Source organism: Pseudophryne corroboree, chromosome 9, assembly GCF_028390025.1.
Source record: "Pseudophryne corroboree isolate aPseCor3 chromosome 9, aPseCor3.hap2, whole genome shotgun sequence".
Lineage (NCBI taxonomy): Eukaryota > Metazoa > Chordata > Amphibia > Anura > Myobatrachidae > Pseudophryne > Pseudophryne corroboree.
In genome coordinates this window covers 361,417,641-361,561,819 of record NC_086452.1, presented here as the reverse complement: position 1 = coordinate 361,561,819, position 144,179 = coordinate 361,417,641, and the positions used below count along the sequence as shown (strand labels likewise).

At 45.1% G+C, this 144,179-nt stretch overlaps 1 protein-coding gene across 1 annotated transcript; it reads right to left on the bottom strand.

The window, feature by feature from the left end:
• Positions 1–69,478: 69,478 nt before the first annotated feature.
• On the bottom strand, positions 69,479–138,591 carry FAM83F (family with sequence similarity 83 member F). Its single transcript, XM_063940723.1, has 4 exons — positions 138,428–138,591; positions 116,491–116,612; positions 105,609–106,219; positions 69,479–72,061 (listed from the first exon to the last, which is right to left on the bottom strand). The coding sequence occupies exons 1-4, from the start codon at positions 138,578–138,580 to the stop codon at positions 71,997–71,999; spliced, it is 951 nt and encodes a 316-aa protein (XP_063796793.1). The 5' UTR covers positions 138,581–138,591; the 3' UTR covers positions 69,479–71,996.
• Positions 138,592–144,179: the final 5,588 nt, after the last annotated feature.

Sequence of the window (144,179 nt, the reverse complement as noted above, 5' to 3'; positions counted from 1 at the left end):
CATGTAATGGCTTCTAAGCCCTATTCATGTCTGATACAGGTATTGAGTGATGTTACATCGGCAGAGGCCATACTCATGCCGTCTTCCCACTTAATGTTCTGAAGTTTGTTAATAACATCACCTGTATCCTTCAAATAAGAGGGGTTAGAGGTAACAATGGGCTGTAAGATTGAGTCCACCAAAGTGGAGAGGTTGGATGTGAGGCTTCCAGTTCCGGCTATGATAGGCCTTCCAGGAGGGTTTATCAAGCTTTTATGGACTTTGGGAAGTATGTATATAGTAGGAGTTACTGGATCCTCTATATTCACAAAGTCATACTCTTCTTTGGTCATACCTTGGCTCTGCTGATGTTTATCAATGAGCACAAGGAATTTTTCCCTTATCACATTGGATGGATCCCCTTTCAATTTGATGTAGGTTTCACTATCAGCCAGTTGTCTCATGACTTCTCCGATGTAGTCCTCGCGATTTAATATAGCTATGCCGCCACCCTTATCACAAGGTTTTATAATGATATCCTCATCTTTGCTAAGATCTTCTATAATTTTCCTCTCCCGTTTATTGAGGTTAAATTTCATCTTGGGTTTCTTTACATTTTTCACTTCCTCCAACACTAACTTAGTAAAGGTTTCGATAAAGGGCCCTTTAACATGGGTTGGATAGAATTTGGATCTCTTCTTTTTCCTCTTGTTGGGGGTTTCTTCTTCTATTGGTTCTATGGTACCCATGGTTTCCTCCGATTGTTCTCCTCTAGCGTTGCCCTCTGACTCCTTTAGTGCGAAGAATTTCTTCAAAGTGATTTTTCTAATGAACTTTTGAATATCAATGTATTTATCAAAGTCATTCATATACGATGTTGGAGCATATTTGAGGCCCTTGTTCAGCACTTTTATTTCTTGATCACTTAATTTTCTTTTACTGAGGTTAAACACTAGATTGGTTGGTATCTGTTCTATAGGAGTACAGGTATTCTTCTTTTTACTTCTTTTTCTGTTGATCCCTCCTCTACAACCTCGTTTTGTCGGTCTCATTGAATTCGTTATTTTTCTCTTTTTCTTTTTGTCTTGTTTATTTTCCTCGATGTTTTGTTGGCGGGCGGTTGTAGCTTCGAGATGGTTTACTGCTGGGGTGATGGACTTATCAATGAGGTGATTTAGAGGCGGTCCCTCCTTGAGGACCTTTCTCCTAAAAAAGGTTGCCTCCTGGTTTGTGTCTCCTCACTCACATGACGAGTTGTCCTTCCTATGTTCCTCATAGTTGATCCTCTATTGTGTCCATGAGTAGTGGTTTCTTGATTTTCATTTTGGAGGCCATAATTCTTCCTTTTTGATTCGTGATCTCTATCCCTAGGAGGCTGATCCCTTCTCCTTGGAGTGGGCTCTTTGTAACGTCCATCGCGATAATTCCTGTTATTTTGGGGGCCATAGTTCTTCCTTCTTATTTCCTGATCTCTATCCCTAGAAAACTGATCTCTTCTCCTTGGAGTGGGCTCCTTATGTCGTCTATTCGGATGACTCCTGTTCTCATCTCTTAATTCAGCATATCTATGGGGATAATCATTGTATATGTCAACCCTTTGATGATGTCTGTGAGGTCCAGATGGTTCTCGCCAGTCATAGGGATTTCTTCTCCATTCCCTTCTTAGACTGCGAGTATCTTGATTTCTGTAATTTCTCCCATTATTAGTATAATAATTTGGCCTTTTGATATAATTATTTTGTTGACCGTGCGTTACGGTAGGTCTTGATCTGTGTGGACTGAAAGTCCTTATCCCATGGTATCCTTCTTTCGTATTTCGCTCCCCTTTGCTCCATTGTATCTGATCTCTGGTTTTATTTCTTCTAATGATACCAAATTTATAGAAGTCATAATCTCTTTGTAGCTTTCCCTGTTTTTTCTTAATTAGGAATTCTGTGTTCCTTTCAATCTTCTCCGTGATGTTCTTTTCCAAATCGGCAAAAGTTGATAATTGATTGAATGGTTGTATGAGGGTTTGCAGTATTTCTATCCTTTCATTGGTTTCTTTAAGTTTAATCTTCCTTTCCTTTAATATGATGGACATGAGTGATAATGAACATTTTTCCAGAACAGTGTTCCACTCATTTTGAAAGTCCTCAGATCCATCTTGGAAGGTGGGAGGTTTAATGATTCTCAGACCCTTTGGTATTATTTGTTCGGCTTGATATTTTTCGAGGGTAGCAACTTCCCACCATAATTTGTTCTCCTTTAATAGCCAATCACATAGGCGGTTCATGGCGGTCTCAAGGTTATCGTCGGTCATTTCAATTTCATCATCTTTAAAATTCATTTTGAGGGCTTCTTCTATTCTTGCTGTTCTTCCCTCACGATGCTTGAACATGGTGCTGCCTAGAGGATTTCGAGGGATACTGGACAACAATGCTACAAAAAAAGTGAAAAACCTCTTGGGCGCTCCTTATCTATCGTTGGCTGCCTTCTAAATCCAAAATTGGACCTATCCCAAAAAAGATCCAAGAATTTGAACAGAAAAAGGTGATTTTATGGACTAGATGGCGCTAGCGTGCAAGCAAGAATGGTAATTGTGAGGGAATAGGAATACTTAGCTATGCTCTGTATATCCCAGTGGTGGACCGGAAGATTCTGTGTTCGGATCCTTGATGGAGCACTCGACCACAGAAGAGGGATATGAAAAGAAAATACACAATGTGTAGTATTGTTATGTACCCTACGGCGAAAACTTCACCAATCTCATCCGGCGTACCTCACTTACGATGTGAGTCGTCGGATGATATACATAAAGGTATCTTTAAACTTTAGGTATCTTCACATGAACACACCTCACTTACATGGAGGCAGGTGTCTATACTCATATAAAGGTATCTTTTCAGACCATAGCCAATGATTTTCACAGAGAAATACTGACAAATTTCTTTCAGAACTGTTGGTACATGATCAGCGTACCTAACACTCACTCTGACAGCTGAATGTCTCCTCACATCGCGGTTTCTTTAAAAATAGGCTCCGTCCAGAGGGGGTAAAAGAATATAGGTTTATTCAAAGATAAAAAACAACATAAAAGGCTTGATTCAGCGTAAGAGTCAAACTCCGGGGGAGGTAAGTGCCGTCTTGGAACATAGAAGTGGCCAACTTATGTAAGTTCCAGAATAAAAAAGACAAGGTCTTACCTTCCCTCAGGTTGGGTTGACAGGTCCGCTGATGCAATGCTCCCTCTTTGCCAACGCGTTTCGAGTCGAGGACTCTTTTTCAAGGCATGAGGGTCTTTACAATAGGTTTCCCTATTTATAGTAGTAATGATGGGTCACTTCTGGTCATGTGACCGGAACCGGAAGTGACGAGAAAAAAATACAGAATTAAACATACATATATATAAAAAGACTTCCTGCTATATGCAAAGATAACTAATCTGAAGATTCGTCCATATACATATTTCCTCCAATGTCCTGATAGTAATTCTTTAAAAGAAAGTGCTGGTATCGAAGAAAACGGAAGTTTTCATCCCGCTCGGGATTGTGGGTAGTGTAGTCTTCTGAAAGAAGGGAAATGGCGGCGGCAACCGGATGTTACGTCCCGCTTGGGATTGTGGGAAATGTGGTCTCCTGTTGTAGTTCTTTATGTGCAGTGTTCTTTAAAAGAAAGTGCTGGTATCGAAGAAAACTGAAGTTTTCATCCCGCTCGGGATTGTGGGTAGTGTAGTCTTCTGAAAGAAGGGAAATGGCGGCGGCAACCGGATGTTACGTGCCGCTTGGGATTGTGGGAAATGTAGTCTCCTGTTGTAGTTCTTTATATGCAGTGGAAACAGAGGACGGAGACCTTATGTCTCCCTCGGAATTGTGGGTGATGTAGTCTCCGGCCACAGTCCTTCCACTGCTTACGCTGACAAAGTGACAGGTTGATCTCGCCGGAGTTTCTCAGTGATATTAATCACTTAAATGTCGACCAGCCGCATCACAAGGGATTATGGTCTTTGTAGTCCACAACAAGAGCCATTTTGGTAGTTCTGAATAGTCATTCGTGATTTGCAATGGATAAAATTAATAGCCATAATCCCCTCCTTTCTTTCCTAATTAGATTATCCCAGTTTCCATGCTCGCAACTGCTGAAACAAACTGGTATAGAATTACTGTACTACCAAACATCAAGAAAAAAATACATAAAATTCCTAATAAAATACATCTTCACAGTGAGTTTGTCAATCAATAACAGGGAGTATTATAAATGATATACTGACTCCATAAGTTGGTTAATAACAAGCCCTAACTGTCATTAAATTTCACAGACCAATAAGGCAGGATAGGGGAATTATATGTTTAATAAATGTCTATTTCTCTCTCTGATGTTAATTAGAGAAACCATTTAAGTTCAAAGTCGTGGTTCAGTCCACCAGGGGTAAGGGTATTGAGTGAGAAAATGGTTTTCATCTCGGAGATGGCGAGGTTTTTGTCGATGTTCTTATCTCTCCAAGTAGATTTAATGTGTTTGATTCCAATAAATTTCTTTATATGTTGAATGGAACAATTATGTTTCTTTTTGAAATGGTTGGACAGATGATGGGTCTCTACTCCTTTTTTTTTAATTTCGTAGGTACTCGCCTATTCTTATCTTGAGCGGTCTTGTGGTTCTACCAATGTAATGAAGGCCACAGGAACATTCAATCAAGTAGATCACATTTGCAGTATGACAGGTAATAAAGTCCCTGATTTTGAAGGTGACATCATTAACTGTTACTTCGGAATGTTTGCTGGTGGGATCTTTAATATTTTTACAACCAATGCACAGCCCACATCTGTGGAAGCCTTTGGTTCTAATTAGGTTTCGAGTTGGCATAGGCAAAGCGCACCTTACTAGATGGTTTTTTAGATTTCTTGATTTCCTATACACAAAATTTGTTTTTTTTGGTATTATGTTGGTAAGGATGGGGTCTCTAGTTAGGAGATACCAGTTTTTCCTAATGACTTTCTCAATTTGTCTGTGCTGGGAGTCATACTGAGATATGAAAGCCCACGTGAGTTTGTTGGAATTTCCTTTCTTCTTAGTCCGATTGGATGACAATAAAGATGTACGGTCTATTTGCTCTACTTCACAGATAACTTGGTTTAAATCTTCCTCGTTATATCCTTTCCCGATGATGTTCTCCTTCATTTGGAGCGACTGTTGTTTAAAAACCTGATCATGACTGCAGTTCCTCCGCACTCGTAAAAATTGGCTCTTTGGGACCCCTTTCAGCCATAAGGCATGATGTTGGCTGTCAATAGGAATATAAGTGTTTACATCTGTAGGTTTATGATAAATTTTAGTGTTAAGAGCATTATTTTCCTGATAAATGGTCAAATCTAGGAAATTAATTTGCTCCCGACTACTAGTGAACGTGAATTTTAAGTTGACATTGTTCTCATTCAATGATTCAAAAAATTCTCCTAATTCTTCTTGAGAGGAGTTCCAAAAAAGGAGCACATCATCGATATAGCGAAACCAATATAGAAGGGATCCACCCCAAGCTGCGCCATCGTAAATGGCTCCATTTTCCCAGTAGCTCATAAACAAATTAGCGTAGCTTGGGGCGAATTTCGTCCCCATCGCAGTGCCGTTCTTTTGAAGGAAAAATTCACCATTAAAGAAAAAATGATTATTTTTAAGTATGAAATCAATAGCCTCCAATGTGAAATCCTTTCTCTCCTTTGTCATTTCTGTCTTATTGAGGAACCATGTAATGGCTTCTAAGCCCTATTCATGTCTGATACAGGTATTGAGTGATGTTACATCGGCAGAGGCCATACTCATGCCGTCTTCCCACTTAATGTTCTGAAGTTTGTTAATAACATCACCTGTATCCTTCAAATAAGAGGGGTTAGAGGTAACAATGGGCTGTAAGATTGAGTCCACCAAAGTGGAGAGGTTGGATGTGAGGCTTCCAGTTCCGGCTATGATAGGCCTTCCAGGAGGGTTTATCAAGCTTTTATGGACTTTGGGAAGTATGTATATAGTAGGAGTTACTGGATCCTCTATATTCACAAAGTCATACTCTTCTTTGGTCATACCTTGGCTCTGCTGATGTTTATCAATGAGCACAAGGAATTTTTCCCTTATCACATTGGATGGATCCCCTTTCAATTTGATGTAGGTTTCACTATCAGCCAGTTGTCTCATGACTTCTCCGATGTAGTCCTCGCGATTTAATATAGCTATGCCGCCACCCTTATCACAAGGTTTTATAATGATATCCTCATCTTTGCTAAGATCTTCTATAATTTTCCTCTCCCGTTTATTGAGGTTAAATTTCATCTTGGGTTTCTTTACATTTTTCACTTCCTCCAACACTAACTTAGTAAAGGTTTCGATAAAGGGCCCTTTAACATGGGTTGGATAGAATTTGGATCTCTTCTTTTTCCTCTTGTTGGGGGTTTCTTCTTCTATTGGTTCTATGGTACCCATGGTTTCCTCCGATTGTTCTCCTCTAGCGTTGCCCTCTGACTCCTTTAGTGCGAAGAATTTCTTCAAAGTGATTTTTCTAATGAACTTTTGAATATCAATGTATTTATCAAAGTCATTCATATACGATGTTGGAGCATATTTGAGGCCCTTGTTCAGCACTTTTATTTCTTGATCACTTAATTTTCTTTTACTGAGGTTAAACACTAGATTGGTTGGTATCTGTTCTATAGGAGTACAGGTATTCTTCTTTTTACTTCTTTTTCTGTTGATCCCTCCTCTACAACCTCGTTTTGTCGGTCTCATTGAATTCGTTATTTTTCTCTTTTTCTTTTTGTCTTGTTTATTTTCCTCGATGTTTTGTTGGCGGGCGGTTGTAGCTTCGAGATGGTTTACTGCTGGGGTGATGGACTTATCAATGAGGTGATTTAGAGGCGGTCCCTCCTTGAGGACCTTTCTCCTAAAAAAGGTTGCCTCCTGGTTTGTGTCTCCTCACTCACATGACGAGTTGTCCTTCCTATGTTCCTCATAGTTGATCCTCTATTGTGTCCATGAGTAGTGGTTTCTTGATTTTCATTTTGGAGGCCATAATTCTTCCTTTTTGATTCGTGATCTCTATCCCTAGGAGGCTGATCCCTTCTCCTTGGAGTGGGCTCTTTGTAACGTCCATCGCGATAATTCCTGTTATTTTGGGGGCCATAGTTCTTCCTTCTTATTTCCTGATCTCTATCCCTAGAAAACTGATCTCTTCTCCTTGGAGTGGGCTCCTTATGTCGTCTATTCGGATGACTCCTGTTCTCATCTCTTAATTCAGCATATCTATGGGGATAATCATTGTATATGTCAACCCTTTGATGATGTCTGTGAGGTCCAGATGGTTCTCGCCAGTCATAGGGATTTCTTCTCCATTCCCTTCTTAGACTGCGAGTATCTTGATTTCTGTAATTTCTCCCATTATTAGTATAATAATTTGGCCTTTTGATATAATTATTTTGTTGACCGTGCGTTACGGTAGGTCTTGATCTGTGTGGACTGAAAGTCCTTATCCCATGGTATCCTTCTTTCGTATTTCGCTCCCCTTTGCTCCATTGTATCTGATCTCTGGTTTTATTTCTTCTAATGATACCAAATTTATAGAAGTCATAATCTCTTTGTAGCTTTCCCTGTTTTTTCTTAATTAGGAATTCTGTGTTCCTTTCAATCTTCTCCGTGATGTTCTTTTCCAAATCGGCAAAAGTTGATAATTGATTGAATGGTTGTATGAGGGTTTGCAGTATTTCTATCCTTTCATTGGTTTCTTTAAGTTTAATCTTCCTTTCCTTTAATATGATGGACATGAGTGATAATGAACATTTTTCCAGAACAGTGTTCCACTCATTTTGAAAGTCCTCAGATCCATCTTGGAAGGTGGGAGGTTTAATGATTCTCAGACCCTTTGGTATTATTTGTTCGGCTTGATATTTTTCGAGGGTAGCAACTTCCCACCATAATTTGTTCTCCTTTAATAGCCAATCACATAGGCGGTTCATGGCGGTCTCAAGGTTATCGTCGGTCATTTCAATTTCATCATCTTTAAAATTCATTTTGAGGGCTTCTTCTATTCTTGCTGTTCTTCCCTCACGATGCTTGAACATGGTGCTGCCTAGAGGATTTCGAGGGATACTGGACAACAATGCTACAAAAAAAGTGAAAAACCTCTTGGGCGCTCCTTATCTATCGTTGGCTGCCTTCTAAATCCAAAATTGGACCTATCCCAAAAAAGATCCAAGAATTTGAACAGAAAAAGGTGATTTTATGGACTAGATGGCGCTAGCGTGCAAGCAAGAATGGTAATTGTGAGGGAATAGGAATACTTAGCTATGCTCTGTATATCCCAGTGGTGGACCGGAAGATTCTGTGTTCGGATCCTTGATGGAGCACTCGACCACAGAAGAGGGATATGAAAAGAAAATACACAATGTGTAGTATTGTTATGTACCCTACGGCGAAAACTTCACCAATCTCATCCGGCGTACCTCACTTACGATGTGAGTCGTCGGATGATATACATAAAGGTATCTTTAAACTTTAGGTATCTTCACATGAACACACCTCACTTACATGGAGGCAGGTGTCTATACTCATATAAAGGTATCTTTTCAGACCATAGCCAATGATTTTCACAGAGAAATACTGACAAATTTCTTTCAGAACTGTTGGTACATGATCAGCGTACCTAACACTCACTCTGACAGCTGAATGTCTCCTCACATCGCGGTTTCTTTAAAAATAGGCTCCGTCCAGAGGGGGTAAAAGAATATAGGTTTATTCAAAGATAAAAAACAACATAAAAGGCTTGATTCAGCGTAAGAGTCAAACTCCGGGGGAGGTAAGTGCCGTCTTGGAACATAGAAGTGGCCAACTTATGTAAGTTCCAGAATAAAAAAGACAAGGTCTTACCTTCCCTCAGGTTGGGTTGACAGGTCCGCTGATGCAATGCTCCCTCTTTGCCAACGCGTTTCGAGTCGAGGACTCTTTTTCAAGGCATGAGGGTCTTTACAATAGGTTTCCCTATTTATAGTAGTAATGATGGGTCACTTCTGGTCATGTGACCGGAACCGGAAGTGACGAGAAAAAAATACAGAATTAAACATACATATATATAAAAAGACTTCCTGCTATATGCAAAGATAACTAATCTGAAGATTCGTCCATATACATATTTCCTCCAATGTCCTGATAGTAATTCTTTAAAAGAAAGTGCTGGTATCGAAGAAAACGGAAGTTTTCATCCCGCTCGGGATTGTGGGTAGTGTAGTCTTCTGAAAGAAGGGAAATGGCGGCGGCAACCGGATGTTACGTCCCGCTTGGGATTGTGGGAAATGTGGTCTCCTGTTGTAGTTCTTTATGTGCAGTGTTCTTTAAAAGAAAGTGCTGGTATCGAAGAAAACTGAAGTTTTCATCCCGCTCGGGATTGTGGGTAGTGTAGTCTTCTGAAAGAAGGGAAATGGCGGCGGCAACCGGATGTTACGTGCCGCTTGGGATTGTGGGAAATGTAGTCTCCTGTTGTAGTTCTTTATATGCAGTGGAAACAGAGGACGGAGACCTTATGTCTCCCTCGGAATTGTGGGTGATGTAGTCTCCGGCCACAGTCCTTCCACTGCTTACGCTGACAAAGTGACAGGTTGATCTCGCCGGAGTTTCTCAGTGATATTAATCACTTAAATGTCGACCAGCCGCATCACAAGGGATTATGGTCTTTGTAGTCCACAACAAGAGCCATTTTGGTAGTTCTGAATAGTCATTCGTGATTTGCAATGGATAAAATTAATAGCCATAATCCCCTCCTTTCTTTCCTAATTAGATTATCCCAGTTTCCATGCTCGCAACTGCTGAAACAAACTGGTATAGAATTACTGTACTACCAAACATCAAGAAAAAAATACATAAAATTCCTAATAAAATACATCTTCACAGTGAGTTTGTCAATCAATAACAGGGAGTATTATAAATGATATACTGACTCCATAAGTTGGTTAATAACAAGCCCTAACTGTCATTAAATTTCACAGACCAATAAGGCAGGATAGGGGAATTATATGTTTAATAAATGTCTATTTCTCTCTCTGATGTTAATTAGAGAAACCATTTAAGTTCAAAGTCGTGGTTCAGTCCACCAGGGGTAAGGGTATTGAGTGAGAAAATGGTTTTCATCTCGGAGATGGCGAGGTTTTTGTCGATGTTCTTATCTCTCCAAGTAGATTTAATGTGTTTGATTCCAATAAATTTCTTTATATGTTGAATGGAACAATTATGTTTCTTTTTGAAATGGTTGGACAGATGATGGGTCTCTACTCCTTTTTTTTTAATTTCGTAGGTACTCGCCTATTCTTATCTTGAGCGGTCTTGTGGTTCTACCAATGTAATGAAGGCCACAGGAACATTCAATCAAGTAGATCACATTTGCAGTATGACAGGTAATAAAGTCCCTGATTTTGAAGGTGACATCATTAACTGTTACTTCGGAATGTTTGCTGGTGGGATCTTTAATATTTTTACAACCAATGCACAGCCCACATCTGTGGAAGCCTTTGGTTCTAATTAGGTTTCGAGTTGGCATAGGCAAAGCGCACCTTACTAGATGGTTTTTTAGATTTCTTGATTTCCTATACACAAAATTTGTTTTTTTTGGTATTATGTTGGTAAGGATGGGGTCTCTAGTTAGGAGATACCAGTTTTTCCTAATGACTTTCTCAATTTGTCTGTGCTGGGAGTCATACTGAGATATGAAAGCCCACGTGAGTTTGTTGGAATTTCCTTTCTTCTTAGTCCGATTGGATGACAATAAAGATGTACGGTCTATTTGCTCTACTTCACAGATAACTTGGTTTAAATCTTCCTCGTTATATCCTTTCCCGATGATGTTCTCCTTCATTTGGAGCGACTGTTGTTTAAAAACCTGATCATGACTGCAGTTCCTCCGCACTCGTAAAAATTGGCTCTTTGGGACCCCTTTCAGCCATAAGGCATGATGTTGGCTGTCAATAGGAATATAAGTGTTTACATCTGTAGGTTTATGATAAATTTTAGTGTTAAGAGCATTATTTTCCTGATAAATGGTCAAATCTAGGAAATTAATTTGCTCCCGACTACTAGTGAACGTGAATTTTAAGTTGACATTGTTCTCATTCAATGATTCAAAAAATTCTCCTAATTCTTCTTGAGAGGAGTTCCAAAAAAGGAGCACATCATCGATATAGCGAAACCAATATAGAAGGGATCCACCCCAAGCTGCGCCATCGTAAATGGCTCCATTTTCCCAGTAGCTCATAAACAAATTAGCGTAGCTTGGGGCGAATTTCGTCCCCATCGCAGTGCCGTTCTTTTGAAGGAAAAATTCACCATTAAAGAAAAAATGATTATTTTTAAGTATGAAATCAATAGCCTCCAATGTGAAATCCTTTCTCTCCTTTGTCATTTCTGTCTTATTGAGGAACCATGTAATGGCTTCTAAGCCCTATTCATGTCTGATACAGGTATTGAGTGATGTTACATCGGCAGAGGCCATACTCATGCCGTCTTCCCACTTAATGTTCTGAAGTTTGTTAATAACATCACCTGTATCCTTCAAATAAGAGGGGTTAGAGGTAACAATGGGCTGTAAGATTGAGTCCACCAAAGTGGAGAGGTTGGATGTGAGGCTTCCAGTTCCGGCTATGATAGGCCTTCCAGGAGGGTTTATCAAGCTTTTATGGACTTTGGGAAGTATGTATATAGTAGGAGTTACTGGATCCTCTATATTCACAAAGTCATACTCTTCTTTGGTCATACCTTGGCTCTGCTGATGTTTATCAATGAGCACAAGGAATTTTTCCCTTATCACATTGGATGGATCCCCTTTCAATTTGATGTAGGTTTCACTATCAGCCAGTTGTCTCATGACTTCTCCGATGTAGTCCTCGCGATTTAATATAGCTATGCCGCCACCCTTATCACAAGGTTTTATAATGATATCCTCATCTTTGCTAAGATCTTCTATAATTTTCCTCTCCCGTTTATTGAGGTTAAATTTCATCTTGGGTTTCTTTACATTTTTCACTTCCTCCAACACTAACTTAGTAAAGGTTTCGATAAAGGGCCCTTTAACATGGGTTGGATAGAATTTGGATCTCTTCTTTTTCCTCTTGTTGGGGGTTTCTTCTTCTATTGGTTCTATGGTACCCATGGTTTCCTCCGATTGTTCTCCTCTAGCGTTGCCCTCTGACTCCTTTAGTGCGAAGAATTTCTTCAAAGTGATTTTTCTAATGAACTTTTGAATATCAATGTATTTATCAAAGTCATTCATATACGATGTTGGAGCATATTTGAGGCCCTTGTTCAGCACTTTTATTTCTTGATCACTTAATTTTCTTTTACTGAGGTTAAACACTAGATTGGTTGGTATCTGTTCTATAGGAGTACAGGTATTCTTCTTTTTACTTCTTTTTCTGTTGATCCCTCCTCTACAACCTCGTTTTGTCGGTCTCATTGAATTCGTTATTTTTCTCTTTTTCTTTTTGTCTTGTTTATTTTCCTCGATGTTTTGTTGGCGGGCGGTTGTAGCTTCGAGATGGTTTACTGCTGGGGTGATGGACTTATCAATGAGGTGATTTAGAGGCGGTCCCTCCTTGAGGACCTTTCTCCTAAAAAAGGTTGCCTCCTGGTTTGTGTCTCCTCACTCACATGACGAGTTGTCCTTCCTATGTTCCTCATAGTTGATCCTCTATTGTGTCCATGAGTAGTGGTTTCTTGATTTTCATTTTGGAGGCCATAATTCTTCCTTTTTGATTCGTGATCTCTATCCCTAGGAGGCTGATCCCTTCTCCTTGGAGTGGGCTCTTTGTAACGTCCATCGCGATAATTCCTGTTATTTTGGGGGCCATAGTTCTTCCTTCTTATTTCCTGATCTCTATCCCTAGAAAACTGATCTCTTCTCCTTGGAGTGGGCTCCTTATGTCGTCTATTCGGATGACTCCTGTTCTCATCTCTTAATTCAGCATATCTATGGGGATAATCATTGTATATGTCAACCCTTTGATGATGTCTGTGAGGTCCAGATGGTTCTCGCCAGTCATAGGGATTTCTTCTCCATTCCCTTCTTAGACTGCGAGTATCTTGATTTCTGTAATTTCTCCCATTATTAGTATAATAATTTGGCCTTTTGATATAATTATTTTGTTGACCGTGCGTTACGGTAGGTCTTGATCTGTGTGGACTGAAAGTCCTTATCCCATGGTATCCTTCTTTCGTATTTCGCTCCCCTTTGCTCCATTGTATCTGATCTCTGGTTTTATTTCTTCTAATGATACCAAATTTATAGAAGTCATAATCTCTTTGTAGCTTTCCCTGTTTTTTCTTAATTAGGAATTCTGTGTTCCTTTCAATCTTCTCCGTGATGTTCTTTTCCAAATCGGCAAAAGTTGATAATTGATTGAATGGTTGTATGAGGGTTTGCAGTATTTCTATCCTTTCATTGGTTTCTTTAAGTTTAATCTTCCTTTCCTTTAATATGATGGACATGAGTGATAATGAACATTTTTCCAGAACAGTGTTCCACTCATTTTGAAAGTCCTCAGATCCATCTTGGAAGGTGGGAGGTTTAATGATTCTCAGACCCTTTGGTATTATTTGTTCGGCTTGATATTTTTCGAGGGTAGCAACTTCCCACCATAATTTGTTCTCCTTTAATAGCCAATCACATAGGCGGTTCATGGCGGTCTCAAGGTTATCGTCGGTCATTTCAATTTCATCATCTTTAAAATTCATTTTGAGGGCTTGTTCTATTCTTGCTGTTCTTCCCTCACGATGCTTGAACATGGTGCTGCCTAGAGGATTTCGAGGGATACTGGACAACAATGCTACAAAAAAAGTGAAAAACCTCTTGGGCGCTCCTTATCTATCGTTGGCTGCCTTCTAAATCCAAAATTGGACCTATCCCAAAAAAGATCCAAGAATTTGAACAGAAAAAGGTGATTTTATGGACTAGATGGCGCTAGCGTGCAAGCAAGAATGGTAATTGTGAGGGAATAGGAATACTTAGCTATGCTCTGTATATCCCAGTGGTGGACCGGAAGATTCTGTGTTCGGATCCTTGATGGAGCACTCGACCACAGAAGAGGGATATGAAAAGAAAATACACAATGTGTAGTATTGTTATGTACCCTACGGCGAAAACTTCACCAATCTCATCCGGCGTACCTCACTTACGATGTGAGTCGTCGGATGATATACATAAAGGTATCTTTAAACTTTAGGTATCTTCACATGAACACACCTCACTTACATGGAGGCAGGTGTCTATACTCATATAAAGGTATCTTTTCAGACCATAGCCAATGATTTTCACAGAGAAATACTGACAAATTTCTTTCAGAACTGTTGGTACATGATCAGCGTACCTAACACTCACTCTGACAGCTGAATGTCTCCTCACATCGCGGTTTCTTTAAAAATAGGCTCCGTCCAGAGGAGGTAAAAGAATATAGGTTTATTCAAAGATAAAAAACAACATAAAAGGCTTGATTCAGCGTAAGAGTCAAACTCCGGGGGAGGTAAGTGCCGTCTTGGAACATAGAAGTGGCCAACTTATGTAAGTTCCAGAATAAAAAAGACAAGGTCTTACCTTCCCTCAGGTTGGGTTGACAGGTCCGCTGATGCAATGCTCCCTCTTTGCCAACGCGTTTCGAGTCGAGGACTCTTTTTCAAGGCATGAGGGTCTTTACAATAGGTTTCCCTATTTATAGTAGTAATGATGGGTCACTTCTGGTCATGTGACCGGAACCGGAAGTGACGAGAAAAAAATACAGAATTAAACATACATATATATAAAAAGACTTCCTGCTATATGCAAAGATAACTAATCTGAAGATTCGTCCATATACATATTTCCTCCAATGTCCTGATAGTAATTCTTTAAAAGAAAGTGCTGGTATCGAAGAAAACGGAAGTTTTCATCCCGCTCGGGATTGTGGGTAGTGTAGTCTTCTGAAAGAAGGGAAATGGCGGCGGCAACCGGATGTTACGTCCCGCTTGGGATTGTGGGAAATGTGGTCTCCTGTTGTAGTTCTTTATGTGCAGTGTTCTTTAAAAGAAAGTGCTGGTATCGAAGAAAACTGAAGTTTTCATCCCGCTCGGGATTGTGGGTAGTGTAGTCTTCTGAAAGAAGGGAAATGGCGGCGGCAACCGGATGTTACGTGCCGCTTGGGATTGTGGGAAATGTAGTCTCCTGTTGTAGTTCTTTATATGCAGTGGAAACAGAGGACGGAGACCTTATGTCTCCCTCGGAATTGTGGGTGATGTAGTCTCCGGCCACAGTCCTTCCACTGCTTACGCTGACAAAGTGACAGGTTGATCTCGCCGGAGTTTCTCAGTGATATTAATCACTTAAATGTCGACCAGCCGCATCACAAGGGATTATGGTCTTTGTAGTCCACAACAAGAGCCATTTTGGTAGTTCTGAATAGTCATTCGTGATTTGCAATGGATAAAATTAATAGCCATAATCCCCTCCTTTCTTTCCTAATTAGATTATCCCAGTTTCCATGCTCGCAACTGCTGAAACAAACTGGTATAGAATTACTGTACTACCAAACATCAAGAAAAAAATACATAAAATTCCTAATAAAATACATCTTCACAGTGAGTTTGTCAATCAATAACAGGGAGTATTATAAATGATATACTGACTCCATAAGTTGGTTAATAACAAGCCCTAACTGTCATTAAATTTCACAGACCAATAAGGCAGGATAGGGGAATTATATGTTTAATAAATGTCTATTTCTCTCTCTGATGTTAATTAGAGAAACCATTTAAGTTCAAAGTCGTGGTTCAGTCCACCAGGGGTAAGGGTATTGAGTGAGAAAATGGTTTTCATCTCGGAGATGGCGAGGTTTTTGTCGATGTTCTTATCTCTCCAAGTAGATTTAATGTGTTTGATTCCAATAAATTTCTTTATATGTTGAATGGAACAATTATGTTTCTTTTTGAAATGGTTGGACAGATGATGGGTCTCTACTCCTTTTTTTTTAATTTCGTAGGTACTCGCCTATTCTTATCTTGAGCGGTCTTGTGGTTCTACCAATGTAATGAAGGCCACAGGAACATTCAATCAAGTAGATCACATTTGCAGTATGACAGGTAATAAAGTCCCTGATTTTGAAGGTGACATCATTAACTGTTACTTCGGAATGTTTGCTGGTGGGATCTTTAATATTTTTACAACCAATGCACAGCCCACATCTGTGGAAGCCTTTGGTTCTAATTAGGTTTCGAGTTGGCATAGGCAAAGCGCACCTTACTAGATGGTTTTTTAGATTTCTTGATTTCCTATACACAAAATTTGTTTTTTTTGGTATTATGTTGGTAAGGATGGGGTCTCTAGTTAGGAGATACCAGTTTTTCCTAATGACTTTCTCAATTTGTCTGTGCTGGGAGTCATACTGAGATATGAAAGCCCACGTGAGTTTGTTGGAATTTCCTTTCTTCTTAGTCCGATTGGATGACAATAAAGATGTACGGTCTATTTGCTCTACTTCACAGATAACTTGGTTTAAATCTTCCTCGTTATATCCTTTCCCGATGATGTTCTCCTTCATTTGGAGCGACTGTTGTTTAAAAACCTGATCATGACTGCAGTTCCTCCGCACTCGTAAAAATTGGCTCTTTGGGACCCCTTTCAGCCATAAGGCATGATGTTGGCTGTCAATAGGAATATAAGTGTTTACATCTGTAGGTTTATGATAAATTTTAGTGTTAAGAGCATTATTTTCCTGATAAATGGTCAAATCTAGGAAATTAATTTGCTCCCGACTACTAGTGAACGTGAATTTTAAGTTGACATTGTTCTCATTCAATGATTCAAAAAATTCTCCTAATTCTTCTTGAGAGGAGTTCCAAAAAAGGAGCACATCATCGATATAGCGAAACCAATATAGAAGGGATCCACCCCAAGCTGCGCCATCGTAAATGGCTCCATTTTCCCAGTAGCTCATAAACAAATTAGCGTAGCTTGGGGCGAATTTCGTCCCCATCGCAGTGCCGTTCTTTTGAAGGAAAAATTCACCATTAAAGAAAAAATGATTATTTTTAAGTATGAAATCAATAGCCTCCAATGTGAAATCCTTTCTCTCCTTTGTCATTTCTGTCTTATTGAGGAACCATGTAATGGCTTCTAAGCCCTATTCATGTCTGATACAGGTATTGAGTGATGTTACATCGGCAGAGGCCATACTCATGCCGTCTTCCCACTTAATGTTCTGAAGTTTGTTAATAACATCACCTGTATCCTTCAAATAAGAGGGGTTAGAGGTAACAATGGGCTGTAAGATTGAGTCCACCAAAGTGGAGAGGTTGGATGTGAGGCTTCCAGTTCCGGCTATGATAGGCCTTCCAGGAGGGTTTATCAAGCTTTTATGGACTTTGGGAAGTATGTATATAGTAGGAGTTACTGGATCCTCTATATTCACAAAGTCATACTCTTCTTTGGTCATACCTTGGCTCTGCTGATGTTTATCAATGAGCACAAGGAATTTTTCCCTTATCACATTGGATGGATCCCCTTTCAATTTGATGTAGGTTTCACTATCAGCCAGTTGTCTCATGACTTCTCCGATGTAGTCCTCGCGATTTAATATAGCTATGCCGCCACCCTTATCACAAGGTTTTATAATGATATCCTCATCTTTGCTAAGATCTTCTATAATTTTCCTCTCCCGTTTATTGAGGTTAAATTTCATCTTGGGTTTCTTTACATTTTTCACTTCCTCCAACACTAACTTAGTAAAGGTTTCGATAAAGGGCCCTTTAACATGGGTTGGATAGAATTTGGATCTCTTCTTTTTCCTCTTGTTGGGGGTTTCTTCTTCTATTGGTTCTATGGTACCCATGGTTTCCTCCGATTGTTCTCCTCTAGCGTTGCCCTCTGACTCCTTTAGTGCGAAGAATTTCTTCAAAGTGATTTTTCTAATGAACTTTTGAATATCAATGTATTTATCAAAGTCATTCATATACGATGTTGGAGCATATTTGAGGCCCTTGTTCAGCACTTTTATTTCTTGATCACTTAATTTTCTTTTACTGAGGTTAAACACTAGATTGGTTGGTATCTGTTCTATAGGAGTACAGGTATTCTTCTTTTTACTTCTTTTTCTGTTGATCCCTCCTCTACAACCTCGTTTTGTCGGTCTCATTGAATTCGTTATTTTTCTCTTTTTCTTTTTGTCTTGTTTATTTTCCTCGATGTTTTGTTGGCGGGCGGTTGTAGCTTCGAGATGGTTTACTGCTGGGGTGATGGACTTATCAATGAGGTGATTTAGAGGCGGTCCCTCCTTGAGGACCTTTCTCCTAAAAAAGGTTGCCTCCTGGTTTGTGTCTCCTCACTCACATGACGAGTTGTCCTTCCTATGTTCCTCATAGTTGATCCTCTATTGTGTCCATGAGTAGTGGTTTCTTGATTTTCATTTTGGAGGCCATAATTCTTCCTTTTTGATTCGTGATCTCTATCCCTAGGAGGCTGATCCCTTCTCCTTGGAGTGGGCTCTTTGTAACGTCCATCGCGATAATTCCTGTTATTTTGGGGGCCATAGTTCTTCCTTCTTATTTCCTGATCTCTATCCCTAGAAAACTGATCTCTTCTCCTTGGAGTGGGCTCCTTATGTCGTCTATTCGGATGACTCCTGTTCTCATCTCTTAATTCAGCATATCTATGGGGATAATCATTGTATATGTCAACCCTTTGATGATGTCTGTGAGGTCCAGATGGTTCTCGCCAGTCATAGGGATTTCTTCTCCATTCCCTTCTTAGACTGCGAGTATCTTGATTTCTGTAATTTCTCCCATTATTAGTATAATAATTTGGCCTTTTGATATAATTATTTTGTTGACCGTGCGTTACGGTAGGTCTTGATCTGTGTGGACTGAAAGTCCTTATCCCATGGTATCCTTCTTTCGTATTTCGCTCCCCTTTGCTCCATTGTATCTGATCTCTGGTTTTATTTCTTCTAATGATACCAAATTTATAGAAGTCATAATCTCTTTGTAGCTTTCCCTGTTTTTTCTTAATTAGGAATTCTGTGTTCCTTTCAATCTTCTCCGTGATGTTCTTTTCCAAATCGGCAAAAGTTGATAATTGATTGAATGGTTGTATGAGGGTTTGCAGTATTTCTATCCTTTCATTGGTTTCTTTAAGTTTAATCTTCCTTTCCTTTAATATGATGGACATGAGTGATAATGAACATTTTTCCAGAACAGTGTTCCACTCATTTTGAAAGTCCTCAGATCCATCTTGGAAGGTGGGAGGTTTAATGATTCTCAGACCCTTTGGTATTATTTGTTCGGCTTGATATTTTTCGAGGGTAGCAACTTCCCACCATAATTTGTTCTCCTTTAATAGCCAATCACATAGGCGGTTCATGGCGGTCTCAAGGTTATCGTCGGTCATTTCAATTTCATCATCTTTAAAATTCATTTTGAGGGCTTCTTCTATTCTTGCTGTTCTTCCCTCACGATGCTTGAACATGGTGCTGCCTAGAGGATTTCGAGGGATACTGGACAACAATGCTACAAAAAAAGTGAAAAACCTCTTGGGCGCTCCTTATCTATCGTTGGCTGCCTTCTAAATCCAAAATTGGACCTATCCCAAAAAAGATCCAAGAATTTGAACAGAAAAAGGTGATTTTATGGACTAGATGGCGCTAGCGTGCAAGCAAGAATGGTAATTGTGAGGGAATAGGAATACTTAGCTATGCTCTGTATATCCCAGTGGTGGACCGGAAGATTCTGTGTTCGGATCCTTGATGGAGCACTCGACCACAGAAGAGGGATATGAAAAGAAAATACACAATGTGTAGTATTGTTATGTACCCTACGGCGAAAACTTCACCAATCTCATCCGGCGTACCTCACTTACGATGTGAGTCGTCGGATGATATACATAAAGGTATCTTTAAACTTTAGGTATCTTCACATGAACACACCTCACTTACATGGAGGCAGGTGTCTATACTCATATAAAGGTATCTTTTCAGACCATAGCCAATGATTTTCACAGAGAAATACTGACAAATTTCTTTCAGAAATGTTGGTACATGATCAGCGTACCTAACACTCACTCTGACAGCTGAATGTCTCCTCACATCGCGGTTTCTTTAAAAATAGGCTCCGTCCAGAGGGGGTAAAAGAATATAGGTTTATTCAAAGATAAAAAACAACATAAAAGGCTTGATTCAGCGTAAGAGTCAAACTCCGGGGGAGGTAAGTGCCGTCTTGGAACATAGAAGTGGCCAACTTATGTAAGTTCCAGAATAAAAAAGACAAGGTCTTACCTTCCCTCAGGTTGGGTTGACAGGTCCGCTGATGCAATGCTCCCTCTTTGCCAACGCGTTTCGAGTCGAGGACTCTTTTTCAAGGCATGAGGGTCTTTACAATAGGTTTCCCTATTTATAGTAGTAATGATGGGTCACTTCTGGTCATGTGACCGGAACCGGAAGTGACGAGAAAAAAATACAGAATTAAACATACATATATATAAAAAGACTTCCTGCTATATGCAAAGATAACTAATCTGAAGATTCGTCCATATACATATTTCCTCCAATGTCCTGATAGTAATTCTTTAAAAGAAAGTGCTGGTATCGAAGAAAACGGAAGTTTTCATCCCGCTCGGGATTGTGGGTAGTGTAGTCTTCTGAAAGAAGGGAAATGGCGGCGGCAACCGGATGTTACGTCCCGCTTGGGATTGTGGGAAATGTGGTCTCCTGTTGTAGTTCTTTATGTGCAGTGTTCTTTAAAAGAAAGTGCTGGTATCGAAGAAAACTGAAGTTTTCATCCCGCTCGGGATTGTGGGTAGTGTAGTCTTCTGAAAGAAGGGAAATGGCGGCGGCAACCGGATGTTACGTGCCGCTTGGGATTGTGGGAAATGTAGTCTCCTGTTGTAGTTCTTTATATGCAGTGGAAACAGAGGACGGAGACCTTATGTCTCCCTCGGAATTGTGGGTGATGTAGTCTCCGGCCACAGTCCTTCCACTGCTTACGCTGACAAAGTGACAGGTTGATCTCGCCGGAGTTTCTCAGTGATATTAATCACTTAAATGTCGACCAGCCGCATCACAAGGGATTATGGTCTTTGTAGTCCACAACAAGAGCCATTTTGGTAGTTCTGAATAGTCATTCGTGATTTGCAATGGATAAAATTAATAGCCATAATCCCCTCCTTTCTTTCCTAATTAGATTATCCCAGTTTCCATGCTCGCAACTGCTGAAACAAACTGGTATAGAATTACTGTACTACCAAACATCAAGAAAAAAATACATAAAATTCCTAATAAAATACATCTTCACAGTGAGTTTGTCAATCAATAACAGGGAGTATTATAAATGATATACTGACTCCATAAGTTGGTTAATAACAAGCCCTAACTGTCATTAAATTTCACAGACCAATAAGGCAGGATAGGGGAATTATATGTTTAATAAATGTCTATTTCTCTCTCTGATGTTAATTAGAGAAACCATTTAAGTTCAAAGTCGTGGTTCAGTCCACCAGGGGTAAGGGTATTGAGTGAGAAAATGGTTTTCATCTCGGAGATGGCGAGGTTTTTGTCGATGTTCTTATCTCTCCAAGTAGATTTAATGTGTTTGATTCCAATAAATTTCTTTATATGTTGAATGGAACAATTATGTTTCTTTTTGAAATGGTTGGACAGATGATGGGTCTCTACTCCTTTTTTTTAATTTCGTAGGTACTCGCCTATTCTTATCTTGAGCGGTCTTGTGGTTCTACCAATGTAATGAAGGCCACAGGAACATTCAATCAAGTAGATCACATTTGCAGTATGACAGGTAATAAAGTCCCTGATTTTGAAGGTGACATCATTAACTGTTACTTCGGAATGTTTGCTGGTGGGATCTTTAATATTTTTACAACCAATGCACAGCCCACATCTGTGGAAGCCTTTGGTTCTAATTAGGTTTCGAGTTGGCATAGGCAAAGCGCACCTTACTAGATGGTTTTTTAGATTTCTTGATTTCCTATACACAAAATTTGTTTTTTTTGGTATTATGTTGGTAAGGATGGGGTCTCTAGTTAGGAGATACCAGTTTTTCCTAATGACTTTCTCAATTTGTCTGTGCTGGGAGTCATACTGAGATATGAAAGCCCACGTGAGTTTGTTGGAATTTCCTTTCTTCTTAGTCCGATTGGATGACAATAAAGATGTACGGTCTATTTGCTCTACTTCACAGATAACTTGGTTTAAATCTTCCTCGTTATATCCTTTCCCGATGATGTTCTCCTTCATTTGGAGCGACTGTTGTTTAAAAACCTGATCATGACTGCAGTTCCTCCGCACTCGTAAAAATTGGCTCTTTGGGACCCCTTTCAGCCATAAGGCATGATGTTGGCTGTCAATAGGAATATAAGTGTTTACATCTGTAGGTTTATGATAAATTTTAGTGTTAAGAGCATTATTTTCCTGATAAATGGTCAAATCTAGGAAATTAATTTGCTCCCGACTACTAGTGAACGTGAATTTTAAGTTGACATTGTTCTCATTCAATGATTCAAAAAATTCTCCTAATTCTTCTTGAGAGGAGTTCCAAAAAAGGAGCACATCATCGATATAGCGAAACCAATATAGAAGGGATCCACCCCAAGCTGCGCCATCGTAAATGGCTCCATTTTCCCAGTAGCTCATAAACAAATTAGCGTAGCTTGGGGCGAATTTCGTCCCCATCGCAGTGCCGTTCTTTTGAAGGAAAAATTCACCATTAAAGAAAAAATGATTATTTTTAAGTATGAAATCAATAGCCTCCAATGTGAAATCCTTTCTCTCCTTTGTCATTTCTGTCTTATTGAGGAACCATGTAATGGCTTCTAAGCCCTATTCATGTCTGATACAGGTATTGAGTGATGTTACATCGGCAGAGGCCATACTCATGCCGTCTTCCCACTTAATGTTCTGAAGTTTGTTAATAACATCACCTGTATCCTTCAAATAAGAGGGGTTAGAGGTAACAATGGGCTGTAAGATTGAGTCCACCAAAGTGGAGAGGTTGGATGTGAGGCTTCCAGTTCCGGCTATGATAGGCCTTCCAGGAGGGTTTATCAAGCTTTTATGGACTTTGGGAAGTATGTATATAGTAAGAGTTACTGGATCCTCTATATTCACAAAGTCATACTCTTCTTTGGTCATACCTTGGCTCTGCTGATGTTTATCAATGAGCACAAGGAATTTTTCCCTTATCACATTGGATGGATCCCCTTTCAATTTGATGTAGGTTTCACTATCAGCCAGTTGTCTCATGACTTCTCCGATGTAGTCCTCGCGATTTAATATAGCTATGCCGCCACCCTTATCACAAGGTTTTATAATGATATCCTCATCTTTGCTAAGATCTTCTATAATTTTCCTCTCCCGTTTATTGAGGTTAAATTTCATCTTGGGTTTCTTTACATTTTTCACTTCCTCCAACACTAACTTAGTAAAGGTTTCGATAAAGGGCCCTTTAACATGGGTTGGATAGAATTTGGATCTCTTCTTTTTCCTCTTGTTGGGGGTTTCTTCTTCTATTGGTTCTATGGTACCCATGGTTTCCTCCGATTGTTCTCCTCTAGCGTTGCCCTCTGACTCCTTTAGTGCGAAGAATTTCTTCAAAGTGATTTTTCTAATGAACTTTTGAATATCAATGTATTTATCAAAGTCATTCATATACGATGTTGGAGCATATTTGAGGCCCTTGTTCAGCACTTTTATTTCTTGATCACTTAATTTTCTTTTACTGAGGTTAAACACTAGATTGGTTGGTATCTGTTCTATAGGAGTACAGGTATTCTTCTTTTTACTTCTTTTTCTGTTGATCCCTCCTCTACAACCTCGTTTTGTCGGTCTCATTGAATTCGTTATTTTTCTCTTTTTCTTTTTTTCTTGTTTATTTTCCTCGATGTTTTGTTGGCGGGCGGTTGTAGCTTCGAGATGGTTTACTGCTGGGGTGATGGACTTATCAATGAGGTGATTTAGAGGCGGTCCCTCCTTGAGGACCTTTCTCCTAAAAAAGGTTGCCTCCTGGTTTGTGTCTCCTCACTCACATGACGAGTTGTCCTTCCTATGTTCCTCATAGTTGATCCTCTATTGTGTCCATGAGTAGTGGTTTCTTGATTTTCATTTTGGAGGCCATAATTCTTCCTTTTTGATTCGTGATCTCTATCCCTAGGAGGCTGATCCCTTCTCCTTGGAGTGGGCTCTTTGTAACGTCCATCGCGATAATTCCTGTTATTTTGGGGGCCATAGTTCTTCCTTCTTATTTCCTGATCTCTATCCCTAGAAAACTGATCTCTTCTCCTTGGAGTGGGCTCCTTATGTCGTCTATTCGGATGACTCCTGTTCTCATCTCTTAATTCAGCATATCTATGGGGATAATCATTGTATATGTCAACCCTTTGATGATGTCTGTGAGGTCCAGATGGTTCTCGCCAGTCATAGGGATTTCTTCTCCATTCCCTTCTTAGACTGCGAGTATCTTGATTTCTGTAATTTCTCCCATTATTAGTATAATAATTTGGCCTTTTGATATAATTATTTTGTTGACCGTGCGTTACGGTAGGTCTTGATCTGTGTGGACTGAAAGTCCTTATCCCATGGTATCCTTCTTTCGTATTTCGCTCCCCTTTGCTCCATTGTATCTGATCTCTGGTTTTATTTCTTCTAATGATACCAAATTTATAGAAGTCATAATCTCTTTGTAGCTTTCCCTGTTTTTTCTTAATTAGGAATTCTGTGTTCCTTTCAATCTTCTCCGTGATGTTCTTTTCCAAATCGGCAAAAGTTGATAATTGATTGAATGGTTGTATGAGGGTTTGCAGTATTTCTATCCTTTCATTGGTTTCTTTAAGTTTAATCTTCCTTTCCTTTAATATGATGGACATGAGTGATAATGAACATTTTTCCAGAACAGTGTTCCACTCATTTTGAAAGTCCTCAGATCCATCTTGGAAGGTGGGAGGTTTAATGATTCTCAGACCCTTTGGTATTATTTGTTCGGCTTGATATTTTTCGAGGGTAGCAACTTCCCACCATAATTTGTTCTCCTTTAATAGCCAATCACATAGGCGGTTCATGGCGGTCTCAAGGTTATCGTCGGTCATTTCAATTTCATCATCTTTAAAATTCATTTTGAGGGCTTCTTCTATTCTTGCTGTTCTTCCCTCACGATGCTTGAACATGGTGCTGCCTAGAGGATTTCGAGGGATACTGGACAACAATGCTACAAAAAAAGTGAAAAACCTCTTGGGCGCTCCTTATCTATCGTTGGCTGCCTTCTAAATCCAAAATTGGACCTATCCCAAAAAAGATCCAAGAATTTGAACAGAAAAAGGTGATTTTATGGACTAGATGGCGCTAGCGTGCAAGCAAGAATGGTAATTGTGAGGGAATAGGAATACTTAGCTATGCTCTGTATATCCCAGTGGTGGACCGGAAGATTCTGTGTTCGGATCCTTGATGGAGCACTCGACCACAGAAGAGGGATATGAAAAGAAAATACACAATGTGTAGTATTGTTATGTACCCTACGGCGAAAACTTCACCAATCTCATCCGGCGTACCTCACTTACGATGTGAGTCGTCGGATGATATACATAAAGGTATCTTTAAACTTTAGGTATCTTCACATGAAAACACCTCACTTACATGGAGGCAGGTGTCTATACTCATATAAAGGTATCTTTTCAGACCATAGCCAATGATTTTCACAGAGAAATACTGACAAATTTCTTTCAGAAATGTTGGTACATGATCAGCGTACCTAACACTCACTCTGACAGCTGAATGTCTCCTCACATCGCGGTTTCTTTAAAAATAGGCTCCGTCCAGAGGGGGTAAAAGAATATAGGTTTATTCAAAGATAAAAAACAACATAAAAGGCTTGATTCAGCGTAAGAGTCAAACTCCGGGGGAGGTAAGTGCCGTCTTGGAACATAGAAGTGGCCAACTTATGTAAGTTCCAGAATAAAAAAGACAAGGTCTTACCTTCCCTCAGGTTGGGTTGACAGGTCCGCTGATGCAATGCTCCCTCTTTTCCAACGCGTTTCGAGTCGAGGACTCTTTTTCAAGGCATGAGGGTCTTTACAATAGGTTTCCCTATTTATAGTAGTAATGATGGGTCCCTTCTGGTCATGTGACCGGAACCGGAAGTGACGAGAAAAAAATACAGAATTAAACATACATATATATAAAAAGACTTCCTGCTATATGCAAAGATAACTAATCTGAAGATTCGTCCATATACATATTTCCTCCAATGTCCTGATAGTAATTCTTTAAAAGAAAGTGCTGGTATCGAAGAAAACTGAAGTTTTCATCCCGCTCGGGATTGTGGGTAGTGTAGTCTTCTGAAAGAAGGGAAATGGCGGCGGCAACCGGATGTTACGTCCCGCTTGGGATTGTGGGAAATGTAGTCTCCTGTTGTAGTTCTTTATATGCAGTGGAAACAGAGGACGGAGACCTTATGTCTCCCTCGGAATTGTGGGTGATGTAGTCTCCGGCCACAGTCCTTCCACTGCTTACGCTGACAAAGTGACAGGTTGATCTCGCCGGAGTTTCTCAGTGATATTAATCACTTAAATGTCGACCAGCCGCATCACAAGGGATTATGGTCTTTGTAGTCCACAACAAGAGCCATTTTGGTAGTTCTGAATAGTCATTCGTGATTTGCAATGGATAAAATTAATAGCCATAATCCCCTCCTTTCTTTCCTAATTAGATTATCCCAGTTTCCATGCTCACAACTGCTGAAACAAACAGGTATAGAATTACTGTACTACCAAACATCAAGAAAAAAATACATAAAATTCCTAATAAAATACATCTTCACAGTGAGTTTGTCAATCAATAACAGGGAGTATTATAAATGATATACTGACTCCATAAGTTGGTTAATAACAAGCCCTAACTGTCATTAAATTTCGCAGACCAATAAGGCAGGATAGGGGAATTATATGTTTAATAAATGTCTATTTATCTCTCTGATGTTAATTAGAGAAACCATTTAAGTTCAAAGTCGTGGTTCAGTCCACCAGGGGTAAGGGTATTGAGTGAGAAAATGGTTTTCATCTCGGAGATGGCGAGGTTTTTGTCGATGTTCTTATCTCTCCAAGTAGATTTAATGTGTTTGATTCCAATAAATTTCTTTATATGTTGAATGGAACAATTATGTTTCTTTTTGAAATGGTTGGACAGATGATGGGTCTCTACTCCTTTTTTTACATTTCGTAGGTGCTCGCCTATTCTTATCTTGAGCGGTCTTGTGGTTCTACCAATGTAATGAAGGCCACAGGAACATTCAATCAAGTAGATCACATTTGCAGTATGACAGGTAATAAAGTCCCTGATTTTGAAGGTGACATCATTAACTGTTACTTCGGAATGTTTGCTGGTGGGATCTTTAATATTTTTACAACCAATGCACAGCCCACATCTGTGGAAGTCTTTGGTTCTAATTAGGTTTCGAGTTGGCATAGGCAAAGCGCTCCTTACTAGATGGTTTTTTAGATTTCTTGATTTCCTATACACAAAATTTGTTTTTTTTGGTATTATGTTGGTAAGGATGGGGTCTCTAGTTAGGAGATACATCGGAGAAGTCATGAGACAACTGGCTGATAGTGAAACCTACATCAAATTGAAAGGGGATCCATCCAATGTGATAAGGGAAAAATTCCTTGTGCTCATTGATAAACATCAGCAGAGCCAAGGTATGACCAAAGAAGAGTATGACTTTGTGAATATAGAGGATCCAGTAACTCCTACTATATACATACTTCCCAAAGTCCATAAAAGCTTGATAAACCCTCCTGGAAGGCCTATCATAGCCGGAACTGGAAGCCTCACATCCAACCTCTCCACTTTGGTGGACTCAATCTTACAGCCCATTGTTACCTCTAACCCCTCTTATTTGAAGGATACAGGTGATGTTATTAACAAACTTCAGAACATTAAGTGGGAAGACGGCATGAGTATGGCCTCTGCCGATGTAACATCACTCTATACCTGTATCAGACATGAACAGGGCTTAGAAGCCATTACATGGTTCCTCAATAAGACAGAAATGACAAAGGAGAGAAAGGATTTCACATTGGAGGCTATTGATTTCATACTTAAAAATAATCATTTTTTCTTTAATGGTGAATTTTTCCTTCAAAAGAACGGCACTGCGATGGGGACGAAATTCGCCCCAAGCTACGCTAATTTGTTTATGAGCTACTGGGAAAATGGAGCCATTTACGATGGCGCAGCTTGGAATGGATCCCTTCTATATTGGTTTCGCTATATCGATGATGTGCTCCTTTTTTGGAACTCCTCTCAAGAAGAATTAGGAGAATTTTTTGAATCATTGAATGAGAACAATGTCAACTTAAAATTCACGTTCACTAGTAGTCGGGAGCAAATTAATTTCCTAGATTTGACCATTTATCAGGAAAATAATGCTCTTAACACTAAAATTTATCATAAACCTACAGATGTAAACACTTATATTCCTATTGACAGCCAACATCATGCCTTATGGCTGAAAGGGGTCCCAAAGAGCCAATTTTTACGAGTGCGGAGGAACTGCAGTCATGATCAGGTTTTCAAACAACAGTCGCTCCAAATGAAGAAGAACTTCATCGGGAAAGGATATAACGAGGAAGATTTAAACCAAGTTATCTGTGAAGTAGAGCAAATAGACCGTACATCTTTATTGTCATCCAATCGGACTAAGAAGAAAGGAAATTCCAACAAACTCACGTGGGCTTTCATATCTCAGTATGACTCCCAGCACAGACAAATTGAGAAAGTCATTAGGAAAAACTGGTATCTCCTAACTAGAGACCCCATCCTTACCAACATAATACCAAAAAAAAACAAATTTTGTGTATAGGAAATCAAGAAATCTAAAAAACCATCTAGTAAGGAGCGCTTTGCCTATGCCAACTCGAAACCTAATTAGAACCAAAGGCTTCCACAGATGTGGGCTGTGCATTGGTTGTAAAAATATTAAAGATCCCACCAGCAAACATTCCGAAGTAACAGTTAATGATGTCACCTTCAAAATCAGGGACTTTATTACCTGTCATACTGCAAATGTGATCTACTTGATTGAATGTTCCTGTGGCCTTCATTACATTGGTAGAACCACAAGACCGCTCAAGATAAGAATAGGCGAGCACCTACGAAATGTAAAAAAATGAGTAGAGACCCATCATCTGTCCAACCATTTCAAAAAGAAACATAATTGTTCCATTCAACATATAAAGAAATTTATTGGAATCAAACACATTAAATCTACTTGGAGAGATAAGAACATCGACAAAAACCTCGCCATCTCCGAGATGAAAACCATTTTCTCACTCAATACCCTTACCCCTGGTGGACTGAACCACGACTTTGAACTTAAATGGTTTCTCTAATTAACATCAGAGAGAGAAATAGACATTTATTAAACATATAATTCCCCTATCCTGCCTTATTGGTCTGCGAAATTTAATGACAGTTAGGGCTTGTTATTAACCAACTTATGGAGTCAGTATATCATTTATAATACTCCCTGTTATTGATTGACAAACTCACTGTGAAGATGTATTTTATTAGGAATTTTATGTATTTTTTTCTTGATGTTTGGTAGTACAGTAATTCTATACCTGTTTGTTTCAGCAGTTGTGAGCATGGAAACTGGGATAATCTAATTAGGAAAGAAAGGAGGGGATTATGGCTATTCATTTTATCCATTGCAAATCACGAATGACTATTCAGAACTACCAAAATGGCTCTTGTTGTGGACTACAAAGACCATAATCCCTTGTGATGCGGCTGGTCGACATTTAAGTGATTAATATCACTGAGAAACTCCGGCGAGATCAACCTGTCACTTTGTCAGCGTAAGCAGTGGAAGGACTGTGGCCGGAGACTACATCACCCACAATTCCGAGGGAGACATAAGGTCTCCGTCCTCTGTTTCCACTGCATATAAAGAACTACAACAGGAGACTACATTTCCCACAATCCCAAGCGGGACGTAACATCCGGTTGCCGCCGCCATTTCCCTTCTTTCAGAAGACTACACTACCCACAATCCCGAGCGGGATGAAAACTTCCATTTTCTTCGATACCAGCACTTTCTTTTAAAGAACACTTTCTTTTAAAGAACACTGCACATAAAGAACTACAACAGGAGACCACATTTCCCAAGCGGGACATTCAGCTGTCAGAGTGAGTGTTAGGTACGCTGATCACGTACCAACATTTCTGAAAGAAATTTGTCAGTATTTCTCTGTGAAAATCATTGGCTATGGTCTGAAAAGATACCTTTATATGAGTATAGACACCTGCCTCCATGTAAGTGAGGTGTGTTCATGTGAAGATACCTAAAGTTTAAAGATACCTTTATGTATATCATCCGACGACTCACATCGTAAGTGAGGTACGCCGGATGAGATTGGTGAAGTTTTCGCCGTAGGGTACATAACAATACTACACATTGTGTATTTTCTTTTCATATCCCTCTTCTGTGGTCGAGTGCTCCATCAAGGATCCGAACACAGAATCTTCCGGTCCACCACTGGGATATACAGAGCATAGCTAAGTATTCCTATTCCCTCACAATTACCATTCTTGCTTGCACGCTAGCGCCATCTAGTCCATAAAATCACCTTTTTCTGTTCAAATTCTTGGATCTTTTTTGGGATAGGTCCAATTTTGGATTTAGAAGGCAGCCAACGATAGATAAGGAGCGCCCAAGAGGTTTTTCACTTTTTTTGTAGCAATACCAGATTTATGTATGATTAATGTGATGGGTTTAACTGGTCATGGGGCAGGAACTTAGATGCAAACAACAGAAATCACATCTCAAGTCTTAGGCATCACCCACTTCTTGAGCTGACCAATGATCCCTGGTGCACAGGATATGTCCCACCCCCGAACCAATGGAAGAAGAGCACACAGTGTTATGATTCCTGTACTCCAGACCGGAGGAGATCTTATGGCAGGGATCTGAGTACAGGAAAATAAGCTGGTTGTGGGAGCTGGATAGCCTAGTAACCCCTGGCGCCCTAACTCCGTTGTCTCGCCCGTGTTATCAGAAATCCCCTGCGAGACTATGGTTGCTTGAGCCCATGGCAGCCACGTTCGAAGGGCGGATTATGTCTGCCCAACCCCGATGCCCCCGCAGGTCTTAATGGGAGACAAGGGGAAGTCCGAGACAGGGTGATAACAAGGGGCCCTCTGACTAAGCAACCAGGCCAGGGGTTACAAGCTAACTAACTAAATCAAAAGGTATGTGCGGACTAGCCGCCAGGAAAAAGGACAACCAAGGATCCACTGATCCGACACTCCTATCCGGCACCGCCGGACACCAGAGTGGATCTGTGGAAGCGGAATCCTCCGCAAAGCTCCAGAACACAATTAAACAAAATAATAAACAGAAGCGGACAAGCCGCAACACACGGCTGCGCCGCGACTCACGAACACCACCAGATGTTAAAGGTGCTCGGTCAGACTCCAGGAACAGATGGTAACTTCCGAGTACAGGATCTCTGAGGACAGGAACAACCGAAAAGACCGGGACTGGGAACTCTCTGCAGCAGACACAGGCAAACAGGAAGCTATCACCGGCGTCTGTAAGAAGTCCTGAGGGTGCCTTTATTCAGGCACCCTCCAATCAGGATCCAGACAGGACAATCAAATAGAAATGCCGTGCAGCTTGCATGCTGCACGGCCAGCACATAATCAGGGTAATGAGAATAGACCCAGCAACGGGGAACGCGGCTGAACGTGGCGTCCCCGTTGCTAAGGTCAGAGCGGCTCCGTACGCCCGGCGTCTTAGCGTTGCCAGGGAGCCGGCGGCTGAACGCGCACGGCGTCCCTGGTTGCTAGGCGCCGGGCCGCACGGCCGAGCGGACCCCGGCGCCTAACAGTACCCCCCCCTTGAGGAGGGGTCAAGGAACCCCTAAAGCCAGGTTTCCGAGGAAATTCACGAAAAAATGCCCTTTTGAGCTTTGGGGCATGAAGGTCTTCATCCAGGACCCACGACCTTTCCTCTGGCCCATAACCTCTCCAATGCACCAAAAAATAAAGCCGACCCCGGGACAACTTGGAATCGAGAACCTTCTCAACCAAGAACTCTTGCTGACCCTGTACATTAACTGGTGATCTCCCCTGAGATTTTTTACGAGGAAATCTGCTGGACGAAACATATGGTTTAAGCAATGAGCAATGGAAGGTATTTCCGATCCGTAAAGTTTTTGGTAAACGTAACCGGAAAGCAACTGGATTGACTTTTTTGATAATGAGAAATGGTCCAATATATCTAGGACCCAATCTGGCTGAGGTTTGTCGAAGTTTGATGTTGCGAGTCGACAACCACACCCTGTCTCCTACTTTAAAAGTGCACGGCCGCCGGAGCCTGTCAGAAAATTTTTTTTCCCGGAAAGCTGCTTTTCTGAGAGCCAGGTGCACTTTTTTCCAAATAAGTTTAAGATGAGAGGTCAGGGCCAGAGAGGAGACAGAGGAATGTTGAAAAAATGAATTAGCTCTGGGGTGGAAACCAAAAACTGCAAAAAATGGAGACACATTGGTGGAGGAATGACAGGCATTATTATAAGCAAACTCCGCCAATGGAAGAAACTCAGACCAGTCATTTTGGAGTTTGGCCGAGTACAAACGCAAATATTGTTTTAGAGATTGGTTAACTCGCTCAGTCTGTCCATTGGATTGTGGATGATAGCCGGAGGTTAATGATAATTTCATCTTTAATGAAGCACTAAAAGACTTCCAAAATTGTGCAATGAATTGTGGACCCCTGTCAGAAACAATATCAGTGGGTAACCCATGGAGTCTGAAAACATGACGGAGGAACAAGACTGCCAATCCCTGGGCAGATGGCAATCGGGGAAGAGCAATAAAATGGGCCATCTTACTAAAACGGTCCACTACCATCCATATGACTCGGCATCCGGCTGACAGAGGGAGATCCACCACAAAATCCATGGAGATATGCGACCATGGCCTAAGAGGAACTTTCAAGGGCATAAGTTGACCAATAGGCAAAGAACGGGGAACTTTATGCTGTGCACAGACCTGACACGAAAAAACAAACTCTTTAATGTCTTTGGAAAGACCAGGCCACCATACTGAGCGGGATACTAATTCCAAAGTCTTAGCGATTCCCGGATGCCCTGCAACTTTGCTATCATGAAATTCCGCCAAAACAGTTGCTCTCAAAAACTCAGGAACAAAAAGACGACTAGCAGGAGTATTTCCCGGAGCTTGATGTTGAAGCAGCTTTAATTGGGAAAATACATCCTGTGTGAGACCTGCCTGAATGACTGAAGGCGGAAGTATGGGAGTAACAGGACTGTTGTCTTGAACCGGAAGGAAACTGCGTGACAGGGCATCTGCCTTGGTATTCTTGGAACCTGGTCTGAAGGTGATAATGAATTTGAAACGAGTAAAAAATAAAGCCCAACGAGCCTGTCGGGCATTCAGTCGTTTAGCCGATTCAATGTATTGAAGATTTTTGTGATCAGTCAAAACTGAAATGGTGTGGGTAGCTCCTTCAAGCCAATGTCTCCACTCCTCGAAAGCCCATTTAATAGCCAGCAATTCCCGGTTACCAACATCGTAGTTGGATTCTGCAGATGAGAATTTCCTGGACATAAAGGCACAAGGATGTAACTCAAGGGAATCTGGATCCTTCTGAGAAAGGATAGCCCCTACTCCAACCTCCGAGGCATCCACCTCAATAATGAAAGGTAATTCTGGGTTGGGATGTCTAAGGACAGGGGCTGAGACAAAGGCTTGTTTTAAGGCCTGAAAAGATAACTCCGCTTCACATGACCAATTGGTAGGATCTGCTCCCTTCTTAGTAAGTGCCACAATGGGAGCAACTAGGTCAGAGAAAGAGTGAATAAATCTTCTATAGTAGTTTGCAAACCCTAAAAAGCGCTGAATTGCTTTTAAATTGGTGGGTTGCGCCCAACTAAGGATGGCTTGGAGCTTTTTTGGTTCCATTCGGAATCCCCGAGGGGAAATAATGTACCCTAAAAAGGATACTTCCGTGACATGAAATTCACACTTCTCCAGCTTGGCATATAAGTGATTTTCACGTAATCTCTTTAGCACCTGACGCACCTGGGTAACATGTTGTTCCACGGAGTCAGAATATATCAAAATATCGTCTAAATAGACCACGACGAATCTTCCCAGAAACTCACGGAGCACATCATTAATGAGATCCTGGAAAACTGCCGGAGCGTTAGATAGGCCGAATGGCATGACCAGATACTCATAGTGGCCCGACTGAGTACTAAATGCCGTTTTCCACTCATCCCCTGACCTGATTCTGATGAGGTTATATGCTCCTCTAAGATCAATCTTAGAAAAAATAACAGCCGAACGTAGCTGATCAAAGAGGACAGAGATCAGCGGCAGAGGGTAAGTATTCTTTACTGAGATTTTATTCAAAGCTCTAAAGTCAATGCAGGGTCTGAGTGAACCATCCTTCTTCTCTACGAAGAAGAAACCTGCACTTAAAGGGGATTTAGATGGCCTGATAAACCCTTTCCCAAGGCTTTCTTTCACATACTCATTCATGGCCACAGTTTCAGGACCAGACAATGCATATAACCTTCCTTTAGGCAACGTGGCACCAGGAATTAACTCAATGGCACAATCATAAGGCCTATGGGGAGGCAAAATATCCGCATTGCCCTTGGAAAACACATCAACAAAATCCTGGTATTCCCCAGGAATATGTGCGGAACTGGCGGCAGCTACTCGGATAGGAAGCGTAATACATTCTTTATCACAGATGGTACCCCATTGTAGGATCTCCCCAGACTGCCAATCAATGACGGGATTATGAAAGGCCAGCCAAGGATGACCCAGAACCACAGGAACTGCTGGACAATGGGTAAGGAAAAACTCAATTTTTTCAGAATGCAGAGCTCCCACCGAGAGCAAAACAGGAGGTGTACATAGAGAAATAACCCCATTGGATAAAGGACTCCCATCTAAACCATGCATGGTGATACACCTACCTAAGGTTAGCTGAGGAATACCTAAGGCCTTGGCCCATGTTAAATCCATAAAGTTTCCTGCAGCTCCACTGTCCACAAAAGCAGAGACCGAGGAACAGAGGCTGCCATAGGAAACTTTAGCAGGAACCAACAGTGAATTATTTGAGGAGATGAGCTGCAGACCAAAGTGAACCCCCTCACAATTCACTTGGTCAGGAAGTTTCCCAACTTGTTTGGACAACTACGGGCAAAATGTCCCTTACCTCCGCAGTATAAACACAGACCATAATTTTGCCTCCTGGTTCTTTCTTCCGGAGACAATTTGGAGAGACCAATCTGCATAGGCTCCTCTATGTCTACAGGAATGGAAGGAACCCAGGGAGAGGACCCGACAGATGCCCCTTTTTCAGCCCTCCGCTCTCTGAGCCGACGATCTATTTTAATAGATAGCTCCATGAGGTTATCGAGGGTCTCAGGAGCGGGATACTGGAGGAGACTGTCTTTTATAGATTCCGATAAGCCGAGGCGAAACTGACTGCGCAGGGCTGGGTCATTCCAGCCACAGTCGTTCGACCAACGGCGAAACTCCGTACAATAATTCTCTGCGGGATTCCTACCCTGTCTAAGAGCACGCAACTGACTTTCTGCGGACGCCTCTCTATCAGGGTCGACATACAATAGCCCTAAAGATTTTAAAAAGGCGTCTACAGACGATAAGGCCGGATCGTCTGTCTTTAAACCAAAAGCCCAGGTCTGAGGATCCCCCTGAAGTAGAGAAATAATAATCCCAACCCGCTGAGCCTCTGTACCTGAGGTAACTGGTCTTAAACGAAAATACAGTTTGCAAGATTCTTTAAAATTAAAAAACTGTTTTCTATCCCCAGAAAAACGGTCAGGCAGATGCATTTTTGGTTCAGGGATGACCCTCGGGGAAGTCCGTAACAGATCTTCCTGTGACCTCACCCGGAGGGACAGATCCTGAACCATCTGAGTAAGTTCCTGAATCTGACTAACAAGAAGCTGGCCAGGGTTTGGCCCAACACCGGTGGGATTCATAAGGCCGACAAAAATCTCCCAACTAAAAAGTGAAAAAATTTACTGTAAGTTAAATCTTTTCTTTTGTTGGCCGGTGATAATGTTATGATTCCTGTACTCCAGACCGGAGGAGATCTTATGGCAGGGATCTGAGTACAGGAAAATAAGCTGGTTGTGGGAGCTGGATAGCCTAGTAACCCCTGGCGCCCTAACTCCGTTGTCTCGCCCGTGTTATCAGAAATCCCCTGCGAGACTATGGTTGCTTGAGCCCATGGCAGCCGCGTTCGAAGGGCGGATTATGTCTGCCCAACCCCGATGCCCCCGCAGGTCTTAATGGGAGACAAGGGGAAGTCCGAGACAGGGTGATAACAAGGGGCCCTCTGACTAAGCAACCAGGCCAGGGGTTACAAGCTAACTAACTAAATCAAAAGGTATGTGCGGACTAGCCGCCAGGAAAAAGGACAACCAAGGATCCACTGATCCGACACTCCTATCCGGCACCGCCGGACACCAGAGTGGATCTGTGGAAGCGGAATCCTCCGCAAAGCTCCAGAACACAATTAAACAAAATAATAAACAGAAGCGGACAAGCCGCAACACACGGCTGCGCCGCGACTCACGAACACCACCAGATGTTAAAGGTGCTCGGTCAGACTCCAGGAACAGATGGTAACTTCCGAGTACAGTATCTCTGAGGACAGGAACAACCGAAAAGACCGGGACTGGGAACTCTCTGCAGCAGACACAGGCAAACAGGAAGCTATCACCGGCGTCTGTAAGAAGTCCTGAGGGTGCCTTTATTCAGGCACCCTCCAATCAGGATCCAGACAGGACAATCAAATAGAAATGCCGTGCAGCTTGCATGCTGCACGGCCAGCACATAATCAGGGTAATGAGAATAGACCCAGCAACGGGGAACGCGGCTGAACGTGGCGTCCCCGTTGCTAAGGTCAGAGCGGCTCCGTGCGCCCGGCGTCTTAGCGTTGCCAGGGAGCCGGCGGCTGAACGCGCACGGCGTCCCTGGTTGCTAGGCGCCGGGCCGCACGGCCGAGCGGACCCCGGCGCCTAACACACAGTGTCTATTGTATTATGTTTTAATCCACTATATAAAGAGCCAGCCACATGCCAGGTCACCATCACAGATTCTAAAGGTCATCTACCCAGATGACTGAGGACCAGACTGGGAAGCGCAGGTGAATACCAAACACGTATGTACCATTGACTGTAGCCATTATTCTATTGTATTGTATTGTTATTGTAACCCCCTTTCAGTAATTATATGTTGGTGTGTCGGAACCCGGCATTTTAAATACAATCTGGTGTCCTGTTTCCTTTCCCTGCTAAGGTCTTAAAATGTATTTACAGCCACTCGAGCTGCTGCATTGTGCTAACAGCGTATAGGCCTGTGTACGCAAACTGTGTAGTTACTACGCCCTTTAGGCGTACGTACGCAGAATGCGTAAACTGTGCGACTTTGTGTACGTAAGGTTTGTGAATAACATATAGGTGAAAGGTTAATTACCGCGGCCGCAGTGGCCCAATATTAAAGTGTATCAAGTGTGTTTAAGGTATATGCTTTTTAGTCCTGTAAGTAAACCAGCGTTTACAATTGGGGGCATCATCCGGTTTTCACATGCTCACAGCCTAACAGGTCATAGCAGACTTAATCTATCAGCAAAGGGTGGAAAGTTATCCTACGTAACCTTTTCCTGGTCGATGGATATGCTGAAAACCCTATTTGTGTGCTGTTAGATTGCGTTTGCTCTGTATGGTCTGCAGAGGTGCTGATAGAACCCGTAAACTGGGAAAAAAAGCTATTTAAAAATCTGTGAATTTTTTTTGACACCAAAAGTGTACACAAAAGGGCACCGATACTTTGCATACCCTCTCACATTGTTGCAAAACAAAGTTCAAATAAGTCATATTGTGTTTGATTCAGATTGGATTGTTTATCTGTTAAGTAGATTTAAAAGTACATTTAAAAGTTGCTGCATAGCCTTGATAAAGTTATTTTTAAAACTCAGGCCTAAAATAACTTCTGGTGCTTGTATAATTTGTGATTTCTTTGTGACAAAGGAAGCCGCATGGTCTGTCCTCCATTTTGGACTAACCACATGGCCTGTCCACCATCTTGTGTAAACCTCATGGATATGGAAGGGGGAGGAGCAGTGGCCATTTTAGGAAGGTCACTTTCTAAATAGCTAATTTTCAGTCTGCTCAGAACAATCAGTTTCCTTTGTCACATCAAGCACCATTTATGAGTTACCAATGAATTTATTTAACCCATGCCATAGTCAATTACAAATAGTTTCAATTGGGCCTAGTGAGAGAGAAATGGTGAGATAAATGCTTGGCTTGGTGTAAGAAACTGCACACAGAAAAAAAAGAAAAATATACTTTTTTTTCTTCTTCTTTCCCAGGATTTAGTTAACTCTCTATTTGCTATAAGATAGGCATTGAAATGTAAATTAACTGGTTCAACCACTAGTACAGGCAGGCAAAACATCTTTGATATGCAAATTAGAAACACTGAGGAGGTTAGTAAATTATGTGTATATATATATATATATATATATATATATAATATTATTGTAATTATGTGTATATTTATATCAGTGTATGTTCTGCAAGATAGCTATCCAATCTGAATCATTTAAATTATAGATTATTGCATTCATTTAGATCTGTGTGAAATCGAATACATTTGTTGCTATATAGTTAAAATTGAAATAACAGTATTTAAGGAAGTAAGTGTAAAGATACGGACAGAGGTCTGCATAAAAGTTTATACAGAACAAGTTGTGTCTAGTGGGCAATAGTAGGTAGTATTGCTCACATTTATAGAGTTGTGTGATTTGTTTTATTGCGGACGTGCGGTTTTGTACACGTGTCTCGGACAAAGTACAGGACTGCGCACGCAGCGTAAAAGACACGGTCGCGTGTTTATGCAAAGTGCATAAGAGTGTGGGCGCTAAGTACTAATTACACAATAGTGTCGTTTAGTTAAAAGGTGGGACAGTAGCTATGTTACAATAGCACAAAACTATCCAGTTTCTAAAGCAGATTAGTATAAAACTTTTGATTAAACTGTATTGCCTCTGGGGGTAAAGCTGCCAATCAGAACGAGTTAAAATTTTCTGTACAGAAAAACAAAGCATATTTGAGTGAGTGAAAGCGGAGTGAGTGGAACTGAACCCAGGAACTGAAGTGGTCTAAGTGGCTGGAGTGGTAACACTGGGTTAGTAGAGGCCCGGTGGTGTAGGTTCTCTACCTTGCGTGATTAGAACTAAGTGGTCTAAGTGATCTGAAGTGGTCTAGGTGTCCCATACAACTAGGTGATCTGGAGTGGTCTAGGCTAGGTGGTCTACAGCAATCGTAGGGCATATAGATAACTAGTATCTATAGGCTGTGCTATTGCATCGCATGTCCGTTTGTTCTATACAGCACAACGTGATACCATTGTGTCATATGCGCTGTGGAAAAGCATACGCAGACGTGATTGTATAGACAAAGGGGCTTTTCTTTGATAACGTCGGGAAATCTCCCTGGTGGGCTTTCACTGGAAAGGGTGAAGGATAATTATCTAATTTCTCTGTTTTTCACCCTACAAAAAAATTCCAGTAGAAAGATACCGAAAAGGAATTTTTTGCTGCCTCTCTCAGGAAAATATTCCAACAGAACCTCCACCGAAAGAAATTACGGTGCTGTAAGGTCTGATAGGAGCCCTAAGTTGGGTACATCGCCTTTGCTATCAACAGTGTATGGTAGTACCGGCCAACGTGGGCAGGAGTGGGTGAAAGCGCTCTAAGAACTTTCACCGTCTACTTACATTGAGTATTTTGGTGTTTGTGGGAATTTTTTTTAGTTATTAAAAAGACCCACAAATATGGGAGCCAGTTGCTCAAGTGAGAGACGTTTGTGCAGGGTTCAGGCTGAATGTCACACGCCATAGGCGGCGTTCACCGCGCTTACCCCTGCGTACCTGCTGGTCTGTGTTGCGGTCTCCGCCTTCGGTGGTCCACGGGCTCCGGCGCCTGGCTGGCGGGTCTCCCGGCGGTTCCCCGGGGCAGGGGCGCCGCCATGACACCCGGTATCACGTGGGCGGGGAGAAGGTGACATCATCAGACTGTTCCGCCAATCCAGCGGAGGCGGGAGATTCAAAGGCAGACGCCGGGCAGCGCCTCGGCGCCTGAGTATCGTCTTTTCCCCTGAAGTGGATGCCAGTGCTTCTGTCCTCGGCGGATCTCTGTGCAGCATACCCCAGTGTCTCCGGCACTTCCAGGTGTCAGTTGTTGCACAGCCTCCAGCGTTCCCAGCCGCTGCTGGGTTCCACTGCGCTCTAGTCACCAGTGCTTCTTGGAGTCAGCGTGGGCTGCAGGTTAAACGTCGCTCTCAAGTTATACCAGTCCTCAGTGCCTTTAACCCTCGCTCTCAAGTTATACAAGTCCTCAGTGCCTTTAACCCTCGCTCTCAAGTTATACAAGTCCTCAGTGCCTTTAACCCTCGCTCTCAAGTTATACAAGTCCTCAGTGTCTTTAACCCTCACTCTCCAGTTATACAAACCATCAGTGTCTTTAACCACCACTCTCAAGTTCTTCAAATCATCAGTGTCTTAACCACCGCTCTCAAGTTCTTTAAATCATCAGTGTCTTTGACCACCGCTCTCAAGTTCTTCAAATCATCAGTGTCTTTAACCACCGCTCTCAAGTTCTTCAAATCATCAGTGTCTTTAACCACCGCTCTCAAGTTCTTCAAATCATCAGTGTCTTAACCACCGCTCTCAAGTTCTTCAAATCTTTAACCATCGCTCTCAAGTTCTTCAAATCATCAGTGTCTTTAACCACCGCTCTCAAGTTCTTCAAATCATCAGTGTCTTTAACCACCGCTCTCAAGTTCTTCAAATCATCAGAGTCTTAATCACTGCTCTCAAGTTCTTTAAACACTGCTCTCAAGTTCTTCAGTCACCAGTATCTTTTACCATCACTCACAAGTACTTCCTGGACATTTCTCCACACGCTCCTTCTTTGTTATGTGACATTGTGTTGCTCTCTTCCTGCAATAAAGTCCTTTAATATTTTCACCAAGCTTTACTGTCAGAGTCCTGTATGAGGAAGACCTATATCAAGCCATCCCTGTCCCGACCCAAACTGTGGTTCCTCTCCCTTACTATCGGGAGAACCCCCGAGTTCACAACACCCCCAACCTAGGTCAGTGACACTGAAGAAGAAAGACCAAAAGGGTCAGCAAGGTTTATTATGTGTGGAAAATATGGTCCACACGCTGAAGTTTATTGTGATGAATGGGTACGTATGACTGACAATGATAGGGTATCATTCCCTAGAGTGGGCAGCTTTGAACCAGAGGTAGTACAGAATGTAGGCAGTAAAATATGTCTAATTAAATCCAGAAAACAAAGGATCAGACATAACGATTGTTTAAAACTATGGCAACAAGAGGGGGAAATGCAAAGGGAACAAACCCGCAAAGCAGGTTCCAAACCTAGCAGGAATGAGGACACAAACACACCATTATCGACACAGGCCGAGAGGGAAGAGATGGCTACAGTCAATGGTATATCTATGAATGATCGTATAATGCAAGAGAAAAGTATTAACCCTAATTTTTGCAAGATGTATCCTGTTTTGAAGTCTTTTCAATGTTATAGGTTACAGGAAGATGAAGGACCCAGCCAAATTGCAGCTCTCATTCAGGCAGTCGCCTTGCAGGAAACTCAGGTTGGGACTGTCCATCCAGTAAGAGCAGTAACAGTATTCCCCACTGAAAGAACTGGTGAGGTCACAGCTACTGGTAAGTGTGAGATGGGTGATTACACAGAAACAACAACACCTTACAGCAAACAGATTACGAACGGAATGGTAGGATTACATCCTGTCTTGGAAATAGTAATTCCCAATGGGGGAACCGATAGTCAGGGAGTAATCCTCACCAGGAATAATGCAATGTATTGCCCGTGGTCCAGAGCTGAGCTGCGGTCAATCATTTCAGACTTCCCCGATCCCCGGAAGCATTTAGCCAGATGTCAGAAGTTTATCAGAGATCTGGGTAATGCTCATGAACCAGCTAACAAAGATTGGCGGATATTTTTGAAAGCGTGCCTACCCCCTAATATTGACACCCAAAAATGTATCACTGATTGTAGATTAGAGTCGGATAGTCCTATGATTGACGGAAACAATCAGGAGAATGTGGAACGAATTAACAGGCAACTAGAGTTGTATTTCCCCACTACTGTTAATTGGAGAAGAATTTTCTCCATAAAACAAAGGGAAAATGAAATGGCATCTGAATATTTCCATCGGGCTCTGCAAATAATGGATAAATACGTTGGGAGTATCAGATACAGGGAACGATGCAAATTACAGGGAGACGGCTGTCTCTTTGCTAATGGACGGACTCAATAAGACAGTAAGGGACAGGGTACAAACATCTTTGCCTAATTGGAGAGGGGCCACAGTAGCTTGTCTTAGAGAGTGCGCAATTGAACACCACAAGAATATTGCTAGGCGCAGAAAACAACAGGAGGAGAAGCTGATGACAATAAGTTTACAGACTCTGACAGGAAAGCCCCATCAGCCAAACCCCCAAACCCCTGGGGGTACATCACGACCGATAATATGTTACATTTGTAGAAATAAAGGGCATTTTGCCAGAGACTGTAGGAGTAGTAGAACACATAGTCAATATAGACCCCTAGACAGAGAAAACAAGCCACATTATTAAACACATAGACGGGGTCAACGGACATATAGTAAGGAATCACGAGCCACATAGAAAACACAGATTCGGTTAATGGGAAGAACGGAATAAATGTAACTTTACCCTTTTGACAAAACTTGCTGGGGTTAAGATGAGGCCTCTAAACTTTTGCTTCTTTCTCTAGCAGAAATGGCCCCTGATTAACTCAACAGGAGTTTTGTTAGAGATGGTATACATATAGCGTTCTTCCGCTCAGGAAGCACAAAGTATGTTGGATACCCACAAAGACTAATGTTGCATTTCACGGTTCTAGATTCATGTCCATCACAGGTAGAGGAAATTATCTCACAGATACTGGGTTCCCTATGAATTTAGGATGGACAGGACACTGGATTGATGGCTGGGATAGTCCCAGTAGAGATACAGGGTGTAGACAGTAGAGAATCACTTCCCCATAGTGCCCAATCCAGTTGTCAAATTTTATAAAATCCACTTTGCCTCTACAAACTTATATGTTACTAACCTCTATGTGATTCTTCTTCAAAGTTTCCTCCTCATCTCTTATGTTCACCGACAGGAGGGTACAATAAATGGACCCGATCACAGTTAAAATGCCACATGCCTACTCGGTCCTTCAGAGCTCTGCCCAAATCCAGTATATCTCACCAGCATAAGGACACCAGTATTAATGCAGTGTGTCTGGTCATGCACAAAGGGTGGAGAATGAGAATACTGGTGAAGAGAGACTGTGCACAGACACCGATATGCATGATGGTGTGACAGCCTGTTGGTGAATGCCAAACCTGACATTTTCTTTTTTTATTTACTATTTTTCCCCTCTCTTCTCTCATCCAGAGACGGGTTACTTCACACAACTGATAACACACGATAGTAAATTAAAATAAAAAGTTTGTGTTCCCTACAGGAAAAGGCAGTCTGGAGGACAAAGGGGTATGGCCAGGAGTCCTCAGGACTGTGGACAGGTGGAACCGGTAATCCAGTAGCCCCCAGAGCATACCTTCCAAGTCTAGCTGAGGTGGCACACGGTCTGACTCATCTAGGCAAAGAGGGTATGTGCAGGCTGATGAGAGCCTACTGGTGTGCGCCAGGATTCTATTCTCATGCAGGTAAGAGAGCAATGACATGTTTTACTTGCTTGAGAAAGAATATTGGAAAGACAATACCAACAGAGCCATTCCATATCCCTCCTACGGACGGACCTTTTCAGGTAATACAAATCGACTTCATACAGTTACCACCCTGTAGGAATTTGGAATATGTGTTAGTTTGTATTGATGTATTTTCTAATTGGGTAGAAGCGTTCCCTGCTGCCACAAACACTGCTACGTTCACTGCAAAGAAAATTGTGCAGGAATTTGTGTGTAGATATGGTATCCCTAGAGTAATTGAAAGTGATAGGGGTACTCACTTTCACAGGTGAAGTCTTTCAGGTCATGTGCAAACTGATGGGAACAAGCTGAGCAAATTAATGGCTGAAACTGGATTGTTGTGGACAGAAGCTTTGCCACTAGTGTTGTACAGCATCAGAACCACTCCTAGGTCTCCACTTAACTTATCACCCTTTGAAATTCTTTTTGGTCGACAACCTCATGTAATGATAGACCCCCAGGATGATTTGAAATGTAATAATGAAGTGACTGTGAAATATTTGGTTGGGATGAGCCAGCAGCTGAGAAATCAACAAAGAAATCTAAAGCTGGTGATTCCTGACCTACCGAACAGTAATTGTCATGACTTTGAGCCTGGGGATTATGTGATGATTCGAAATTTCTTACGCTCAGGTTGCCTCATAGACAGGTGGGAAGGACCATATCAAGTCTTGTTAACCAGCATGACAGCACTAAAGGTCGCCAAAAGAGAGACTTGGGTCCACTCGTCCCACTGCAAGAAGGTCGCTGACCTGGAGAGAACTCGTGACAAAGTAGTTTGGTAACTCTGTGTTCAAAGTGAACTGTGTGTTCAAAGAGCAAGACAAAAAGACACTAGAGTGTTTGTCCAGGGAAAGTTGAGAGGCAGGACTGTTGAAAGGCATCTGAGCACAGAGAGCAACAAGATCTAGGACGGTTGTCGCGCCATTTTCTTTTTTCACCCCCCCCCTGCAGTTTCCTTTCTTTTCTCCTTCTTATTTTCCTTCTTTCCCCTAACGAAATGGATCTATCACAAGAAATTGCGTTTCGGGTTCTGCTAGTAAATTCAGGACAATTTGTTTTGGTGAGGGTCCCAGAGAGGTCGAGCAGGGATCTGGAATGGGTTCTGATGGCGAGTACGAATTTGTAGGATCTCAGGAGCAGCACATCACTCGAGTAAAGGCTGGTATCAGTAATCGCTCTGTTAGTCATGGAGCTCGGAGGCACTGCAAAGGGATATTGTCTGCTGAACTTGTACGCCAGATAGCCAACAGTGGGTGGTATTTTTGGTATAGTTATACCCGTGGAAGCAAGACCATGTGGGTTGGAAAAGTATCGTCAGGGTATTGTGCCCATATCATCCAGCCCGATACTTGTACTGAACAAATGGGAGAACTAGGGATTGGTTTCTTTACTTGGAAAATTTGTAATATGGTGATGTTATATTTTGTCCCCTATGTTCTCCAAGATGATGCCTATTTCATATGTGGGAGGAAAGCGTACAAGTGGCTTGCCCCGAGCTCAGAGGGATTGTGTTATATTGGGAGAGTACTACCAGAGGTCATGACCATAACCCATGATAAATTGAAATACGTTCACCGCAGTGCTCAGGCTCCTTATACTCATACTCACTATGAACACATCATCAAGAGACACCTCATAGATAGGGCAGAGCACGCAGCCTCTGATTTGATCCACAAATCCACCAGGATTCAGTTCCTTCTCACATTAGACATCACCCGTACTGCCAGAGGAACTATAAATTATAAGTATATCCATGCCCTAGCAAACTTGATAGATAATATCGCTGAGATGTATGATGACACCTTCAGGTACACAGGAAGGGAGTTACAAGCCTACAAGAAGGAACTGATTCAGCACAGGATGGTCCTTAATTATGTCACAGCCGTGACAGGTGGGTACTGTGTTACTCTGGCAACTCAATATGGTGTGAAGTGCTGAACATATATTATGAACAGCACTGACGACCCAACGGAGATCATCGATCAGAAGATGGACGAGATCTTGCAGTTGAAGTGGGAGTTCAGGAGGAGACACAACCTTACCTTAGCGACTGTGAGTAATGAACTGAAGGGCTGGGTCTCATGGCTGAACCCACGCAAATGGTTCTCAGGTTTAGGAGAGTGGGCTCAAAATGTCATTATGAGTGTGGGGAAGTTTCTCCTTTGTATCCTGGGAGTCATCATAATTATTGGTTTGATATTTAGGTGTGTTCAAATTCTAACGTGGCGCAAGCATGGCACAAAGTTGATGAGTCTAAGGAGCGAGGGCGCTGTTACAGCAGCAGATTTAATTTATGATCCATCCATAGAGACAGCGTTATGATAAGGATTGCAAATGAATTTCATGGCCTGTTTCTTTCACCCGTTTTTCTTTGTCTCCCCCTCTGCCCAGATACATCCAAATGGAAAAGACGTCAGCCCTACCCAAAATGTTTATGTGAATGTATTTTTATATATGTGTCTTATCTTCATCTCTTCAACCTCCAGTTAATGGCACACATAGTCGACAGGTGATATCCACATATGCTAGCACTTACATATGTTCCCCCTCCATGTATCATCAACTAAATGTGCACCCCATTTGTTGGAACAAGAAGCCGAAAAGAGCTCGGTAGTGTTTGTTGGCCCATTTACAGATCCTTAATACGGGATGGAAAGGATTTAATGTATACTTCGCAATACCTCGAAGCTTATTTAGAACATATACGGCACGATGATACATGCCCCTCAGACATAGATTTATACATACATGCTTTTTACTATCCCACTAGGTCATACATTTCCCACCTACAACTTTCCCCCGATCATCCAAGCTTTTGTATATATTGTATAGGTAATATTTTTTTCCTGTTTACTGATTAGTTAGTGGCAGTTATTGATAACTGCCAAAGGGTGGACTGTCGAAGTCAGAAAATATTACAGTACACACATTACGTACAAACACCACATAGATGGCCTCCGTGTGCATACGTATTCGGCCGTGCGTGCACATATTCGCAATTTGCGTATGGTCGCTTCTGCGGTCCTGCGCATTAGAGCGTGGTATGAGTAATTACAGTGGAATTTGTATTCGCATGGAAAGGCCACAAAGACATATCATATATCTAATCCATATATTGCATAAATCCCCCACTGTCTGCTTCCTCTTCTAATAGCATGAAGATCGGTCACACATAAATTAAACTCCCAGAGACTCAACTACAATGGCCTTATTTACACGAAGCTTTGAAATTCTATAAAGGAGGCAAACACCTTTGTTTACTCCTATTATTCTAGGGTAGCCCAGTTTCTGTCAACAATAATAAATACTGGATTGTCATTGTCTTGTCTGAAAACAAGACAAACAAAAAGACAATACCCAGGAACCTAGGCTGAGAAGAAACTGAATTAGCAATAGCTAACAAAAATACAAACCAGACATTTAGAAATCTGAGGTAATAACATTCATAGTCTAAACCAGAGGTTCTCAAACTCGGTCCTCGAGGGCACACACAGTGCATGTTTTGCAGGTCTCCTCACAGAATCGCAAGTGAAATAATTAGCTCCACCTGTGGACCTTTTAAAATGTGTCAGTGAGTAATTAATACACCTGTGCACCTGCTGGGTTACCTGCAAAACATGCACTGTGTGTGCCCCCGAGGACCGAGTTTGAGAACCTCTGGTCTAAACTCTTGGAGATGTATATATTTGTATATATATATATATATATATATATATATAATTCCTAACAAATTGTAATAGCAGGAGTATGTGTGTGTGTGTGTGTGTATATATATATATATATATATATATATATGAGTATATGGATATATGTGGATATATGTATAGGATATATGTATATCTTGAGGATGGAAATAGATAATCATATCATATGTGGGATCATATTGTTCAGAGTCACGTAAATATTAATCTGGTGGGAATAAGAATATTATCATATATTACCACATTAAGTTATTAATAATACCAGATTTATGTATGATTAATGTGATGGGTTTAACTGGTCATGGGGCAGGAACTCAGATGCAAACAACAGAAATCACATCTCAAGTCTTAGCCATCACCCACTTCTTGAGCTGACCAATGATCCCTGGTGCACAGGATATGTCCCACCCCCGAACCAATGGAAGAAGAGCACACAGTGTCTATTGTATTATGTTTTAATCCACTGTATAAAGAGCCAGCCGCATGCCAGGTCACTATCACAGACTCTAAAGGTCATCTACCCAGATGAGTGAGGACCAGACTGGGAAGCGCAGGCGAAAACCAAACACGTATGTACCATTGACTGTAGCCATTATTCTATTGTATTGTTATTGTAACCCCCTTTCAGTAATTATATGTTGGTGTGTCGGAAACCGGCATTTTAAATACAATCTGGTGTCGTGTTTCCTTTCCCTGCTAAGGTCTTAAAATGTATTTACAGCCACTCGGGCTGCTGCATTGTGCTAACAGCGTATAGGCCTGTGTACGCAAACTGTGTAGTTACTATGCCCTTTAGGCGTACGTACGCAGAATGCGTACACTGTGCGACTTTATGTACGTAAGGTTTGTGAATAACATAAAGGTGAAAGGTTAATTACCGCGGCCCAATATTAAAGTGTATCAAGTGTGTTTAAGGTATATGCTTTTTAGTCCTGTAAGTAAACCAGCGTTTACAACGCTGGCCCTGACCTCCACACTGCTGTACAAGTAACGGTGCAAAACTGGGGGGGCACAAGTGATTTGGTGCTAATTGTTATATATATATATAAAGCGATAACAGGTCTGGGCAGTCTTTTTACTCACTTCAGTACCGGGATAGGCGCTGGGTTGTGAGCTGGCAGAACTCCCTCTGTGTCTTTCTTACAGGCTTTGTTGTGGGTCTGTCTTCTATAGCCCCAGTGTGGTTGTGGGTGTCGGTACGTGTGTGTCGACATGTCTGAAGCTGAGTGCTCTTCCCAGGAGGAGGCTGGAGTGGGGACAGAAAATACTGTGAGAGTGACCGTGTCGGCACCACCATCGGACAATTGGGTAAATATGTTGAGTGTTTTAAATGCAAATGTAACTCGGTTGACTAAGAGATTTGATAAAGAACCAGACATGGAGGAAATCCATGGAGGATGCTTTGTCACAAGCTCAGACCCCTTCGGGATCACAGAAACGTGCATTTACCCTGATAGCTGATACAGATACTGACACGGACTCTGATTCCAGTGTCGACTATAGTGATGCCAGATTAAATCCGAAACTGGCTAAGAGCATTCAGTACATGATTGTGGCAATAACAAGGGTCTGTATGTATAAAGGAAAGAAACCTGAGGTAACATTTCCTCCCTCTCATGAACTGAACGCGCTTTTTGAAAAGGCTTGGGAAAATCCTGACAAGAAGATACAGGTTCCCAAAAGAGTTCCAGTGGCATATCCGTTTCCATTTGGGGACAGAGAAAAGTGGGAGTCAACCCCCACGGTAGACAAAGCTTTATCGCGTCTATCCAAAAAGGTGGCGCTGCCATCTCCTGACACGGCAGCCCTAAAAGATCCTGCGGATCGTAAGCAGGAAAATACACTGAAATCCATTTATGTCACTACAGGGTCGCTACTCGGGCCTGCCGTTGCTTCGGCATGGGTGAGTAGCGCTATTGAAAAGTGGGCAGATAACTTGTCATCTGAAATAGATACCCTAGACAGAGATAGCGTGCTTTTGACTCTGGGTCATATCAGGGATGCTGCAGCATATTTAAAAGAAGCTGTGAGGGATATTGGCAGTCTCAGCAAGGAGAGCATTGTGGATTCATCAATGGAATGCTGACGCTAAGAAGGCGATGGAGTCTCTACCGTTTAACGGTAGGGTCTTGTTTGGTGACGGCCTCACTGACCTGGTGTCTACGGCTACCGCGGGTAAGTCGTCATTTTTACCTTATGTTTCTGCACAGCAGAAGAAAACGCCTCACTAACAGATGCAGTCCTTTTGGCCCAATAAATTAACAAAAGGACGAGGGTCCTCCTTCCTTGCTGCGAGGGGAAGAGGAAGGGAAATAAGGTCACAGGCTGTGGCAAGTTCCCAAGAGCAGAAGTCCTCTCCGGCTTCTACCAAATCCACCGCATGACTCTGGGGCTCCTCTGTGGGAGTCCGCACCGGTGGGGGCACGTCTCCAACTCTTCAGTCAGGTCTGGGTGCATTCGGACCTGGATCCTTGGATAGTAGAAATAGTAACCCAAGGGTACAGATTAGAGTTTCAAGACGTGCCCCCTCACTTATTTTTCAAATCGGCCTTGTCAGCTTCTCTTCTAGAAAGGGAGGTAGTAAGCGCTGCGATTCTAAAGTTGTGTCAAAATCAAGTAATTGTCACGGTGCCCCTGTCACAACAGGGGGAAGGCTTTTATTCGAGCCTGTTCATGGTCCCGAAGCCGGGTGGCTCAGTCAGACCGATTCTGAACCTAAAATCCCTCAATTTCTTTCTAAAAAAATTCAAATTCAAGATGGAATCTCTCCGAGCAGTGATCTCCAGTCTGGAGGAGGGGGATTTTATGGTGTCAGTCGACATAAAGGATGCCTACTTGCATGTCCCCATATATCCTCCACATCATGCTTACCTGAGATTTGCTGTTCAGGATTGTAATTACCAATTTCAGACGTTGCCGTTTGGTCTGTCCACGGCTCCGAGGATTTTCACCAAAGTAATGGCGGAAATGATGGTTCTCGTGCGCAAGCAGGGAATTACAATTATCCCGTACTTGGATGATCTCCTCATAAAGGCGAGATCCAAAGAGCAATTGTTGAAAAATGTTGCCCTTTCACTGACGATTCTGCAACAACATGGTTGGCTCCTAAATTTGCCAAAATCACAGTTGGATCCGACGACACGGCTGTCGTTCCTGGGTATGATTCTGGATACAGAATTGCAGAGAGTTTTTCTTCCAGTGGAAAAAGCTCTGGAAATACAGAACATGGTAAAACAGATTCTGAAACCAGCAAAGGTGTCTGTTCTTCAATGCACTCGGTTGCTGGGGAAGATGGTGGCGGCCTACAAGGCCATTCCGTATGGCAGGTTCCATGCCAGGGTGTTTCAGTGGGACCTGTTGGACAAGTGGTCCGGGTCTCACCTGGATATGCACCGGAAAATAATTCAATCTCCCAGGACCAGAATCTCCCTTCTGTGGTGGTTGCACAGTTCTCACCTTCTGGAGGGACGCAGGTTCGGGATTCAGGATTGGATCCTGGTAACCACAGATGCAAGCCTCCGAGGCTGGGGAGCAGTCACACAGGGAAGAAACTTTCAGGGAAAGTGGTCAAGCCAGGAAGCTTGTCTACACATAAACATTCTGGAATTAAGGGCCATTTACAATGGCATCCTGCAAGCAGAATATCTTCTTCGAGGTCTGCCCGTCTTGATTCAGTCAGACAGCGTGACAGCAGTGGCGTACATAAACCACCAGGGTGGAACAAGGAGCAGAGCGGCGATGGCCGAGGCCACGAAGATTCTTCGCTGGGCGGAAAGACATGCCAGCGCTCTGTCAGCAGTCTTCATTCCGGAGGTGGAATTCAAATGTTTGAAAAGTTGGTTTGGTGTCTGTTTTTTCCTGTCTATTAGATAGGAGAAAACAGACTCCAAACTGACTTTCAAACATTTGACTCTTCCCCCAGTAGTGGACAACTGGGAAGCAGACTTCCTCAGCAGACACGATCTCCATCCAGGAGAGTGGAGTTTCCATCAAGAGGTCTTTGCAGAAGTGACAAGTCGTTGGGGAGTTCCTCAAGTAGACATGATGGCGTCCCGCCTCAACATGAAACTTCAGAGATATTGTTCCAGGTCAAGGGACCCTCAAGCGAAAGCGGTGGACGCCCTAGAGACACCGTGGGTGTTTCCGTCGGTATATGTGTTCCCTCCACTTCCACTCATTCCAAAGGTGATAAAAATGATAAGAAAAACAAGGGTTCAGGCGATACTCATTGTTCCGGATTGGCCAAGAAGGGCCTGGTATCCAAATCTTGAGGAGTTGCTCATAGAAGATCCCTGACATCTTCCTTTTCGGGATGACCTGTTGCAACAGGGGCCGTGCGTGTATCAAGACTTACCGTGGCTGTGTTTGACGGCGTGGCGGTTGAACGCCAAATCCTAGCCCGAAAGGGTATTCCCAGTGAAGTCATTCCCACACTTCTTCAGGCTAGAAAAGAAGTAACGGCAAAGCATTACCACCGTATTTGGAGAAAATATGTGTCTTGGTGTGAATCCAAGAAGGCTCCTATGGAAGAATTTCACCTGGGGCATTTGCTCCATTTTCTACAAGCAGGTGTGGATGCGGGCCTAAAGATAGGCTCCATTAAAGTACAGATTTCGGCCTTGTGGATCTTTTTTCAGAAAGAATTGGCCTCCCTTCCAGAAGTTCAGACCTTCGTGAAAGGTGTGCTACACATCCAACCTCCATTTGTGCCTCCTGTGGCACCGTGGGATCTTAATGTGGTGTTGCAGTTCCTGCAATCGCATTGGTTTCAACCTTTGCGCAAGGTTGAGTTAAAATTTCTTTACTTGGAAAGTAATCATGTTGTTGGCCTTGGCGTCCGCAAGGCGAGTGTCTGAGTTGGCGGCTTTGTCTCACAAAAGCCCCTATTTAATTTTCCATGCTGATAGAGTGGTGTTGAGAACTCATCAGCAATTTCTGCCGAAAGTGGTTTCATCATTTCACGTGAACCAGCCTATTGTGGTGCCAGTGGCTACTGATGCCTTGGCAGAATCAAAGTCTCTCGATGTGGTCAGAGCTTTGAAGAGCTATGTCACCAGAATGGCTCAGATTAGGAAAACAGAGGCTCTGTTTGTCCTGTGGGCTCCCAACAAGATTGGGGCTCCTGCTTCTAAGCAGACTATTGCGCGCTGGATTTGTAATACGATTCAGCAGGATCATTCTACGGCAGGATTGCCATTACCGAAATCGGTGAAAGCCCATTCTACCAGAAAGGTGGGCTCATCCTGGGTTGCTGCCCAAGGAGTCTCAGCATTACAACTTTGTCGAGCTGCTACTTGGTCGAGATCAAACACCTTTGCGAAGTTTTACAAGTTTGATACCCTGGCTGAGGAGGACCTCTTGTTTGGTCAATCGGTGCTGCAGAGTCATCCGCACTTTCCTGCCGTTCTAGAGCTTTGGTATAAACCCCATGGTTCTTGAAGCATCCCCAGCATCCTCTAGGACGTATGAGAAAATAGGATTTTAATACCTACCGGTAAATCCTTTTCTCTTAGTCCGTAGAGGATGCTGGGCGCCCGTCCCAGTGCGTACTGTATCTGCAGTTTGGTTATAGTTACGCTCATGTTGCATTGAGTTTAGTTAATCTGTGACTGTTGTTGGTCATGCCGTTGGATGCATTGTTGTTGAATGCCATGTTGTACAGCGTGTTGGAGGTGTGAGCTGGTATGTATCTCACCTTAGTCTAAAATAATTAAATAAATCCTTTTCCTCGAAATGTCCGTCTCCCTGGGCACAGTTCCTATAACTGGAGTCTGGAGGAGGGGCATAGAGGGAGGAGCCAGTTCACACCCATTCAAAGTCTTATAATGTGCCCATGTCTCCTGTCTATAACCCATGGTTCTTGAAGCATCCCCAGCATCCTCTACGGACTAAGAGAAAAGGATTTACCGGTAGGTATTAAAAAATCCTATTTTTTCCCCAGCAGATTGGGACAATCCGGTAGATAGGATGCTGCAGCAAACTCATAGAATTCGCAAGGAAATTTTGATGGCGTCTGGTCATTTTCAGACTGTTCTAGATTATTCCACGTAACAGGAAGGCTTAATGGCTTGGAAAGCCTGCCTCCAGGAGATACAAATAGAGGATTTATTGGCGGCCCATGTGACTGCAAATAAACTATTTCCTTCTCCTAGATACAAAGAAATGTCTTTAAATATTCTACATAGGACATAATTGTCGCCTCATAGAAGATATTTGATGGGACTTGCAGATATGCATACCTGTTGGAAATATGGTACTCCTCAAGCAGATCTTTATCATTGTCTGTGGTCCTGCCCTATGATCAGGAAGTTCTGGATTGAGATAAGGAATTACTCAGTGGATAATTTAGTGAATTATTTGGGGTTATCTCCGGAATGGGCGCTGTTTGGTATTTTTTCACCTGAACAACGTGTCTCCAAAGGTAGTAAACAACTGCTGCTTGCAGTCAATATTGCAGCTAGGAAGGCTATTCTGCAGATGTGGATCACCAGGGAGCCACCTCCGCTATCATTATGTAAAGCCAAATTGTTTTACTTATTTAGAATGGAGTGGATAGGAGTTATAATGGAGAAGGATAATAAGGTACAAAGATTTTATGAGGTATGGGAAAGTTATGTTATGACCCTATCTGCTGCTGTCAGACTACAGATTTATAACTCATTGTCTAATTCGGAATGGTATATGACTAGGATACTTGCAGGGGATCCACCGATTGTGTTGTAGTTTTGATCTGTTATCACTGAGCCCTGTCGGTGGTGGCACAGGTGGTGGGGGGCCGGTGAGGATATTGTTTTTGTTTTGTTTTTTATGTTATTTTCAAATTTTTCTTTTCCATGTGTCATTCTGATTTATACATGTTCGGGTCTACAATTTGATGGAAGATAGATCAATGACTCGAGATTTCCATGCAAGACTAATTCATTGTTTGGTATCATTATGTTATTGCGATAGATATTGTCCTTACGTGAATGACTCGATGGTATTCCTGTATTTTTATCTTTTTGTGTGACATTTGTTATATACAATCTGACTATGAATGTATGTATCACATACAGGGCCTTTTCTAGCCAATTTGGCTCCCAGTGCGAGATTTAAAAATGCGCCCCCCCTCCCCATTCACATAAGAAAAAATGCGCCGCCCCCCATAGATATAAAGAGGAAAAGTATGCTCCCGGCAAGGGGGCGTGACCTCGTTAAAATGGGCGTGGCTTTGTTAAGATGGGCGTGGCCTCATCTGATCTCATCATCACGGCCACCACAGGATAAAAAAATAAAAAAAGTCCTAATTTTACACATTACAGCAGGCAAGTGTCCCCATTTTACACAGCACGGTAGGCAAGTGTCCCCATTTTACACATTGCGGCAGGCACGTGCCCCCATTTTACACATTGCGGCAGGAAAGTGTCCCCATTTTACACATTGCGGCAGGCACGTGCCCCCATTTTACACAGTACAACAGGCAAGTGTCCCCATTTTACACATTGCGGCAGGAAAATGTCCCCATTTTACACATTGTGGCAGGAAAGTGTCCCCATTTTACACATTGCGGCAGGCACGTGCCCCCATTTTACACAGCATGGCAGGCAAGTGACCCCATTTTACACATTGCGGCAGGCACGTGCCCCCATTTTACACATTCCGGCAGGCAAGTGTCCCCATTTTACACATTACGGCAGGCAAGTGTCCCCATTTTACACATTATGGCAGGCACGTGCCCCCATTTTACATAGTACAACAGGCAAGTGTCCCCATTTTACACATTCCGGCAGACAGGTGTCCCCATTTTACACATTGCGGCAGGCAAGTGTCCCCATTTTACACATTGCGGCAGGCAAGTGTCCCCATTTTACACATTGCGGCAGGCACGTGCCCCCATTTTACACAGTACAACAGGCAAGTGACCCCATTTTACACATTGCGGCAGGCAAGTGTCCCCATTTTACACATTGCGGCAGGCACGTGCCCCCATTTTACACAGTACGGCAGGCAAGTGTCCCCATTTTACACATTGCGGCAGGCACGTGCCCCCATTTTACACAGTACAACAGGCAAGTGTCCCCATTTTACACATTGCGGCAGGCACGTGCCCCTATTTTACACAGTACGGCAGGCAAGTGTCCCCATTTTACACATTGTGGCAGGAAAGTGTCCCCATTTTACACATTGCGGCAGGCACGTGCCCCCATTTTACACAGCATGGCAGGCAAGTGACCCCATTTTACACATTGCGGCAGGCACGTGCCCCCATTTTACACATTCCGGCAGGCAAGTGTCCCCATTTTACACATTACGGCAGGCAAGTGTCCCCATTTTACACATTATGGCAGGCACGTGCCCCCATTTTACATAGTACAACAGGCAAGTGTCCCCATTTTACACATTCCGGCAGACAGGTGTCCCCATTTTACACATTGCGGCAGGCAAGTGTCCCCATTTTACACATTGCGGCAGGCACGTGCCCCCATTTTACACAGTACAACAGGCAAGTGTCCCCATTTTACACATTGCGGCAGGCACGTGCCCCCATTTTACACAGTACGGCAGGCAAGTGTCCCCATTTTACACATTGCGGCAGGAAAGTGTCCCCATTTTACACATTGCGGCAGGAAAGTGTCCCCATTTTACACATTGCGGCAGGCACGTGCCCCCATTTTACACAGCATGTCAGGCAAGTGACCCCATTTTACACATTGCGGCAGGCACGTGCCCCCATTTTACACATTCCGGCAGGCAAGTGTCCCCATTTTACACATTACGGCAGGCAAGTGTCCCCATTTTACACATTATGGCAGGCAAGTGTCCCCATTTTACACATTGCGGCAGGCACGTGCCCCCATTTTACATAGTACAACAGGCACGTGCCCCCATTTTACATAGTACAACAGGCAAGTGTACCCATTTTACACATTTCGGCAGGCAAGCATCCCCATTTAACACATTCCGGCAGACAAGTGTCCCCACTTTACACATTCCGGCAGACAGGTGTCCCCATTTTACACAGTACGGCAGGTGGTGGGGGGGGGGGAGGGAGAGAGGGAGAGGGGCTGACTTACATTTGAAGCGGTTCTTCCCACTCTTCAGCCGCCTCTCCCTCGTCTGCGCAGCGCTGGCCGGCTTGGCTCCCCCTTCTCCCTCCTCCCGAGTGCCCAGCTCGGGGGGCGGGGTTTCGCGGAATGACGCAATTGCGTCATGACGTCACGACGCAAACGCGTCATTCCGCGAAACCCCGCCCCCCCATTTGGGCACTCGGGAGGAGAGGGGAGGGGGGTTTGAAAGTGCTCAGGAAGTGCCGCGGCGGGCGCCCCGTGCGGTTGCACGGCTCACCCGCCGCAAGAAACGGCACTGATCACATATATTGCTTCAATAAAAACAGTTTAAAAAATAAATAAAAAAAATAAGGAGATATGCCTCTGGGTCATCACCGACAGACATTTTTTTTTAACTGACCAGAGGTAGAGTCCTCATTTTTGGACTTAAGGAAGCTTACCAATTGCTCCAGTGTGGTCTGGTGTGCAGCCAACAAGGAGGTTAGTGTCCGGAATATTTCCTCCATCTTGGTCTTAGAGGAGGTGTAGTGTAATGTGGCTGGTTTATTATATGCACAATGATAAGCCAGTATTTGCAACCATCCTATGCTGCACACACAACATCAACACCACTTTTGCGGTACTGTCACTTTAAAAAATAAAAGTACAAGTTACCGTTGTATAACCTGTCACCGCGATGTCCCCACCACGCCAGCGGCGTCTGGTGTAGTTCAAGCAGCCAAGACCCCGTATGGGCCACCACATTGTAACAGGGTCGCCGTTAAAGTCAGGACACAGCAGGCAGTATACAGAGTTTGTGGAAGTATTTAATCGCATACAGGGAGCAAACAAACTTCACACCAAACAAAAGAAATACATTTTATGCACGGTCTCTCATTGCCTCCGGGCACTGATGGTCCAAATTCCTAGCACTAGGGGAAACATTACCTGCTCGCTGGCCGCTTATCGGCACCAGTGTGTTGAGCAGTAAACTTAGCAGGGTTTAAATCCCTGCCAGTACAATTAGACCAATTCCCAGCTGTGGTTGGGAAGGTCAAAAAACCTGGACAAGCGTCATGTGGTTGAGAGCCCACCCTTCTCTAGATAATTAGGGCACAAAGCGAAGGTGAGGGTGGTGCTGCATCTCTGTGTCTTGTGAGTCACTGACACTCATCCTTAGTACGCCGACCAGTTAATTTTCGGGGAAAACATGGAGATGGTGTCTGACATTAGTGTGTGCCTGGTCACACCCTGGATCTTATGGCCGGGATGTAATGGGAGCCGATAATGCTACCTGGAAAATTATTGCACTACATCCGACATTACAAATGTGCGTCTATTTCCCGGAACTCGGGCAATGTAATGGTGTGTGTCTATTTCTTCAGTATATCGGATCCAAGGTGTCACGGTATTTATACTAGAAAATGTCCAATATTTTCAGACCAACCGAAATGAGTCTTTTAGTGTAGGAGGACCACAGTGTCAGAGAAAGTCCCCTATTGACTCCCAAAAGTCCCATTATTAAAGCAAAACACACCCTAAATAATCCCCAGTCCTCCAAGACACACAAGCAGTTTATGCTGATTTAAATGATATGTGGCATGGTTATATTCTGTGTGTAATTGCGTCTGTACCTAATTAAGTTACAGTGTTTGGCTGGAATACACTGTAGCATAACATTTTGTGTGTAGATACAGTTTCTATGACACACAGAATATAGGTTTGCTGCATATAATTTTAAACAGCAGGAGCTGCTTGTGCAGTGGCCCCCATCCGAGCCTGTTAATTGCTCTTCCCAGCCAGATATCTCAGGTTCTGTCTGACTCAGAGTTTTTCTGAGGGTATACACCGAAAGCTGGGACTCTTCCCTTTCTGTGGACATTGGCAGCTTGTCTTTACTATGCCCAGAACCAGAGATATCAGCCTTAACGCAGCCGGTCCCTGCTCCAGCTCCACATGCTTGGTATGCAGTTTTATGTATAAGGGCGAGGGTTAGTCTACTTACATAAATGTGTCAGAATTCTAACTGTTGGGATGCCGCTGTCAGTATTCTGACTGTCGGGATCCCGTACCCAACCCAAATGGACTTGTATGATATGCTGGTTAATTCGATCTAATTTGCACCAAATTTTTTGTCTTATATTGCCCAGTACATTTGCCGTGAATTCTTGAAACTATCCATGTTCTGATGAGATGAAATCAGACTTAAGACAATATTTGCATCACATGGTCATACAACATAGGTAAAATGTTTCATTGAGGATAGTTATTGAACGTTAATTTGCAGTTACATAATTCTAAAGGTATTGGATCCTCTAGTGGTAAATAGAGGGATTGATAAGAAGTCATGCAAAGTGTTGCCAGATAAAAGTCAATATGTAATCAGGAGCCAAAGTGTTTGTAATTGATGTATCCAAGAGGTTTCAAAATTCCTTAATTAAATCACTTCTCTAATGAAATTCTTTTAATGCCTTTTATAATTAATCCTGTACAAAGCCCAGCATAGACACCTCAATAAGTGGAACATAACTCGGAAATGTATGAAAATCCATACTTTTTTTGAAGGGAACAAATCATACAGGTCAAAAATGAGAAACAACAATATATATAGTCCAGGAGTTAAAGTGGGGAGAAGGGGGTGGAATAGAGTTTCATCACTTGTAATGGTAGGTGGAACTAGTTCCGCCTCCACCATGGCCCTGCACAGTAATTTGAACAGAAAAGCCTGCCCCTCCACCCACATCAATAGATGATGTGGGCGGCACTAGTGTCACTGATGAGCTGCAGCCATCTCCCCCTTCCCCAGGTCCTGGAGGCCCTGTGATCCTCCTCCGCCTACAACCCGCTCCTCCTGGTACTCATACATGCTGTGTTTGTTGGATGGCTTTCGTCCCTTCCTCAGGCCTCAGTGGCTTCCTTTTCCGTCATGGTGTATGTGATGTCATGCCATCACTGCTGCTAAAGTGAAGAAGAGCAACGAAGTGGACCAGGCTCTGTGCATGCTGAATACAAGGTGAGAGAGGGCTGGAGGGACACAAACAGTGCCATTTCCACTGGCGGGCGAGTTCTGAATGGTGTTAACGCCACTGCGACACCCCTTCCCACCCCATGAACGCCTCTGTCTGTCAATCAGGCAGAGGCGATCGCACAAGTGAAATGCCGTCACACATTTCACCAGGTTTCACACTGCGAACGCTGCCGCAGCAGCGTCCAGGTCTGAATTAGGCCCTCAATGCACTGAGGGCCTGATTCTGATTTGGAAATAAGGTAAGTGCAAGCAAGTAAATGTGCATCTTGGTAAAGCCATGTTATTCTGTATGTGGTACATGTGGTACAGATATACAATTTGCGGAGAGCGTTAGATTTGAGAAAGGCGTGACCAAACTGATATCTGATTGCAGCATAAAAATAAAGCTGGCCAGAATTTCTGGGCTACGTGGAAAAGCAGTCAGTATTCATACCTCCCGACAGTCCCACTTTTCTGAGACTGTCCCACCCATGTGTTGCAGTGTCCAGTGGTGGGAGGAGAGTTGGATAGATCACACCACCGCTCTGTTATGGTGAACGCCGTGCGCATACAGACAGATGCAGGGACAGTCTCTGGGGGGTACTGGGCATGCCCCCAGAGTGGTAGGAAAAAGCTAGGATGGGTCAGTGCGCTGTAATAGGATATGAGCAGGCCAGGGAAGAATACTGGAGTTCCCCTAATGAACTCCAAGGGTAAGACAATGAAAAAATGGGAATGTGACTCTCCCTTGCTGGTGCTAATCCTTAACACCTAAATGCTTGGTGTAGTATTGTGGCAGGCACATGTGACGATACACATAATAATGCACTGGGAGTAAATAAAATACATATTTATTTATTTATTAGCAGTTTCTTATATAGCGCAGCATATTCCGTTGCGCTTTACAATTAGAACAAAAGTTATAGAACAAAACTGGGCAAAGACAGACAGACATAGAGGTAGGAAGGCCCTGCTCGCAAGCTTACAATCTATAGGGAAAAAGGCATTGATACACAAGGATAGATGCTTCCTCTTACATAATGGTTCACCAGATTGCTAGGTTCTTAATGGGTTGTATGATATGATCACCCAGCAATGTTGGAAGACAAAATGTGAGGTTATGTGGACTGTACAGAGAGGATGTAACTGGATAGGGAAGCATTGAAGGTTATATAGGTGGGTCTGGAATTTGGTAGGCTTGTCTGAAGAGATGAGTTTTCAGGGAACGTTTAAAGGTTTGGAGACCCTGCGTGGCAGGGCATTCCGCAGCGTGGGTGAAGCCCGGGTAAAGTCCTGTAATTTTGAGTAGGAACAGGTAATACATTTGGATGAGAGACGCAGATCTTGTGCAGAGCGGAGAGGTCTGGTAGGGAGATATTTTGAGATGAGTGAGGAGATGTATGATGGTGCAGTTTGGTTAATAGCCTTGTATGTAAGTAAAAGTATTTTATATTTAACACGGTAGAATACCGGTAACCAATGGAGGGACTGACAGAGCGGTTCAGCAGACAAAGAACATCTAGCGAGGAAGATTATCCTTGCAGCTGCATTTAAAATGGATTGTAGTGGTGAGAGCCTATGTTTGGGAAGACCAGTAAGGAGACTATTACAATAATTAATGCGGGAGATGATGAGTACATGGATTAGAGTTTTTGCAGTGTCTTGTGTAAGATAAGGGCGTATTTTGGATATGTTTTTAAGGTGCATGTAACATGATTAGGAGACAGATTGAATGTGTGGAACAAAGGACAGTTCAGAGTCAAGGGTGACACCTAGGCAGCGAGCTTGTGGGGTAGGGTGGATAGTTGCATTGTCAACACTTATGGAGATATCAGGTTGGTAACTACTCTTGGCTGTTGGGAAAATAATAAATTCAGTTTTGGAAATGTTGAGTTTGAGGTGGCGAGATGACATCCAAGATGAAATGGCAGACAGGCATCCAGTGACACAAGCCAATACAGATGGTGATAAATCTGGGAAGGATAGGTAGATTTGAGTATCATCAGCATACAAATGATACTGAAATCCGAAGGAGCTTATTAGTTTACCAAGAGAGGAGGTATAGATTGAGAACAGCAGATGACCTAAGACTGAGCCTTACGGTACTCCAACTGATAGAGGTAGAGTAGTCCACTGCTCTACCTCTGTGTCGTCAAGTATACTATGCATCCATACCTGTGCTGCATTTTAGTTGTGCGCAGTATATAGTAGGAGGACAGTTCAGAATTTTGCTGACCACCAATATATATATAGCAGTACGGTACAGTAGTCCACTGCTCTACCTCTGTGTCGTCAAGTATACTATGCATCCATACCTGTGCTGCATTTTAGTTGTGCGCAGTATATAGCAGGAGGACAGTGCAGAATTTTGCTGACCACCAGTATATACATATATAGCAGTACGGTACAGTAGTCCACTGCTCTACCTCTGTGTCGTCAAGTATACTATGCATCCATACCTGTGCTGCATTTTAGTTGTGCGCAGTATCTAGTAGGAGGACAGTGCAGAATTTTGCTGACCACCAGTATATATATAGCAGTATGGTACAGTAGTCCACTGCTCTACCTCTGTGTCGTCAAGTATACTACAAAAGTTCAGTAAAATGACCCAAAAATCAAAATTAAAAGCGTCTGATGAGAAGCGTAAACTTGCCAATATGCCATTTACAACACAGAGTGGCAAGGAACGGCTGAGGCCTTGGCCTATGTTCATGGCTAGTGGTTCAGATTCACTTGAGGATGGAAGCACTCATCCTCTCGCTAGAAAACTGCAGTGCCACTCCTAGATGGGCCAGGTGTTTGTGTCGGCCACTTGGGTCGCTTAGCTTAGCCATCCAGCGACCTTGGTGCACCTCTTTTTTTCTTTGCATCATGTGCTGTTTGGGGACTATTTTTTAAATCTGCCATCCTGTCTGACACTGCAGTGCCACTCCTAGATGGGCCAGGTGTTTGTGTCTGCCACTTGGGTCGCTTAGCTTAGTCACACAGCTACCTCATTGCACCTCTTTTTTTCTTTGCATCATGTGCTGTTTTGGGACTATTTTTTAAATCTGCCATCCTGTCTGACACTGCAGTGCCACTCCTAGATGGGCCAGGTGTTTGTGTCAGCCACTTGGGTCGCTTAGCTTAGCCATCCAGCGACCTTGGTGCACCTCTTTTTTTCTTTGCATCATGTGCTGTTTGGGGACTATTTTTTAAATCTGCCATCCTGTCTGACACTGCAGTGCCACTCCTAGATGGGCCAGGTGTTTGTGTTGGCCACTTGGGTCGCTTAGCTTAGCCATCCAGCGACCTTGGTGCACCTCTTTTTTTCTTTGCATCATGTGCTGTTTGGGGACTATTTTTTAAATCTGCCATCCTGTCTGACACTGCAGTGCCACTCCTAGATGGGCCAGGTGTCGCTTAGCTTAGTCACACAGCTACCTCATTGCACCTCTTTTTTTCTTTGCATCATGTGATGTTTGGGGACTATTTTTTAAATCTGCCATCCTGTCTGACACTGCAGTGCCACTCCTAGATAGGCCAGGTGTTTGTGACGGCCACTTGGGTCGCTTAGCTTAGTCACACAGCTACCTCATTGCACCTCTTTTTTTTTTTGCATCATGTGCTGTTTGGGGACTATTTTTAAATCTGCCATCCTGTCTGACACTGCAGTGCCACTCCTAGATGGGCCAGGTGTCGCTTAGCTTAGTCACACAGCTACCTCATTGCACCTCTTTTTTTTTTTTTGCATCATGTGCTGTTTGGGGACTATTTTTAAATCTGCCATCCTGTCTGACACTGCAGTGCCACTCCTAGATGGGCCAGGTGTTTGTGTTGGCCACTTGGGTCGCTTAGCTTAGCCATCCAGCGACCTTGGTGCACCTCTTTTTTTCTTTGCATCATGTGCTGTTTGGGGACTATTTTTTAAATCTGCCATCCTGTCTGACACTGCAGTGCCACTCCTAGATGGGCCAGGTGTCGCTTAGCTTAGTCACACAGCTACCTCATTGCACCTCTTTTTTTCTTTGCATCATGTGATGTTTGGGGACTATTTTTTAAATCTGCCATCCTGTCTGACACTGCAGTGCCACTCCTAGATAGGCCAGGTGTTTGTGACGGCCACTTGGGTCGCTTAGCTTAGTCACACAGCTACCTCATTGCACCTCTTTTTTTTTTTGCATCATGTGCTGTTTGGGGACTATTTTTAAATCTGCCATCCTGTCTGACACTGCAGTGCCACTCCTAGATGGGCCAGGTGTCGCTTAGCTTAGTCACACAGCTACCTCATTGCACCTCTTTTTTTTTTTTTGCATCATGTGCTGTTTGGGGACTATTTTTAAATCTGCCATCCTGTCTGACACTGCAGTGCCACTCCTAGATGGGCCAGGTGTTTGTGTCGGCCACTTGGGTCGCTTAGCTTAGCCATCCAGCGACCTTGGTGCAAATTTTAGGACTAAAAATAATATTGTGAGGTGTGAGGTGTTCAGAATAGACTGGAAATGAGTGGAAATTATGGTTATTGAGGTTAATAATACTATGGGATCAAAATTACCCCCAAATTCTATGATTTAAGCTGTTTTTGAGGATTTTTTGTAAAAAAACACCCGAATCCGACAAAAAATTTTCAGGGAGGTTTTGCCAAAACGCGTCCGAATCCAAAACACGCCCGCGGAACCGAATCCAAAACCAAAACACAAAACCTGAAAAATTTCCATTGCACATCACTAATTATTTGTGGGTGGGCAGTGGCACGTGCAAATAAGCCTAATGATGTTGATGGTGGTGTTACTAGTGAACCACTTGTTATTGACTGCATATGCTTCGCTGGCGCTGATTATGTTTTGTGAGCGTGTTTTCGTTTGACAGGCAATTGTTTCCACTATATTAGAGAGGTTTTTGTAGTTTGATGCCTACTTGAGAATGCATAATTTACACATAAATAGTTTACAATATGGGTGTATGTATCTGTGACTTTTTACACGGTTAACATAATCCTACCCCTTACTCTCCCCTTAATCTCTAACCCGCAGCCTAACCCCAACCCGTTCCTCCCGCAACTTAACCATAACCCTTCACACAGCCTAACGCTAACATACCCCCTAATGCCTAACCCTAACCTCCCTTATGTTCAGGATTCCGGCATTGGGATTCTCAATGTTGTCAGTATTCCAGCGCCAGTATTCTGACAGCTGGTATCTAGAACATCGGGATGCCAACTACATCTTGTCTGTGACATGTACCTTGCATAAACCATAATCAAATAATACTGTTGCTGACTGGAATGCATCTCAAGTTCAGCACATGGGTGGAAACAGTATTTTTATGTGCATATTTTCTTTGTAATAGTTATTTATGCCCATTTTGTTACCATCTCTGCCCCATCCCCTAAATAATAATATGCTCAGATCCTAGTCAAACGCACCTTAACGAACCTAGGTCATCACATACTGTAGGCATGAAAATGGCCCATATACAGTAGGTCATGTCTGCTCAGTTTATTTACCAACTGTCAGGACCGATTGATTTTGTGGATCAATTACCCTTGGACCAACCGGAGGTGTAGGTGCTGGAGTATGATGAAAACAGGGAGGACGAAGAAAGTTCCATTTCATATATTTATTAATAGACAATAGTTCCAATAAGGAGTTAAATGACAATCAATAGTCACCATATATAGACTGACGAATTGTAATGAATGACATAAAGATAAGCAGGATCAGTACTGAAGATGCATTGAAGAAATGTTCATGTGAATAAGATAAAACGTGCCTGAAGATTAATTAATAATTGTCCAGTGTAAAGCAATGATTGATGCCGAACTGTAAGGAGTGTTAACTGGATATTGCAGACATAAACGAATAACTGAAGACTTGTTACCAATGCTTCAGAGGCTGACCTGAAGAACTGTGTAGAGCTGTCTTTGAATGATGCAAAACTGAAAGGAATACTTGTAAGGTATGAAGAGCTGCAGCAGACGACAATGGTGATGAATGGGTTAAGCTGAGAGCTGATTAAACGAGCACCTGAGTTTAGTAGAATCTTCCAAAGGCTGTGTGATTGAAGCAGGCAGACAGGGTGACCTCTCACAAGACTCTGGAAATCCACTTGTTGCCACTGGGAGAGCGATTGACTGACAGCACAGCAGGGAGCTGGTGGATATTTTGCAGTGAAGGCTGCAGGCAGACTTCTGGTAGCAGAGGCGATATCTGGGCCACTGGACTCACACGGAAATCCACGGAGAGAGCACAGAGCTAGGGTACAGAGTAGTTACAACAAAGCACTGGCCAAGAGTGAAATAAGTCCAGCCTACTTATAGGCAGCACAAACACAGGATTGGCTAACACTTACCCACAGATGCTCACAGGTGCTGCATTTGGTCTCCAACATGGCCACTTCCTATACTGCAGACACACAGAGGTGCTTCTGGCCATTCGGTCCCCGCACTCCCGGCTCCTAGAACCTGCATCACCTCCACCGCCGACCACGTCGTGTCCCCACACAGCCGCACAGCATCGCGAGCAACCGTGCTGGCAACGGACAGACCCCAGAACGCGCAGCGGTGAGAGATCAGTTTGTGACACCAACTTACTTAACTAAGTAAAGCTCTGTCTCCTGTGCTCATCCATAAGCTACTTGAGAGACTTACCTACACTCGACTTACACACTTTCTTAACTCACACAACTTATTAGACTCACTTCAGTCAGGCTTCCGTTCCCAACACTCCACAGAGACAGCACTGACTAAGGTGGTTAATGATTTGGTCACTACGAAGTCTAAAGGCCATTACTCACTACTTATTCTTCTAGATCTATCTGCTGCCTTTGACACTGTTGACCACTCTCTTCTCATACAAACACTACAATCCCTAGGTCTTAAAGACACACCCCTTTCTTGGTTCCTATCCTACCTATCTAATCGCTCCTTCAGTGTTCGCTTCTCTGAATCTACCTCCTCTTCGCTACCTCTTTCAGTTGGAGTAGCGCAAGGCTCAGTCTTGGGTCTTCTGCTTTTCTCTATCTATACCTCATCTCTTGGTAAACTAATAAGCTCTTTTGGATTTCAGTATCATCTGTACGCAGATGATACTCAAATCTACCTATCCTCCCCTGATTTGTCCCTATCTGTACCGGGCCGTGTCACTGAATGCCTTTCTGCCATTTCATCTTGGATGGCATCTCGCCACCTCAAACTTAATATTTCAAAAACAGAGTTAATTATATTTCCACCGGCCAATAGTAGGTACCAACCTGATATCTCTAGCACTGTTGAAAACTCGACATTCAACCCTACCCCACAAGCTCGCTGCCTAGGTGTCATCCTTGACTCTGATCTGTCCTTTGTTCCCCACATTCAATCTGTCTCAAAATCATGTTACATGCATCTAAAAAACATAACCAAAATATGACCATACCTTACACAAGACACTGCTAAAACTCTAATCCATGCTCTCATTATCTCCCGCATTGATTATTGCAATAGTCTCCTAACTGGTCTTCCCAAAATGTGACTCTCGCCACTACAATCCATTCTGAATGCAGCTGCAAGGCTAATCTTCCTCGCTAGATGTTCATCGTCTGCAGATCCACTCTGTCAGTCCCTCCATTAGTTACCTGCATTGTACCGTATTCAATATGAAATACTTTTACTCACACACAAGGCCAGTAATTAAACTACACCAAAGTACATCACTTCGCTTATCTCAAAATATCTCCCAACCCGACCTCTTCGCTCTTCACAAGATCTGCGTCTCTCATCCACACTCATTACTCGCTCCCACTCACGATTGCAGGACTTTCTTCGGGCTGCACCCACTCTGTGGAATGCCCTACCACGCACAATAAGACTCTCCGCTAGTCTCCAAACCTTCAAGCGTTCCCTGAAAACTCACCTCTTCAGGCAAGCGTTTCAAATTCCAGAACCGCCCACATAACTTTCATAAACCTTCCTATCAAATTGCATCCACTCTGCACAGTCCACACATATCCTCACATGTCTTCTCATTCTTCACTTTCCCTTCCTCTCGACCCCGGTTCATCATTGCTGTATGACCATATCATACAGCCCACCAAGAACCTTTGCAATCTGGTGGACAACTATGCAATAGATAGCGCCTATCCTTGTGTATCCATGCCTATTTACCTATAGATTGTAAGCTTGCCAGCAGGGCCTTCCTACCTCTATGACTGTTTGTTATTACCCAGTTATATCATTGTTATTTCCAATTGAAAAGCTCAATGGAATTTGCTGCTCTATATAAGAAACTGTTAATAAATAAATAAATAAATAAATAATAATAAACTATTCAAAGATTCTAGGATTCTATTTCAAAAAATGGATATTATAGCCTTTTTAGGTCATAGCTCGTAGAAACAGAGAATTTGACGGCAGACTAGAACCACTTGGTCCATCTAGTCTGCCCATTTTTTTAACAATTTTGTTACCTCAAACCCTATTTGATCCTTATTTCTTTATAATGATATTCTTATGCCTATCTCAAGCATGTTTAAATTGCTCTACTGTCTTAGCCTCTTCTACTTCTGCTGGGAGGCTATCCCATGTGTCCACTAACCTTTCTGTGAAATAATTTTTCCTCAAATTTCCCCTGAACCTACCTCCCTCCAGTTGTGATGTAGGCCATGCACCATTTTAGTTGACCTTCTTTACACAGTCTATAAGGGTGGTCTTCTGTATGCCGAATGTCGGGATCCCGGCGCACAGTATACCGGCGCCGGAATCCCGACACCCGGCATAACGACTACTATTCTCCCTCTTTGGGGGTCCACGACCCCCCTGGAGGGAGAATAAAATAGTGTGGCGCGTATAGCGCGCCACCGTGCCCACAGCGTGGCGAGCGCAGCGAGCCTGCAAGGGGCTCTTTTGCGCTCGCCACGCTGTCGGTATGCCGGCGGTCGGGCTCCCAGCGCCGGTATACTGGGTGCCGGGAGCCGGCATACCGTACGACACCCGTCTATAATACCCCTTTACATCTCCAATGCCAGATCCCACCCGGGAATTTGAAACTGGTCCTTCCCGGGTGGGATCCGGCATTGGAGACTCTCCTACCCCTTTTGGATGGCTGTCCGACCTGGCAATATGCCGGGTCGGTTGCCATAGCAGCGGGGGCGGAGCTGGCAGCGGGGGCAGAGGCGGAGGCGTCGTCGCGAGATGAGCTCATCTCCGCGCCGCCTCTCCCTATCTAGTAAACGGGTCCCGAGTCGCATCGACCCGGGAATCTGTTTACGCAGCCAATGACCCGGTATTCAACCCGGGAATAACACTGATTATAACCCGGGTTGAATTACCGGGTCACGCTACCCGGGAATTTGGACTTTGTGCTTTCACACCGCACACTGACCCGTGTCGACCCAGCAATATGCCAGGTCGATACCGGGTTATTTGTGCGGTGTGAAAGGGGTATTTTGTGTTAATATCGTTTTGTAGATATGGCTTCCAGAAATTAACACAGAATTCTAGATGAGGACGTACCAATTACCTACAGTATACAGTGGCATTATTACTTCTTGTTTTCTGCTGCTGATTCCTCTCCCTCATGTCACTCATGTAGTCACACATCTGGCACAGTCATAGGAGCCAACATTTGAGAGAGATCTTCGTAGCATTCACTAGTCAGCAAAGGCTGACACTAAATAACACACATTTACCACTTAAATGTGTGTGGACTGACAGCATTTGGGAATTTTACATAAGTGGTAAAGATTTTGGGCTTTATTTCCACTTAATTATATTTACCTTTCTCTAGTTTAACCCAATAAACAGAAATAATTTGCATTAACATTATTTTCGTAAAACTGTTGCATTGTATCATACAAAACTTGAACATGCACTAGGATTATTCACATTATATAAAGATTTGTTTTATTAGTTATTATAAACTTTATCCCTGAAGTATTCTGAAACACCTCCGTCCTACAGGTTTCACAGCAGCTTTGTTTTGTTTTTTAACTTTTAAAGTCAAAGTACTTATAGATAGTAGAATTCCCTGATTAGGATAAAGAAGGTTCTTCCACTTCATTTGTAGTATTGGACTGTACATGTAGTAAACACATGGAGCATGCTGCCAAGAGTCTTAGTATTTACTGTAGATCTTTCAAGAAAAATATATTGCAAAGTCTTTCAGAACAGAAAGATGAAAGTAGAAATTGTTCAATGTACATATCAACATAAATTCCGATTTTTGAATCCACATTTTCTTTCACATTGCGAAGCCTTACAGGGAAACTGACCACACACGTATTCCCCTTATATGGCGTGGTGACTGCATCTGTGGTCAGTTTGTCCACATACACGTGTTGCCGTATATCCGAATGATGAGAATGGGCTGAAAGACTGGAGTGCAATCAGTGGCTTGCAGGATTTTCTAAGAAATTAGAATAGTGAATTGCTTTTAAGGCGCTACCTAGGGGCAGTCTATGGTATACCACTTGGGGCCACTAGAAACCCCCAAAGACCATGGATATAAAACAAACAAAAGTATACACTTAAGGCACTCCCGAAGTTCCAGAAATTGACCAGCAAAGGTCCAAGAACAAATAACTGGGATTCAGATAATCCTCACTTCAGTTGTACCATCACCATTAATCAATATGTAAAATACAGACAAATAATATAAAGTGTGACTCTGTAAAGATTTGTATCACTTCCAGAGTGCCCACACATCACTAACTGATACAGTATTGGAAAGATCTCCCTAAAGGTTAATGAGAAAGTAATGAGACAGTTACCATACACCAAACCCCTGGGAAGCTTACATTTAACACTCTTGTTTATAACACGTAGAAGGTTCTTTAACGGACTATCTGGACTCCTGTATAGTCCTCTCAAAATGAGGGTCATAAAATATGTAAAGGAAAAAGCAGATGCATATGAACACATTTATTAAAAATGATGTAAATAATAATATACAAACAATATAAACATATGTTAAAAATCCTAAAAACAGAGAGGATGTCTTCCTACCAGGAATATAAATGAAATCATCACATCAAAAAGTCTCTCCCAGGTGGGTCATCCACTGGAAGTGACACCTGATGTGGATCAGGTAAGGAAGGTTCCTCAACCTTACTCTTCTGTCGCATTTCAACGTATAACAATGTCTTTGTCAAGGTGCTACTGTATACACAAGAGTTGGTTATGTGTGGACACACTGCGAGTGATGCATATGTTCATGTGTGCACAGTATTTCACACTAAGGGGGAATTCAATTGTTTGGGCTCCCAATCTCCTATCTGAAGTGACGCGAGATCACGGGATGGCATTCAATTGTTTTTTTGGGGCTTATCGCGCCTAGAGAGGTCGGGTTTAGTCACATAAAGCGGCTAAACCCGACCAAACTAATAGGCGCAACGCAAAAAGTCCTGTTTGAATGCTCAGACGGGTCACCCTATGTGCATTTCAGCTCACCACCCCCTTTGGACGACATCTGCAGGCTAAAAAAAACAATTGAATTTCCCCCTATGTTTGCATTATTTGTCTGAATTTTTTTTTTTTTACTATTGATCAAGAGTTACAGTATGCTGATGTACAACTGAAGTGAGTATTTTCTGAATCCCCGTTATTTGTTATTGGACTATTCCTGGACAATATTTGGAACGTTGGGAGAAATTTAAGTGTATATTTTTGTTTGTTTTATATCCATGGCAGGATTTTCTGCCTGACATGATCAGAATTCTGTCCTACTGTGAACTGTCATTAGGCAGTCTTGGGATTGGACACACAACATTTTCTGTGAAATTTGGCCCAAAACATCCAATCTGCCCCATAAAATGTCCATGTATGTGTCATTTTTCAATTTCATAAGGAGATCTGGAGTTTAGGCTACTTAAGAATGATTACTTTATCATTCTTACTGGTTCTATACATTTATTTACAATAAGCGTTACTGTGCAGGTATGGAATATTAGGATATATGAGTACTTTGTGGATGTTTGAAAGCAAAATTGAAGAGAACCCTAGCGGAGGCTCATGATATACAATGCGTCTTGTCAAACAAATAGAAACTGGTACCTGCTCTTTGCTGTAATCTGGAAAATTTTATGACAATATTATTTGCTTCTTTATATTCCACTCAAGTATGATTCTAATCAGATATTCCCGGTTGGAGTGGGACGACGCATTTCCATGGTTAGTCAAGCTGTCAGTCTTATACACAAAATTTTTGTGCTACCAAAAATAAATGGGTAAATTGTGTAAACGTTCTACAATATACAGAGCCAATAAAATAGATCATTTTTCAGTTTTATGCTATCCCTGAGATTATATTTCCTGGCGGCAAAAATGGCCACTTTTTAAATGTATTTCCAATTTGCAGTAGTTATCTGTAAAAAGTCTATTGTATTTGTGGAAGGTCCTCAGGACACTACACATTTGTCTTGCTTTATCTTCTCGCTCTTAGTAGAGACTGGACTGATGTTACCTGTTAGGAATAAAAGAATAGAAATGTTAGAGATAAATAGAGCAGTTTTATCTTTTGTATGACAAACGTATACTTATTGTGCATACAGTTTATAGTACAATGGGATCATTTGGTAGTATGGACTTTGTTTCGGGTTCAAACATGTTCTTTACAGAAAATTAGATTATCGGGCGCAGGCCAATAGAAAATATAAAAAATATAAGAAATATGGACTACTACCTCAAATTGAAACAATATCATAAAACATGAGAGCGCAAATTACAATTATACCTATACATCTTTAATAATATAAAACGTATCCATATACACAATAAATAATACATTCAAAATGTAAATAATGTTCTTTATAGCTTAACTCAAAGTGTGGTGGAACATTTAGAAAGATGGTTGGATGGCAACTTTAAATACGGGCGAAGATCAGCAGTTATTTCCTAGCTTGCAATTATGGGCAACTTGCACACCACTCAGGTATAATGAATTCTTCTTATTAGAATATTATAGCTAGAACACAACAGAAGTGATCTGAAGGCTCCGCCTGTTCAGCCCTGCATTTCAGCATCTTTACCCCACCAGGGCGTGATGTACCAAGCCTTGGAGAGTGATAAAAGTGGAGAGAGATAAAGTACCAGCCAATCAGCTCCTATCTGTCATGTTACAGGTTGTGTCAAAAAAACAACAGGGGCTGAATGGTTTATATTTAAGCTCTCTCAACTTTATCTCTCTCCAAGGCTTAGTACATCTGCCCCCAGTGAGAAAAATCAAACTTTTAATAAATTGCCTGGCGGTATACTGTTATGGCATATCATCACTACTCAGCAGAGGGATTATAATCATATGGGCACTTTCACCTGGTACCAGGCACGGTTTAATATCATTTACAGTGTTGGATTGAGCCTTATTTAATACCTGATACAGGAGCGTTTCTAAAGAGGAGGAGGCCTGTGTGCAGGCTCCGGCTGGGCCCCCTCCTCTCTAGCCGGCAGCGCTGTGTAGACTTTGGGCACTAGGGTCCCTAGGGGACCCTAGCACTGTCCCAGAGTCTACAGTGCATGTGCAGATCTCCAGGAAAATGGCGCAGTGGACATTTTTCCAGTGATTTACCTATTGCGCATACGCGAAACACTGGGAAAATGGCACCGCGGCATTTTCCCAGTGATTTTGGCAGCGCTGTTGCTGCGCCGCCAGACTCTGGAGGGTAAATATTTATATTAATGGGTGCACGGTGTGCGGTGTGGGCCCCCCTGGACTCCCAGGGGCCTGTGTGCACCGCACACACTGCACCCATTATAAATACGGCAGTCACCTGATACAACGATGTCTAACAAGTGATGTTAGCACTAGAGATGAGCGGGTTCGGTTTCTTTGAATCCGAACCCGCACGAACTTCACTTTTTTTTTCACGGGTCCGAGCGACTCGGATCTTCCCGCCTTGCTCGGTTAACCCGAGCGCGCCCGAACGTCATCATGACGCTGTCGGATTCTCGCGAGACTCGGATTCTATATAAGGAGCCGCGCGTCGCCGCCATTTTCACACGTGCATTGAGATTGATAGGGAGAGGACGTGGCTGGCGTCCTCTCCATTTAGATTAGATTTAGAAGAGAGAGAGAGAGAGAGAGATTGCTGTGATACTGTAGATTAGAAGAGAGTGCAGACAGAGTTTAGTGACTGACGACCACAGTGACCAGTGACCACCAGAGACAGTGCAGTTGTTTGTTTTATTTAATATATCCGTTCTCTGCCTGAAAAAAACGATACACAGTCACACAGTGACTCAGTCTGTGTGCACTGCTCAGCCCAGTGTGCTGCACATCAATGTATTGTATATAAAGCTTATAATTGTGGGGGAGACTGGGGAGCACTGCAGGTTGTTATAGCAGGAGCCAGGAGTACATGATAAATAATATTATATTAAAATTAAACAGTGCACACTTTTGCTGCAGGAGTGCCACTGCCAGTGTGACTAGTGGTGACCAGTGCCTGACCACCAGTATATTAGTAGTATTGTATACTATCTCTTTATCAACCAGTCTATATTAGCAGCAGACACAGTACAGTGCGGTAGTTCACGGCTGTGGCTACCTCTGTGTCGGCACTCGGCAGGCAGTCCGTCCATCCATAATTGTATTATAATATATACCACCTAACCGTGGTTTTTTTTTCATTCTTTATACCGTCGTCATACTAGTTGTTACGAGTATACTACTATCTCTTTATCAACCAGTGTACAGTGCGGTAGTTCACGGCTGTGGCTACCTCTGTGTCGGCACTCGGCAGGCAGTCCGTCCATCCATAATTGTATTATAATATATACCACCTAACCGTGGTTTTTTTTTCATTCTTTATACCGTCGTCATACTAGTTGTTACGAGTATACTACTATCTCTTTATCAACCAGTGTACAGTGCGGTAGTTCACGGCTGTGGCTACCTCTGTGTCGGCACTCGGCAGGCAGTCCGTCCATCCATAATTGTATTATATACCACCTAACCGTGGTTTTTTTTATACCACCTAACCGTGGCAGTCCGTCCATAATTGTATACTAGTATCCAATCCATCCATCTCCATTGTTTACCTGAGGTGCCTTTTAGTTCTGCCTATAAAATATGGAGAACAAAAAAGTTGAGGTTCCAAAATTAGGGAAAGATCAAGATCCACTTCCACCTCGTGCTGAAGCTGCTGCCACTAGTCATGGCCGAGACGATGAAATGCCAGCAACGTCGTCTGCCAAGGCCGATGCCCAATGTCATAGTACAGAGCATGTCAAATCCAAAACACCAAATATCAGAAAAAAAAGGACTCCAAAACCTAAAATAAAATTGTCGGAGGAGAAGCGTAAACTTGCCAATATGCCATTTACCACACGGAGTGGCAAGGAACGGCTGAGGCCCTGGCCTATGTTCATGGCTAGTGGTTCAGCTTCACATGAGGATGGAAGCACTCAGCCTCTCGCTAGAAAACTGAAAAGACTCAAGCTGGCAAAAGCACCGCAAAGAACTGTGCGTTCTTTGAAATCCCAAATCCACAAGGAGAGTCCAATTGTGTCGGTTGCGATGCCTGACCTTCCCAACACTGGACGTGAAGAGCATGCGCCTTCCACCATTTGCACGCCCCCTGCAAGTGCTACGAGGTTACATCCAGAAAATGTGGAGAAGATGATGTTCATTAAAATGAATTATAATCAATTCCTCCGCGGAGACATTGACCAGCAGCAATTGCCTCCACAAAGTACACAGGGAGCTGAGATGGTGGATTCCAGTGGGGACGAATTGATAATCTGTGAGGAGGGGGATGTACACGGTGATATATCGGAGGGTGAAGATGAGGTGGACATCTTGCCTCTGTAGAGCCAGTTTGTGCAAGGAGAGATTAATTGCTTCTTTTTTGGGGGGGGTCCAAACCAACCCGTCATATCAGTCACAGTCGTGTGGCAGACCCTGTCACTGAAATGATGGGTTGGTTAAAGTGTGCATGTCCTGTTTTGTTTATACAACATAAGGGTGGGTGGGAGGGCCCAAGGATAATTCCATCTTGCACCTCTTTTTTCTTTTCTTTTTCTTTGCATCATGTGCTGATTGGGGAGGGTTTTTTGGAAGGGACATCCTGCGTGACACTGCAGTGCCACTCCTAGATGGGCCCGGTGTTTGTGTCGGCCACTAGGGTCGCTAATCTTACTCACACAGCTACCTCATTGCGCCTCTTTTTTTCTTTGCGTCATGTGCTGTTTGGGGAGGGTTTTTTGGAAGGGACATCCTGCGTGACACTGCAGTGCCACTCCTAGATGTGCCCGGTGTTTGTGTCGGCCACTAGGGTCGCTAATCTTACTCACACAGCTACCTCATTGCGCCTCTTTTTTTCTTTGCGTCATGTGCTGTTTGGGGAGGGTTTTTTGGAAGGGACATCCTGCGTGACACTGCAGTGCCACTCCTAGATGGGCCCGGTGTTTGTGTCGGCCACTAGGGTCGCTAATCTTACTCACACAGCTACCTCATTGCGCCTCTTTTTTTCTTTGCGTCATGTGCTGTTTGGGGAGGGTTTTTTGGAAGGGACATCCTGCGTGACACTGCAGTGCCACTCCTAGATGGGCCCGGTGTTTGTGTCGGCCACTAGGGTCGCTTATCTTACTCACACAGCGACCTCGGTGCAAATTTTAGGACTAAAAATAATATTGTGAGGTGTGAGGTATTCAGAATAGACTGAAAATGAGTGTAAATTATGGTTTTTGAGGTTAATAATACTTTGGGATCAAAATGACCCCCAAATTCTATGATTTAAGCTGTTTTTTAGTGTTTTTGGAAAAAAACACCCGAATCCAAAACACACCCGAATCCGACAAAAATAATTCGGTGAGGTTTTGCCAAAACGCGTTCGAACCCAAAACACGGCCGCGGAACCGAACCCAAAACCAAAACACAAAACCCGAAAAATTTCAGGCGCTCATCTCTAGTTAGCACTGATCAGCAGTGATGTGCGGTGGGGTGAGGCAGAGCCTTTCCTGTCATACTAACGTATATGCCAAAGATTTCACTATATACAGTATATGAAAAATATAAAAAATATTTTAGAAATATCTTCTTTATAATATTCTAATCATTTTTATAGTCAAAACACTGGAGTAAAAAGTCTATGGCCAGTGAGCTATCTTCTCCGATCAAAACTCAACAAATTTCCAGCAGTATATACTGCTGCACCTGTGTATAATGCCCAAATGAACCCTTTGGGTCCTATATTGTATGTAAATCTGGCTCTGGTACTAGCCAGTGCCTCCTGAGCCATTTACCTCACCGCACGTCCCTGCTGATTAGATAATGAAAACTCAGTTCAGCTAATGAAATACACTGATGAATCCCCTGCTGAGAAGCTATCACTAATGACCACAGTTTAGCCTACCTGCCAGTAGCGGATCTTGCCACGGGTAAGCAGGACTATTGCCCAGGGCGCCGCCATCCAGAGGGCGCCGCACCATGGCAAGATCCGCTACTGCTGTGCCCCCCGATGCCCGCTGTGTCCCCCGCCGCCCCGCTGGTCCCCCACTGTGAAAGGAACTAGACGCTACGCATCTAGTTTCCCTTCGTGGAGAGGACCTTTGCTGTGCGGTGCGCGATGATGTCATCGCGCACCGCACAGCATTGTGGGACTGACACAGACGCTAGGGGTCATAATTGACCTCTAGTGTCTGTCTATGCCAGATCCGAGGAGAGGAGCGCCGCCGGCGGAGGTCTGCAGCGGGGATAGTAAGTATTAATTAATTTATTTTTTCTTTTACAGCAGCACTACTCTACTGTACAGGGGGCGTAACTGACCACACCCATATTTCCCACCCGGGGCGCCAAAAGGGCAAGAACCGGCCCTGCTACCTACCCTGCTTTACAGATCTTTCACAGTGATATACCAGTGATTCATAATTACTGTTTGAGCACTTTTATTTTGCCATAAAAGATTGTACTTGAAGATATGACCACTAGATGGCACCCTTGTACCTCAGTAGAGAAGACAACATGACAGGTTAGTTTTACATAGCTAAATGCTGTAGGATTTACATTGTTAAGAACTGTGGTTAATTTCAATGCCAAGCTCCTAAATTTTGTCCCTGAAAATTTCCCTATTATTCACGAATAACAAATTTCTCTAATTTTTTTATAACTGCAACTCTCGCTATCTATTCTTATTCTAGGGTGGTTAAAATGTCTAAGCTAATATTTATTGGAACATTATATTTAAAGTGCAAATAATGATGTCTAACCAAATTCACTTAACACCATACTTGCCTACCTGACCCTCTCCATGAGGGAGAAAATGCTCTGTTCCTGGAGTTTCCTGGTAATGTATGATTGCTATCACCTGTGGTGAAACACCTTTCTTATCAATTAACTAGCTCACCACAGGTGATGGCAATCATACATTACCAGGAAAGTCCAGGAACAGAGCATTTTCTCCCTCATGGAGAGGGTCAGGTAGGCAAGTATGCTTAACACACAAGAGATAAAGTGGAGAGAAAGTACCAGCCAATCAGCTCATAACTGTCATGTTAAAGGCTGTGGGCTAGATGCATCATCGCTTGGAGAGTGATAAACTGGTAAGTGAAAAAGTACCAGCCAATCGGGTCCTAACTGCCATGTCACAGGCTGTATTTGAAAAATGGCAGTTAGGAGCTGATTGTCTGACATTTTTTCACTCACCATTTTATCACTTTCCAAGCGATGATGCATCTGGCCCTGTGTTTGAAAAATGCCAGGGGGGTCTATTCATGAACCAGTGAAAAGTGTGGAGAAAAAGACTGATGGTGACCAATCAGCATCTCACTTACATTTTATAGAATGTCCTTGATAAAGGCTTCCTTCAAAGCTGATTGGTTGTTATGGATGACTTCTCCACTGGTCGTTTTCTTCACTCTTTTCACGGCTTCATGAATAGACCCCAGGACATACTCGCCTACCTGACCCTCTCCATGAGGGAGAAAATGCTCTGTTCCTGGACTTTCCTGGTAATGTATGATTGCCAACACCTGTGGTGAAACACCTTTCTTATCAATTAACTAGCTCACCACAGGTGATGGCAGTCATACATTACCAGGAAAGTCCAGGAGCAGAGCATTTTCTCCCTCATAGAGAAGGTCAGGTAGGCAAGTATGCCCAAGGATCTGTTTGGTTGGTACTTTTGCTCTCTCCACTTTATCTCTCTCCAAGCTTGATATATCTCTGCCCATGAGTAGCTGTATTACAGTTAGTCTTCGGACAGTGACAGGCAACTATATACAATAAACAGTTCAAAAACCAAATAACTAGATGTGCTGCAAAGACAAGTTGGTCGCTATGACAGACCCAATTATAAATATAGAAATCTTGAAGCTTATTTGCAATAGAACGCATAAATAACATACCTTGCTGATTCTCCAGGGCCCAACCTCCTAAAGAAAGCTGTGATAAATGGGGCCGGTTGTAATGACGCCCAAGTTGGCTGGAGGTGCGGGTTCCCGGCAGAACTCAGACTTCTTTCAATCGTCTACAAGGCATGGGTTTGCCTTGTACATGATTGCTGCTTTAAAAAAATGTCCGAGCCAACTTGGGCATCATTACATCCAGCCCATTGTATGAAAGGTAGCTCTGACTTGCCTGAGCTGCTGCCCACACTTGCATGTGCTCACTGTTCTGATTTGTGGTTAATTAGATTAGCAAATTTCCCCTTTGGCCAGCAGCCAGTTTGCTGAGCTATATACAGGAAATGTCTTTTTGATTTATACTTATCTAGTTGGACTTTATGAAGTGGCTGGAGTTGCAACACTGTGAAACTAGGGGCAATATTTACAAAGCGGCGGCTTGCTTCTTGCGGGTTGAAGATGAAAATTTCAAGCAGCACTATCATTCCATGTACAGCCTGCCTGGCTTTACACTGAATGTTAATGCCACTTTAAGGGCCTGATTCGGAGAAGTACGCAAAGCCGATGTTCGTGGAATGGAGTGATTATCGTCAGACAGCACATGTGCTGCAATCACACTGCTCATGCGTCAAGGTGCTGCTGTGATCCCGCAAAGAGGAATTCATGGCAAAACGACTGACAGGAAGTGACCGTTTGGAGGTGTTAATGGGGAATGGTTGCAAAAACGCAGGGGTGTCAGTGCCATTTTTGGGGGTGCATCTGCCATTGACTGCAAGCTCGTACGTACAAGAACATGGCACCTACGTCGCTACTGCCATGTCCAGTCTGCATACCCACAGGCCTTCTCTTAGACCTGATGTTCCTCACTTTTGCGTGTAGGCTGCAAATGTGTATGCAATTGTGAAAGAGTCCGTGACGGCTCCAGTGGCCGTCTTTTCATTTCTGGGCGGCAGCTTCACTTGCTATTATCAGCAGTTGTGAAGTGAGGAAAGTCGCACATGCTAAAGCGTACAAATATGTGCATACAAATATGTATCAGGCCCTAAATTTTCAGCTCCAACCCGCCAAAAAGCAGCCGTTTTGTAAATATAACCCCTAGGTAGCTGGACAAAAGTAGGCATGTAAGCAGGGGCAGGGCCCTCATTACACAGACTTCATTATGAAGTTACCACTCCAGTACATATGGAGTCATAGGCCTGCTGCTGTATTATGGCCCTCATTCCGCGTTGTTCGCTCGCAAGCTGCTTTTAGCAGGATTGCACACGCTAAGCTGCCGCCTACTGGGAGTGTATCTTAGCTTAGCAAAATTGCGAATGAAAGATTCTCTAAATTGCAATTAGAAATTTCTTAGCAGTTTCTGAGTAGCTCGAGACTTACTCTGCCACTGCGATCAGTTCAGTCAGTTTCGTTCCTGGTTTGACGTCACAAACACACCTAGCGTTCGCCCAGACACTCCCCCGTTTCTCCATCCACTCCCGCGTTTTTCCCAGAAACGGCAGCGTTTTTTCACACACTCCCATAAAACGGCCAGTTTCTGCCCAGAAACACCCACTTCCTGTCAATCACATTACGATCACCAGAACGAAGAAAAAACCTTGTAATGCCGTGAGTAAAATACCAAACTTCTTAGCAAATTTACTTGGCGCAGTCGCAGTGCGAACATTGCGCATGCGCAATTAGCGGAAAATCGCTGCGATGCGAAGAAAATTACCGAGCGAACAACTCGGAATGAGGGCCTATGAGCAGTCTACCAAATTAGTTGCAAACTGTATATTAGCAGGCTTACCATACTATCCCTTTAAACAGGGACACTCATGAATCACACAGGTTCTGTGGCTGGCCTGAAAGCCTGCATTTCACCTGGTTTTACTCAGCCACAGAACCTGTGCAATCCAAGATTGTTCCAGTTTAAAGGGATAGTATGGTAATCCGATTCGGTAATGATTTACCGTCGGACACAGTACCAGCGGTCATAATCCCTACAGCATATCTCCCAACATGACCCTCTCCAGGAGGGACAGAATGCTCTGCTCCTGGACTTCCCTCTGAATGTATGATTGCCATCACCTGTGCTGAAACACCTTTCTTATCCATTAACCTGTTCAACACAGGTGATGGCAATCATAAATTAAGAGGGAAGTCCAGAAGCAGAGCATTGTGTCCCTCCTGGAGAGGGACATGTTGGGAGGTATGCTACAGTCAAAATACAGACACAGTCAAAATACCGACATTCATTATGCCCACATGTGCAAAATGCCGACGTAGTCAGAATGTCGACATTTGCAATGCCGACATGTCGAAATACCAACATGAATTTTTTCTGTGGTTATTTTTGTGTCAATGTCGAGATAGGTCGACATGGACACCGTCTAAGTGTACCGCGTCCCCTCGCATGGCTCGCTGCGCTCGGAACATTATTATATTCACCCTCCATGTCCACTGGGATGGTAAAGTATCTTTTGGGGCAAAAATTCCTTAAAAATGCATGTCGCCATTTTGCCCGGTAAGCCTATACATTAGATCAGAGGTTCTCAAACTCGGTCCTCGGGGGCACACACAGTGCATGTTTTGCAGGTCTCCTCACAGAATCGCAAGTGAAATAATTAGCTCCACCTGTGGACCTTTTAAAATGTGTCAGTGAGTAACTAATACACCTGTGCACCTGCTGGGTTACCTGCAAAACATGCACTGTGTGTGCCCCCGAGGACCGAGTTTGAGAACCTCTGCATTAGATAGTGTAAATGAGATAGACAGCAATAGCTCCCCCCTCAGAAGTGATCTAAGCATTGCTGCACACCACCTGGTTGGTTGCGGCAATGTAGGAGGGGCAATCATTATTGTTTTCACCCCACAAGGCCACAATCACAACTAGACAAATAGTGGGGTGGTCACACTATAACAGGGGAAGCTGCAGCATGGCGTCTGTCTCTTGTAATGTGACATTGCATCATTCTGATGATCTGCATGGGACTGAATTACCCCCGAAAAAAATAGCCTTTTGCTGAAAGCGCTTGGGCTGTTCACAACACCCATACCAAGAGGTTCATATGGTAATAAATATTTAATGACCATTCATCATCTAATATGTGGCACTACTGGTTCCAGCAACCCCTGACAGGCACAAACCAATTGGGTATGCTGATCTTACAGAACTAAAATAGGAACTAAGCACAAGAGTTCACATAACTTGTCATTGGTAACTTGGGGGTGGGTGTGGCTGCAGGAGAGGTGTTATTAGTTATTAACTGGGCAGGGGTTAATTGGTAATGGTGGTAGGATAGCACCAGATCAGTATAATGGCATTAGTGTTAGCAGTAGGAAGGTGCACTAGGGGGGTGGGGGGGTTACTGGTAATGGTGGCAGGATAACACCAGATTAGTAACTTGGCGTTAGTGTTAGCAGTGGGAAGGTGCAGTAGGGAAGGGGGTGGGGTTACTGGTAATGGTGGTAGGATAGCACCAGATCAGTAACTTGGCGTTAGTGTTAGCAGTGGGAAGGTGCACTAGGGAAGGGGGAGGGGGGGGTACTGGTAATGATGGTAGGATAGCACAAGATCAGTAATATGGCATTAGTGTTAGCAGTGGGAAGGTGCGCTATGGGGGAAGGAGACGGGGGGGGGGGGTTACTGGTAATGGTGGTAATATAGTACTTTGTTTCAGGCATGGTACTAAATATTTAGGGGCTTTCCTATTTTTTTGCAGCCACCTCCTCCAATATTGCAGCACAGCATGGTTTGGGGGCAAACTGCTCCATGACAGAAAAGGAAATAAATGTATATAGGTATAGTACTTCATCCATACTTGCCTACCTGACCCTCTCCATTAGGGAGAAAATGCTCTGTTCCTGGACTTTCCTGGTAATATGTGATTGCCGGCACCTGTGGTGAGCTAGTTAATTGATAAGAAAGGTGTTTCACCACAGGTGATGGCAATCATACATTACCAGGAAAGTCCAGGAACAGAGCATTTTCTCCCTCATGGAGAGGGTCAGGTAGGCAAGTATGACTTCATCCATACCTCCCAACATGACCCTCTCCAGGAGGGACAGAATGCTCTGCTCCTGGACTTCCCTCTTAATTTATGATTGCCGGCACCTGTGGTGAAACACCTTTCTTATCTGTTCAATACAGGTGCTGGCAATCATAAGTTAAGAGAAAAGTCCAGAAGCAGTACATTGTGTCCCTCCTGGAGAGGGTCATGTTGGGAGGTATGCTTCATCTTTCCTGCTGGTTCACCTTCAGGTGTGGCAGATTAATTTCCTGATTTATAATAATGAAGACAATTCACTTGTGGAGCAGCTGCTTCTGGATTTCTGCAATTGCTCCTAAGTACTGTAAACTCCAACCCTGGGTCCTGACAAACTGCTTAGGATCTCTTCTAGAACCATCATCTCTTACGTATGGTCATTAAGGCTGTTTTGCAATAGTAAATATTTTGTATGGGGACTCTAGTCTCCTATCAAGCAACTTTACAAAAAATGACACCCTACAATTCCATACCCAGTGACGTAACTTCCGAGGGTGCAGGGGGTGCAGCTGCTATGGGGCCCGAGCTGCTTCGAGGCCCGCTGCTCCCCCTCACCCCCTGCTAAGAACGGCCACTGCTGCGCTGATGTCATAAAGACCCACTCTCCCCAGGCAGTGCAGAGTATTCACAGGTATTTAGGGGGTGGGGCCTAATGCTAGGAAGTGCCCGCCCCATCAGAGACCTCTGCTGGTGACAAGTAGTTCTCGCTCTCCCTCTGTCACTGACCTGGGTTGGGAGTGTTGAGAACTCGGGGGTTCTTCCGATGGTAGGGAAGAGGAACCACAGCTGGGCCGGGGCAGGGATGGCTGGATGTAGGTTTTCCTCATGCAGAAATTAGCGCTTGTAACCAACGTGTAATGCTAAAGAATTAGTTGTGGCCAAGGCTTGGGGGCGATGCTGAAGTACACAGAAGAATGAAGAACTTGTGAGCGATGTTGAAGAAATGAATGAAGATTTGAGAACGATGTTGAAGCACGCAGAAGAATGAAGAACTTGTGAGCGATGCTGAAGAGATGAATGAAGATTTGAGAATGATGTTGAAGCACACAGAAGAATGAAGAACTTGTGAGCGATGCTGAAAAAATGAATGAAGATTTGAGAACGATATTGAAGCACACAGAAGAATGAAGAACTTGTGAGCGATGTTGAAAAAATTAATGAGGATTTGAGAACGATGTTGAAGCACACAGAAGAATGAAGAACTTGTGAGTGATGCTGAAGAAATAAAAGAGGATTTGAGATTCAGTGTAACTCTGGAAGTTTTGGAGGCGTTCCACTTAGGGATACCCTGTAATACTGGAAGCACAGGAGGTGTCCCTCTGAGAGATACACTGTAAAGCTGGTAACGCAGAGAATGTCCCAATGAGTGATACACTGTAATGCTGGTAGCACAGGGAATGTCCCACTGAGAGATACTCTGTAACGCTGGTAGCACAGGGAATGTCCCACTGAAAGATACTCTGCAACGCTGGAACACAGGAGACGTTCAGCTTGAGAACACGCTGAACGCTGCTAGCACTGGTGATCATTGGAAAAGACGATACTCAGGCGCCGGGGCTCTGTACGGCGTCTGCCTTTGAACTTCCCGCCCTCTCCTGATTGGCGGAAGGGGCCGATGATGTCACCCGCTCACCACGCTCTCGTGGATGCCGGGCGCAATGGCGGCGCCCACACCCCGGGAACCCGCCGGAGGCAGCGCCAGCAAAACGCGACGACCCGGAGCCCACCGGGGACGACGACCGCCGAGAGACCCAGCGCACCCGGAGCGGTAAGCACGGCAGCCGCAGCGCCGCAAGTGTGACAGTGCCCCCTCCTCTAGGAGTGGCCCCTGGACACTTTCCTGGTTTCGTTGGATGTTTAGAATGAAAGATCCGGATTAGTCGGGGAGCAGTGACTTCAGAAGCTTTGACCCAGCTCCTCTCCTCAGGACCATAACCTTTCCATTCTACCAGATACTGTAAATTCTTGTGAAGATAACGAGAGTCAAGAATAGTTTTGATTTCAAATTCTGTTCCAGCTTCAGTCTCTACCGAGGTTGGGCTAGGAGACCCTGAATGAAACCGATTTAAAATGAGGGGACGAAGGAGAGAAACATGGAAAGAATTTGGTACCCGAAAGTGGGAAGGCAATCCCAATTTGCAGGCAACAGGGTTCAGTACTTGCAAAACGGGGTAAGGACCGATGAACCTCGGAGCAAACTTCATAGCGGGTACTCTTAAACGAAGATTGCGGGTAGAGAGCCATACCCTGTCACCAACTTTGTATTGAGTAGCTGCTCGCCGTTTTCTATCCGCAAAGAATTTGTAGCGGCCAGAGATTTTCTTGAGATTAGCATGAAGTGCCGGAGAGTGGAAGCTGCAGCAGGAACATCCTCTGAAGGAAAAATTGGTAATTCTGGGACTCTTGGATAGAATCCGTAATTAATGAAGAATGGGGACTCACCAGTGGAAGAGTGGTACAGATGATTATGGGCAAACTCGGTCCAGGGTAACAGTTCCACCCAATCGTCCTGTGAAGGAGAGAGATAAACACGGAGAAAAGTCTCTAAATCTTGATTGACACATTCAGTTTGCCCATTGGTTTGTGGATGGTAAGCAGATGAGAACTTGAGTTTTATTTGTAAGGCTGAGCAGAGGGCCCTCCAAAATCTTGCAGTGAACTGTACCCCTCGATCAGAGACTATCTCCCGAGCTAATCCGTGCAGGCGGAAGTGTTCACGAATAAATAGTAAAGCCAACTTGGGAGCCGTTGGTAAACCGGTCAACGGAACAAAATGTGCCATTTTTGAAAAGCAGTCAATAATTACCCAGATGGTATTGTAACCCTTGGAGAGGGGTAATTCGGTAATAAAGTCCATAGAAATATGGGTCCAGGGTTTCTTAGGAATGGACAGTGGACAAAGCAACCCCGCAGGAGGCAGACGAAGAGTTTTGTGCTGAGCACATTGAGGACATGAATTGACATAATCTTGTATATCCTTCTTCATGGTGTCCCACCAATATGAAATTCGTAGAAATTCACACATATTTTTAACTCCAGAATGACCAGAAAACTTGGAGATATGAGCCCACTGCAGTAACTTTGGTCGAAATTCAACTGGTACAGACATTCTCCCAGGAGGAGGACCCAGAGAGGTGGGAACTGCTGAAATAGAGACTGGACTGAGAATTAAACTCTTTTCAAAGGAATTCTCCTCATCCGAGGCCGTTACAGAACGAGACAGAGCATCAGCCTTAGCGTTAAGAGTCCCGGCCCGGTACTTAATAACGAACGAGAACCGAGTGAAGAAGAGCGCCCATCTAGCTTGACGGGGATTCAAGCACTGGGCCGTCTTGATATACAACAAGTAATTGTGATTGGTGTAAATAGTAATTAGGTGTTTAGCACCTTCCAATAAGTACCTCCATTCTTCTAGGGCAGATTTTATTGCTAAAAGTTCCTGATCTCCAATGGTGTAGTTTCGTTCAGCAGGAGAGAACTTACGAGAATGGAAACCACATGGATGTAACTTCCCATCAGAATAGTACTGTGAAAGGACGGCACCGATGCCTACTGAGGAAGCATCGACTTCCAAGAAGAATGGTTTTGAGAAATTCGGTTGTTGGAGTACCGGAGCAGACATAAAGGCTGATTTCAACCAGGCAAACGCTTCTACAGCTTCGGAAGACCAGAGACTTGGGTCAGACCCCTTTTTGGTTAGGGCAGTAATGGGTGCAACGATGGTAGAAAATCCCTTAATGAATTTCCGGTAGTAATTTGCAAAGCCCAGGAATCTTTGTACCGCTTTCAAGGAGAGAGGCTGAGTCCAGTCCCGAATGGCAGTGAGTTTTTTCGGATCCATGCGAAGCTCCGTACCCGAGATGACATAACCGAGGAACGGAATCGAAGGGACCTCAAAGATACATTTGGAAATCTTGCCGTAGAGACGATTCCTTTGTAAGCGAAGAAGTACTTCTTTGACCTGTACTCTGTGCTCTGCAAGATTCTTAGAAAATATCAGAATGTCATCCAAGTACACCACTACGCTTTGGTATAACATATCTCGGAAGATTTCATTTACAAATCCCTGAAAAACGTATGGGGCATTGCTGAGGCCAAACAGCATTACCAGATATTCGTATTGGCCGTCCCTGGTATTGAAGTCCGTCTTCCATTCGTCCCCCTGTCGGATACGTATCAGATTATAGGCTCCTCTTAAGTCGAGCTTAGTGAAGACCTGGACTCCACGAACCCTATCAAATAGCTCTGTGATTAGCGGCAAAGGGTATTTGTTCTTATCGGTGATATCGTTTAAGCCACAATAATCAATACATGGTCTTAACCCCCCCGTCCTTCTTCTTCACGAAAAAGAAACCTGCTCCAGCCGGGGAGGTAGAGGGGCGAATGAATCCTTTCAGTAGATTAGATTTGATATAGTCCGACATAGCTTGGGTCTCGGGTAATGCCAAGGGATATGTGCATCCCCGGGGTGGCATTTTCCCTGGGCTAAGCTCAATGGGACAGTCCCAGGGTCTATGGGGTGGTAACTGATCGGCCGCCTGTTCCGAGAACACATCTGTGAACTCCCGATAGGCCTCCGGAATGAGCTCCTCATCCGACTTGGAAGATGCACGGAGCAGGTAAACAGGAGTGAGACAACTAGAGTGACAAAACGAACTCCAGGACAATATTTGTGACGACTTCCATTCGACGTGAGGGTTGTGAATTTTAAGCCAAGGTAGACCAAGAACAAGATCGTGAGGCATCTCCGGAATTACTAGAAACTCCAAATGTTCTTGATGCAGAGCTCCGACCTGCAGCTTGATTGGCTCTGTGCGACTTGTAATAAGACCATTGGATATTTTGGTACCATTGATGGCAGTCAACGTAATAGGTCGTTTGACAGACTGTAACTGTAAACCCAGACTCTGAACACAAGTAAGAGAAACAAAATTCCCTGCAGCCCCAGAATCCAGCAGGGCCTTAACCGGTTTGGCTATAGACTCAGAAAACAGAGACACGGAGAGTAAACAATCCACTGTCGGAGAAGATTTAGATGTAACCCCTAACTTGACTCCTCCAGAACAAGCTAGGCTTGCCCGTTTCCCGGACGGGACTTGCAGAACTTGATAAAGTGATCCGCGGCTCCACAGTAGAGGCAGAGTTTACCCTCACGACGGCGCTGTCGTTCCTCTGGGGACAGCCGGGATCAGTTGATTTGCATGGGTTCGTCCGGACTCGGGGTAACTGTTTGCTTAGGTGGGAGAAGCCGGAATCTGGATCGATCCGACCGACTACATTCGCCACCTCGTTCCTGCATGCGAAGATCCACCTTGACACAGAGTGAGATCAACTCTTCTAAAGGATCCGGCAGATCCCTAGTGACCAGCTCGTCCTTCAGACGGTCAGAGAGCCTGTTCCAGAAAGCGGCCCTGAGAACATCATTATTCCAGCGTAGTTCTGAGGCAATGGTCTGGAAGTGAACTACATAATGTCCCACAGAACGGGAGCCTTGACGGACTCGGAGCAGGTCCGAGGAAGCAGCGGTCATTCTACCGGGCATCAAAAATCCTTCGTAATGATGCAATGAAATTAGTGTAACTGGAAACCAATGGGTCAGATCGTTCCCACAACAGAGACACCCAATCCAACGCTGAACCTTCAAGCAAGGAAATAATGTATGCCACTTTGGACCGATCCGTGGGGAAATTGTGTGAGAGAAGTTCAAAATGCACCTCGCATTGGTTGAGAAAACCTCGGCAATTCTTTGGATTCCCATTATAGTGAGAGGGAGTGGGAAGCTGAAGGCGTGACCTGGTTCCAGACGAGGATTGAACATTACTGGAGACGACTACTGGAGCGGGTACTGGAGCAGGAGCCGGAACTACTGAAGCCAGGGAAGCCTGAATTTGATCCAGCCGGCCGGATAATTCCTGGAGATACTGCATCACCTGGCTCTGTGCCGCCTCCTGACTCTGAACTCGGGAAGCCAAGTTTTGGATGGCGCTTGACCCTGGGTTCCGATCCCCCGGGTCCATGTGGCCTGAGTATACTGTCACTGACCTGGGTTGGGAGTGTTGAGAACTCGGGGGTTCTTCCGATGGTAGGGAAGAGGAACCACAGCTGGGCCGGAGCAGGGATGGCCGGATGTAGGTTTTCCTCATGCAGAAATTAGCGGTTGTAACCAACCTGTAATGCTAAAGAATTAGTTGTCGCCAAGGCTTGGGGGCGATGCTGAAGTACACAGAAGAATGAAGAACTTGTGAGAGATGTTGAAGAAATGAATGAAGATTTGAGAACGATGTTGAAGCACACAGAAGAATTAAGAACTTGTGAGCGATGCTGAAGAGATGAATGAAGATTTGAGAATGATGTTGAAGCACACAGAAGAATGAAGAACTTGTGAGCGATGCTGAAAAAATGAATGAAGATTTGAGAACGATATTGAAGCACACAGAAGAATGAAGAACTTGTGAGCGATGTTGAAGAAATGAATGAGGATTTGAGAACGATGTTGAAGCACACAGAAGAACGAAGAACTTGTGAGCGATGCTGAAGAAATAAATGAGGATTTGAGATTCAGTGTAACTCTGGAAGTTTGGGAGGCGTTCCACTTAGGGATACCCTGTAATACTGGAAGCACAGGAGGTGTCCCTCTGAGAGATACACTGTAACGCTGGTAGCACAGGGAATGTCCCACTGAGAGATACTCTGTAACGCTGGTAGCACAGGGAATGTCCCACTGAAAGATACTCTGTAACGCTGGTAGCACAGGGAATGTCCCACTGAAAGATACTCTGCAACGCTGGAATACAGGAGACGTTCAGCTTGAGAACACGCTGAACGCTGCTAGCACTGGTGATCATTGGAAAAGACGATACTCAGGCGCCGGGGCTCTGTACGGCGTCTGCCTTTGAACTTCCCGCCCTCTCCTGATTGGCGGAAGGGGCCGATTACGTCACCCGCTCACCACGCTCTCGTGGATGCCGGGCGAAATGGCGGCGCCCACACCCCGGGAACCCGCCGGAGGCAGCGCCAGCAAGACGCGACGACCCGGAGCCCACCGGGGGCGACGACCGCCGGGAGACCCAGCGCACCCGGAGCGGTAAGCGCGGCAGCCGCAGCGCCGCGAGTGTGACACCCTCCCACTCTCTCTTTCCCTCCCTGACACTCTCTCTCTTGCTCCTCTCTCTTTTCTCTCTCCCACATAGTCTCTCTCCCTGACTACACTCTCTTTCTCTTCCTGACACTGTCTCTCTCTCTCTCTCTCTCTCTCTCTCTCTCTCTCTCCCTGATACTGTCTGTCTTTCTCTGACACTGACTCTCTCTCCCTGACAGTCTCTCTCTCCCTTACACACTATCTCTCTCCCTGACATTGTCTCTCTCTATGGGCGGTATTCAATTCTTTTTACCCCCTTCCAGACCCATTCTGTTTCTGCTGACGGGCGTGGTATAATCATTTCAGCTCGCTACCCCCGGGGTAGTGAGGGCTCCCAACCCTTTACACAGCTAAACCTGATTACTATGGGCGCGATATGCGCAATAACGGGGATCACTTTAGAAAAGAGAATGGACGTGATATATTATTTGAATACAGCACTATCTCTCTCCCTGAAACTGTCTCTATCAATCTCTCTCCCTGACACTGTCTCTCTCTCTCCCTGACACTGTCTCTCTCTCACCGATATGTCTCTCTCTCCCTGATACACTCTCTCTCTGACACTGTCTCTCCCTTTCTCTCTCCCTGACACTGTCTCTCTCTCTATAGGCAGGATGTACTAAGAGACATCGCCGCCAACTGTCACTATGCTAATCGCATATTTACTTACAAAAGTATGTAATTCATCTTATGCATATTATCTGTTTTTAAAAACCTATGAAAAGGCATCCCCAATCTGCTCACTACAGTTCTCTCTTAGGCAAACTTATGTATGTTTCTTGATGTAATGATTTCTTGTAAATGTCATTGCATGTGTGGGGAAGTTGCTCGGTGAAACATTTTATTATTGCATACTGACTGGTGTTTACCTCCTTTGAACATTTACCCATTGTGGTCAGGTGTACTATATCTTTATATTTAGTAAGGTGTAGTCATGGTGTAAAGGACAGAGTATGATTACCGATTAGTAAAAGAAAACAAATACTGAGCAACATCCCCAAACAGGTAATGTCAACTTTAAACTTGTCATTTATTTTGTACGCTCTGGACATGGCTACTAATAACAAATGCACAGACAAAATTCTTAAAGCTATGTGTGCAAATGCTAGGAGCTTAGGAGACAAAATTCCAGAGCTAATTGCGATAATGACAAGGGATAACCTGGATTTTGTGGCAATTAGAGAGTCTTGGTGCAATGAGAATCATGACTGGGACTTAGCTATACCAGGATACAATTTATTTAGGAAAGATAGAATAGGAAGAATAGGAGGAGGGGTAGCAATGTATGTGAAAAAAAGCATAAATGCTACTTTAATACAAAATATTGAAGCCAAAACTGAGGCCCTTTGGGTCACCATAGAAAATGGGAAGAAGGACATTATTCGCATTGGGGTGATCTATAGACCACCAGGCCAGGGGCAGGATTTGGACAGGAACCTATTGTTGGACATCTCTAAAATGGCTTTTAAGGGAGAAGTCATAATCATGGGAGACTTTAATTTACCTGATGTAAATTGGGAGGGGTCTTTTGCAAGTTCAGCTACAAGTGGCAAATTTCTACATTCCTTACAGGGAGCATCTCTCAAGCAATTGGTGAGGGAGCCCACTCGCAAAGACTCAATATTAGATCTAATTCTTACAAATGGTGATAGGATATCTGATATATATGTGGGTGAGCACCTGGGATCCAGTGATCATCAAGCAGTATGGTTTAGTATAAAGACAGGATCCAACTCCTGTCACACAAAAACAAAGGTGTTGGATTTTAGAAATGCTGACTTTGCAAAAATGGGGAGATGTTTAAGTGATTCATTGGCAGACTGGAGGAACTTGGAAGGAGTGCAGGAGAGGTGGAAAAAACTGAAAAGTGCAATGCTAAGTGCAACAGACCTTTGTATCAAAATGGTTAGGAAAAGCACAAGGAAAAGGAAGCCAGTGTGGTTCACAAAAGAAGTATCAACTAGTGTGAAAGCAAAAAAAGATGGCTTTTAGGAAATATAAACACTCAAAATAATAACGACAAAGAGGTGTATCTGGACAGACGGAAGGATGCTAAGAAAGTGATCAGATGTGCAAAGGCAGAAGCTGAGGAGAAAATGGCCCAGTCAGTAGATAAAGGGGGCAAAACTTTTTTTAAGTATATAAGTGAAAGGAGAAAATCAAATGGAGGAATAATAAGACTTAAGACAGAGAGTGGGCATTTGGTGGAGGGAGACAAGGCAATAGCAGATCACCCAAATAATTATTTTTGCTCAGTATTTACTACAGAAGAAGGGATGGGGTCACAGTTAAGTTGCAAGGACATTCATAAAAATAAGGTAGATGAAAATACATTTACAGAGGAGAAGGTCCTAACAGAACTTTCAAAACTAAAAGTGGATAAATCAATGGGACCAGATGGGATACATCCAAGGATACCCAAAGAGCTAAAAGATGTGCTGGTTACACCTTTAACAGAATTATTTAACCAGTTACTAAATACAGGTGCTATTCCAGAGGACTGGAAAAGAGCAAATGTAGTTCCACTGCACAAAAGTGGAAGCAAGGAAGAAGCAAGTAACTACAGACCAGTAAGCCTTACATCAGTAGTAGGGAAAGTAATGGAAAAACTATTAAAAGAAAGAGTAGTGGAATATCTTAAATCAAACAACTTACAGGATCCAAAACAGCATGGATTTACTGGTGGGAGATCATGCCAAACAAATCTTATTGACTTTTTTGACTCTGTGATGAAAATAATAGATCAAGGGGGAGCTGTAGATGTAGCATATCTAGACTTTAGTAAGGCATTTGACACTGTCCCACATCGCAGACTGCTAAATAAACTTGAAAGCCTGGGGGTGGATTATAAATCAGTTAAATGGATAAGAACCTGGTTGCAGGATAGGAAACAGTTAATGGAGTGCAATCTATGGAGGGAAATGTTACCAGTGGAGTACCCCAGGGATCTGTACTTGGTCCAGTTCTCTTTAATATCTTTGTTGGTGACATTGCAGATGGTATTGAAGGGAAGGTATGCCTTTTTGCAGATGATACAAAGATATGCAACAGGGTAGACACACCGGGAGGGGTCAAACAAATGATTAATGACCTAGGTAGGCTTGAGAAATGGCCAAGAACGTGGCAACTACAGTTTAATGCTAAAAAATGCAAAATCATGCACTTGGGTCTCAAAAACCCAAAGGCTATGTATTGTATCACAGGGTACTATAATGGAAACTACTGAGGAGGAAAGAGATTTAGGAGTCACTATTTCAAGTGAATTGAAGGCAGGAAAGCAATGCAACAAAGCAATGAGAAAGGCAAGTCAGATGCTTGGTTGCATAGGGAGAGGAATCAGTAGCAGGAAAAAAGAAGTGATAATGCCACTGTATAGGTCATTGGTACAGCCTCATCTGGAATACTGTGTTCAGTTCTGGAGACCCTATCTCCAGAAGGATATAAATACATTAGAGAGTGTACAAAGAAGGGCAATTAAAATGGTGTATGGCCTACATCACAAAACTTACCCGGAAAGGCTAAAAGATCTTAACATGCATAGTTTGGAGGAGAGAAGGGAAAGGGGGGACATGATAGAAACTTTCAAATATATCAAGGGTCTTAACAAAGTTCAGGAGGGAAACATTCTTCAAAGGAAAAGAAGTATTAGAACTCGAGGGCATACATTGAGACTGGAGGGGGGGAGGTTCAGGGGAAATTTAAGGAAAAATTACTTCACAGAAAGGGTAGTGGATAAGTGGAATAGCCTCCCATCAGAGGTGGTAGAGGCTAAGACTGTACGGCAATTTAAACATGCTTGGGACAGGCATATGAATATTCTTACAAAGAATTAAGGTTAAAAAAGGGTTGAGATTGCCTAAAGGATAAAATAAAAAAGGGGCAGACTAGATGGGCCAAGTGGTTCTTATCTGCCGTCAAATTCTATGTTTGTATGTTTCTATGTTACATATGCGATTAGTATTGCGAAGGACAGCTTTTCCGATAACAGCTGTCCTTCACGATCCCGGCGGCTCCCTGACTTCCGTGTTTTGGCCCCCGGAGTCATTGTGCGCATGCAGGGGCGGATTGGGAACAAAAAACGGCCCTGGAAAAATTTGTACTAGTGGCCCCACATGGGCAGCACCAGAGGTGTAAGGTCTAGCCATGGGCCATGGCAGCAGCACCCTCCCCCCAAGACTTTCCGAACAGTGGGCATGTCCAGCATCAAGGGGGAAGTTAAAAGGAAATAAAATTAAATATTATGAGCACATTATATTAGAATTTAGGAAACTATATAAAATTCTTTAGAAAGATATATTTTCTTGCTTATTACACCAACCGTATCCCAATCACTATTCACTCAATCTTATACTGTATGTCAGCAGGCAGAGAGAGCATACACTAGATCATCTGCAATCACAGGCTAAGTGGCAGTAATTTTCATATATGCAAATTATTTTGCATCTTATTTATTATGTCTATAAATAGGACCACATGTCCTCAAACAAAACAGGACCCGCGGGTGCGTCGGCCCACCGGGAATATTCCCTGTGAACCCTATGGCCAATCCGCCTCTGTGCGCATGCGCAGAGTGACAGGGGCGGCCGTGGGGCATGCTGGGAGGGAGTCACACCAGCGCTGCAGAGAAAAGCCCATGGGCTTCTATGGGATAACGCTAGCAAAACCTGGTGATCCCCTCCGCAGCGCTGACAGGCAGCTGGGACTTAGTACATTTGGAAAATGTGGTAAATGGGGGGATTTTCCCTATCTCTCTACCTAACATTGTCTCTCTCCCTGACACACTCTCTCCCTGACTCCCTCTCCCTGACACACTCTCTCCCTGACTCCCTCTCCCTGACACACTCTCTCCCTGACTCCCTCTCCCTGACACACTCTCTCCCTGACTCCCTCTCCCTGACACACTCTCTCCCTGACTCCCTCTCCCTGACACACTCTCTCCCTGACTCCCTCTCCATGACACACTCTCTCCCTGACTCCCTCTCCCTGACACACTCTCTCCCTGACTCCCTCTCCCTGACACACTCTCTCCCTGACTCCCTCTCCCTGACACACTCTCTCCCTGACTCCCTCTCCCTGACACACTCTCTCTCCCTGACTCCCTCTCCATGACACACTCTCTCCCTGACTCCCTCTCCATGATACTCTCTCTCTCTGAGACTCTCTTTCTCCCTGACTTTCTATCTCTTTCTCTATTTCCTGTCTCTTCCTGACACTCTCCCTTCTCTTTCACTTTCCCTCCCTGAGACTCTCTATCTCTCTCACTCCCTCTCGCTCCCCTCCCTTTCTTGCTGCTATTACTATTAGCAATGATGGTCAAAATTCTGTTACTGGTATTAGTGCAGACCAGTGGTAGATTTTACCTAGGAATCCGACACCCAGGTGACAGGCTGCCTGACAGTAGCAGTGGCTTTCAATTGGAAGCATGCCCTGCTAATCACAGCTGGAGCATCAGTCCCGCACATGTGCACAAGTGAGACATATCAGCCTGCCCAACACTGCTCCCATATGACCTGGTGACATCACACTGATGGAGGAAGACAGACACCGCGGGAATCACAGGCAGAAGCAGCCGCTGGTGCAGATCGTAACTACAATAAAGCTAAAACTGTTACAGCCAAGATAACATGGACATGCAAAATATTTATTTTTATTGTGTAGTGAATTACCACTTAAAGTTAAAGACATGCATCTCTTTTAATAATAAAAGTCAGAGCATAGAAAACATCTAAAAATGATAGTGGGTGCTCTAATTAATACCCCCAGTCCCCGAAGTGCCTAAAAACAGGGCAGCAGTCAATGTAATATACCCCCCAAAGTTGGCTGTGATCTGGACAAAGTAGTCCTGACTGTGATGGTGGGAGAGGGCCCTCAAAGCGGGACTGTCCTGCAGAGAGTTATGCTCATAGCACCCAGAGATCTTACTTCTATGGGTCATAGCTACAGAAGGTTCTACACGTTCCTAGACACTAGATTTAAAGCAAGGGCGTCTTAAGAGAGGAGGAGGGCCCTATTGACATTATGGTTTCTAAGTTTTGACTGCCTAAGTAGTGAACCCAACCCAAACCGACTTCTGGATAGCGAATTAGCCTTAAAGTAAAAAATAAGAATTTACTTACCGATAATTCTATTTCTCGGAGTCCGTAGTGGATGCTGGGGTTCCTGAAAGGACCATGGGGAATAGCGGCTCCGCAGGAGACAGGGCACAAAAAGTAAAGCTTTAGGATCAGGTGGTGTGCACTGGCTCCTCCCCCTATGACCCTCCTCCAAGCCTCAGTTAGGATACTGTGCCCGGACGAGCGTACACAATAAGGAAGGATTTATGAATCCCGGGTAAGACTCATACCAGCCACACCAATCACACTGTACAACCTGTGATCTGAACCCAGTTAACAGTATGATAACAGCGGAGCCTCTGAAAGATGGCTCACAACAATAATAACCCGATTTTTGTAACTATGTACAAGTATTGCAGATAATCCGCACTTGGGATGGGCGCCCAGCATCCACTACGGACTCCGAGAAATAGAATTATCGGTAAGTAAATTCTTATTTTCTCTATCGTCCTAGTGGATGCTGGGGTTCCTGAAAGGACCATGGGGATTATACCAAAGCTCCCAAACGGGCGGGAGAGTGCGGATGACTCTGCAGCACCGAATGAGAGAACTCCAGGTCCTCCTTAGCCAGGTTATCAAATTTGTAGGATTTTACAAACGTGTTTGCCCCTGACTAAATACTAATAGCCGCTCGGCAAAGTTGTAAAGCCGAGACCCCTCGGGCAGCCGCCCAAGATGAGCCCACCTTCCTTGTGGAATGGGCATTTACATATTTTGGCTGTGGCAGGCCTGCCACAGAATGTGCAAGCTGAATTGTATTACACATCCAACTAGCAAAAGTCTGCTTAGAAGCAAGAGCACCCAGTTTGTTGGGTGCATACAGGATAACAGCAAGTCAGTTTTCCTGACTCCAGCCGTCCTGGAATCTATATTTTCAGGGCCCTGACCACATCTAGCAACTTGGAGTCCTCCAAGTCCCTAGTAGGCGCAAGACACCACAATAAGCTGGTTCAGGTGAAACACTGACACCACCTTAGGGAGAGAACTGGGGACGAGTCCGCAGCTCTGCCCTGTCCGAATGGACAAACAGATATGGGCTTTTTTGAGAAAAAAACCACCAATTTGACACTCGCCTGGTCCAGGCCAGGTCCAAGAGCATGTTCACTTTTCATGTGAGATGCTTCAAATCCACAGATTTGACTGGTTTTAAACCAATGTGTTTTGAGGAATCCCAGAACTACGTTGAGATCCCACAGTGCCACTGGAGGCACAAAAGGGGGTTGTATATGCAATACTCCCTTGACAAACTTCTGGACTTCAGGAACTGAAGCCAATTCTTTCTGGAAGAAAAATCGACAGGGCCGAAATTTGAACCTTAATGGACCCCAATTTGAGGCCCATAGACACTCCTGTTTGCAGGAAATGCAGGAATCGACCGAGTTGAAATTTCTTCGTGGGGCCTTCCTGGCCTCACACCACGCAACATATTTTCGCCACATGTGGTGATAATGTTGTGCGGTCACCTCCTTTCTGGCTTTGACCAGGGTAGGAATGACCTCTTCCTGAATGCCTTTTCCCTTAGGATCCGGCGTTCCACCGCCATGCCGTCAAACGCAGCTGCGGTAAGTCTTGGAACAGACATGGTACTTGCTGAAACAAGTCCCTTCTTAGCGGCAGAGGCCATAAGTCCTCTGTGAGCATCTCTTGAAGTTCCGGGTACCAAGTCCTTCTTGGCCAATCCGGAGCCATGAGTATAGTTCTTACTCCTCTACGTCTTATAATTCTCAGTACCTTAGGTATGAAAAGCAGAGGATGGAACACATACACCGACTGGTACACCCACGGTGTTACCAGAACGTCCACAGCTATTGCCTGAGGGTCTCTTAACCTGGCGCAATACCTGTCCCGTTTTTTGTTCAGACGGGACGCCATCATGTCCACCTTTGGTAATTACCAACGGTTTACTATCATGTGGAAAACTTCCCCATGAAGTTCCCACTCTGCCGGGTGGAGGTCGTGCCTACTGAGGAAGTCTGCTTCCCAGTTTCCATTCCCGGAATGAAACACTGCTGACAGTGCTATCACATGATTTTCCGCCCAGCGAAAAGTCCTTGCAGTTTTTGCCACTGCCCTCCTGCTTCTTGTGCCGCCCTGTCTATTTACGTGGGCGACTGCCGTGATGTTTTATCCCACTGGATCAATACCGGCTGACCTTGAAGCAGAGGTCTTGCTAAGCTTAGAGCATTATAAATTTACCCTTAGCTATATTTATGTGGAGAAAAGTCTCCAGACTTGATCACACTCCCTGGAAATTTTTTCCTTGTGTGACTGCTCCCCAGCCTCTCGGGCTGGCCTCCGTGGTCACCAACATCCAAAACTGAATGCCGAATCTGCGGCCCTCTAGAAGATGAGCACTCTGTAACCACCACAGGAGAGACACCCTTGTCCTTGGATATAGGGTTATCCGCTGATGCATCTGAAGATGCGATCCGGACCATTTGTCCAGCAGATCCCACTGAAAAGTTCTTGCATGAAATCTGCCGACTGGAATTGCTTCGAAGGAAGTCACCATTTTTTTACCATGGCCCTTGTGCAATGATGCACTGATTTTAGGAGGTTCCTGACTAGCTCGGATAACTCCCTGGCTTTCTCTTCCGGGAGAAACACCTTTTTCTGGACTGTGTCCAGAATCATCCCTAAGCACAGGAGACTTGTTGTCGGGATCAGCTGCGATTTTGGAATATTTAGAATCCACCCCTGCTGTTGTAACAGTATCCGAGATAGTGCTACTCCGACCTCCAACTGTTCCCTGGACTTTGCCCTTATCAGGAGATCGTCCAAGTAAGGGATAATTAAGACGCCTTTTCTTCGAAGAAGAACCATCATTTCGGCCATTACCTTGGTAAAGACCCGGGGTGCCGTGGACAATCCAAACGGCAGCGTCTGAAACTGATAGTGACAGTTCTGTACCACGAACCTGAGGTACCCTTAGTGATAAGGGCAAATTTGGGACATGGAGGTAAGCATCCCTGATGTCTCGGGACACCATATAGTCCCCTTCTTCCCGGTTCGTTATCACTGCTCTGAGTGACTCCATCTTGATTTGAACCTTTGTAAGTGTTCAAATTTTTTTAGATTTAGAATAGGTCTCACCTAGCCTTCTGGCTTCAGTACCACAATATAGTGTGGAATAATACCCCTTTTCTTGTTGTAGGAGGGGTAATTTAATTATCACCTGCTGGGAATACAGCTCGTGAATTGTTTCCCATACTGCCTCCTTGTCGGAGGGAGACCTTGGTAAAGCAGACTTCAGGAGCCTGCGCAGGGGAAACGTCTCGACATTCCAATCTGTACCCCTGGGATACTACTTGTAGGATCCAGGGGTCCTGTACGGTCTCAGCGTCATGCTGAGAGCTTGTCAGAAGCGGTGGAACGCTTCTGTTCCTGGGAATGGGCTGCCTGCTGCAGTCTTCTTCCCTTTCCTCTATCCCTGGGCAGATATGACTCTTATAGGGACGAAAGGACTGAAGCTGAAAAGACGGTGTCTTTTTCTGCAGAGATGTGACTTAGGGTAAAAAACGGTGGATTTTCCAGCAGTTGCCGTGGCCACCAGGTCCGATGGACCGACCCCAAATAACTCCTCTTCCTTTATACGGCAATACACCTTTGTGCCGTTTGGAATCTGCATCACCTGACCACTGTCGTGTCCATAAACATCTTCTGGCAGATATGGACATCGCACTTACTCTTGATGCCAGAGTGCAAATATCCCTCTGTGCATCTCGCATATATAGAAATGCATCCTTTAAATGCTCTATAGTCAATAAAATACTGTCCCTGTCAAGGGTATCAATATTTTTAGTCAGGGAATCCGACCAAGCCACCCCAGCTCTGCACATCCAGGCTGAGGCGATCGCTGGTCGCAGTATAACACCAGTATGTGTGTATATACTTTTTATGATATTTTCCAGCCTCCTGTCAGCTGGCTCCTTGAGGACGGCCCTATCTATAGACGGTACCGCCACTTGTTCTGATAAGCGTGTGAGCGCCTTATCCACCCTAAGGGGTGTTTCCCAACGCGCCCTAACTTCTGGCGGGAAAGGGTATACCGCCCATATTTTCTATCGGGGGGAACCCACGCATCATCACACACTTCATTTAATTTATCTGATTCAGGAAAAACTACGGTAGTTTTTTCACATCCCACATAATACCCTCTTTTGTGGTACTTGTAGTATCAGAAATATGTAACACCTCCTTCATTGCCCTTAACGTGTGGCCCTAATAAGGAATACGTTTGTTTATTCACCGTCGACACTGGATTCAGTGTCCCTGTCTGTGTCTGTGTCGACCGACTAAAGTAAACGGGCGTTTTAAAACCCCTGACGGTGTTTTTGAGACGTCTGGACCGGTACTAATTGTTTGTCGGCCGTCTCATGTCGTCAACCGACCTTGCCGCGTGTTGACATTATCACGTAATTCCCTAAATAAGCCATCCATTCCGGTGTCGACTCCCTAGAGAGTGACATCACCATTACAGGCAATTGCTCCGCCTCCTCACCAACATCGTCCTCATACATGTCGACACACACGTACCGACACACAGCACACACACAGGGAATGCTCTGATAGAGGACAGGACCTACTAGCCCTTTGGAGAGACAGAGGGAGAGTTTGCCAGCACACACCAAAAACGCTATAATTATATAGGGACAACCTTATATAAGTGTTTTCCCTTATAGCATCTTTTTTATATATTTCTAACGCCAAATTAGTGCCCCCCCTCTCTGTTTTAACCCTGTTTCTGTAGTGCAGTGCAGGGGAGAGCTTGGGAGCCTTCCCTCCAGCCTTTCTGTGAGGGAAAATGGCGCTGTGTGCTGAGGAGATAGGCCCCGCCCCTTTTTCGGCGGCCTCGTCTCCCGCTCTTAACGGATTCTGGCAGGGGTTAAATATCTCCATATAGCCCCCGGAGGCTATATGTGAGGTATTTTTAGCCAAAAATAGGTTTTCATTGCCTCCCAGGGCGCCCCCCTTCCAGCGCCCTGCACCCTCAGTGACTGCCGTGTGAAGTGTGCTGAGAGGAAATGGCGCACAGCTGCAGTGCTGTGCGCTACCTTAAGAAGACTGAGGAGTCTTCATGCCGCCGATTCTGGACCTTCTTCTTGTTTCAGCATCTGCAAGGGGGCCGGCGGCGAGGCTCCGGTGACCATCCAGGCTGTACCTGTGATCGTCCCTCTGGAGCTAATGTCCAGTAGCCAAAGAAGCCAATCCATCCTGCACGCAGGTGAGTTCACTTCTTCTCCCCTAAGTCCCTCGTTGCAGTGATCCTGTTGCCAGCAGGACTCACTGTAAAATAAAAAACCTAAGCTAAACTTTTCTAAGCAGCTCTTTAGGAGAGCCACCTAGATTGCACCCTTCTCGGCCGGGCACAAAAATCTAACTGAGGCTTGGAGGAGGGTCATAGGGGGAGGAGCCAGTGCACACCACCTGATCCTAAAGCTTTACTTTTTGTGCCCTGTCTCCTGCGGAGCCGCTATTCCCCATGGTCCTTTCAGGAACCCCAGCATCCACTAGGACGATAGAGAAATAAAATAAAATATTCAAACAATGTGTTAGCTAAATGTTCTGAGAATCTGAGTTTGTGCCCTGCAACATACGGAAGGACCTGTGTAGCCTGTTCAGCAGATGTTGGTAATGTTTTACAGTAGTTATGAATCCTTGAGGCAATGATATGCAGTACTGTCATCTGACACTACTCCTAGTGGAGACTCATGTAACTGTTAAACAGGACTGGTTCTTACATGGCTACACAGGCGCAGGAGGGGAGGGGGCATATACACGGGTTGGATCCAGGTCAATGTGCACTCTAAAGTACCAACCCGGGTTATTCAATCCTGCATTCATGTAAAAGTGCTGATTGGCTGTTCTTTGTGTGCCTTGATGATGTCAGCAGCCTGACCCCTGCTACACAGGAGAGCATTAAGACAGAGAGCAACAGAGAGCATTAACAATTAGAGCTATTAAGAATTAGGGGTGAGGCAGAGATTGCTAGGCAGCTTACTGCATACCTCCCAACTTCTTACAAGTACAAAGAGGGACCTTTGCGGCGCGCATGCCCGAAAGGGTCATGGCCTCGCGGCAGAGCCTTGATCGTGAGTCACGCCCACTTGTACCATCACTGAGGGGGCATGCCCAGCACTCTCTGAGCTGCTGGCATGCCCCCTCTCCCTCTGTCACCTGTGAATAGACGCATGTGCACAGCGAGAGGAGCCTCCCAACTGCCCCCGCCCCCCCTCCTCCGCGAGACACTGTGGCCCGCAGGTAGGACAGCGGGACAGTTGGGAGGTATGCTAAAGATGCATTTGTGTATAAAAACATAGCTCTGTCAGCCACGATTCCTGCAATGCTGTGAGCTGTCCCCACCCTCTCATTTTTTCCCCTTCTGACACCTCATCTTTCTGAGCCCAAAAAAGTCCATTTAAAATGACATCCATGGTGTTTTAATTTCTGACCCGGGTTGAGTTAAAAGGAGCCAACCCTGCACTAACCTGGGTTGAAAGTGTAGTGTGAAAGGGTCTGACCCGGGTTTGCGGTGTGAAAGCGGTCAGAGTGTCAGACTAAGCCCTTTGGCACTGGTGTGGTTGGTATACTGTTGCTATGCTAATGTATCCAAAAAGTTCCTCTTGTGGCCCATGAAATACTTAAAAAGTGTAACGAGTGACATAAGAGGATTCTTTATCACATCAGCAAAAATGATGACAGAGGGCAGTCAGCAGCAGGTTAATATATGTGCAAATTCTTAGTGTTTATTTAAGGTGAGCAGTGTTCCATATCATGATGTTGTAGGACTAACCTTGTCTCCGCTTATAAATAGAGACAAATAAAAATGATGTGCCATGCAACACAATGGCCCTCATTCCGAGTTGATCGCTTGCAAGTGTGCAAACGCGTGTGCAGCCGAGCGGGGTGAAAACGTTTTTTGCAGTTTCTGAGTAGCTCTGGACTTACTCAGCCGCTGCGATCACTTCAGTATTTTTGGTCCCGGAATTGACGTCAGACACCCGCCCTGCAAACGCTTGGACACGCATGTATTTTTCCAAACACTCCCAGAAAACGGTCAGTTGCCACCCACAAACTCTTCCTGTCAATCTCTTTGCGATCGGCTGTGCGAATGGATTCTTCGTTAAATCCATCGCCTAGCAGCGATTCACTTTGTACCCGTACGACTTGCGTGCGCATTGCGGTGCATACGCATGCGCAGTAGTAACCTGTTCGCTGCACTGCGAAAAACGGCAGCGAGCGATCAACTTGGAATGACCCCCAATATTGGATAAATTTAATATACAGACGTAGCCTGGCTCATCGTTGCTGCATTGCGTACGCACGTGCATACGCATCGCAGCAATGACTAAGTGTGCCTGGCTGCGCTTTTCCACCCCAAAACTAACATTATTGGCTAATTAAAAATAATTAAAAACTTCAAAGTGCCTAATTAGTCATTAAGGGGGTTTCCAAGTGGTAACTGGATAGCTGCGATATTGTGGGTTGCGAAAAAGCTGCATTTTTGCATTTGTTTGCAGCAAGAACAGGATATTGCTGCTAATTGGTTACCCCCCTTAGTCAGAGGTTCATAGGCCCTCATTCCGAGTTGATCGCTCGCAAGGCGAATTTAGCAGAGTTGCTCACGCTAAGCCTACGCCTACTGGGAGTGTATCTTAGCTTCTTAAAATTGCGACCGATGTATTCGCAATATTGCGATTACAAACTACTTAGCAGTTTCAGAGTAGCTTCAGACTTACTCGGCATCTGCGATCAGTTCAGTGCTTGTCGTTCCTGGTTTGACGTCATAAACACACCCAGCGTTCGCCCAGACACTCCCCCGTTTCTCCGGCCACTCCTGCGTTTTTTCCGGAAACGGTAGCGTTTTTATCCACACGCCCCTAAAACGCAGTGTTTCCGCCCAGTAACACCCATTTCCTGTCAATCACACTACGATCGCCGGAGCGAAGAAAAAGCCGTGAGTAAAAATACTATCTTCATTGTAAAATTACTTGGCGCAGTCGCAGTGCGATTATTGCGCATGCGTACTAAGCGGAATTTCACTGCGATGCGATGAAAATTACAGAGCGAACGACTCGGAATGAGGGCCATAGTACGCAGTACAGGGTGAGTCTCCCATATGAGAAGTGCTTGAGACCAGAAATATTTTGGATTTCAGATTTTTCTGTACTTGGAATATTTGCATACCATAATGGGATATCTTGGGAATGGGACCAAAATCTGTACATGAAATACATTTATGTTTCATTTACACCTTACAATACAAGGCTTATAATGTACACCTAGCCTGAATGTAATTCTATACAATATTTTTAATAATTGTGTGCATGAAACAAAGTTTGGAGTTATCCAATTAGCAGCATGAATTTACTGCGGCTAATTATCTCCCCCAGGGCTATCCTCTAAGTTCCAACTGCCAGCACTTATCTCGGGGCTTGTTCCGCCTACCTCAGGCAATCACAACCAAATCCCCGAAAAGTGTTCTTCAAAGCCGTGATCACTGCCACGAAAACACATAGGGTTATTTACCGCACAGTAAAAATAGGCTATAATTGTATAGCCCAATAATGACCATTTTGCAAAAAAATACATTAAAAGCTAATTTTTGCCATGCGGTAAATTACAGCGCATAGTAGGATACTGGTCTTTGGTGGTCATTCCGAGTTGTTTGCTAGCTGTTTTCGGTCGCTGCGCAGCGATTAGGCAAAAAAACGGCACTTCTGCGCATGCGTATGCGGCGCAATACGCATGCGTGACGTATTTTCACAACAGCCAAAGTAGTTTCACACAAGGTCTAACGACGCTTTTCAGTCGCACTGCTCGCCGCAGAGTGATTGACATGAAGTGGGTGTTTCTGGGAGGTAACCGACCGTTTTCGGGAAGTGTGTGGAAAAACGCGGGCGTGTCAGATACAAACACAGACATGCAAGGGGAAACGCAGGCGTGACTGGCCGAACGCAGGGCGTGTTCGTGACGTCAAAACAGGAACTAAATAGTCTGAAGTGTTCGCAAGGTAGGAGTAGGTCTGGAGCTGCTCAGAAACTGCACAATCTTTTTTTGTAGCCGCTCTGCGATCCTTTCGTTCGCACTTCTGCTAAGCTAAGATACACTCCCAGAGGGCGGCAGCTTAGCGTTTGCATAGCTGCTAAAAGCAGCTAGCGAGCTATCAACTCGGAATGAGGGGCCTTGTGTACATTAAACCATCAGAAAGCAAAAGTGTAACTATATCAGTTACGCTCAAAAATGTTTGGATTTTGGATATTAGATTTTTGGATTTGGGAGGCTCAACCTGTAATAAATAGGATGCATTATATTAGACAAAGTGTATATTTGGCTAAAATAACCATTTCCAACAACAGTAATGGTTTCTATGATAATTTAAATGTGCGGCCTTACCTGACGTAGCCAGATTTTGCTGACTCCTGAAGCTGTTGCTCAAGGCAGGCTTTGGTTTATGTAATATTACAAATCCCCCCTCTACCTCCTTTTCCTGAGCGGGAGGTTGTGATTTCTTGAATAATCTAAAACTCATTTTTTTGGGGGACTTGTTTGCCCCACTCTCTTCTCTGGTTTTCCCAGTCTCTTTATTATTGGGAACAGCGACTTTGGGAAGATTGTCCAACACCACAGTTTCTGGTTCTTCCTGCGCTATAGAAATGAGATCTTCCAGGAATGTGGCCATTCTTTTCTCCCCTTCGTTTTCCCCATCATCTCCAGCAGCTGGTGGATTGGGAGACCCAAATCTTAGCATTTCCCCAGGAGCCGGACTTCTCCCCACCACCAATGAGTATTTGGGGTTAATGAGCTTGCGTGCAACAGTGGAGGAACGTGGTCTAGCGCTGATCATAGGACTCGGCCGAACATCTGGTAAGCACAGTTCTTTGAAAAGATTTATTTCCTCTGATATGGCATAAAGTTCCCGGAATTCAATGTCAAAAGGCTCAGTGTATTGCCCAGACAGGAGTGTCATAATACTACGATCCACTCTGAAAGACGACCAGGTAAACCTACAAAGCATAACATATACTCAGTATATACAGTATGGTTATGTAGTACTAGTAATACTAAAAAAAACACTTCAGGTTAATAAAGTTCAAATCCTTTCAGCTGAGCATTGTAAAGACTTTCTCTGAGGGGCAGATTCAATTGCATCCGGGGACTGTGAGCAGAAATAAGAGTTAACTGTTGCCTCAGGGCTGCTAGGGGGATGTTCACCGATCTCTAACTGAATAGCTCCAGGCACTTTACCTGGTAGAAGAAACAGTGCAACACAACCCCCGGGTGATTGAATCTGGCCCTAAGGTAAATATTTATCAAAGTCTGGAGAGAGATAAGGTGGAGAGATAAAGTTCTGCCCAAACAGCTTCTGTCATGTTATAAGCTGTGTATGAAAAAATGTCAGGAGCTGGTTGGTTAGTACTTTATCTCTGTCCAAGCTTTGAACAATGGTCCTGATTAATAGTTGCATGTTACGGCAATGTTTTTGTAACTGAGTATCGTGATCTATGCATTTGTCACTGCCAAATTGTGCTTGTGCAGCGATTGCATTGTGATTACAGTCGCAGTGAGGATTCATTTGCAACTGATTGACTGGTGTGGGAGTTAACGGGGAGTGGTGGCAAAAATGTGGCCGGGTCGGGACCGTTTTAGGGGTGTGTATCATCGGCCTGCATGTCCTCGGCATCTCAGTTACGGCGGCCATTCTGAATGACCAGAGACTCCCTCAGGAAGTCAATGTTTCCTGAATGCTGTGAATGTGTACACAATTGCAGGAAGCTGTGAAGGTGCCGAAGGACGTCGCTATACAAATCCTGGCGGCTGTTACATTAGCATATTTTTTTACATCCTCTGAGTCAAATATTGCATCTACGGCAGCATTAGTATACAACTGTGAATCCTGCCCGATATCCCCATAAATCTGTTTTACACTAAAGAGGATCGGTATGAGATCCCGTTGGATGGGATGCTGGCTGTCACTAAACCGACAGCGGCATCCCGGCCTCCAGAATGCTGGCAGTGGGGGTGCGCATCGAGGCCAAGTGAACATCATTTAAATGTAACATCTTAGTTGTTGCTGACCATGGGCCTGATTCAGTTCATGTTACTGCGGCGCATGCTGCAAAGTATTGATGTTCAGTACTTTGCGCAGGCGCCGGACCCGTACTGCGTACGCGCAGGACAGGTCTGCAACATAGGATGCAGTACAGCATCAGACTGTTAGTGACTGAGTGTGATGCCGTCTGGGGATGGTGAATCGCTGACGATGGCTTCTATTTCCCAAACTGGAGGAAAGTCACCACCATTGTGGGGGAGTGACAAGGACAAGATCTCCATCAGAAGACTGAGATCTCCTGGTCTGTTTGCTGCATCTGCAGCGGCTGACTTGCACAACCCCATGGGTCATGCAGCTGGCTGATAGCATCGCAGATGATCTGATGCAACACAGTTGAGATCACTAATGCATACAGAAGGTGTGACGCCTCCTGCTGCATTACCATATTAGTGCTATCACCGTTGCTTCTATGTAAGCAGCAGCAATCGCTACTCCAACCACAACTGAATCCTGCCCCATGTGCATCACTTTATGGCCAGTCTACCCAACTTCTAATGTCTATTTTGAACAGGATAAAGCTTCATGTTACAAACCACACATCATCTCAAGCTGGTTCTGTTAACAAGACATTGAGCTCAGTGTACTTTAATGGCCTCCACAGTCACCAGATCTCAGTCCTACAGAGGACCTTTGGGATATATCTGAATATGCTGTGCATCTTGGGGCCTAATTCAGACCTGATCGCAGCAGCAAATTTGTTAGCAAATTGGCAAAACCAAGGGGGTCATTCCCAGTTGATGGCATATATAACATGCGCAGAGAGAGTTAGATTTGGGTGGGTTATATTGTTTCTGTGCAGGGTAAATACTGGCTGCTTTATTTTTACACTGCAATTTAGATTTCAGTTTGAATCCACCCCACCCAAATCTAACTCTCTGCACATGTTACATCTGCCCCACCTGCACTGCACATGGGCGGTCATTCCGAGTTGATCGCACGTAGCAACTTTTTGCTGCTCGTGCTCTCAACTAGACGCCGCCTATGGGGGAGTGTATTTTAGCATAGCAGGGCTGCGATCGCTTGTGCAGCCCTGCTATGCTAAAAAAGTATCCTGCAAAACAAGACCAGGGTCAGACTTACTTACCCTGTGTGACGGTTTCAGCGATGAAGGTCCCGGGATTGACGTCAGACAGCCGCCAAATGCCTGGACACACCTGCGTTCGGATCTCCACACCCGGAAAATGGTGAGTATCTGCCCCGGAACGCCTCCCCGCTGTCAATCTTCTTGCGATCGCGATCACTTTCTTCTCTCTTCTGGTCATTGCCCAGCGACGGCTGTCGCTGGGCAACGATGTGCGTGCGCATTGCAGGCGCCGTGCATTCGCAGTTCCGACCCGTTTGCACCGCAGCGAAGAACCACTGCGTGCGAACAGGTCGGAATGACCCCCATGGTTATGCCCATTTACTAACAAAATTGCTGCTGCGATTAGGTCTGAATTAGGCCCTTGGATGCATATGCAGAATTAAATATCAGGAGCTTGTGTCTGATGTTTTAATTCTGGCCACCACTGAATCAGGCCCAGAATCTCTATGGAATGTCTACAGCACCTTGTTGAATCCATGCCAAAAAGCATTGAGCTATTCTGGGGGCGAAGGGGGCAAAGTGCACCTACTGAACTGGCAACTGGGTGTGTATCTAGTGTAGATGAGCATTATATTACATTACATGACCCATCTGCTCTCCCATCAGTTAAATGGGCGCAACTGGGTGGGCATTTGTAAAGCGGCTAAGTTCAGTGCGGACATGTAGACCATACTGCGGGTTATGTGGAGTTGTGTGCACTCATGGATCCGTCTATGGAATCAAGTATTTAGATGTGGGCAGGGGTGTAGCAAGGTTGGCTCCAGTGGAGCGCGAGCTCCAGGCGCCGAAAAAGATAGAGGGCGCGCTGCTGCCCGCCACCCCCTTCCCACGGGCCACTGTACTGGCAGCCACAGAGCAGGAAAAGGAGAAGCAGAGGGGGCACACACTGACTCGGACATGGAGACTAGGTAGGGAACAGGGCAGGCCAGAGGTGACAACAGGAGACACTGACAGCCGGCACATGCCGGAGCTCTGCCTCTTAATATGTCTCACTGTCTGCTTGTAGCTGTGCAGCAGGGTTACTTCTGTGCTGCTACACCACTCTCTCCCCCTGCAGCCCCTCTCTCTTTACTAGAAGCTGCAGCACATGTCTCTACTTGCTGCCTCAGCTCTCTCTGCCGTAGCTGCTGCAGAACCTCTCTATACCCCAGCTGCTGTAGCACCTCTCTCTGCCACAACTGCTGCAGCACTTCTCTTTACATTGATGCTGCAGCACTTCTCTCTGCAGTACCTCTTTCTGCCTCGGCTGCAACAGCACCTTTCTCTGCCACGGCTGCTGCAGTACTTCTCTCTAAATTGATGCTGCAGCACCTTTCTCTGCCCCAGCTGCTGCTGCAGCACCTCTCTCTGCATTAGAAGCTGAAGCGCCTCACTCAGGGGCAGATGTATTAAGCCTTGAGAAGTGATAAAGCAGTGATAAATGCAAGGTGATAATGTACCAGCCAATCAGCTCCTAACTGTAAATTTACATATTGGAGCTGATTGGCTGGTGCGTCATCACCTTGCATTTATCACTGCTTTATCACTTCTCCAAGCTTAATACATCTACCCCTCAGTCTCTCAAGCTCAGCCTCTCAAGCTGCTACAGCACCTGAGCTCCACAAGGTATAGAACCAGTATTGTCCCCAATTAATTTAGGAGTTTTAAATATTGTTTCTTTTCAAATGTAACGTGCCACCACATATTGGCTAGGCTCCCAGTTGAGTACAGGGGAGGGGGGTGCCAAAACATACCCTTGCTCCGGGCACCATGGCGCCTAGCTACACCTCTGGATGTGGGTGGTGCGATCACATAGCTGTGTACAACTCAGCATATGGGTGAAACTGTCACATATAGGGGGTCATTCCGAGTTCATCGTAGCTGTTCTAAATTTAGCACAGCTACGATCAGGCACTCAGACATGCGGGGGGACGCCCAGCACAGGGCTAGTCCGCCCCGCATGTCAGTGCCGCCCCCCCGCAGAAATGCAAAAGCATCGCACAGCGGCAATGCTTTTGCATTTGAGGAGTAACTTCCGGCCAGCGCAGCTTCTGTGGCTGGCCGGGAGAACCTCTTTGCTACCCGGGTCGCAGCGGCTGCGTGTGACGTCACGCAGCCGCCGCGGCCCGCCCCCCCCAAAGGTCCGGCCACGCCTGCGTTGGCCAGACCGCGCCCCCTAAATGGCGCTTAACGCTGCCGTCCAGCCCCCTCCCGCCCAGTGACCGCCTCTGCCTGAGGGGGCTGGCCGTCTGGCATGCGCAGTTCCGACCCGTTCGTTGCGCTGCGATAAACTGCAGCGAGCAATCGGGTCGCAATGACTCCCATAGTTCATGCATGCTATCTAAGTGTAAGCGTATGCTGGAACCCTGAATCACCCCTAACACTTTTCAAGCTAGATAATCACTAGCATTTATGGTGCTGAAATTCCTCTATTGTGCCACACTGGAGTGATTGGTGAATACACTACCATTGTTGCATGGAATCAATAAAACTCTGTTGAAAGTCCCCATCTGACACTAACAAGGGAGAAGTAGGGCTAAATAAACAATTTAGTTTAGGTATTTTTTTATTATTTATTTTACTTTTCCTACAAGCAATGACACTGTAGCAAGCACCTCTTCCTCACAGACAGAGTGGCTCGAAGAGCAGGGAGTGAGGGCTGCTCACACAACCTATATATAACTTTTTAGAGTCATCATTGGGACCGGCATTCCCAGTGGTCACATGACCAGGAACCATACCAACTGGTTCCTGGCTCCTGCTGTGCAATCACAGCTTCCAGCTGACACTGGAAATATCCGTTGAGGTTTTTTTTCTTTTGCAGATTAGAGATAGGAGAGTTCTGCCCCGGAGCCCTGTGACAGGTAACACAACTTGTAGGAATACACACACCTAAAAAGATGGCTGGGTGTGACTTTTATGAAGTAAGAAATCTTCATGTCATGTGGATGTAGCATAAAAATATAACATGAAACGTAAAGCACATGATCAAGTAGCTACATACAGATATCATCTTGCAACATTTACCAATTTGTAAGTTTCCATACCCAAGCACTGTAAGTGTTTCTGACACTGGGCCAGATTCAGAGATGTGCGTAAGCCTGATTGTTTCCGTACATCTATGATGGTTGTAGATCTGCGCATGATCTCCACTGCGCATGTGCAGGTCTCGTACCCCTAAGCTGCAGTACCCCTAAAATGCAGTATGGTTGACATGCTGCGGCTGTTTGGAGACGGGGAATATGTGGCAATAGCCAGTGTTCCTGAAAATGGAGGCATGTTGCCCTGTTTTCTGGGAGTGGCGAGCCCAGTGTCTGCAACTTCCAGCTCAGATTAATTGGCCTCGGCTACGGAGCTGTGATGACCATTCTAAATAGCCTTTTGCTCACTCAGATGGCCTATCGGTCGCTAAGGTGTTCTGATGCTGCGTCTTCGGACGCAGCACACGGAACTGCGATGCCGCCAGTGGGCGTCTTTTGTCCTCAGACACCTCCTGCTGCATTAGCATCTTTTTTTATTGCAGGGATGCAAATAGTGTCCATCTCTGAATCAGACCCACTATGTCACACGCCATAGGCGGCGTTCGCCGCGCTTACCCCTGCGTGCCTGCTGGTCGGTGTTGCGGCCTCCGCCTTCGGTGGTCCGCGGGCTCCGGCGTCTGGCTGGCGCGGTTCCCCGGGGCGGGGGCGCCGCCGTGGCGCCCGGCATCGCATGGGCGGGGAGCGGGTGATGTCATCAGACTGTTCCGCCAATCCAGCGGAGGCGGGAGATTCAAAGTCAGATGCCGGGCAGAGCCTCGGCGCCTGAGTATCGTCTTTTCCCCTGAAGTGGATGCCAGTGCTCTCGTTCCCGGCGAATCTCTCTGCAGTCGTACCCCAGTGTCTCCGGCACTTTCAGCTGTCAGCTGCTGCACAGTTCCAGCGTATCCAGCGGCTGGTGTGTTCCTCTGCAATCCAGTCACCAGTGCTTCTTGGAGTCAGCGTGGGCTGCGGGCTAAACGCCGCTCTCAAGTTCTACAAGTCATCAGTGTCTTTAAACGCCGCTCTCAAGTTCTACAAGTCATCAGTGTTTTTAAACACCGCTCCCAAGTTTTGCAAGTTACCAGTGTCTTTAACCATCGCTCTCAAGTTCTACAAATCATCAGTGTCTTTAACCCCCGCTCTCAAGTTCTACAAATCATCAGTATCTTTAATCACCGCTCTCAAGTCATACAAATCATCAGTGTCTTTAACCACCGCTCTCAAGCTCTACAAATCATCAGTGTCTTTAATCACCGCTCTCAAGTCATACAAGTCATCAGTGTCTTTAACCACCGCTTTCAAGTTCCGCGGATCATCAGTGTCCTTAATCACCGTTCTCAAGTCATACAAATCATCAGTGTCTTTAATCACCGCTCTCAAGTCATACAAATCCCCAGTGTCTTTAACCACCGTTCACAAGTTCCGCGGATCATCAGTGTCCTTAATCACCGTTCTCAAGTCATACAAATCATCAGTGTCTTTAATCACCGCTCTCAAGTCATACAAATCCCCAGTGTCTTTAACCACCGTTCACAAGTGTTTCAAATCTGCAGAGTCTTTAACCACCGTTCACGAGTTCTTCAAATCACCAGTATCCTTAATAACATCACCCACAAGTTCTTTAGTCACTATTATCTAGTACCAACACTCACAAGTACTTCTTTCTCTGGAATCTTTAACATTGCTTACAAGCTCTCCTATAAGCCTGGACATTTTCCCCATACGTTCCTTCTTTGCCATGTGACATTGTGTTGCTCCCTTCCTGCAATAAAGTTCTTTAATATTTTCACCAAGCTTTACTGTCAGAGTCCTGTATGAGGAAGACCTATGTCAGGCCATCCATGTTCCGACCCAACTGTGGTTCCTCTCCCCTACCATCGGGAGAACCCCCGAGTTCACAACACCCCCAACCTAGGTCAGTGACACACTATATGTACACCTTCTAAGGACTCAACCAGATGATATTTTTCTTGTCTTATGTGTGGAACAGTCAAGAAAATATCAAAGGATAGAAATTACCTGGAGTCTTTGAGATGTGTGCTGTTCACGCTGACAGCAATCACACAGGCTATATTCTTTATCTTAACAAGATAAAGTAATTCAGATATCATTTGCATATGGTGAACGCCATGCTGCTTATACCATCGTTTTCTATTTGGGCAGCATACACTCAATAAGCCATGGCATGCAGTTTGGGGGGTGGGATTTCCATTGACCACAAACCACACAACTCTCACTTTGTCTGGATCCAATCTATTTGCAGCAGGCACAGCTACTTTATCAAATTGATGCCCTAAGATCCAAGGAATGTTGGTCATCATTCTACTGCATCAATTGTAATGGCCATCTGAATGGAAATGTGTATAATCACAGCATAGCTGGAGGAGTGCGGTGCTTAGCAGCAGCAGGTGTGGGATTGCCCGCATTAGGACTGGTTCATGGTACAGCTCGAAAGGGGTAGGTTTGGAGTTATTGAAGCATTACCGGGGGAAAGGGGGGGAGAGAGAAAGATAATGAGAAAAGCAGTCAGATGGGAGAGGGAGCATTTAGGATGGCACAGGGCAGGGGACTATTTGGATGGCATTCAGGAGAGGGAGAAATTAGTATGTTAATCAGATGGTAGAGAGGGGACTATGATGGATGCAATCAGGTAGGAGGCAATAGGGATGAAAATCAAACAAGATAGAAGCATTAAGGATCCCAAAGAAACACAGAAGGGAAAATGAGAATGGCAATGAATCATGGAAGATGGCAAAGAGAATGTCAGTGAAGCATGAGAGGGAGCGGGCAATAAGGATGGGTGGCATTTTGTGTCAATTTCATATGAGGGAGTCTATGTATATATGGATAAGGGTATCGTAGGTATTCGAAGGCAATGGCAATTTCAAAATATGTCCCCACTTGTGCTGCTCTTCAATGCACGGTATCACAAAGACTGAGCCACATGCAAAAAACACTGGTATGTGGCATTTAACTCCCCCCCCCACCCCACTTACCCCCTAATAAATATATATATCAACAAAAATGGTATCCCAGCGCGCTAATATATATGTAGCTGTACATTCAATGTCAAACTAAGTTGCAGATGAATTCACTAATACAGGCCGAATATATGTTCCGTGTACTAGAGGCTTTTGTTATGGCATACCCAATACTTAATTCATTTATATTCAGCCTGTATTGGTGAATTCATCTGTAACTTTGTTTGACATTGAATGTACAGCTACATATATTTAGCGCACTGGGATACCATTTTTGTTGTTGTGTAATATTATAAGGTCCTGACCAACAGTGGTCCTATCCTTAGTGCTGCTCCCTTTACAGCGCAAATTGAGAGTATTCTTTGTATATGAATATATATATATATATATATATATATATATATATATATATAGTATATATTTGGAGCGTGACTAGTTCTTGTCAGGAACTAGACACACTTCTTCCATTGGGTGGACAGGATCCTCAGACAGGTGTTTTAGTAGCTTCCCCTACAAATTCTGCATATGCCCCTGTGCTAGGTATATACTGTACACTGCACTATTATCCCAAGAACTGTCTTGTTCTGTATTTGCTTTATATACAATGAGAGAAAACCCATATATCTACTGTAAGCGCCTTGAGTTCTATTGTCCCCCTGTAATGTCTTCAACAGGAGAAAGTATATAACGTGGTGTGTCACAAATAGCAGAGTGATGGCATCACTGTCTAAACAAGAAGGTACAAATTGGAAGAGATTGAGGGGTCTATTTACTAAGCGCCGAAGAAAGATAAAATGGATAGAGATAAAGTACCAACAACCAGCTCCTGTCATTTTTCAAACACAGCCTGTAACATGGCAGTTACTTTATCTCCATCCACTTTATCTCTCTCTAAAGCTTAGTACATAGATTGCTTAGCATACATGGTGACGCACCGGCTGTACCCTCCAGTAGCCTTTGCCAGTTAGGCAGAGAAGCTAGATCACTTCCAGCATCAATGGGACCTGTTAGTGTGGTCAGAAAATAGCATTTTACCAACATAACTAATAATGATCGTATTAGCCTAATAAATATTTGTCTTTGACCCAGTGTATAGAATGCCAATGTTTTTCTTCTTTGATCACTGCACTTGTTTTTTTAAATCATTACAATAAACATAATACTGTGTGTTTTATAAAAAACATACTAGGCTGTACTGTAGTTACATACATGATAACAGACTAATATGTACAGAAAATAACAACGCAACAGCACCTGAATATTGATACAGGTTGAGTCTCCCTTATCCAAAATGCTTGGGACCAGAGGTATTTTGGATATGGGATTTTTCCGTATTTTGGAATAATTGCATACCATAATGAGATATCATGGTGAAGGGACCTAAATCTAAGCACAGAATGCATTTATGTTACATATACTCCTCATACACACAGCCTGAAGGTCATTTTAGCCAATATTTTTTATAACTTTGTGCATTAACAAAGTGTGTCTACATTCACACAATTCATTTATGTTTCATATACACCTTATACACACAGCCTGAAGGTCATCTAATACACTATTTTTAATAACTTTGTGTATTAAACAAAGTTTGTGTACATTGAGCCATCAAAAAACAAAGGTTTCACTATCTCACTCTCACTCAAAAAAGTCCGTATTTCGGAATATTCCGTATTTCGGAATATTTGGATATGGGATACTCAACCTGTACATGATTTATTTGGGAAGCAATCAATATCCCGGCTGTCGGGATCCCAGCGCTCAGCATACCGGCAACAGGATCCCGACCGCCGGGATACCGACAACTATTCTCCCTCTTAGGGTGTCCATGACACCCCTGGAGGGGGAATAAATAGCATGCACGTGTAGCGCACCACAGAGCCCGCAAGGGGCAATTTGCACTCGCCCCACTGCCGGCATTCTGGTGGTCGAGATCCCAGCACCGGTATGCTGGACGCCAGAATTCCGACAGCCGGGATATATGGTAGTCGACCCGATTTATTTCCCTCATGTATTTCCCCTTGTCTTGATTATTTCCATTTTAAAAGATCCATAAGGCTGGACACATAATCAATGAAACATTGAATACATAGAGTATTACCTGAAAGAACCGAAGGCCACCTTATCCCCATCCACCATGAGATACTTGTGTGAGATTGAGCCGCTGATCTTCCCAGAGGGCAAGTAGAACCCTATTCCTGTAACATACCTGACACGCAAGTTCTGTATAGAGAAGAGAAAATAAAAGGTTTACAGTTGTCATCACAATATCAATGTTTTATTTTATTAGATACTTTAATATCTGTACTAAAAAACGATCCTCCCATACTCGCTCACTCTGCCCAAGCAGTCACACACTCCCCTTTTCTGTGTGCCTACAAACCATTGGGCCAGACCCTTTTGACTACAGGAAAACATGATTGTTCTGTACAAGATAGGTCAGTATCTAGATTATGGGTTTCTAGGGAGATATGTAGCATACCCCGAGCATTAAGGTTATTTCAGTATATCAATGTCTCAAATTGAGAAAAAGGCCAGTTCACTCTGTTGGACAATTTGTATAATTTTTCATTAGAAGCAATCCCACCATTACCCTCTTATAGTTTTTCAGATCAGTTCAGTCTTCCTAGACCACTAAAAGTCTAGGGGGATTATTCATAAAGCATCGGGTTGTAAAACCGGGGGCTTCTGATTGTGTTTTTGCCTTTATAAATACCAGGCCTAAACACAATCACAAGTTACAATTGGTCCTCTATCTTCATGAATTAATTTGTTTATATTGAAAAATAATTATGTCGCAGAATCAGGCGGAACTACTGTGACACTTGGGGTAAGTATCACGTGGAAAGTTACAATTTACAGGTACCGTATTTGCTGGCGTATAAGACGACTTTTTCCCCCTGAAAAACATGCCTCCAAGTGGGGGGTCGTCTTATACGCCGGGTGTCGTCTTATACGCCGGGCGGGAAGTCGCCCGGCGTGGGAAGTCGCGAAACAGGGGCGTGACCTAGCATAAGGGGGCGTGGCCTCGCGGTCGGACCCCCGTTTTCAGCAATGGTGGTTGAGAAGATGATGTTGGCTGCCCCCCCCCACTTCCCCCGTGAAGTGCCTCTATCTGTACGGTGAGTGTACGGGTGAAGCTGTAGGGACAGGAGCCAGGTGCTGCACGTATTGTTACAGTGCAGCACCCGGCTCATGTCACTGAGCAGGAGCCGACATTCAGCAGTGACAGGCGGACATTGGCAGCACTTACAGTATAAGAGATTTGGTATGCATAAGAAGGGGGGGGGGGACAGCGGCTTAGGCAGGGGGGACAGCGGCAGCACTGCAGGGAAGCTGCAGGTGAGGGGGGCTTAATACTGGTACTACAGGGCAGACCAGACAGCTGCTAGTGACAGAGAGACGGCAGGGACCAATCCAATCAGGCTTTGTATACAGCCAACAGCCAACCACAGTACTGCACCATTGTACAGTACAGTATAGCATAGCAAAATGCCTGCCTGTGTTTCTGAGAAATCAAATCAAATCTGATGTTCTTTTACGTTTTATTTGGTGTGTGGAAGGTGTGCGGAAGAGGGGGTAGTCTTATATGGCGAGTATATAACAAACTCTATATTTTGAGTGGAAATGTTGGGGGGTCGTCTTATACGCCCAGTCGTCTTATACGCCGGCAAATACGGTAAGTATTAGGGAGTAATGGCCAGTACTCACGGCCCGATTTGGGAGAGATGTGTGCTGAGTGAACCGCTCAGCACACATCTCTCCCTCTGCTCAGCACAGCGCGATGTGTGCTGAGCGTGCGGGGGGGAGACGGGGGGGCCGCTCATTTCACCCAGCTGCTGAAGTGAGCGACCTGCTAGATTGGCCTGCATGCAGGCCAATCTAGCACCAGCGATAGTGATGCACGGGGCTGCGCATCGCTATCGCTGTGAGGGGTACACGCGGAGTGATCACTGCTTAAAATCTAAGCAATCTAGTCAGATTGCTTAGATTTTAAGCAACGATCGCTCCGTGAGTACCCCACTTAAGTTTCCCTGGCAATTCACAATATAGTTCAAATTACAATTGGCACAGACATTAATTACACAGTTGCTCCTCAGTAGTTTTTATTTAGCTGGAACGCTTCTGGGTAATCTTTTTTCTACTGTAAAGCTTAGAAGTAGTTATCACAATTTATAATAACACTTTATGCATGCAATACACATTACCACAAAACATTACCGAATGTATTATCCACCACCAACAATCTTAACAAACTAATAAAAGCAACAAAAGTAATAGCATAGATATTGCATTACTAGTGGAGCCCCATGTACTTGTTTATGTCCGTTAAATAGTTTGTATTGCAGAACTCAGTCATAATAGCTATAGTTCCTCATTCAGTGATCACAGTTTTGAAAGTTCACAGTCTTATATAAAATATGTAGCTCTTGCAGGACTAGACTGACTGAAATACAAAGAGCAAGGCCACAGTCAGACAGCCTTGCTACCCTGTAACTACCTCCATATGACTTCTGTGACAAAAGTATCTGTCCTTAGCTGACAGTTTCCCTGTATAGCTGTGTGACAATTAGAGATGAGCGGGTTCGGTTCCTCGGAATCCGAACCCGCCCGAACTTCAGCTTTTTTTACACGGATCCGAGCGACTCGGATCTTCCCGCCTTGCTCGGTTAACCCGAGCGCGCCCGAACGTCATCATGACGCTGTCGGACTCTCGCGAGGCTCGGATTCTATCGCGAGACTCGGATTCTATATAAGGAGCCGCGCGTCGCCGCCATTTTCACACGTGCATTGAGATTGATAGGGAGAGGACGTGGCTGGCGTCCTCTCCATTTAGAAGAGAGAGAGTGAGATTGAGACAGAGACACTTGATTTACTGGAGCTTAGGAGTACTAGAGAGTGCAGAGTTTACTAGTGACTGACCACTGACCAGTGACCACCAGTGCAGTTTTATTTAATATAATCCGTTCTCTGCCTGAAAAAAACGATACACAGTGACTCAGTCACATACCATATCTGTGCTCAGCCCAGTGTGCTGCATCATCTATGTATAATATCTGACTGTGCTCACACAGCTTAATTGTGGGGGAGACTGGGGAGCAGTTATAGGTTATAGCAGGAGCCAGGAGTACATATTATTAAAATTAAACAGTGCACACTTTTGCTGCAGGAGTGCCACTGCCAGTGTGACTGACCAGTGACCTGACCACACTGACCACCAGTATAGTATACTATATTGTGATTGCCTGAAAAAGTTAAACACTCGTCGTGTGACTTGTGTGGTGTTTTTTTATTCTATAAAAAACTAATTCTGCTGACAGACAGTGTCCAGCAGGTCCGTCATTATATAATATATACCTGTCCGGCTGCAGTAGTGATATATATATATTTTTTATATCATTATTTATCATCCAGTCGCAGCAGACACAGTACGGTAGTTCACGGCTGTAGCTACCTCTGTGTCGGCACTCGGCAGTCCATCCATAATTGTATACCACCTACCCGTGGTTTTTTTTTTCTTTCTTCTTTATACATACTACATCTCATTATCATCCAGTCTATATTAGCAGCAGACACAGTACAGTACGGTAGTCCACGGCTGTAGCTACCTCTGTGTCGGCACTCGGCAGTCCATCCATAATTGTATACCACCTACCCGTGTTTTTTTTTCTCTTCTTTATACATACTACATCTCATTATCATCCAGTCTATATTAGCAGCAGACACAGTACAGTACGGTAGTCCACGGCTGTAGCTACCTCTGTGTCGGCACTCGGCAGTCCATCCATAATTGTATACCACCTACCCGTGGTTTTTTTTTCTTTCTTCTTTATACATACTACATCTCATTATCAACCAGTCTATATTAGCAGCAGACACAGTACAGTACGGTAGTCCACGGCTGTAGCTACCTCTGTGTCGGCACTCGGCAGTCCGTCCATAATTGTATACCACCTACCCGTGGTTTTTTTTTCTTTCTTCTTTATACATACTACATCTCATTATCATCCAGTCTATATTAGCAGCAGACACAGTACAGTACGGTAGTCCACGGCTGTAGCTACCTCTGTGTCGGCACTCGGCAGTCCATCCATAATTGTATACCACCTACCCGTGTTTTTTTTTTCCTTCTTCTTTATACATACTACATCTCATTATCATCCAGTCTATATTAGCAGCAGACACAGTACAGTACGGTAGTCCACGGCTGTAGCTACCTCTGTGTCGGCACTCGGCAGTCCGTCCATAATTGTATACCACCTACCCGTGGTTTTTTTTTCTTTCTTCTTTATACATACTACATCTCATTATCATCCAGTCTATATTAGCAGCAGACACAGTACAGTACGGTAGTCCACGGCTGTAGCTACCTCTGTGTCGGCACTCGGCAGTCCGTCCATAATTGTATACCACCTACCCGTGGTTTTTTTTTCTTTCTTCTTTATACATACATACTACATCTCATTATCAACCAGTCTATATTAGCAGCAGACACAGTACAGTACGGTAGTCCACGGCTGTAGCTACCTCTGTGTCGGCACTCGGCAGTCCATCCATAATTGTATACCACCTACCCGTGGTTTTTTTTTTCTTCTTTATACATACTACATCTCATTATCATCCAGTCTATATTAGCAGCAGACACAGTACAGTACGGTAGTCCACGGCTGTAGCTACCTCTGTGTCGGCACTCGGCAGTCCATCCATAATTGTATACCACCTACCCGTGGTTTTTTTTTCTTTCTTCTTTATACATACTACATCTCATTATCATCCAGTCTATATTAGCAGCAGACACAGTACAGTACGGTAGTCCACGGCTGTAGCTACCTCTGTGTCGACACTCGGCAGTCCATCCATAATTGTATACTAGTATCCATCCATCTCCATTGTTTACCTGAGGTGCCTTTTAGTTGTGCCTATTAAAATATGGAGAACAAAAATGTTGAGGTTCCAAAATTAGGGAAAGATCAAGATCCACTTCCACCTCGTGCTGAAGCTGCTGCCACTAGTCATGGCCGAGACGATGAAATGCCAGCAACGTCGTCTGCCAAGGCAGATGCCCAATGTCATAGTACAGAGCATGTCAAATCCAAAACACCAAATATCAGTAAAAAAGGACTCCAAAACCTAAAATAAAATTGTCGGAGGAGAAGCGTAAACTTGCCAATATGCCATTTACCACACGGAGTGGCAAGGAACGGCTGAGGCCCTGGCCTATGTTCATGGCTAGTGGTTCAGCTTCACATGAGGATGGAAGCACTCAGCCTCTCGCTAGAAAAATGAAAAGACTCAAGCTGGAAAAAGCACAGCAAAGAACTGTGCGTTCTTCGAAATCCCAAATCCACAAGGAGAGTCCAATTGTGTCGGTTGCGATGCCTGACCTTCCCAACACTGGACGTGAAGAGCATGCGCCTTCCACCATTTGCACGCCCCCTGCAAGTGCTGGAAGGAGCACCCGCAGTCCAGTTCCTGATAGTCAGATTGAAGATGTCAGTGTTGAAGTACACCAGGATGAGGAGGATATGGGTGTTGCTGGCGCTGGAGAGGAAATTGACCAGGAGGATTCTGATGGTGAGGTGGTTTGTTTAAGTCAGGCACCCGGGGAGACACCTGTTGTCCGTGGGAGGAATATGGCCGTTGACATGCCTGGTGAAAATACCAAAAAAATCAGCTCTTCGGTGTGGAAGTATTTCACCAGAAATGCGGACAACATTTGTCAAGCCGTGTGTTCCCTTTGTCAAGCTGTAATAAGTAGGGGTAAGGACGTTAACCACCTCGGAACATCCTCCCTTATACGTCACCTGCAGCGCATTCATAATAAGTCAGTGACAAGTTCAAAAACTTTGGCCGACAGCGGAAGCAGTCCACTGACCAGTAAATCCCTTCCTCTTGTAACCAAGCTCACGCAAACCACCCCACCAACTCCCTCAGTGTCAATTTCCTCCTTCCCCAGGAATGCCAATAGTCCTGCAGGCCATGTCACTGGCAATTCTGATGATTCCTCTCCTGCCTGGGATTCCTCCGATGCATCCTTGCGTGTAACGCCTACTGCTGCTGGCGCTGCTGTTGTTGCTGCTGGGAGTCGATGGTCATCCCAGAGGGGAAGTCGTAAGACCACTTTTACTACTTCCACCAAGCAATTGACTGTCCAACAGTCCTTTGCGAGGAAGATGAAATATCACAGCAGTCATCCTACTGCAAAGCGGATAACTGAGGCCTTGGCATCCTGGGTGGTGAGAAACGTGGTTCCGGTATCCATCATTACTGCAGAGCCAACTAGAGACTTGTTGGAGGTACTGTGTCCCCGGTACCAAATACCATCTAGGTTCCATTTCTCTAGGCAGGCGATACCGAAAATGTACACAGACCTCAGAAAAAGAGTCACCAGTGTCCTAAAAAATGCAGCTGTACCCAATGTCCACTTAACCACGGACATGTGGACAAGTGGAGCAGGGCAGGGTCAGGACTATATGACTGTGACAGCCCACTGGGTAGATGTATGGACTCCCGCCGCAAGAACAGCAGCGGCGGCACCAGTAGCAGCATCTCGCAAACGCCAACTCTTTCCTAGGCAGGCTACGCTTTGTATCACCGGTTTCCAGAATACGCACACAGCTGAAAACCTCTTACGGCAACTGAGGAAGATCATCGCGGAATGGCTTACCCCAATTGGACTCTCCTGTGGATTTGTGGCATCGGACAACGCCAGCAATATTGTGTGTGCATTAAATATGGGCAAATTCCAGCACGTCCCATGTTTTGCACATACCTTGAATTTGGTGGTGCAGAATTTTTTAAAAAACGACAGGGGCGTGCAAGAGATGCTGTCGGTGGCCAGAAGAATTGCGGGACACTTTCGGCGTACAGGCACCACGTACAGAAGACTGGAGCACCACCAAAAACTACTGAACCTGCCCTGCCATCATCTGAAGCAAGAAGTGGTAACGAGGTGGAATTCAACCCTCTATATGCTTCAGAGGTTGGAGGAGCAGCAAAAGGCCATTCAAGCCTATACAATTGAGCACGATATAGGAGGTGGAATGCACCTGTCTCAAGCGCAGTGGAGAATGATTTCAACGTTGTGCAAGGTTCTGATGCCCTTTGAACTTGCCACACGTGAAGTCAGTTCAGACACTGCCAGCCTGAGTCAGGTCATTCCCCTCATCAGGCTTTTGCAGAAGAAGCTGGAGACATTGAAGGAGGAGCTAACACGGAGCGATTCCGCTAGGCATGTGGGACTTGTGGATGGAGCCCTTAATTCGCTTAACAAGGATTCACGGGTGGTCAATCTGTTGAAATCAGAGCACTACATTTTGGCCACCATGCTCGATCCTAGATTTAAAGCCTACCTTGGATCTCTCTTTCCGGCAGACACAAGTCTGCTGGGGTTGAAAGACCTGCTGGTGAGAAAATTGTCAAGTCAAGCGGAGCGCGACCTGTCAACATCTCCTCCTTCACATTCTCCCGCAACTGGGGGTGCGAGGAAAAGGCTCAGAATTCCGAGCCCACCCGCTGGCGGTGATGCAGGGCAGTCTGGAGCGACTGCTGATGCTGACATCTGGTCCGGACTGAAGGACCTGACAACGATTACGGACATGTCGTCTACTGTCACTGCATATGATTCTCTCAACATTGAAAGAATGGTGGAGGATTATATGAGTGACCGCATCCAAGTAGGCACGTCACACAGTCCGTACTTATACTGGCAGGAAAAAGAGGCAATTTGGAGGCCCTTGCACAAACTGGCTTTATTCTACCTAAGTTGCCCTCCCACAAGTGTGTACTCCGAAAGAGTGTTTAGTGCCGCCGCTCACCTTGTCAGCAATCGGCGTACGAGGTTACATCCAGAAAATGTGGAGAAGATGATGTTCATTAAAATGAATTATAATCAATTCCTCCGCGGAGACATTGACCAGCAGCAATTGCCTCCACAAAGTACACAGGGAGCTGAGATGGTGGATTCCAGTGGGGACGAATTGATAATCTGTGAGGAGGGGGATGTACACGGTGATATATCGGAGGATGATGATGAGGTGGACATCTTGCCTCTGTAGAGCCAGTTTGTGCAAGGAGAGATTAATTGCTTCTTTTTTGGGGGGGGTCCAAACCAACCCGTCATATCAGTCACAGTCGTGTGGCAGACCCTGTCACTGAAATGATGGGTTGGTTAAAGTGTGCATGTCCTGTTTTGTTTATACAACATAAGGGTGGGTGGGAGGGCCCAAGGACAATTCCATCTTGCACCTCTTTTTTCTTTTCTTTTTCTTTGCGTCATGTGCTGTTTGGGGAGGGTTTTTTGGAAGGGCCATCCTGCGTGACACTGCAGTGCCACTCCTAGATGGGCCCGGTGTTTGTGTCGGCCACTAGGGTCGCTTATCTTACTCACACAGTCAGCTACCTCATTGCGCCTCTTTTTTTCTTTGCGTCATGTGCTGTTTGGGGAGGGTTTTTTGGAAGGGACATCCTGTGTGACACTGCAGTGCCACTCCTAGATGGGCCCGGTGTTTGTGTCGGCCACTAGGGTCGCTTATCTTACTCACACAGTCAGCTACCTCATTGCGCCTCTTTTTTTCTTTGCGTCATGTGCTGTTTGGGCAGGGTTTTTTGGAAGGGACATCCTGCGTGACACTGCAGTGCCACTCCTAGATGGGCCCGGTGTTTGTGTCGGCCACTAGGGTCGCTTATCTTACTCACACAGCTACCTCATTGCGCCTCTTTTTTTCTTTGCGTCATGTGCTGTTTGGGGAGGGTTTTTTGGAAGGGACATCCTGCGTGACACTGCAGTGCCACTCCTAGATGGGCCCGGTGTTTGTGTCGGCCACTAGGGTCGCTTATCTTACTCACACAGCGACCTCGGTGCAAATTTTAGGACTAAAAATAATATTGTGAGGTGTGAGGTATTCAGAATAGACTGAAAATGAGTGGAAATTATGGTTTTTGAGGTTAATAATACTTTGGGATCAAAATGACCCCCAAATTCTATGATTTAAGCTGTTTTTTAGGGTTTTTTGAAAAAAAACACCCGAATCCAAAACACACCCGAATCCGACAAAAAAAATTCGGTGAGGTTTTGCCAAAACGCGGTCGAACCCAAAACACGGCCGCGGAACCGAACCCAAAACCAAAACACAAAACCCGAAAAATTTCCGGCGCTCATCTCTAGTGACAATGACGTCTATAAATTGCGAGTCGAAAGAGAGGAAGTACTGTATGCTCCCTGCAATGCTGATGCTCCTTTAACTGCAGATTAACAACTGTAGTCAATTAATGGTGTCCTTGGATAAAACTAGCTGCCAGTGTCGGACTGGGGCATGAAGGGCCCACCAGGGAAATGCAATCACGGGCCCACCAAGGGGCGTTGCCATATGCTGGAAGGGGTGTGGCCATGTGACCAGAGAGGAGTGGCCAGACATTATAGGCACCACCTAGCATAGTATATAAAGAAAAAGAGCTCTACCTCGCTGCCCACTTCAAACTGTTGTGTATGTGCCTGGGTTATACCAGGAGAGAACAGTAGTATATGTGCCCTGGTTACACCAGGAGAGAGCAGTATATATGTACCTGGATTACTCCAGGAGAGAGCAGTAGTATATGCGCTTCGATTACACCAGAATGGAGCAGTAGTATATGCGCCTTGCTTACACCGGGAGAGAACAGTAGATACCCCAGTATAGTGCCAGATTCAAATAATGACCCCAGCAGTGCCAGATACACATACGCCCCCAGTAGGGCTAGATACATATACACCCCCAGTAGTGCCAGATACATATATGCCCCCAGTAGTGCCAGATACATATACGACCCAGCAGTGGCAGATACACATATGCCCCCCTTGTGCCAGTTACATATACTGCCCCTAGTAGAGTGCCAGATACACATATGCCCCCAGCAGTGCAGTGCCAGATACACATACGCCCCCAGCAGTGACAGATACACATATGCCCCCACAGTGCTGCTCACCGCCGCCACCCGGGCTCTGCTGCTGCTCCCGCTGCCTGCTGCTCCTGTGTCTGAGGGCCGGGGAGTGCCCTTCAGTCCGACTCTGCTGCTGGGACATGGTGGTGCTCTGACCTACCGGCCGGTGCCTAATTTTTTGGGTAAGCGAATATAGATTTTGGCACCCCTCACTATGGATATTGTGGGAGGAGCTACAACGTGGGTGGGGCACAAACTGGTCCCCCACCCACATAAAGCCAGATCCACATAAACACTGAAAAAGCCAGATCCACGTAAAAAAAAAAAATTGGCCCTCATTCGAGTTGTTCGCTCGCAAGCTGCTTTTAGCAGCTTTGCACACGCTAAGCCGCCGCCTACTGGGAGTGAATCTTAGCATAGTAAAATTGCGAACGAAAGATTAGCAGAATTGCGAATAGACACTTCTTAGCAGTTTCTGAGTAGCTCCAGACTTACTCGGCAACTGCGATCAGTTCAGTCAGTTTCGTTCCTGGTTTGACGTCACAAACACTCCCAGCGTTCGCCCAGACACTCCCCCGTTTCTTCAGCCACTCCCGCGTTTTCCCCAGAAACGGCAGCGTTTTTTCACACACACCCATAAAACGGCCAGTTTCCGCCCAGAAACACCCACTTCCTGTCAATCACATTACGATCACCAGAACGAAGAAAAAACCTCGTAATGCCGTGAGTAAAATACCTAACTGCATAGCAAATTTACTTGGCGCAGTCGCACTGCGGACATTGCGCATGTGCATTAGCGACTAATCGCTCCGTTGCGAGAAAAAAAAATAACGAGCGATCAACTCGGAATGACCACCCATATACATTAATGCAGTGAATGTCTGATGTTCTTGCCCCACCTCTTAGGGATGGCACTTAGGGCCTAATTCTGAGTTGATCGCAGCAGCAATTTTGTTAGCAATTGGGCAAAACCATGGCCCTCATTCCGAGTTGTTCGCTCGTTCTTTTTCTTCACATCGCAGCGATTTTACGCAAACTGCGCATGCGCAATGTTCGCACCGCGGCTGCGCCAAGTAAATTTGCAAAGAAGTTTGGTATTTTACTCACGACTTAGCGAAGATTTTTCTTCGTTCTGGTGATCGTAGTGTGATTGACAGGAAGTGGGTGTTTCTGGGCGGAAACTGACCATTTTATGGGAGTGTGTGAAAAAACGCTGGCGTTTTCAGAAAAAACGCGGGAGTGGCTGAAGAAACGGGGGAGTGTCTGGGCGAACGCTGGGTGTGTTTGTGACGTCAAACCAGGAACGAAAAGGACTGAACTGATCGCAGTTGCAGAGTAAGTATTGAGCTACTCGGAAACTGCAAAGAAATTTCTGATCGCTATTCTATTCGCAATTCTGCGAATCTTTCGCTCGCTATTCTGCAAAGCTAAGATTCACTCCCAGAGGGCGGCGGCTTAGCGTGTGCAAAGCTGCTAAAAGCAGCTAGCGAGCGAACAACTCGGAATGAGGGCCCATGTGCACTGCAGGGGGGCAGATATAACATGTGCAGAGAGAGTAAGATTTGGGTGGGGTGTGTTCAAACTGAAATCTAAATTGCAGTGTAAAAATAAAGCAGCCAGTATTTACCCTGCACAGAAACAAAATAACCCACCCAAATCTAAAGGAGGGTACTCACGGAGCGATCGCTGCTTAAAATCTAAGCAATCTAACTAGATTGCTTAGATTTTAAGTCTGATCGCTCCGTGTGTAGCCCCTACAGCGATAGCGATGCGCAGCCCCGCGCATCGCTATCGCTGGTGCTAGATTGGCCTGCCGTGCAGGCCAACCTAGCGGGTCGCTCATTTCACCCGCTGGGAGAAATGAGCGCCCCCCCCGTCTCCCCCCGCACGCTCAGCACAGATCGCACTGTGCTGAGCGGCAGGAGAGATGTGTGCTGAGCGGTTCGCTCAGCACACATCTCTCCCGCATCGGCCAGTGAGTACTGGCCTTAACTCTCTCTACAAATGTTATATCTGCCCTCCCTCCAGTGCACATGGTTTTGCCCAATTGCTAACAAACTTGCTGCTGCGATCAACTCAGAATTACCCCCTTAGTGCTGTAACAAAATAGTGCAAACTGATTTCTATTTAAAGTACTGCAATTGGTTCATAAAATGCAGTTCCTGTTTAATTGTGGATATATAAACATACTTTACTGTGGGAAAGGAGGCTGGTAACCGCTCTGATTTTAACCTCACCAGTGTGAAAGTCTAGCCATCAGGTGTGGATTGGGGACTCAAAGTGAAAACATAAACACATATGGCTGAGGGCAGGCTGTGACAGGTAGGGGGCAGAGGGCGGGATGTAACAGGTAGGGGACAGAGGGCGGGATGTGACAGGTAGGGGGCAGAGGGTGGGATGTAACAGGTAGGGGACAGAGGGCGGGATGTGACAGGTAGGGGGCAGAGGGCGGGATGTGACAGGTAGGGGGCAGAGGGCGGGATGTGACAGGTAGGGGGCAGAGTGCGGAATGTGACAGGTAGGGGGCAGAGGGCGGGCTGTGACAGGATGTGACAGGTAGGGGGCGGAGGGCGGGCAGTTAGAGGATAGGGGCACGGGCTGTGACAGCTAATGGGCATAAGGTGAACTGTGATAGGTAGGGGATAGAGCGCGGGCTGTGACAGCTATTGGGCAGAGGGCGGACTGTGGGGGTCATTTTGACCTGATCGAATGCTAGGTGTTTTTGCTGCGCTGCGATCAGGTCCGAACTGCGCATGTGTATGCACCGCAATGCAAAGGCGCGTCGTACGGGTCTACATCGATGGATTTAACGAAGAATCTATTCGCACTGCTGATCGCAAGGAGAATGACAGGAAGAAGGCGTTTATGGGTGGCAACTGACCGTTTTCAGGGAGTGGTTGGAAAAACGCAGGCGTGTCCAAGCGTTTGCAGGGTGGGTGTCTGACGTCAATTCCGGACCTGGACAGGCTGAAGTGATCGCAGCGGCTGAGTAAGTTCTGGGCAACTATCTGATCGCAGCGCTGCAAAAAATAGCTAGCGAGCGATCAGGTCTGAATTAGGCCCTCTGACAGGTAGGGGATAAAGCGTGCACTGTGACAGCTATTGGGTAGAGGGCAGACTGTGACAGGTAGGGGATAGAGCATGGACTGTGGCAGCTAGTGGGCAGAGGGCAGACTTTGACAAGTAGGGGATAAAGCGTGCACTGTGACAGCTATTGGGTAGAGGGCAGACTGTGACAGGTAGGGGATAGAGCATGGACTGTGGCAGCTAGTGGACAGAGGGCGGATTGTGACAAGTGGAGAACAGAGCGTGGGGACAGAGGGTGGGTTGTGATTGATAGGGGGATAGAGTGCGGGCTGTAGTAGGTAGAGTGCAGGCTGTTCAGAGTCTTCCAGTGCCTGGCTGACAGCACAGCAGGCTGTGTGGTGGGGGGCAAGGGGGGAGGAACATGGATGGGATGGAGAAGCAAGGTGGGGGGTATTTGGGAACAAGGGGAGAGAAGAAGAAAGGGCTGTGGAGTTGGAAGGGGAAGGCTTCTTACCCTCAGTAATTGTTTGGCAGGTGCTGCCCTCCATCCGTCTGATGTGGCTGCAACCCGTAGTAGCTGCAACTCTTCCTCTGTACATCCCTGTCCCTGCATCTAGAAATAGATGGCACATACAGTGCCAGTGGGGAAGCCTGGAGAGGAAGACCGCGCGGGAAGCTGTGCAAGTACAGAGGCGCCAGGTTGGAGGTTGTGCCTACCTGCAGAGCTGCCCGTACTGGGTCCTAGTGCCCGCCGACTACTGTCTGTAAGTAACAGAGGCAGCGCAAAGCGTGCCTCTAATGCTATCGGACATAATTTGGTGTGACTTATTTCCACAGTGGGGAAATCGAGTCCAGGTTGCAGCAGGGGGGCATGGTCCAGGCTGCCCGGCGTCCTCCCCACTCTGGCGCCTTAAGGTGTGTACACACTGTGAGATATTTGCTTGCGATTTTGACTATATAGTCAAAATTGCAAGGAAAGTTAGTGCAGATCGCAAGGTGAAAATCACCTTGCGATCCCGATGCGATGCCAATGTGCGGTCCCGCGAGGTTGGATTCGCAAGCCTAGATACACTGTGCAGGCAAGTCAATTTTGACTATCTCGTAGAAAAGATAGTCAAAACTGACACTTAGCCAAAATCCCACATAGTCAGTATCGCAAGCACAGTCATCTAGGCTTGCGATACCGACCACAGTCCCTATTGCACAGTGAGAATCGGGCATAGCCCAAATCTCACCTTGTGTACACACCTAAACTCTGTTGCGAATGCAGCGTGATGGTTGGGCTGGCCCTGACAACACTCCTATTACCCCCACATAGTATTGCTATATCAGCTTCAATGTAATATACCTTCATTATTAACAATACAACCCCCCCCCCATTCAAATTAACATACACACCCACAGGTGACAATGACAGTAATCCACCCACACCCCCAGATCCAGAGCCGGATTAAGGCAGGGGCTAGAGGGGCTGCCGTCCCGGGGCCCTCACACATTAGGGGCCCTCACCCTATGTTTTGTAGGAGTCTTCCATCAGCGGCTCAGCTGTTCAATAACAGTGACCGCCGAGGAGCTCCTGTACAGTCAGTCTCGCGGGACAGGGAAATCCCGCAAGGCAGTGACTGCAAGCCGCCGGACAGCCTGCGCTCCAAGCTGCACTCTAAGTGGAGGGGTGTGTGCAGAGGCGGAACTACCGCCAGTGCAACCAGTGCATTGCACTGGGGCCCGCCTCTGTCCAGGGGCCCAAAGCATGTAATGAGTCAAACTGACTCATTACATGCTGCTGTGTGCTGCGGGCAACCGCTGCCCGCAGCACACAGCCGCCCGCAGGACACAGGAGTCGGAGAGGAGCGCAGCGCAGCGGTCACGGGCACGGGGGTAAGGAGGAGGAGGGAGGTGGAGGAGGGAGGTGGAGGAGGGAGCCGCAGCAGCGCTTTGTTACTGGTTGAGGCGCTGCTGCTGCTGGCCCTCTGCTTCACTATAGGCTGTCTTCCGAGAACAGCCTATAGTGAAGCAGAGGGGCAGCAGCAGCAGCGCCTCCACCAATAACACAGCGCTGCTGCGGCTCCCTCCTCCATCCCCCCTCCTCCTCATTCTCTCCTGCCCGGGAATCGCCAGAAGGTGCACCGAGGAGCCTGACCCAGCGGAGAGGGTAAGTATAATTCTTCTTTCTTTTTCTTTCTTTCTTTTTCTTTCTTTCTTTCTTTCTTTCTTTCTTTCTTTCTTTCTTTCTTTCTTTCTTTCTTTCTTTCTTTCTTGGGACTGCCTGCCGCTATGTGTAAAAATGGGGAATCTGCCTGCCGCTATGTGTAAAAATGGGGAATCTGCCTGCCGCAAAGTGTAAAAATGGGGAATCTGCCTGCCGCTATGTGTAAAACTGGGGAATCTGCCTGCCGCTATGTGTAAAAATGGGGAATCTGCCTGCCGCAAAGTGTAAAAATGGGGAATCTGCCTGCCGCTATGTGTAAAAATGAGGAATCTGCCTGCCGCAATGTGTAAAAATGGGGAATCTGCCTGCCGCTATGTGTAAAAATGGGTAATCTGCCTGCCGCAATGTGTAAAAATGGGGAATCTGCCTGCCGCAATGTGTAAAAATGGGGAATCTGCCTGCCGCTATGTGTAAAAATGGTGAATCTGCCTGCCGCAATGTGTAAAAATGGGGAATCTGCCTGCCGCAATGTGTAAAAATGGGGAATCTGCCTGCCGCTATGTGTAAAAATGGGGAATCTGCCTGCCGCAATGTGTAAAAATGGGGAATCTGCCTGCCGCTATGTGTAAAAATGGGGAATCTGCCTGCCGCAATGTGTAAAAATGGGGAATCTGCCTGCCGCTATATGTAAAAATGGGGAATCTGCCTGCCGCAATGTGTAAAAAGGGGGACGCTGTCTGCCGTAATGTGTAACAAGGGCACGCTGTCTGCCGTAATGTGTAAAAAGGGGACGCTGTGTGCCGTAATGTGTAAAAAGGGGACGCTGTCTGCCGTAATGTGTAAAAAGGGGGATGCTGTCTGCCGCTATGTGTAAAAAGTGTACGCTGTCTGCCGCTATGTTTAACAAGGGCACGCTGTCTGCCGTTATGTGTAAAAAGTGTACGCTGTCTGCCGCTATGTGTAACAAGTGCACGCTGTCTGCCGTTATGTGTAAAAAGGGGACGCTGTCTGCCGTTATGTGTAAAAAGTGCACGCTGTCTGCCGTAATGTGTAAAAAGGGGACGCTGTCTGCCATAATGTGTAAAAAGAGGAATCTGTCCGCCGTAAGGTGTAAAAGGGTCTCTACCTGGTGTAGTGATGCTACTGTGCGGCGTAATTTAAATAATGGAGACTACTGTGCACCGTTTTATGAATTGGTATTATTTTGTGGCCACACCCCTTCCCCACGAAGCCACACCACTATGTATTTTTGCGCGCGCCTACGGCGCGCACTGCCCCTGTTTTGCATGCAGGTGTGGGGCTCCGATGCCGTTTCTTGCACACAGTGCTAAAATGTCCAGTTACAGCACTGTTGCTAGGTATCCATTTCTCTGGCCCTGAGCAGGTCCCCCTCACCAGATCCTCTCCAGGGGTGAGGGGGTGGACTTGGATGGGATGGGGGGGGGGGGCCCAAAGCATTTTGTCGCACCTGGGCCCACCGCTCGCTAGTTCCGCCACTGGGTGTGTGTGTGTGTGTATATGTGTATGTATGTGGGTGTGTGTATGTGTGTGCGTGCGTGCGTATGGCCCCGGGAGCGAGACTGTGCCAGAAATCATAGGTGGGGGCCCCCACAATCTACGTTGCCCTGGGCCCACACCACCCTTAATCCGGCCCTGCCCGGACCTCATTAATCCACACATTGCTCTCCCCATGCACTTACCTCACCGTGAAGAAAGCTGCCTGGTCTCTCTGTACACTGCGGAGCTCCAAAGTAGGAGGAGCGAGACGGAGGGGACACACAGAAACTGGCAGACAGGGGGGAGGATGGGGCAGGGACTAGGGGATGTGATTAGGGACAAGTAGAAGAAGGACAGAGGATGGAAAGGGGCGGAGACTCGCGGAGGAAAAGGGGCGGGGCTTAAAACCTAAGAGGAAGCTGAGGCATTCCTCACATCACAGTAGTTCCCAGCCTAATAAATACAGCAATCATGTGACCTGCTGGGCGACCTGGGGGGAGGTTAATTATATCATCGTGGTCAGTCCTCACCCCTCCGAACGCAGCCTGCCAAGCCCCGCCCCTTACAGAAAGGGGCGGGGTCATGAAGCCGAAGCAGAAGGAGAGCATCGGGGAATTACTCTGATCCCCAGCCCCTGTCCGAGCCTGTGCTCTGCTGATGGTAGACGGAAATCTGATGCTGCTGGGGATGGTGGAGCAGCCGGATGGGGGCCTCCCTCCTATGTGTAAGGGCCCGGTCGGAGAGCTGAGGGGACTGACTGCAGGTATGCTGTGCACAGAGGCCGCTGCCGCCCTGACTCCCCACCAGCAATCACCAAAGTCCACACAGTCGCCGCCGCCACTAGGGTGCTGCGACCACTCCTGCTGCTCTGTCTGAGGGCCGGGCAGGAGAGCGCGGCGCGACTCTCCTGCACTTCGGTCCAACTCTGGTAAGCCCCGCCCTCACACAAAAGAGGGCGTGGTTACGAACCAGTGGGGCCTACTGGTGATCTCCTCGGCTCCCCGGTGGCCCAGTCCGAGCCTGCTAGCTGCTGATTGGAATTGCATTTATAAAGTACTTATGCAGCTTTATGTTCCAAAACTATGCTTGCCTGTAACATTTGAGCTAAGATACAATGTAAGCAGCTAAACTGTCTTTTGTCCCTGAGGAAGCTTGTGATGTGTGGCTAGTGCAGCAGTGTTACCGACCTGTGTTACAAGGGTTAGGTTGGCCTCAATTAACCATCATAAGCTGACCTCTGTTTGCAGCTGCAGCAAGACCCTGTCTCTGCTCCTCCCACCGTCTGTTACTCCAAAGCAGGACTACCTCCAGGGCTGTCCTTCTATAGGGAGGGTAGGCTGCGTGGCCTAGTTTCCAGCTACACAGTCAGTAGAGCCCATTACTGTTCTGCTCTGTCAGATGCCTGTCAGCCAGCACCATTGGAAGTAGTGGGATCCCCACAGGAGGCTGGTATTACTGATTGGCAGCTACAATGAAGATCTCTAGTCACCGGGAATAGAATCTGTCTTTTTATAAGCTGTACAACACTCATGTCACACACCAGCAGCTGCCTCTGCTCCAAGTTGCTGCTCTGAATCCTCCTAAGATGGCTGCTGCCCAGTGGCGTAACTAAAGCCCCTGCAGTCCCCGCGATGGCTTGGAGGCGCAAGGCTGCGGGGGGCGCCGCCACTGATTTAGTGCAGATTGACATGCGGACGAGCCGTCCGCATGTCAATCTGCTGTCTCCCTCCTTCCCTCCAACCCTCCTCTGATGTTGCTGCTTCTTGTGTCTACCTCTGTGTCTCTGTGTCTACTTTCAATTCGGCACCGGCCCGTGAGCCAATCAGAGCTCACAGTCCGGCAGCCGAGGCTCCTGATTGGCTGCCGGACCGTGAGCTTTGATTGGCTCACGGATCAGCGCCTAATTGAAAGTAGATACCCGACCCGCACCGCCGGAGACTGAGCTGAGGGGCAGGAGAGGCGCACGCTGCGCTCTCCTACCCTAACACTAAAACACAGGGCAGCAGCAGCGCGGTAAGGAGGGGGGAACACAGGACATATGTAACTGACACTGGGGTCATATCTGAATCTGGCACTGGGGTATATCTGGCATTGGGGGGCATTTATGTATCTGGCACTGGGGGCATATCTAGCACTGGGGGCATCTCTGTATCTGGCATTAGGGGGCATTTATGTATCTGGCACTGGGGGCATATCTGGCATTGGGGGGCATTTATGTATCTGGCACTGGGGGCATATCTGGCATTGGGGGACATTTATGTATCTGGCACTGGGGGCATATCTGAATCTGGCACTGGGGTATATCTGGCATTGGGGGGCATTTATGTATCTGGCATTGGGGGGCATTTATGTATCTGGCACTGGGGGCATATCTAGCACTGGGGGCATCTCTGTATCTGGCATTAGGGGGCATTTATGTATCTGGCACTGGGGGCATATCTGGCATTGGGGGAGCATTTATGTATCTGGCACTGGGGGCATATCTGGCATTGGGGGGCATTTATGTATCTGGCACTGGGGGCATATCTGAATCTGGCACTGGGGGGCATTTCTGTATCTGGCACTGGGATCATCTCTGTATCTGGCACTGGGGCATACCTGGCACTGGGGGCATATCTGGTACTGTGGGGGCATTTCTGTATCTGGCACTGGGGGCATAACTGGCACTGGGGGGGGGACAGGTGTATCTGGCACTGGGGGCATTTCTGTATCTGGCACTGGGGGCATATCTGGTACTGTGGGAGCATTTCTGTATCTGGCACTGGGGGCATAACTGGCACTGGGGGGGACAGGTGTATCTGGCACTGGGGGCATTTCTGTATCTGGCACTGGGGGCATATCTGGTACTGTGGGAGCATTTCTGTATCTGGCACTGGGGGCATAACTGGCACTGGGGGGGACAGGTGTATCTGGCACTGGGATCATCTCTGTATCTGGCACTGGGGGCATATCTGGCACTGTGGGGCAATGTATACCTGGCACTGTGGGGGAATATCTGGCACTGGGGGCATATGTGGCCCTGGGAGCACAGCCCTAGCAACAAGCATTACCCCCTTGTTACAAACACAACACCCTGCTCATGAAACCCCTGGCAACGCGTATGACAACCCCTGGCACTGTGCATGGAACCAAGAGCATGAAATCCCTGGCAACGAGCAGGTAATTTAAAAGTAATTAGAAGCCTTACTGTAGGTCTTAATGTGTAATGGGCATTGCGGTGTGTGGCATTGTGTATCACGGACATTGCGGTGTGTGGTATAATGTGTCACAGGTATTACGGTGTGTGGTATAATGTGTCAGGGGCATTATGGTGTGTGGCATATTGTGTAATGGGCAGTATGGTGTGTGGCATTATGTCTAAGGGCCATTGCAGTGTGTGGCATAATGTGTAAGGGGCATTACTATAAGGAGGAAAAATGACAAATAATGTTAGGGACATGAATCAGGATTATTATTTTTTATTGTCACGCCCCTTTCAGTGAAGCCACACCCATTTTTGTGAGGCCACGTCCCCTTTCCCATCTTCACTTTTATAGTCCCGTTTTTGGAATCGGGGGGGGGCAAGATAATTTTTTGGCTTGGGGGAGAGAAATTCCTAGTTACGCCACTGCTGCTGCCTAACTGCCAACTGTCTCTGAAGACAGCTGTCACTCCACAAGCTGTCTCTCTCTCTCTCTGGGATCAATACGCCTGTTGCTTATTTGTCAGTGTCCCCATGGCAGACACAGTACTCAAGGCACAGGTAGCCCTATCCCTGCTGTTAGTTTAATAGTGTCCAGTCAGGGATGCATCCAGCAGGGGAGGGGGCACAAAAGTCACACTACAGCTCGTGGCAGCTATGATGGGGCGCCACATTCTCCACACATGCTGGCTTCTCTGGGTGCTTAGGGGAACATTTACTAAGCAGTGATAAGAGCGGAGAAGTGAGCCAGTGGAGAAGTGGCCCCATCAACCAATCAGCAGCTCTGTATCATTTTATAGTATGCAAATTATAGATGTTACTTCAGTGCTGATTGGTTGCCATGGGCAACTTCTCCACTGGATCACTTCTCTGCTCTTATCACTGCTTAGTAAATGTACCCCTTAGTCCCATATTATACACTGACACCAATGCATGTTGTGGCCCCAGGATGGCTGACGACATACCCCACTGTCACCAATGTATAAGGGGCATAATATACAGGGCATCTTACGCGTTTATATCTATATATACTGTTACAATAGATCAGGTGCAATATATATATATATATATATATATATATATATACATACAGTATAAATATTAAAAATGTACAAGAGGAGAAGGTTCATTTGGTGGGGTGCCACACTACCATTGGTGCAGAAGGTGCACCAGGACCCCTGAGGATTAAGGGGTCAACTGCCGTCCAGACGAGCAATGAGTTATCCCCTGGTCCTACCACAGACCATTTTGGGCAATGTCAGATGAATGGCACAGTGCAGAGAGCAGGGTGGGCCCTACTGCCTGAGGGACCTGCACCTTAACTTAGGTAGCCAGGGCTGACCTTGTGTGTGCCAGACTGGTAGAGGAGTCCTGCCACCTATCAGTGCTGATGATCACAGCCACATACTACTTCTAATTAACAGTCAGCTGTGCATGTTTTCTGATTCACTGCTGTCTGTGAATTAAACTGATGTAACTGGCACTGTCAGAGTCTGCCTGACCGAGTGCCAAACTGAGAAATGCACATGGGGTGAGGGCCCCTGTACCAGACAGTTTAGAGGCCACTGTGGTCCTGCTCCCACCAAGGTACATGTCCCCTGTTCTCCACACCACAAAGGGCATTGTGCTTGTACCCCTGTTACCTACTGTCTCTCCCTGTCACCCACTGCCTCCCCTTGTCACCCTCTGCCTCCCCCTGCCTTACACTGTCACCCTCTGCCTCTCCCTGTCACCCACTGCTGTGTGGCATGTTGTGAACTCGCATTGGGTTGGAGAAGGGGGATTATATTTTTGCACCTGGGCCCACCACTCCCAAGTTCTGCTACTGTGCAGAATAGAAAATTGAAGAACTTGGCTCATGTAAACAAGGCAATGCACAGACATGCAGGAACCACAGTATGGCGCTGTACAATTTAGTGGTGTCTTATAAAGAGAATAATGAGGATGATGATGACCTCTTAATGTTTATGACCGTAGGCTTCACAAAAAGCCCAAATCTTTTACAATCCAAATAATGGATACACTGAAGGTTACCAATTAGCAAAAATCTGTGAGAAATGAGAAACTATAAGTCACTGTCTAGCTTACACTAGTTCCTCACTACTTAGTAGCTACAGTATGACTGAAAGTTGCTAGTTAATACCCTCTAAGAATGAATGGTGTTGCTCATCTTATTAGTTCACGCTACTACGTGGCTACATGTAATAACTACAACAGACACATTTCTGTCTACTGTGTGTTCTGGGATTTCTCTCCTGACGTTACCCGGAGCATATGGCCAGATAGCTGCATCAATTCGCACATCTCCAGGAAATGCTTGACTCCACTCTCTCCCAGAATCATGTAGACGGGGACTCTGCGTCTGTCTGCTGCATTCAGCACATCTCTGAACACCTCCCGGTCAGTAAAATAGTCCATGACGATGGCAATTACCTGTCATGCAGAAAGAGGAGACATTTGTGTAAAAAAACACATATATGCGATTTGCTTGTTACTTATTTTTACCTTGAAGATAATCAAAAGAATAGAACAACATAACAATACTGTCAGTGCCGGGAGCTGTGCACACCTGAACGATGCAACGCTTGAATTACTCCGTCGGGCGCCATCTAGTGGCCACCAGCGCGCAACACACTTGAATTCCCCCACAGAGTTAATGAGCAGCGTTAGTCTTTTATTATAAAGTATTGTTTGCTAGTTTTTATTTCATTTATTTGTCTGGTTTTATTAATCTTGTGCTGAAGGAACACCAGCGATGCAAAAAATGTTTCTGCAACCCATGCGCTTTTAGAATGCTACCACTTTATATATATATATATATATATATATATATATATATATACACATATATATATATACGCACACACTAGTGCCTTAAGAGGTGTGCACCTTAACAAAACAAGTGCAAGACCTTCCCTTCATCCAAGTGGCAATTGTAACTAGATAATAGTCCCCAAAATGCAGGTATTTTCTGGACATTGGTGGTCATTACGAGTTGATCGCTAGCTGCTTTCGTTCGCAGCGCAGCGATCAGGCAAAAAAACGGCAGTTCTGCGCATGTGCATGTGGCCCAATGCGCACGCGTGTCGTACTATTACAACAAACGATGTAGTTTCACACAAGGTCTAGCAACGCTTTTCAGTCGCACTGCTGACCGCAGAGTGATTGACAGGAAGTGGGTGTTTCTGGGTGGTAACTGACCGTTTTCAGGGAGTGAGTGAAAAAACGCAGGCGTGCCAGATAAAGACGCAGGCGTGACTGGCAAAACGTAGGCGTGGCTGGCCGAGCGCTGGGCGTGTTTGTGATGTCAAAACAGGAACTAAATAGTCTGCAGTGATCGCAAGCTAGGAGTAGGTCTGGAGCTACTCTGAGGCTGCACAAAACTATTTTGTAGCCGCTCTGCGATCCTTTCGTTTGCACTTCTACTAAGCTAAGATACACTCACAGAGGACGGCGGCTTAGCGTTTGCACGGCTGCTAAAAGCAGCTAGCGAGCGAACAACTCGGAATGAGGGCCATTGTGGGAGAGAAGCAGATATTGATTAATAGTATATACAAATATACATAAATAGAATGAAAGACTGAAAGAAATGTAAGTACAACAACACAGCATGGCTTGCTTACTTAATTTGATGTAATAATCAAGGGTTGCTATCTTTCAGACTAATGTGCAATGGAAGCCTGCCCCAGGTAACCCCCCCCCCCCCCCTCCTCCTCCCTCCTCACAGTGGCTCCCACTGCTGGCGATGGAGACATGACAGCCAAGATGAGTAACCGCCACAGGATGAAAACTTTGTATTACTGTTAAAGTCCAATGGCAATGTCTGTGTTAATAAATAAAATAAATACACTTTGCAAACTGAAAGTAATAATTGATTATACTGTGGCAACCAAATGACACAGGTATTGAAGCCCACAAAAACTTAAGCAATGTCACGTGTCTGGGTCTAAAGTTTATTTGTATTCTGAACAAGTATTTGTACTAGTAAAATTGTCTTGGATAAAGTCAGTATCTGGATAACGGATGCAGTCAAATGTCGGCAGTAGGGATACCGGCGTTCAGACACCCGCCCGTACTTCCCACTCGGTGGGAATAGAACCTGTGGCGAGCAGGCATCCCATCTGCTGGTTTATCATACCAGACCCCTGGATAACGCTGATATTATCCACAGATTTTCACAAATAAAAATTATAAAGGATTTTATGACACTTAGGGGTCTATTTACTAAGCCTTGGATGGAGAAAAAGTCGCTGGAGATAAAGTACCAGCCAGTCGGCTCCTAACTGTTATTTTACAAACACAGCATGTGACATAGCAGTTAGGAGCTGATTGGCTAGTACTTTATCTGCAGCGACTTTATCTCCCTCCAAGGCTTAGTAAATAGACCCCATAATCCCAGGGGAACTACACAAAGAAAATCAGTTATTATTGACTGGACCCCAAAAGCAATAATGAATACTTTAGCTGATATTTGTACATCTGGCACACAGATACATGAGAGGAAACATCTGAATTGGTGAAAAGTCAAATAGTTACACTAATGCCCCCAGCAGTGCTGCCAGATACACATTATATGCCCCCACAGTGCTGCCAGATACACATTATATGCCCCCACAGTACTGCCAGATACACTAATGCCCCCACAGTGCTGCCAGATACACTAATGTCCCCACAGTGCTGCCAGATACACTAATGCCCCCACAGTGCTGCCAGATACACATTATATGCCCCCACAGTGCTGCCAGATACACATTATATGCCCCCACAGTGCTGCCAGATACACATTATATGCACCCACAGTACTGCCAGATACACATTATATGCCCCCACAGTACTGCCAGATACACATTATATGCCCCCACAGTACTGCCAGATACACATTATATGCCCCCACAGTACTGCCAGATACACATTATATGCCCCCACAGTACTGCCAGATACACATTATATGCCCCCACAGTGCTGCCAGATACACTAATGCCCCCACAGTGCTGCCGGATACACTAAAGACCCCACAGTGCTGCAAGATACATAAATGCCCCCAGTGCCAGATAACCGGATCCCGTCCCGCCTTCAATCCCGGGCTCACTCACCGCGATCATGATGTCTTGTCCGCGGCGCAGCTCCCCCCCCCCCCGTTCCCAGCCGCCAGTCATCTCAAATATGGCGCCGGCAGCCAATCAGGAGCCGCCGCTGCCGATCCGCGAGCTCTGATTGGATGGCGGCCGGCACCATATTAGAAATGGGCAGCCGCCCTTAAATAGCCAACGCCCTGCGCAGTGCTCCAGTCGAACGTGTCTGGAGCCGGCCCTGGCAGCATCAACACAATAACGAAGAACATTAACTCATCGAGTGAGTATATGGTTAAGCAGACTGGACGCGGCAGTGGTGATGCTGGTGCCATGTTTCCATGTTTCTCTACGGACATGATTACAGCTGACAGCAGATACAGGCCCCAAAAACAGCCATGATACACCTACATATTTGTCACCACACCCCCGGTACCGCCCTCAAATGGTCCCTTCCTGTCAATCACTCTGCTTTAAAAATATCACTACGAGTGGCACCGCAAAAGTACCTTGGAGTGTGCGTGAACATCGGCATTGCATACAGACATGAATTAGGCCCTTTATCTCTTGCCAAGATTTGATTTATCCTACTGCAAGACGTTGGCATCGTGTCCCGACCGCCGGTCACCATACCGACGGTGGGATCCTGGCATTTAGCTTCTTGGCAGGAGGGGGGAAAAGGCGGGCACTGCTCTCGCCACAAGTTCTATTCCCACTCTATTGGTGTTGTGGTTACCCACGAGTGGAAATAGTCCTTGTTAGTCGCTATGTCGACTGTCAGGATTGTGAGGGTGCGGGATGTAGGGGGAGGTATTGTGACTGGCGGTCTCCTGACCGTCGGTCACATAACTACTGTACATCCGATACATCGGAGTGTTTTGTTCCATTTCTCTCTAGCATCTCTATATGAAGCCTACAGTAAATGAAGAGTGGTTTACTTCTGCATCACTCTAACCAGGACCAGCTCTACCATTAGGCAGCTGCCTGGGGGCGCCGGGCCCTGGAGGGCGCCACTGAATTCATCTAGCAAAAAATTGAAACTGTATGCGGCCTCCTCCTTTTACACTGCGTTGGCTGCTTCTGCCGGTCTAACCAGGTGCAGCCGCCACTATCAGGCTGTACCACATAGTGGCTTAGCGCATTCTTCATGCCGACACATGTAACATCAAGTCATGTGAAGGCACATAAGAGGCAGATGTATCTATGACTCCCGAGGGGCGCCCACACAGTAGAGATGTGCACTTGAAATTTTTCGGGTTTTGTGTTTTGGTTTTGGGTTCGGTTCCGCGGCCGTGTTTTGGGTTCGACCGCGTTTTGGCAAAACCTCACCAAATTTTTTTTGTCGGATTCGGGTGTGTTTTGGATTCGGGTGTTTTTTTCAAAAAACCCTAAAAAACAGCTTAAATCATAGAATTTGGGGGTCATTTTGATCCCAAAGTATTATTAACCTCAAAAACCATAATTTCCACTCATTTTCAGTCTATTCTGAATACCTCACACCTCACAATATTATTTTTAGTCCTAAAATTTGCACCGAGGTCGCTGGATGACTAAGCTAAGCGACCCTAGTGGCCGACACAAACACCTGGCCCATCTAGGAGTGGCACTGCAGTGTCACGCAGGATGGCCCTTCCAAAAAACACTCCCCAAACAGCACATGACGCAAAGAAGAAAAAAAGAAGCGCAATGAGGTAGCTGTGTGAGTAAGCTAAGCGACCCTAGTGGCCGACACAAACACCTGGCCCATCTAGGAGTGGCACTGCAGTGTCACGCAGGATGGCCCTTCCAAAAAACACTCCCCAAAAAGCACATGACGCAAAGAAGAAAAAAAGAGGCGCAATGAGGTAGCTGTGTGAGTAAGATAAGCGACCCTAGTGGCCGACACAAACACCTGGCCCATCTAGGAGTGGCACTGCAGTGTCACGCAGGATGGCCCTTCCAAAAAACACTCCCCAAACAGCACATGACGCAAAGAAGAAAAAAAGAGGCGCAATGAGGTAGCTGTGTGAGTAAGCTAAGCGACCCTAGTGGCCGACACAAACACCTGGCCCATCTAGGAGTGGCACTGCAGTGTCACGCAGGATGGCCCTTCCAAAAAACACTCCCCAAACAGCACATGACGCAAAGAAGAAAAAAGAGGCGCAATGAGGTAGCTGTGTGAGTAAGATAAGCGACCCTAGTGGCCGACACAAACACCTGGCCCATCTAGGAGTGGCACTGCAGTGTCACGCAGGATGGCCCTTCCAAAAAACACTCCCCAAACAGCACATGACGCAAAGAAGAAAAAAAGAGGCGCAATGAGGTAGCTGTGTGAGTAAGCTAAGCGACCCTAGTGGCCGACACAAACACCTGGCCCATCTAGGAGTGGCACTGCAGTGTCACGCAGGATGGCCCTTCCAAAAAACACTCCCCAAACAGCACATGACGCAAAGAAGAAAAAAAGAGGCGCAATGAGGTAGCTGTGTGAGTAAGATAAGCGACCCTAGTGGCCGACACAAACACCTGGCCCATCTAGGAGTGGCACTGCAGTGTCACGCAGGATGGCCCTTCCAAAAAACACTCCCCAAACAGCACATGACGCAAAGAAGAAAAAAAGAGGCGCAATGAGGTAGCTGTGTGAGTAAGATAAGCGACCCTAGTGGCCGACACAAACACCTGGCCCATCTAGGAGTGGCACTGCAGTGTCACGCAGGATGGCCCTTCCAAAAAACACTCCCCAAACAGCACATGACGCAAAGAAGAAAAAAAGAGGCGCAATGAGGTAGCTGTGTGAGTAAGCTAAGCGACCCTAGTGGCCGACACAAACACCTGGCCCATCTAGGAGTGGCACTGCAGTGTCACGCAGGATGGCCCTTCCAAAAAACACTCCCCAAACAGCACATGACGCAAAGAAGAAAAAAAGAAGCGCAATGAGGTAGCTGTGTGAGTAAGCTAAGCGACCCTAGTGG

Bases quoted from the DNA above. Each gene is read 5' to 3' on its own strand.
- FAM83F (XM_063940723.1), bottom strand. From the start codon at position 138,580: ATGGACTATTTTACTGACCGGGAGGTGTTCAGAGATGTGCTGAATGCA. The intron at 116,613-138,427 runs GTAACGTCAGGA...TTCTCTATACAG, and splicing joins TATCTGGCCATATGCTCCGG to AACTTGCGTGTCAGGTATGT. The intron at 106,220-116,490 runs GTAATACTCTAT...TATGCTTTGTAG, and splicing joins GTGGCCTTCGGTTCTTTCAG to GTTTACCTGGTCGTCTTTCA.